The sequence below is a fragment of the Balearica regulorum genome, chromosome 5, assembly GCF_011004875.1.
Source record: "Balearica regulorum gibbericeps isolate bBalReg1 chromosome 5, bBalReg1.pri, whole genome shotgun sequence".
NCBI classification, from domain to species: domain Eukaryota; kingdom Metazoa; phylum Chordata; class Aves; order Gruiformes; family Gruidae; genus Balearica; species Balearica regulorum.
Window position 1 is genome coordinate 12,466,774 of NC_046188.1, and position 127,023 is coordinate 12,593,796.

At 43.9% G+C, this 127,023-nt stretch overlaps 3 protein-coding genes and 2 long non-coding RNA genes across 7 annotated transcripts; 2 read left to right on the forward strand and 3 right to left on the reverse strand.

Moving 5' to 3' along the window:
• Positions 1-4,488: 4,488 nt before the first annotated feature.
• LOC142601903 (uncharacterized) lies at positions 4,489-35,588 on the reverse strand. The gene is made up of 3 exons (XR_012835476.1): positions 35,465-35,588; positions 5,391-5,622; positions 4,489-4,583 (listed from the first exon to the last, which is right to left on the reverse strand). It is a non-coding gene; the product is annotated as an uncharacterized LOC142601903 (long non-coding RNA).
• Positions 35,589-51,442: 15,854 nt separating this feature from the next.
• LOC142601986 (uncharacterized) lies at positions 51,443-53,771 on the reverse strand. The gene is made up of 3 exons (XR_012835559.1): positions 53,636-53,771; positions 52,245-52,341; positions 51,443-51,570 (listed from the first exon to the last, which is right to left on the reverse strand). It is a non-coding gene; the product is annotated as an uncharacterized LOC142601986 (long non-coding RNA).
• Positions 53,772-55,905: 2,134 nt separating this feature from the next.
• On the forward strand, positions 55,906-57,724 carry ANKRD9 (ankyrin repeat domain 9). 2 transcript variants are annotated; one of them, XM_075753518.1, is made up of 2 exons: positions 55,906-56,012; positions 56,469-57,724. In XM_075753518.1, the coding sequence occupies exon 2, from the start codon at positions 56,538-56,540 to the stop codon at positions 57,414-57,416; it is 879 nt and encodes a 292-aa protein (XP_075609633.1). In that variant the 5' UTR covers positions 55,906-56,012; positions 56,469-56,537; the 3' UTR covers positions 57,417-57,724. The 2 variants fall into 2 exon arrangements, with proteins under 2 accessions (XP_075609633.1, XP_075609634.1); XM_075753519.1 differs by lacking the exon at positions 55,906-56,012 and adding an exon at positions 56,034-56,318.
• A 16,222-nt stretch (positions 57,725-73,946) lies between these two features.
• Positions 73,947-119,171, reverse strand: TECPR2 (tectonin beta-propeller repeat containing 2). Of its 2 annotated transcripts, XM_075753513.1 has the most exons (20): positions 119,049-119,171; positions 112,836-113,120; positions 112,598-112,726; positions 112,071-112,202; positions 111,618-111,775; positions 110,175-110,487; positions 109,251-109,383; positions 107,466-107,933; positions 105,829-106,823; positions 104,162-104,345; positions 101,576-101,749; positions 99,198-99,378; positions 97,584-97,725; positions 96,030-96,270; positions 95,148-95,237; positions 94,051-94,284; positions 90,266-90,414; positions 77,845-77,986; positions 76,449-76,598; positions 73,947-76,182 (listed from the first exon to the last, which is right to left on the reverse strand). In XM_075753513.1, exons 2-20 carry the CDS (start codon positions 113,067-113,069, stop codon positions 76,025-76,027), a joined length of 4,407 nt encoding a protein of 1,468 aa, XP_075609628.1. In that variant the 5' UTR covers positions 113,070-113,120; positions 119,049-119,171; the 3' UTR covers positions 73,947-76,024. The 2 variants fall into 2 exon arrangements, with proteins under 2 accessions (XP_075609628.1, XP_075609627.1); XM_075753512.1 differs by lacking the exon at positions 94,051-94,284 and having other exon boundaries at positions 75,652-76,182.
• Positions 119,130-125,197, forward strand: CINP (cyclin dependent kinase 2 interacting protein). The gene is made up of 5 exons (XM_075753520.1): positions 119,130-119,229; positions 120,282-120,450; positions 121,579-121,705; positions 123,256-123,385; positions 124,876-125,197. Exons 1-5 carry the CDS (start codon positions 119,223-119,225, stop codon positions 125,076-125,078), a joined length of 636 nt encoding a protein of 211 aa, XP_075609635.1. The 5' UTR covers positions 119,130-119,222; the 3' UTR covers positions 125,079-125,197.
• The last annotated feature ends 1,826 nt before the right edge of the window (positions 125,198-127,023 follow it).

Consider the following 127,023-nt stretch of genomic DNA (forward strand, 5'->3'; position numbering starts at 1 on the left):
GACTGCAACTTCTGGACAGTAGTGTAACGTAATAATCTATTCAGCTGTTGAGTTATCAGAGCAAAAAGGGGGGGGGAAAGTATTTTCTTTATAAAGACGGTGTCACTGTTGTGTGTTTGCTGTAGCCTAACAGGTTGGACCAGACAGGACTGTTGTTTTAAATAATTTCTTGAAATTTGGTTATCTTTGTCAGGGGGAAAGCACCTCTCCCTGCCAGCTTTTACATGAAATTTTTTTTTTGTCATTAACCCTGTCAGTCCCACAGGTAAAATCCAGGTGAAGTAGAAATGCAACAGGGATGCCCGACATCTGAGCAGACATCATTCCCTGGACAAAAAGCAAAGCATCTTCTGTCTCTTTCTTGGGCTCCTCCCTGCCCAGGTGCGTGTTTCGTGCCTTTCGGCAGGATGGCAGTGCTCGCCGTGCATCCCTGGGGCTGCCAGTTCTTGCAACAAAGGGTTACAAGAGCTAAAACCCTTCCCATTTGCCTGAGTTGTAAAAAGCAGCTCTCACCTCCTGTGTATTATATTTTCCTTGAAAACAGACACGCTAAAAATGCTTACCCCAGTGAGAATGTGCCTGTGTGTTTACACGAGTGTGTGTATATATATGTATGTATGTATATACACACACATATATTTGGTTACTAGTAATAGAAGGGACAATTAATCACCCTCTAGAGTGATTGTTTTTAATACTAAAAGGCTATTAATCAGGAAAATGTTACCCTTTGAACAAGATGTTTATACAGTCAACATTATGGGTTGGTTTTTTCCCCCTGGTGCTAAGCTGCCTGCTAAAGCAGAGCAGAAATCGGGTTTATAATCTCTTACATTGGAACTTTGTTCTCCAAGTTGGACAACAATTTTGGCTGGAATTTGGACGGAATGTACGGGAGTTGTTGCCTGGCTCTCTTTGGTTTCAAGGGTACTTAGGTGTTCAAAACCCAAATGTCTGGAAGCATTTAGATGCCTAAAAGACATAAACAGACATCATGTGCAAATTTCAGAAACCCCACCTTCTGCTGAAAAAATACCAAGGGGCACCTAATTTCATTTTAACGTAACTAAAAGACCTTCAAAATCTGTCCCTAAATCTCCTGCACTCCTTTGGAAATTTGTCCTTGGAGCCTTTCAGCTTGAAAACTGCTTTTAGAGAAGGAATAATATGGCAAATTTTAATCCAAGCTTTTATTTCCCACTGGAGAGAATGGCTCATATCCTGTAGTGAGTGGGAGGCCAGCAGAAAAAATACGGGGAGGACCGTGGTGGGAGTGCGAGGGTGCAGTGAAGCAGCTGGGGTTGGGTCAGTGGCGGGGGGAGGCAGGAGAAGGGCTGCTGGCAGCTGCGGGGTAAGCATGGCGGGACCAGGGAGCCTCAGCAGCAGGGGAAACCCTGGCTTGGCCTGAAGCGGGGCTCCTGGCTGGCCCAGAGGGAAGACACTAAGAGGTGGCCTTGGGAGAAAGGAGAGGATGGGATTGAAATCCTGCATAGGCAGAGGCTGGCGATGGCAGGGGAGAGCAGTGGGACAAACACACAGCCTCTTGGTGCAGGCAGAGTTGCAGAGAACAGCCCGGCTATCCTAGCGAAGTGTGAACGCAGACCCCAGTGGGTTTGTTTCAGAATCTGCATTAGGAGTTATTTCACAGCTTGTGAAGCCAATGGGAACAGGCGTCACCCATCTGTATGCGCTACTATCAGCATCCCCTTAGCAGGGATGTGGCTCCTGGGGCACAGACCCTTCCCCGCTACCCCGTGTTGCTCCCACAGGACTCCCCTCTCTCCTTTTCCTCCTGGGAACTTCTCTCAGCTAATTACATTCCAGGCTGTTGAGGAGCTCCGTTTCCACTCAGCTCCCCCACCTCCCCAGCCAGCAGGGCTCCGGAGCGGGGGTACCCCCTGGCAGGCAGCACCCAGGGCAGGCAGCCCCTCTCTGCCCCCCACCCTGCACCCCTGAGCAGCTCTGAAGAAGAGCTCAGGAGGAGAAAGTGGGGACAGTAGTGAGAGGGGTGAGACAGGAGCTGGGCTCTGGTGTTATTAACCCCTCCGTAGCTGGTGCCTTCTCACAGAAACCAAGCCTCCTATGAGATGGGACAGGCACCTTTCCCTTCCTGAGGAGGAGGAGGAGGCACGTAGCAAAAATAGAGTAGAAAGCCTCAGATAGCTGATGTGTTTGCTCCACTCAGTTCTGTGTTTAAGTAGAAAATCTCCAGATCAGAAGGGAAACACAAGGTGTGAAGAGAATCATCACTCCTTAAAAAGATGAATGGGGGAAAATATTTCCTTTTCGGGAGCCATTTCATCATAGGGATGATTGCAGCTAGCACAGCGCTTACCCGGGAAGGTACCACTCTCTTTTTATAAACTTCTTTCATTTCCTTCTCTCCGTCATCACCATCTCAGCAGCAAGGCAGCCAGCATGCGCTGCTAAAGCCTGTGAGGGGAGATGGGGTTGCAAGGGATGGCTGGCATCATTTTCAGGGTGACTGGGAGTCCTATAACTTAATTTTTCTCACAGGACATTTCAAACAAGAAATGCACACAATCCCTTCAGGGAGTTCTTTGTCACAAGACCTAATGGGACAAAGGTTGGATGCTGTACATCAAGAGATCCAGGGGTTTAACAACAGATATTAATTTTTACAGTTTGCAAGGAATACAATCCTTTGCACTTCAGTGTTTAAATCAAGATCTTTTTTTTTTTTTTTTGAATGAGGGAAGAAGCTTTCCCCAGGAGCAGCTGCTCACACCGTGCTGTGGCGTTATCTTTGAAGGACGCTGCTAGTGGCAAGGCTAACGGACTAAAGGAACCACTGGCCGGATCCAGCAGGACAACTCCTCCATGTGAGACCCTCCATGGTGGCAGCTTTCCAGTGGCCCGTGCCATTGAGGCCCACTGGTGGGAGCAGAAAAGGCTGCCCAGAGAGAGGTGTCGCACCTTTGCAGGCCTGCAGGCAGCCCTCTGTGCCCTCCCATGGAGGTGCATTGGCGTCCAGGGCTCTGACAGAAACGCTGCAGTGAAGCCGCTCAGCCAGGCGGTCTCCTGCCTCGCTGGGGGTCCTCTTCACTTGGTTTGCTGCTATTGTGGTAATCCCAGCAACGGGGGAGAGAGGTCCAGCTGAGAGGCAGCTGCTTGCTCCTGAAATCCTCCCAAAAAATCCCCGGGTTGACTTTCTGCCAACGCAGGCCCCTTTACTCCAACATTCAGCCCAATCCCTTCCCATGACATAGGATGATCTTAGGGAAATTCAGCCTGGGGTATCCTACAGGGCCTCTGACCACTGCCATTCCCATGGGAAGGGGAACTGTTAGAAATTCATCTGAAATTGCCCTCTAAACACGTAGTTGTAGGTCCAAGCAAATTTCTGTAAGAGAGTAAAAATGTTTAGATTGGTATGTCCATACACACATGTGGGAGTGGAGAAAATCGTCTTATTCACATCCTTCTGACGTACATGGTGATCACTCTGCTGAAATCCCTGGAAATTCCCTTTGTTGTAAAACCGGTACAAGAAGGCTCAGGCCCAGTGTTTCTGTCAGCACACCCCTAAGGCATAGCACAACTCATCAGGACTCTAGTGCCAACCTTTGATTTTATGCTCTCTCTTCCATTCATTCCAAATATAATCTGGAAATCTCAAATGCTAGTGATCTCAGGGGGAGGAGAAATCAAAATTAGTTCCTCACTATTATTTGTCTAAAGGAAAACCTGCAACGCATGAAAACCTGGAAAAGAAAAAAATCAATGAAACCTCAATTTGGTGTCAAGTGAGGGATTAATCACTAACTAAAAGAAACAATTTTAGAAAACGCCATGACCTAGTACCTCTTAAAATCACAATTTAAAAAAAAAAAGCTACGTTCCTGTCTGCCTTGGGCTTTTCCCTTATTAAACACCAAAAGCATTAAATACAGATGCATTTTCCCTACACCCCCCAGCCAGCACTGAGCACAAGGGATGGATGGTGCTTCTCAACAGACAACTTGTTGGTACCCTCTCACAGCCACTGCCCCATCTGAGGACAGCTGAAACCTTGCACCAAATTCTCAGTCATCGGACCAAATCTTTATACTGTGGTCATCGTCTTCTCAGTTACTTTGGTGTAAATCTAGAGTTTACACTGATCCAAACCTGCTCAGAGGCACTGGAAGGTTCTGGATTAATATCAAGCACAGGCATCTGCTTCCTGCTGTTTCTGTGCCTGTGGTATCAATAGGGATTTTGAAAATTATTATTTCCGTACAGGCTATGATGACTTAGAAGGAGCAGTTATAGCCTGTTGTGCAAATGTGAACAATACTCGCTTTTTTAAAAAGTGGATTTTTCATATGACAGGAACTAATGGCCCTTTCAGAGCAGTTACGGTCTATCTTGTCAATTTGGTTTCTATTCATGCATGCTAAGTGAATTTTTATAGCCGAACTAGGAGTCCTTAAAAATGGGCCTTATATTGGAAATGCAGATGTGACTTACTGTGAGTTGTGCTAGGAGAGCATCCCTGCCCCTGGGGAGCCAGAGCCGGTAAATCAGAATTCCCCTTCTCCGTGCACATAACGTGACTCCCAGGCACTCTTTCATCTGCACTGAGAGGCAGGAAGGAGAGGCAGAATTAGCCCCTCATTACAATAATGTTTCTCACACTTTCTCCAGCTACTCTCTGCAGGCATTAGTAGAGGGGCCCCGGCTGCCAGAAATGCTGAACACCTCCAGTTAAAAGAAATCAGAGAGCAGGGTGCTCAGCAGCTCTGAAAATCAGACTCACAGACCTTTAAACAAAGGCTTTTATACTAAAAAAAAAAAAAAAAAAAAAAGAGACAAACTCACCTTAACTTTACTCTTTACTGTGAGAGCTTTGTTGTGAAAGAAAATTGTATATTTTTCGAGACTATCTATCTGATTTCTCTTACTGCTTCCCCACTATAAACTGTACTGCATATATACTCACATCAATACATTTACCTGCCTGCTTCACAGTGGGAAAGAAAATGAAGCCATCTCAATCATTTTCACATTCACTAATAGAGAAAACTGATGGTCTTCCCATTCAGTGCCAATTAAAATGTGAAATGTGGATAATCTGATCTCCACTAAATATTCCAATCACCTACATTGTCCAGAGTGGATACATCTCCATACTCAGTGGCAACCTGAACCTTTTCTAAGACTGGAAAAAGCAAGAGAACAGAAGCTATATGATCTCATTACTTATTTATTTAAAATGTTGTAGCCGTGCCTCCCTTCATCCCTTGGCTCCTTACCCAAAACCTGTGTAATGAGCAACATCACAGGACCTAACCATCAGCAGGCACGACAGCTCCACTAAAATGAAAGCATTTATACTGATTTACAGCAGCTGAGGATCTGCCACAGCACATCCAGGGAATACCTACCTCTCCAGAAAAAAGATACACCTCTGACAATGTCTTCCCAAGGTACTTCTCACAGATCCCATGCCGTAGTGGAGCAGGAGCCATCCCCACCCCAGCTTCTCCTTCTGTCTCCATTGCTGCACCGGGTGCCTAACCACCTTGTCCTCATCAGAGAGGCTCTCATCTGAAAAGGCATGGAGCCAAACCTGGCACGAACCGATCAGATTTGTACAAAGGAAAATCTTGACAGCATCTGTGAATAGAGTTTAAGAGAAAGGAACAAAATAATACCACATATGTTAACAGATTGAAATGGTAGCTATGGTGACCACGGACAGACAAAGAACAAACCATTTTGACTGAATTCAGCCAATTCTTTCTGACAACAAACTGCAAGTATAAAGCAAACTTTTTAAAATCTCTAATGAAATCATTATAACAAATCCATTTGGCTCTGTTTGGCTTGTTTGCTTTTTAAATTTCAGTTTCAGCTATTACATTAAACCTATTAATCATTGATGTAGTCAAATACTTTCCACCGACTAAAAATGGGGATTTTCTCACTGTAAAAAAAATTATTTTTCATTGTTTACATTTAAAAAAAAAAAGGCAAGGAATAGTTATTGTAAAATGACAGGCATTCATAATTCAGAGCATTTTCTTGTGCATGAGAGAGTGTCTGGGTTTTGTAGAATTAAAGGCTTGTTTATAAAAGTTGGATTACTTTCCCTATCCTGATATGCAGCGTAGCTATGAAAAATTACTGTCCTGTTTATTGTGTATTACAGTGTCAAACGTCTCAGAGTCTCTTTTCTCCAGTGTGCCAGCCATTTTTTCCAGGAGCTGATGCTCAGCGCTCTCCCATCGAGGGCTGGCCAGTTGTGCCTTGGGGAACGACGCAGGAGAGCACGGAGCTGAGCTATCGAGGGACAGTAGAGCTGCCTGCTGAGAACCAGCGCTGGAAATACACAGGCAGGAGACAAGGAGGGTTACTCCAGTGCCAGCACAGCATAAGGCTGCTTGAAGGGATGCGGAGCTGCTAGCTTGCTTGCAAACTCCCACCCCAAGAGGCTTGAAGAGGCTGGAGGAGGCTCTGCAGTGAATGTCACGATGGAGACTGGCATATCACCTGCTGTGGAGGATCCCAAGCACACCCCGATGGAGACCTTGCTGCCTGTGGCCACTCAGATTTAGCCTGGAGACCGCTTTGGTATGAGCAAAACAAGTGATGCTGCCCCTGCTCACCCTGCCATCACCCAGCCACGGTCTCTGGGTATAGTTTCAGAGCACAACACAAAATCTTACTTCTATGCTGTAGAAAAGCTGCTGTCATTTCCCTGACTGAGTGCTTAATATTTAACTCGGTGTGTTCAGTACCTTCTGCAGACTGTAAAATTCATAACAATATAGATTTGCAATGTAGCTATGCTTTTGATGCTCCAAAAGCAATAACTTCAAATTTCTGAAGTGCACGAACATTCTCAGCTCTACTCTCTCATTTTCGTCTGCTGAAGTTCATCATTCTTTTAAGAATAAAACAACAAAAAAAAACTATCACAGAAGTGTCCCCCATAAAAAAGCTGCTCCCTTTATCTGTCCGCTGACTGGGGCTCTGCCTTAGCCTTGTGTAAATTGAATGAAGTTCCCGGCTATGCCTTCACTGCCTGCGTGACGAAGGGCACTTCACCGTCCATCTCTGTTCTTCCGTTCCCCGTACGCTAAAACAGGACCAGCTTCAACGGCTTTCACTTCTGCCTAGCGTGGCCATTCCCTGTGTTCTCCACCCACTCGCTTTGCTTTCGCTCTTGCCAGTGCAGAGGGCAGGTCCTTCGGGACTCCTCCTTACTCCGTGTGGGTACCCCAAGAGTAGAGCTGAGCGAGGGCGAGCACGTGTGTTCCCTGTCTTTTGTAAAGGGTTGGCCAGAGGAATAAGCATTCGGCCGCACACAGCCTCACCTGCTCAAGCTGTTTGCTTTAGCTGTGGCTCGAATGCAGCAGGAGCACGTGGAGGGAGAGAAGAGGGAAAAAGAAATAGCACTTTTTCTTTCGGTATTGCCTAGAAGCAGTAAAGAAATGGTTACTTTGATTTTACGTGCAGTAAACCCTCACTAGATGGCTCCTTACAGCAAGTAAATATATTCCCCACAGAAAGAACACTGATGTGCATAATCTGTGCGAGAGCAGAGATAGCGTGATGCTGACTGGGCTTTATCGCTGGCTGGGCTTTTTACAGGGAAGAGCAGTATATAACACGGCTGTGGGTGGGTGAGCAAGTGAGCATTTATACGAATTACGAATGACACTGCTCTGTGAGTTGTCAACTGAATCAGATGGGCACGGGCATCTCAGGCACATCAAAAATGCCTCTTGCCCTTTTCTGTAGGTTTTTAAATTAATCCGTTTCATATTCAGCTTTCAAATTCAGAAAGTGGAACTGGGATGCGGTCAAGGGTACCAGCAGTGGAGATCCTGGGGGGGAAACAGCTGATGCCAGCAGCTGAGGTGATAGATGGTATTAAGGCTGAAACCCCAAATGTCATGCAATCACTCCTAAACCAAAGAAGTGACACTCACTTCTGAAATGCCACCCCCCTTACCATCACAAGAAGACATTATTTGTAATGTGTGTATTGGCAGGATGTTCGGGGCAGAAGAACAAAAAGAAATGAGCTGTCATCTGCAGTTAACCTCTCGTTCATACATCACCGTGTGCACTCGGTGGTTCGAGGTTATGCAAGTTGATTGTGCTCTCATTAAGGAGCAGTGTTAATTGGTGTCTATTCTGCATTGAGATAAACATGTACATTACGCGTTAAAAGTACTGCAGGCTGTGAAGGAGCTGTATGATATACAAATGCATATGGGCCCTGCGTAAGGAACTACAGGGAGAGATTGTGTAGTGAAATGAGAGGTCTGATTTCAATCCGTGAGCGATTTCAATCTGGGCAGCCCACGTCCCTGCAAGACGGCCTGGCGCTCACTCCGCTGGCAGAGCTCTGCCGCCATCCCTCTGGCTCCCCACGCCGGCTCTTGCCGCATCCCCGAGCGCTCTGCTACAGCCCACCCTTCAAGGTGGATCAGCAGTGATTTCAGTTTCCCTTAAACCACCAGGCTGTAAGCTCTGGCCATCAGCAGCTCGCATGCGATTTCACCGTCTGTGTGGCAGGGCAAGCAGATGCAGCAGGAGATGTTGTCCATCCCCACATAAAATGTCCCTGCTCAGGAGTCAGTGGCAGGGGAGCTGGGTCTGCTTCTGGTCTCCCTGTCAGCTGCCCTTACGGCTTTATCCAGTCTCTTCCCTCCAGAGTTCCCCTCTGCCCACGTACCGGCATGGTGCTCACTCGGGATGAGCTCAAGTGCACAGATCTACCAGCCTCATCTCTCCTGGTGAGGGAGAGAAGACAAGGTCTGAAATAGTGGCAAACTTGCACATAGTGAAAAGACCTTTTTTTTTTCCCCCCAATGACTGCTGAAAATCAGCACCGATAAATACCCTGAACCAGGTCATAATCAACACACAACATTGATGCAAATATATGGATTAGAGAATTATGGCAATTACATTAAATAACTTGCTGGAAAATTTTCATTATAAATGCTCAAAAGAAGAGAGTCACATCTCTCATAAGCAAGCATAAGCCATGCCAGACCAATGCAAGAATTTACTAATAAAATAATATTTGATCATCTAATTAATGTAGCTGTTATCTCCCCGTAACAACTCGGGGCTTAGAGCTTTTAGACTGTAAAACGTTTTGTCTCATGGTTTAAAAAAGAGTAGCACTCGACAGACTTTTCTTTTCTTAGTAGCGTTCCCTTGAAATGCGGTTGTTTACTTCAGGCCTTGAAAGCTGGATTAAGAGAGGAGATTGTTTGCTTTAAATTATACACACAAATTTTATTGTCGTTGCTTCTGCCACTAACAAGCTATTTAATAAATGTCAAAGTGGCAAAGCTCACCGATGGCAAAAGTGAAAGGGTCAAACCAGTGAATCCAGAACTAATATTGAGATTTTTCTCTCTTTTCATGAACAGTACTTGCGGCAGGCAGCATTAAAGTGCTTCCAGCTTTCATAGCAACCAGGAGGAGCAGCTCATGAGTCAACCCAAAGAGGAAATATGTCATCGCCCAGTGAGTCTTTGAGATATGCAAAACCATCCATGTGTCTACGGCATCCAGGGAGGAACTTTTATAATATTGGTTGTAGTCAGCAGTTTATTGACACAGTCCTGGGTGTGGGCAAGTATCTCGATGACTGAGGCTGTGATTTCCCCCACATCGCTGAGCGTTTCACGCCATGGCTCTCATGCTCCTCCTTTCCAAAACAGGAAGGAGATGAGACGTCTTTTTTTTGCTAGATGCTAGAAAGACCCAACTAAGTCCTCGTGGTTGTACCTTGAGTTCTAGCGTTCCTCTCCATCCTCCCTACTGTGCTCACTACACCAAAGAAAGGGTAGGGCTCTTATCTCAGCTTTCTGGAGTTCCAGCCCTTCTGCAACTGAAGGAAAACAAACAAAGAAAAAAATAATCAGCTTCATATGTTTTCTTGCCTGTGTAAATTATGCATCACACTCATTATAGGAAAAAGGAAGACACAGATTTGGAAATCAGTTGTGGGTCCCTCCATTTTTCTTACAATCATGCAAGTGTTACAGCTATATACACAGGGGACTTTCTTTTTTCATGCAGCTTTACACCAAAATAAAGGCCTCAGTTGTTCTAGTTGGTGATTAGACTCAATGTTATGCCTCTGGGAATGGGAAGCACAGGGACTCAGAGGAACAGAAAACTTAATGAGTTCTTTATTTGAAGAAGGGAAAATTTTTCAAAATGTTTTCCAGAGCTCACAGGAGGGATTTGGAGACTCTTCCGTCTTTGGGAAGATGCAGCTCTTCCAGGTGAAAAAATTATATCCCTTTTCTACTGAGCAGCAGCCCCTCACCAAAGGTTGCCTGCCCTCCGAGCCCATGGCTGACCTGCGATGCACATACTCTCTCACTGGCTAAAATGAAGTCGTTTACCCTTATGTAGTTTACTAGATCTTTTTATTACTATGGCTCGTACTGGCATGTCTCCCTGCAGGACTTGGATTGCACAGTAGGATCACTCAGAAACCAATTTTCAGTTGCACAACAAGCTCCAGAGACAAGGAATACGGCCAGTGAATTTGTATGCACTTGCCTTGGAGTGGAGCTAGCAAGTGGCCCATGAATGAGGCTCAGGAGGCCCATTTTGGGCAGGCTCCTGTAGCCAGGACTGACCCAGGAACATCGGAGCTCAGAGTGGAAACTGCTGCACCATGGGCCAAAGGGCCAGGGACCCTGCCCAGCAGGAGCAGACAGAAAATACTGTTCTCTGGAAATATCTTCAGGTGGTGTGGGGTTTTGGGTTTTTTTCAAATTGGAATATTTTATGTAATGGAGTAAATAAAAATGAAACCCAACCTCAGAACTGCTTACAGAGCAACTGGGCAGCTGGCAGAGTGTCAGTGAGGCTGGTCAGTGGCTCCCCACTGTCACCCCGAGGCAGAACCTCCCGGTGCTGCCAGGTCTGTGACACCTACCCAGGGAAAACACCTCAGAGGCCACAAACCCCAGAGCCAACTTGCCCAGTGCAGAGGCCATAGGTCAGCCCTAGCTACGAAGCAGCTCACCTCACAGCATCACCTGCATCCCGGGACCCTGCCATCGCTGCTGCTGGGACACAGCACTTCCAGCCCTGAGGCATCTTGTTTGGTAGGACCACCCATGGGCATCTACTGAAGATGACCCCATTGCCAGCTCTGTCTACTCTAGGAGGTAAAGGCGTGATGGTAAAAGCTACTGGATACCTTATTTTATCCGAGTTCAGATGTCCCTAAAGGAGCGAGCTCTGCCTGGTGCTTCCAAGTGCACTCAAGCCTGCCCATAAAAGAGGACAGGCAAAATAATAATGTTGCACAACACTAAGAATAATAGAAGTGGTCACCCACTGTATTTGGGCTGCTAAGAAGCTCTTTTGAGTAAATGAAACACAGAGCACAAGAAAAATGCACTCACCATACATGATAGTGTCTCCTGGGCTGCCTTATACCGAGATGAAAAAGAAAAAATTACCCATGCGAAGCTCACATCGTCTATAATCTGCAACGCATTTGGGCAGGGGAAGGCCAGCCTTAACCCACACCATGTGCGTTCGCCTTTAAACTCAGCATCATCGGGGCTCAGCCAGCCTGTGTGCCATCCTGCCTGTCCTGGATTCCGCACTTCCCTCACGGATTCGGTGTTTCTCTCCGCGTTCACAGCTGAATCACTCTTGCATCAGCAGCGTCGCTGTGGGTAGTGTTCCCTCTCTGGGGCAGGCAAGTGGCGAGACCTCCAACCCAGCTGCGCTCGAGCCGGCAGCGGTGCAGGATCTATTCCAGGATGCTGTGTGAGACTTCTGCAGGGCATTTTTTTTAAAATCCTGAATTAAAACTTAAGCTTCAAAGGCATAGATCTAGGGGGGTCTCTTCATGCGGATACTGTATTTCCTGGAACAGATCCTTTAATTTTGTAGTGAGCCAGAGTTGAAGACATTTGTATTCAAATCCTTATTTAGGCTCTAATGCTTTTTAGTATTGGATATAGGGATTTTAGACTGGAAATGGCACTCTTGACTTTACTATCACCCCAAACAGACAATCAAAATTTAAGCTGCTATTTCTTTTCCAGCCTTCTTATGCTGCTCCCAACACTCTCTCAGAAATTGCAATTATTCTGCCGCATCTACTCTACTAATAAAATTTATTCTGCTCTGTGTTTTCTCCCCCATTTTCTTCTCAAGTCTTACACCATCAAATAAAATCAAGTTTTTCATTTGTGAAGTGGTTATCAGCAGCTCAGGTTCTACTTACAGTTCTTTGAACAGGCTACAGTGACGCAAGATGGGTAGAAATGTAACATAATGTCATATACAGTGGCGCAACCTCCAAGCATCATTTTGTATGGGATGTCCCATAGTAGCCCTGTGCTTTTAGGGGGTTTTTTATCCTTGCTGATGATAAAGTAGTGGTTATGATAATTTTGCTGGATGTTAAAAATAGACATGATCTAGTCGAAATTCATGTCACTCGTGGCAGCTCACCTCATCATTTGCAATCCTGTCTGAACACAACAGGACTTTGTCATCTCAAAGGGCCCCTGTAGAACGGCCCTCACTTAGGGCTCTCTCAGGGCTTTACAAGCTCACGTTATGCTGTTGTGTGCCAGGTTTCGGTACGAAATAATAGCTAAAAACCACGGAGATGTACATCCCTGGGCTCTTACAGAGGCAAGGGCAGAAGGCACCTGCAAATTCCAGTCCAGGCACAAGACCCCGTCCCTCTAAAAATGCACCGACTGAAACTTCCTACAAGGGGTCAAATGCATTTAAATTCTTAACTGTGCACAAAAGGTATGTTGAATAAGCACAAAGGATGTGTTTGAATCTGAGTTTATTTCCCAATTTGCTCATCTGTGTTTTTGCTGGTGGCTTAGGAGCAGCAGCTTTTGTAAGCTATCCAGCAAAGGATTTGTTCTCAAGCATACTTCCACACAGGGGTCCCTTTGGTGTCCATAGGATGCTGTGCACCTCCTCCGCTCCCAGGTGTGCAGGTTTTTTCCCAAAATGTTCACATCTGTGCTAGGATGCATAGGCAGAGCATCAGCAAACACTTCATTTGCAGGCCTGGGGGAGTTTTGTTTCATAGGCTGGCATTGGCCTTAAAAAAACCCAACAACCCACATCATTAAGGCTGAGCTGGAAACTGGCTGTATGGTCCATTTGCAGAAAACAGGGACTCCAAAAAACTGGGGAGTGGGGAGGAAATCAAATGTCATTCCCAAAAGGCAACAGACATCAGCCATTTACATGGTCTCACATTCCCTTATCTAAAAAGAGTAACAAACACACACCTTCAAATAAATAAAACACACAATCCCGTTCAATGCTTTTAGATCTGGGGAAAACTGCAAAAAGTAGTTAGGAATAATATTTCATACTCTCAGCATGTGGACGCTCACTGCTTTGGTAGCAGCTTTCCACGAGCGCTCCAGCTAACAAGCTTGCCACAGAATGGTCTTTGAGCAGCAAATTTTAAAAGGAGCCCTAGAAAATATTCCTCAGAAGACAATTTGGAATAACTAATCATAAAAAAAAACCCTGCACTGGACACCTAATTTAGGAGCTCTGATCATCCCTCAGCAGCTAGAAATCTAGCACTTCATCTGCTTGTCCAGTCAGAACAAATGCGTGTAACTCACAGTAACCGCTCAGTAAGTTATTGCTCACCAATATCATGTGCTGCAAGTCGGGGTTTGCTTGCAGAAAAGTCATAAGTGAGAAAAAGCATATGTGTCTGTGTGTCGGGGGGGTTCCCTCGAGTAAATTATTTACTATGAATTACTTACCCAGCCCTAGATTTTAATTGATAATTTTTCCCTTGATGTGCTTCATATAAAGGAAATGTTAGCATTAACCAAAGCTAATCCACGGCACAGTTGGGAAGGGGATTATTTTGCCAATGATTGCTTCCTTTAAACATGGAATTGTGATCAAAGCAATATGGTTCTGATTTTTTCCTCTATTTTTAGCTTTGTAGTATGGTTTTTCTTAATAGCAAGTTACTGCTATAAGCATGCTGTGAATTTCCAATATAGCAAAGCTTTAATAATTTGCAGCCATAATTGTTCCTGCTTCAGTCTCCAATTCAATTTGGTGTGGAATTCCCATCTCCCAACGCAAAGCTTAACTCGACGGTATCTGTGTGAGACAGACTATGAAACTAGTCTGGTATAATGGACTTCATTAAGGGATAGTCAAATTATTTTCATCTGTAATCTATTTTAAATGGAAAAAAGGGCTTTTGAATAAATACTTTTCCTTCAAAAGTTATTAATTTCTGTGGGAAAGAGGGGATGGTTGTCGCTCGTTTCTTTCCTTTCTTTTATAAAAGGTTTGAAAATTATTTTCTGGTTGAGTTATTTCTTTGGTTGAAATAACAAATATTTAAGCCAGGATGGAAACAGCATCTTTTTATTTTACTGAAGAGTCAAACTGTGCTAGGAGCTTTCCCCTTTTTTTGCCTGCCCGGCTGTAGCCTCTTCTGATGCTAAAAGCTAAGCTCCTGGGCTGACGTGAGGAGCATCACCCACCTCCAGACCTCGGTGGCCATTTGTTTGCCCAAGTGCAGATTTGGTGGCCTCAAACCATTTTTTAGTCAGGCCTCAAAGTAGCAAGCTATTTGATGCTAGCACGGAGATCTGGTTTTAAGAGGCAGCCTGCATTGGCACAAGACCCGTTAACCCTAACCTGAACTGCGTACACGCATAGACTAATAACAGGTTGGTGGAGAGTCTTATTCAAGCCCTGCACATGAGAGTAAATTACTCCCTTGATGAATAAAAGCCATTACTTAGTATTTAGCATCATAGCAAGAAGCCTCTTTGGCCTGTTCCTAACAGAGATGTTACAGTTAATTTAGTGTAAAATTATCACCTGCTGTACAATATAACAACAAACTGCAGTCAAATAATCTCTTAATAAATGAAAATGTGTAATAAACTGTGTCAGCACCGCAGAGACTTGGCAAGGTTGAATACCCTAAAGGTACCAATCCAAACAAATTCACCATACAATATATGGCCTGTGTCATTCCTGGTTCTTATCAGAGATGATTCATCTGGGAATCCTTGGCACGGAGTTTTACCTCTAAAGGCCAGGCAGTTGTTACAATGATATAATTTCTGCCACATTAATTAAATATAATGCCTGTAAGCCCCTTTACAGGGGTCTATAAATTCATTGTAAACATGTGCTGTAGATGGGCATACGTAAGCTATGGAACAAAATAAACATTCAGTCAACTTCCTCTCCATTGCAGAGCAGGGAGAGAGGTCAATCAATCACCGTGCCAAAAAACCCACAAACGCCCAAAGGTAAGCCTAACGTTGCTTCTGCCACACGTTAAAAATACATAGATATAGACAGAAATCTGGGTGTCTGTCAGAGGAAAAGCCAGAGGGAGCACAAGCCCAGCATGCGTGAGTCGGCCGCAGCAGGCAGGAGGACAAGCCGCTGCCCTTGCTGCCTGCAGGCTGCCAGCTCCATCCGTGGTGTATGCGGCCGATAAAGGCACCCCAAGTCACTGCAGTTCAGCACGTTCCTCTGCTGGCTTCTTCTGACTGCAGGAGAGCAGCGGATATGTTAGGGGTTGCTAAAAATCTATCTTGCACTAATTTGCTGGGGATTTAAATGCTCCTCCTACCTGGTATGAAGAAAAATAAGAGGGGAAAACAAAAGGGAAAATGAAGCCAAGCGAACAAGAGCTGGGTAACACTTTCTGCAGTCAGCCAGACATTGAGTAGCTTGTCGGAGGTCCAGGCTGAGCAGAAATAACAGACTTTCTGCTGCATTACGTGAGAAAGTTAGGGAGGAGCTTCCCCGCCGCCGTGCTGCCCTGGGAAGAGGAAGGCAGGCTGCTCAGCGGGCAGGAGCAGCAGAGGTGCTGCTTGCCCAGAACTCAGCCCACCCTTTTCGAAACCACAAAGGGACCTTCAGGCTCTGCCTTTCTGTGCCCTGACCCCATGCTCGCTGCTTTAGCGAGTGCCAGGAGCTTGGTGCCTCTCCGCCGTGCAGGTGAGAGGCTGTTTGCTGGCGTGCAGAGCAAGTTGTCTTCTCCTGGAGCTCGCCCAGGGCACACACATCTCCAGAGCCTCTGACTCCCGCCTCTGTTCCTGGAGAGAGCCTGAGGGAGGGAGCGCTGCAGCACAGGCCGCTCACACTTTCATGCTGTACTTGTCCTTGTTTTGTTTCACATAGTTCACAAGGCAAGAGCGAGGGACAGCTGGTGACAGCTGAAAACGACGTAGGGTCAGGGCAGGACACAGCAGGATGCAGCTACCAAGCAGGAATTTTAGATACAAATCACCATCAGGAGCCATTTTTTTCCCAGAAACACTAGTCAAATTTCAAAAAACTGAAAAATTACTTTTGTTTGTGTGCAATGTCTCCTATATAGGCATTTCTGATCCCATTCCCACTAACGCAGCAAAGCCCATGCTGTATAATAGAGTCCAACTAGAATAACGGCTTCACTGGGGACAAACTGGGAGCTGACTGGCACCCTGCGCCAGCCCATTGAAGGGCTGCACGTTGTGCAGGTCAGCACTGAATTCAGAGTTTGTGTTAGGCATCCTCCGCTAGCCCCTTTGTAATGCAGCCCTCGCTGGTACAAACGACCCTGGTCCAGCAGTATTTCCAACCTCGGTCCAGTACCATGGGCAGCAGGAATGACCCTTCCAGTCTACCAGCTCACACCTATCTTCCAAACTGTTGGTGGTGTCCTTACGCAGGGAATTGTGCCCCAAAACCGCTTTGGTCCCCACCTCTCTGCAGTACCTTCTGCAGAAGATCTATGGAGCAATTTGTCTAGAGCTTTCAGGATGAGGAAGGAGGCTGTGCTGACACATAAATTTGGCCAGGCAGCTGGAGGCAAAACAGCACTATTCCAGCCCCTGCCTCCAACAAGATAGCCAGCATCTCTTTGTACATCCAAGATCCTGGCTGGCAGGTTGGCATGACACCACTGGACACCCATAAGAGGCCTGGGTGCCACCACTGCATGGGTGTGAGTGGGGAAGAAGGTCCAGGAGCCCGTGGCGTAACCACATCAACTGCCCTATAGCTCTTATGGAGCACGCATCACACTAGGCAGCACTAAAGGTGGAACAAGTCCCTCACGTTGCTGATACACCTCTCCCCATCGTTAACCTGAAGGGGTTCTCCAGAGGGTGGCAGTTTTCCAAAGACAGGACCACCCAACCTGTGGCAGATGCTGGGCCTCTGAGTCGTGAGGGCCTCCATGAACGGGGCCAGCGGCATCGATTTATTCACATCGCACCACCATGATGGCAAAGCATACATCCAACACAACTTGCCCCTGCATTCCCTCTAAAAGGCTGAGACCGATCATTTAAAAACAAGAAATTAAAATGACAACTGGAGGAGACATCTCCTCCGCCCAGCTCCCTTCTTGGGAAACTCTGTTCCCATATAAACATCGTCTATCGTTAACCTTTCTGGACAACATCCTCGCCAAGCAACGAGAGCGGAGGCTTTTCTTCAAATTGAGTTAAGATGAGCAAAAGATAAATACAGCATTTTTCCTCAATTACATCAAGCATTTTTAACAGATGGGATTATCAGGACATGCCAGCACCTCCTGGTGCGGGAAGGGGCTGTGCGATGGCGGGGCTGGTGGCTCCCAAACTCTGCCCTGCCCAGGGGGGTCTCAGCTTTGCCAGAGGTGGGCAGCGCGGGCATGCCCCTGCTATGGGGGCCAGCTGGCGGCTAAATTGGCCTCAGGGGCAAGCTGAGACGTGAAATGCTCTGTGCTTCAAGTCAGTGTTAAGGTTTTCCTCACTTTTAAGAATACTTTTGATCAAAATGGTGGAAGATTCAGTATTTTGAGCAGCTTGACAGCCGTGCCTCACAGCACAGCCTGTGTCCTGTTGCACTGCCCCACAGCTGCACTCACAGTGGCAAAGGTAACAACAAAAATAAAAATAAGCAGCTTGGTGAATTTTATTTTTTTTTTCCTTATAAGGCTGGGAACAGCCTATATATCCATTTTTATTCATCCAGCGTTTGAGAGGGATCCTGCCCGGCCAGCAGTTTGAGGCGGGCAGGCTGCCGGCCACCGCTTCTCAGAGATGGAGCAAAGAAACGGGCCCAGGTCACCTCCAGCAGGTTTCACTCAGAGCGACGCTGCCTGAAGGAGTGGAGAAAGGGATCTGGGCAGTCAAAGGCTGAACATAATCCTTCACCCTTTAGTTGTAAAACAAGGGGGAAGCATTCTCCAACACCGAGACACGTTGATGCCCTGCCACTGCAGTGGGGTGGTGGGCTCTGCCCCGGCTCCCATGCTGGTGGGGCAGCTGGGCCCAGGCGGGTAATTCCTGTCACCTTTTCTTATGTTTTGCAATGTTGTTTGTGGGGGGTTTTTTCTTCAGGTCTCGCCTCCCAAACGTATTTGTGATCACCAAGTTTTCCATAAACATCATACTCCCAGAAAAAGCTGGAGAATGACCGAGCGTAACCTCGCAGGACTTTGAAGTGTGTTTTGGCCTTTACAAATTACTTTCCTTCTAAGGATGGGGAGGGAGTAGTGAAGTTTTACATTTTACAAAAATCATTTTACAATGATTCTTGACCAGAAAACCAGAGAAGTATTTGGGTGCACGGGAGTGGCTGTGCTCTTCACTTGGCTGCACAGATTTGCATAGGGGAGATATCTATAGCTGCTTCTCCTCTGGCAGATGAAAACCAACAAGTCTATTGTCTCTGTCTGACACAAAGTAGAAGCTGCCAATAATGGGATGTTATAGAAAACCTTGTCACTTCCGAGACAGGCCGAGCCTGATTCAGTCTGATACCTCCAGCCCAGGGCAGCTGATACGACACCGAGACAACGCGCTAATCAAAAGGACATCACAGCAGCGAGACTATTGATCCAGCTCGCTTTGTGGTCCTTGACTGATGTCTGACAGGAAGCGCTGCCTGTGAACCCGTCCACCACAACACAGGAAACAAAAACGTTAAAAGTGAAGCCAACAGGCAGAGCCGAGGAGGACGCTGTCGCCCGTCGCCATTCCCGGCTCGCGGAGCACCCACCAGCTCACTGCGCTGATCACAGGCTCGGTCCTTATGGGCAGCAGGGCTATATGTACGTCCCCACATCCCTCCACCCCTCTGCATCTTGCCTGCTGGCTGCTAAAACAGTTAAACAGCCCAACCCAGTAGGGTTTCAGTTTATCACCTATCATGTACAGCCCTCTCGGTGCTTACTCTCTCTGGTGATGTTTTCTTTCCTCAAAACATCACCTTATAGAAAAGAAATCTAATTCAGCTGGGTGAGGGAGTTTGATATTTTTTCTGTGGTTTTGGGGTTGGTTTTTTTCTCCTTCATTTTTTCACCAGGCAAAGTCACTTTGGCCTCCTATAATTGGAGGGAGAGAAGGGAGAGGATCTGTGTGGTCCAGAGTCTTGAACTGTTGTTAAAGGCAGAAAAGGAGTTTCCTTATTCCATCCCAGAAGGGCCATGCTGTCTGTAAGGCCAGTGACCGTACTATCTGACTGTCTGTTCTCACTCTGGCAGCGAAGGGGACAGACGATCATGTACTCTTGTGTTCTTGCTGCTGTCACCAGGCTGCCCAGCAAGGCTCCCCTTCCAAAGAAGATCTCCAGCCTCAGCATGTCCCTTTCATTGTATTATGAAAATGGCTATTAATATGATTATTATTACTACTGACACTTCAGTTTGATCTGAAATTAAATACCTTGTTTGTTACTGAACCATGGTGCTAAGGCTTTTAATTAAAATTGAGTAAAAATAGAAGAAAAGTTTGAAACAAAGTGTTGTTTCAGTTTTTTTAAAAAGCAGGAAACTGTTCAGTTTTAATTTTCTTTAGCTTTCAGCCATTTCAATGTCATTGAATTTTTGCCTTTTTTTTTTTTTTTTTTTTTGTGGCAGAAACCCAGCCACTCCAGTTATGAGCTGTAAAGCTAAGAAAAATAAACATGAAAAGTTTCACTTAGCCTTTATCTGTTGCCAAATTGTCTTTTGCCTGAAGCATAGTTATATCATGGCAGAGATGCCCATGTAAGAAGGATTTTCTCACAACGCCCGTGGCCATCGCTATCACTTATGTCCTCAGACAGGATTCACTTTGCTCATCTGGGATCACCTTGCTTTCTGTTTTGCCCAGTCCTGGATTTTTCCTTCCCCCCATCAAAGGCAAAGCCCTGTTTGCACGGTGGTTCATGATGTGCATCAAGGGCAATAAACAGGGGCAGCAAAACAGCGTCACTGATTTACACCACCACTACAGCTGATTTAGAGATTTCTGTAGGAATGGCACTTGACTCCTCATTGCATTTGGTCCAGCATGACTGCTTGAATGATGAAAAGGAGCAGGATCTGGGCTTGTGTAATAGCCCCATTATTCCATTATTTTGATAATAACTTCTGCTTAATAGATACTTTTTTCCTTCTCTGCTGAGTGCATGCCTCATACTGAACCAAGAGCTAATGGTTTTAAACGAAAAGAGGGTCGATTTAGATTAGATATAAGGAAGAAATTCTTCACTGTGAGGGTGGTGAGGCACTGGAACAGGTTGCCCAGAGAAGCTGTGGATGCCCCATCCCTGGAAGTGTTCAAGGCCAGGCTGGATGGGGCTTTGGGCAACCTGGTCTAGTGGAGGGTGTCCCTGCCCATGGGGATGATCTTGAAAGTTCCTTCCAACCCAAACCATTGTGTGATTCTATGATTCTATCCAGAAATGCATTAAAATGCAAAACTATTTATACTTCACAGAAGGACCCTTTCCATGAGCATCTTTGAGGCTACATGGATAGTTCCCATTCTATTTAACTAAAGACCCCATTACAGTAAGGGAAAATGGGGATGTGTTTTAAGTATGAAAGCTGTTAAACATTTTCACCAGGTCTGTCAAAAATTCACATAGATAAAATGAAGTTAAAAAAACCCAAAACCACACACACTTGAAGAAAAACCCCTACAATCCAGTTCCCAGGCTACTCAGTGCTGTTTTGCACACACCCAGCTGTCAGGTACAGGCATAGCCTGTACTGTTCAGCCAGTAACTTTTTCTTGAATCAGATCTGAGTTTCCTCTGCCTATGGCCTATGGCAGCACACCAATATTGTTGTACAAGCTGGGGAAGAACAGGAACCGAGACGTCTATACATGATACACCCATGTAACCAGAATTCTAGAGGGTGGATATTGCAGAGAGAAACCAAGAAACAGGAGATACCTAAGTGCACCCTGGTCTTACCTCTGCCCAATGGCATGGATGGTCCCACCACAGCCACGTCCAAAGGGTCACTGTTGGCGCCGTGGTTTGGGCTTCCCCCTGGTTTGAGTTTCCTTCCCAGCTATGTGATCTGGGCATTGCAGATGCACCCGGGGGCTCAGCAACCTGAGCACTGCACGCCAGCACAGCTCAACCGCGGTGGCTCCAAAGGGGATGTGAAAAATTGTATTGCTCAGTAATTAAAACTGAGCTCTCACCTGGTATGCAGTGAGGAGATGAAGCAGGGGAGGCTGCTGCAGAGGTTTGCCTTCCTTGAGGGGCAGCTCACCAGGGAGAGCGTCCCGCACCACGCTGCTTTCTGAGCCCTGTGCCTGGTGTCAGGCCTGCAGACCCAGGCGCAGCCACTGCCAGTACCCAGCACTGCTGGGGAAGCCCCCAGAATGGGCCTGGGAATGAAAAACAGCTCCGCAGACCAGCCCTGCTCACACATGCACAAAAGCATGTAACCCAACAGCAGCATAACCAACAGAGGAACAGAAAAATTGTTGCCTCAGGGTTGATCTAGAGAGAGGGGAACTGAACTCAGTTTTAGCCTGCTTAGTAGGGAAAAGAAAATCCAATTGCAGTCTCTCTGCAATAAAGACCTCTACATTTTACTTCTGTTCATTCGTTCTTTTTCTGTTCCTTATGGACCTTGGTTCTCTCTTTCTTGCTTTGACTGTCCAGGTTTTCCTCTCAGTGTAACCAAGTGCACAGCTATTCTAAAACCTATTTCTCTTCTCCCAGGAGAGGAGAAATATAAAAGCACAGATTTTCCTCCCTCAGTTCATCTCTCTCTCATCCCGTTACTTTCCACAGATTTCCATTTCCCCTAACCCTAACTTTCATCTGCTGAAAAAGTCCCTCTAAACAACTAATCCTCCTGCCCTCCCCCTCTCACCTCCCGTTTTCCCATCCCTGCTCCTCTCCTGCTTCAGGTTTCTTGCCTTTCATCTGGTTTCTCTCCACCAGCTGGTCTCTCCATACACACAGCCCTCCCTTCCTTCCCAGCCTCTCTTCTCTGTTCATCATATCATCATTTTTTCACTCATGCTAATTAGGCCCTCAGCAAACATCTTTTCTCTGCCTCCCTTCCCCCTCACTCCCTTTCCGTGCCTTCGTAACCCCCCTGTCCTGGAATTTGCCCCTCTGGGGGTGCCTTTAATGCCCTGCTGGGATGAAGAGGCCACCCAACACGTCCAGAGGTCTGCACGGGCTCTGGCAACCCACGTGAAAACACCCTTACTCAGAAAGCTGACCCAGTCCCAGAACCACGCTACAAGCTCGTCTGCCACCCTGCGCAGCTCAGCATCAGCGAGGAGCCACCATAATTACGACCGCCCCAACCGGGGCCCACCAATTAAGAGAAAGAGGTCAAATCATTACCAGCAGGTCAGCCCGCCATCGCTGGCTCTGCAAGCACAGCTGCGCCGGCCGCCTTCCTCCCCCAGCATCTCCAGCTCTGCATGCAAATTCCTGTGCCATGGTCCCAAATAACGACCATCCGGGGTCGGACACGTATGGCCGGACTGCACCCGAAATGCCTGATGCCAGGAAGGGCTGCCGAGGCGCTGCACAGCTCTCCCTGTGGAAGAGAACGGAGCTGCATGGAAGCATTTCATCTCAGAGCTACTATTCATGCCACTTGCCCTCAAGGACATGTGTTACAGCAGCAGTGTAACTTATACACAGAGTCTTGCTCTGCATCCTGGTTGCAAGTTCCCAAGTTCAAATGGCTCAGTCGCCAACAAATTGCATGATTCAGATGCCAAACCCCTGGTATCTGGGACTTCTCTAGTCAAGAAGGGAGAAGAGGAGGGCTTGTGGCTCCTGAGGAACCCAGCCCAGGGAAGGAGAGGTGAGAGGGGTTTTGCTCCGTACTCCTACTCTTATGTGTGCTTTTGCCAAAGCTGGCCTGGAAGAAAGTTTCCCCTCCCAAAAATGCCTTTGAGCTGCTTGTCCCAGGGGTATCTGCCCCAGCACAGGACCCCCGGGCAAAGATTTCTGCAGCTGTCAGAAAACAAAATGCTTGTAAAGAAAACCAGTCTGGCTCAGTATTTTGTTTCAACATCACTGTCATTTTTCCTTCTGATCATCACAGTTTGTCTGTACCATCAGAGCAAACAAAGCCCCACTACCGGGCTAGACCCTGACTGTCCCCCACACAGAGAGATGAACTATCATCTCATTCACCTAGGCAATCACCTAGAAAATTAGCTTACTTTTAAAAATCACTTGGAACAAGAAAAGTAGATTTTTTTAAACTTTGAAAATATTGAGACATGGTTTATATCGCCACTAGCAGTTCTCCAGTTGTGTTGTTCATATGCATGATCCACCTGAGAATGCGGGAGGTGAAGGCAAGCACTCCAAGCTGGTTTGTGGCCAGCACTGCCTGTAACGCCCAGACTTTGCCTCTTTGCAGCCTGCCTGTAAAGGCTATACAGGCTAGCAGGTACGTCTCTTAGCAGAGGAAGCTGAGGAACTGGGGGTTGGGAAGGTACATATGCATAGTCAACTCCACTGAAGCAACATCCAAAGCACTCTTTTGCTGAGAGTAGCCCCCAGCAGAGTCATGCCTTCAGAAACTCACTGCTGCAAGCACCAGGCTGCCTAGGCACTTCGGAGGATTTGCCCCAGCTCATCGTGGCCCCTCCTCAAACCATGAGGAGCCCACGTGGAGCCAGTGGGACCAAGGACTGGAGAAGGGCTCTGCTAGGCATATATGAGAGCTGGCACAGGGACACTACTATCCCCCTGCAGAGCCTTTCCAAGGACAATGAGCCACCGCAGATGCATCTCTGCACCACAGCTCTCCTCGCTTGGAGGAACACCCGCTTGGGATGTGTTTGACCCCACATGAACCTTCTCCCTCCTCCCCCTGCCAACTGCAAATGCGTCACCAAGGGACATTGCCAGAGCCAACCCCGGTGAGAAATCGGGTGCTTTTTATTGCAAAATCAAAAATGAGGCGGTTTGCACATAAAGCTGTCTCAAAAAAATATTTTGACAAGGATGAAGCTATTCACATTTTTGCATCACCAAATCAAAATTATTTTTTTTAAATACAAAAAAGTTTCAGTTGATTTCTTTCTCTCTCTCTCCCCCTTTGATTTAAAAGCTGTGTTAGCGAACACCACAATGCAGCCTCCCCATTAACCTCACAGCACAGGCAGGCAAATGAATTCTAGAGGACTCCTTTAAATTGCTCTCTGCTTTTTCCCTTCGCCTCCCACTCCCTGCTTCCCAGGACATGGCTTCCCCTGGGTCCGCTGAGCAAACACAGACCATCTCTGCTTCCCCAAACGTGCAGCAGGGATAAACCTTCCAGGCTCAGGCTGTGTCCTCTTGTCTGTCTCTGGGTTCATGGAGGCTGAGGACCATCCCAGTTCCTCCCCAGGTCTGGATCAGTAGTCCATACCACAGCAGAGCTTTGCCCAGGCTGGGCTATCCGAGCACATTGGCAGCCCCCCGGGGTCTGCGCCCCTGCCCATACAAAATATTGTTCCTCCACTGGTGTTCGCCAGCTGCAGGGTGGAAGCTGCATGCCCATCTCCAGCCACAGCTTCACCATCGCCCTTGCCAGGTGTGAACACCAGCAGGTCACCCACAGTGCAAAACTGGTGCTGGTCAGGTACAGGCACAAGGAGGCTGAATTACCCCACGCGCTGCGGTTAGCCGGGTGCTGCGCGCCGGGGCCGTGCCAGCTGAGAAGATGGGTAATCTCCAATGAACCGTGCAGCTGGAGCAGCCCTGACAAACACTATCTGATCTTGCATCAAGCCAGCTGATACAGTTTACTTGTCAGAATGTTTTAAGCCCGTTTGGACATGCAGCGGGAGCTTGTGCTGCACCAAAGCTCTGCAGCAAGGGGGTTACAGTGGCAGCAATCCAGCCTCCAGCGGTGGGTATGCGCTGCACCAGCAAACCAAGCTCATGAGTCCCCTCTCGTCCAGCTCCTGATGTTGAAATCTGACAAATCTGCATCATAGCACGGAGCAAAAAGCAGCAGCACGTTTTAACTGTGCTCATTACACAGTAGCAACAGCCCCAGCCAGCTAAAAAGGGAAAATTTTAGGGCAGTTTCAGACAGGATTAACAGCACATATTCTGGAGATGAGGTACTGGCGTAAGAGGAAGCAATAGGGACAAGACCAGCAGTGCTTTCCTCTTAACAGGAGTGATTCATCCAAGATAGTTAACCAAGTAAAGTTATTGGAAAACAGAATAAGGTTTGTCTCTGCAATTATGTAAAAAAAAAAAAAAAAAAAAAAAAAAAAGCTGTCATTCAAAAAAAAAAAGAGTTGTTTCTAAATTTTCCATTGAGCATCAGCAGTTTCCTTGGCCACTCTTCCCAGGAAAACCTTTCGAAATGTTGAGGGGGAGGAAGGGGGATGACAAGAGAAAGCTGTTGAAGGATGCCTGCAAGTTAATAAACAAGAATCAGTGTGAAGTGCTGTTCTGTGACAAAAATTTGATCACCTGATTTTCTAAGGATTTCACACTACTTCTTTGGGTTTTAAAAATTTGGGCATATTTCCAAGCAGCTGTAGTGTTATTTTTAAACACCCTCTCCCTGAGCCATGCCTGAAATTCCCCTCTCTGACATGGATATTGCTCTTGGGGAGATGCAGGTGAGGCGCAGCTTCCCACAGCCAACGCTGGGCAGGCACTGGTAGCAAATTTAGGGCTCTGAGGGCCATAGCAGACCTGGAGCAGGAATCGGCCAGGAGCAGCCCCTTGTGCAGGGTCTCAGGGCTAGAAGCTCCAAAGCTCAGGACAGCAGTGTGAGAACCAGGCATAGAGAGGTGACTCACCCTGGTCTTGGTGAAACAGACAGTCCCTGGCTCCTGCAACACCAGCCCTGCAATGGAGGTGAACTTTTAAAAGTGCTTGTTTTCTTTACTGCATCCTAAAAAGAAAAACAAACAAACAAACCAACGCTTTTAATGTGTATTTCCTGAAGCTTTTAAAATGCTTTCTCCCTGTTGTGCTCTGCCAAGTGCAGCCTGAGCCCTGACACCGTTTGGAGAAGAGGAACAGGACAGACAGGCAAGGGTAGAGTCACCTCCATCAGCTCACAACCAACGGCTTCCCATTCCAATGGCAGGCGATAGCAGGTGCTGAACACAATAAAAGCAACCCTTTTAAATCAAACTCCTAAAACCCAACAGGCTGCATCCTGCTTCACAAGGGGAACACTGAGGAAGCGGGTTTTCCCCCTCTGAGCCTGGATAGAGGGGAAACCCCCCACACCAGCTGAGATAAAGTGCCTCTCAACTTGGTGGCTTTCTCCTTGCCTCTCTGTGGTGCTCTGCAAAGGAGCTGGGCGTATTTGTAACCAGAGGGTCCCCACAGCTCCACGTGTGGCCAACCCCTCATGCCTCCTGACCATTGGAGCCCACCTGGGCTGCTGGCATGGCCCCTGGGAACAGCTCTGCCCCAAGGGGCTTCTGAGGAACACAGATTCCCAAAAGCTCCTCAAGTTACACTGGCAGCCCCATGGAGGTGGGAACGGGAAAGCAGGAGGTGGAAACACACTTGAGGAAAGGATCAGGCTTCCCGTGGTGGGTCTGATTCATTGCATCTGTTCCAGCTCTCTATATGGCTGGTGCAAACCCAGCCTGGTCCAGGCTTCTAGAAGGGAAGCCAGAGTTTTCTCCTCACCCATTCCCTTCAGTGCCTGCGCACCCATCGCTTGCCACTGATACAAGACACACCAAACCCCCACTGAAACACCACCCGTTGGGCTGCCTCCCTCTGCTTTCAGAGCACCCAGGAACCACAGGGCTGTGGCATGGTGGGCACTCACCGCACCTTCTGCTGCCCACATTCCTCCACTTAGCCTTTCCCCTATGGCTTTTGGGCTGAGGACTATCCTGCCCTGCCCAGCACCTCCAATTCTAAACTTTAGCAGAAAACAAAAAATAATGCCACCCTGCCACTGGCAGATACCTTTTGTAGACTTTGGTTTGTGAAGGGAGGGAAATGTGTTTTCAGGGGCTTTTTATGCCTTTGCGAGCTTCTACCGTAAAAAGGAAAGGCGGATTCAAGCGCCCTATTTCCACAATCAGCAGTAAAATGTTACATACCTACGAAGCTGCACCTGAGATTATAAAGTAAGACTAAGTTGAAATTTAGTACTTTTGCCTTAGTTCAAGACGTTGCATTTTCAGTGGAACCTTAATTACTTCTTCCAGCTGTAGGTCTTAAATAAGCCTGTCTGTCAAAAGCTCACAGGTTGGATTGAAGTGGAAATTTCTGCGTAGTCAAATTTGGAGCAGATTAAATTAAAGAAAAATAAACCACAGAAGAAAAACAAAATGACATAATGCACTGAACTGGAATTAATTTTGCTTTCTTGCCAGCCTTCTGAAAGGAGTCACTGAGCCCCACATGCCTGTGCCCAAGGTATGGGGCAGGAGGAAAGGAGAGCTACTACAGTGTTAATGCAGTGAAGACCATCTACCAAAAGTTGAAGAAAACCTAGAATAACTAAAGTCGAACTTCATTAGGTAACTCCTCAGTACAGCTGCATTTTGTCATCTCCCAAGGTCAGTTTTCCTGCGAGAGAATGTCAAAGTCAGCAATTCACATCTTTTTTACTGACGTGCCACCTCGCAGCAGGTTCCATGTTAAATTTAAAACAGGTGCAATTTCCAGCAGGGCAGGCGGCTTGTTGTGGCGTGTCTCCTCCCCCACGGGCAGCCCTTAGTCCTGGCTGTGACTACCCTGGGAACCGGCTTGGGGCAGAGCCAGGGCCACTGAGGGCTCAAGAGATATTTGGCCACCAAGAGCTGTGGAGGGAGGTAGGGTCCCACAGGCCCCCTGGCACCTCTCACACTGCACCACAGCCTTCCCTGGGGACAACGGTTAGCCCGGCACGGACAGCCCACGGTAGGGGCTTTGACAGAACAGCAAGAACGCCAGAGCCAAGAGTCACTGTTGGAGCATTAAAATCTACTGCCGAAGCACATCCCCCTGAAATTTGTATGGAGAATTGGCCTGAAACCCCAAAACCACATTTGGAGCAGATCAAGACTCCCTCAGGTTAGCTTTCTCCTCATTTTTTTCCTATGGACAAGGGATGTGTTGCTTAGCCACCATAACAGATGGGACATAAAGCATTTGGGACAGCATTTGGCCATGGAAGAAGAGGACCCTCTGCAGAGGAAGGAGCATGGGAGGGATCAGCTTTCAGCCAACAGGCCATATTTGAAGGTGTATGCACTTCATAGCCACGCTGCGCAGCTTCTGCCCAGCTGCCACAGCCGCTTACCAAGTCTGCCCTCGCTGCTGGCAAAGCCCAGAGCTTTTCTTTGATGAAGGCACCCCACCACCCTCACCTCTCTGCTCAGCCAGCCCTGTGCACCCCCCAGTCCTCCACCCCACAGTTGGGCTGCTCACCTGGCTGGAGCATCCCCCTGCCTTCATCCCCCTCTGGGCCAACTTCTATGGGTTTTGTTGTGCCTGATCATGTGTAACAAAGCCCAGATCATCAGCTAACCTCCACCCTCTTAAAAAGCAAAAAACCAAAAAAAACCCATCACATTGAAACTCAGTTTTCACAGCTTTCTGGGCCCCCAGCAGAAGCCACACTGCATCACACATGTTCTCAAAACCGAGTGGTGTGATGTTATAACAAACCTTACCCACCCAGACCAGGGAAGGAAGCTGACCCTCTTTTACATTCAATATATTGAGTAAAATACAATCCCCACCCCCCCCACCCCGACCCTATGAAAACAAAGTGGCCCCTGCACCCACCTCCCCCCCACTCCAGGGGAGGACAAGAGAACAGGCAACTCGTGACAGGCGCTGTCATCTCCCACCACACTGGACAGTGCTCAAAGCACAGAGCGATCGTCCTCGACATCTCCAGGGAAGAGAAAGATGTGTCTAGAACAGGCTCCTCTACTCACAGCAGGAACACGTACTTGTGTGTGTCATCCATCCCCCCACCCACGCATTTTCTTTGCCATTTCAGAAGCGCTCAGTGTTACTTTGGGCTTTCCCTCTGTTTTTTGGTGACATTCATTGACTGTCAAGTTCTTTCCGGTCTCTGCACTGCTCACCGAGCCTCACACTGGGAGGGCTAGCAGCAATGCGGGAGGTGCAATCACCCAACACTGGGGTCCCACTCAGGGATGAGCTGAGCCCTTTGCTCATGCCCACAGCAGGCCAGGGCCCACAGTCGCCCACCGCCATCACTCCATATGTGCACATTGTGGCATTTCCTCTTGGCTCTCTCCCTTTCCCATGCCAGATCACATTGCCCTCTAGTGGAGATGAATCTGTAAAAAACCATCAGCCTGCAGTGACAATGGCCGGGAAAATTTGAAAAAAAAAGAAAATCCAAACCCAGCAGAGCAGCTCCCAGCCGAGCTCCTCCCATACATGAGGAGCCGCTCTCTGAAGACAACAAGATGTGACAGATCTTGTCAGACAGATGTGTCCCCACACACCCAACGCTGAGCCATGGCGGGTATCAAAGCCCCCCAGTGCAGGGAGCCACTGGCTGTGTAAAAGAAACACCAGAGGCAAGCGCCAGCCCCTCCGTGCTGCTCAGTCCCACGAAAAGCAAAGCAGGCTTTACAGAGCTGATGAGCGCAGCTTACAGCCATCCCACAAGACAAGGCCAGGACCTTTTGCACCCACCTGGTTCCCCTTTGCACCCAGGGCTGAAGCCTGCATTACACACAGGCTGCTGTGTTTTGTACGAACGAGCAACAAGAGATACAGTCAAGAGATGTCTCTCCTCTCAGAGGGGACAAATTTAAGCAAACAGTTACCAACCTCTAAAATGCATATGCTTTTGGGAGGGAAACACTCCAACTATTCGACTGAGGTGGTGGGTTAGGAACAAAGTGCGAGCTGCTCCAGCCTGCCAGCGGGCTAATTGCATCTCTCCTGCACGGGCATCCGATGAGAAAAGTGAGGTCAAATATCCCCACTTACAACAAGATTTCAAAGCATCTTGCATGACCCATGAACCATCAGGGCAGCAGCCTGTCACTTCTGAAGGAGGAGCGGCGTGACTGGGAGCTGCTGGCCTTGCTGGTGATAAATGCGGCACCCTACACCCCAAGGCTGGAGTTCAGCCCTGAGACATGGGCACCCCCCAAAGCTAAGGGGAGGCTGGAGCAGCCCCTTCTCCCAGCAGCAGTTTCAGGGTGAATTCCTGCTGGGTCCCATGCAGCACAGCCGTGAGAGATGCTTCAAGGGGAACCACAAAAAACCCAAGAGGCATCGCCGATGGCTACAAAAGCTGCCAACCCTCCCAAGGGGTTGATTTTCTTTGGCAACCTGACTTCAAATCCAGTAAGGGAGGACCAGTGTGAGATCCGGTATGTCCATTGCAATAACTCTGAGGGCTTTGGCACAGTAGGTCAGGTCAACATCGAGACAGCTCTTCTACTGTACCGGCACAAGCCAGATTTTCACCAGGGCTTGGTGGAAAACCAGCATGTATGAGAAGAGAATTGGGCTTTCATGGCACTCCCCTGCCTAAAAGTAGTTAAAGTTAAAAGAAACAAGGCTATTTTTGTCTCACGGGTCAGCACAGACCAGCCTTACCCTGTGGTCCCTAGTAGGTCTCACACCCCCCAGGATGCCACTGGCCACACCAGAAGCTCAGGACCACCTTGGTTCAGGGTATTATCCCACTTCACCTTGGAGAGGTAGTCCCAACTTTGGGCCTTTTGTAGGCCTCCCCCTAGGTGCCGTTCAGCAATTTCTGTTTAAAGTTTCTGTTTCTTTGTGGTTTGGGGGGCTGGATGGCTGCCACCGCATGACTGCACCACAGAGGCATCCAGCATGAGCGTTTGCTGAGGGGAAGCTCATCCAGGCTCAGATACTGACCAGAGCCTCCTGGGGCTGACGTCCCCCTCAGGCACTTGCCCTCACATAAGAGCATCCCCCACACTCTTCCTGGAGTGATTCTGGGCATTGCCAACTGCTGGGCAGGGCAGGCTTGTGGATTGAAGCACACACATCAGCCAGCAGCACCTGGTCAGGACGCAGGGCAGATTTCTACACCCCAGGTTGTAGAGGAGGCGGCAGGGAACCACGTGCAGAGGGCAGCAAAAGTCATCCTCCCCTCTTGATCCACCTCAGCCAGGAAGGCTCAAACCCTCCCAGTTAGCCAACATCCCTCCATGCAGAAGTTTCAAGTGCCCTATGCCACCAACACACAGTGAAGATCGGGCACGTGGTGTCCATAGCAGCTTTCTGGGTTCAATTTCTCCTGTGCTCCTTACAACCATGGCTCAGTTGTGAAGGCCCTGCAGGAGATGTCCCGTCACCAGAAGTGTGCCCAGCTCTTGAAGGACATGCCCAGAGCAGCACCAAAACCATCCAAGATGGGGCAGGAAAGGAAGGGAAAAGAAGGTCAGCACACAGGATATTTCTGCTCATGTTGCTCTGCCAACAATCAGCATTTCATAATTTCTCCTGAGTACCTGTGCACACTCGCCTGGTTCACAAGGCTAAACAAGCTTTGTTCAGCCAACACATAGATGCAGGAATATATTATAAGCCATCTGTAGTATGTCTTACTGAGTTAATCCGTCTTTTTATTTCAAAGGGGAGCAGACGTTGTGCAGGCCACTGGACTGAAGTCCACAACCCTTGCTTAGCACTGCCTTCTGCCAGGCAGCGGGACGCGGCTGATCCTGCAACTGTTGGGGAGGGTGTACTACCAGGCTCTACAGCTCACTTCACATGCCCCTCAGACACAGGTCCATTAGGCAGATCCTAGTCTTTCCCACTCTTTTTCCAGTTTTACTCCTATGCTTTTCTCACACATCCACCTAAGTCCTTCCAGTCATCAGTCAACAAACACTCACCGGGCACTGGCTCGTTTCAAGCATCTCCCCGCTTCTGACCGCTCCCTTGCTGTGTTGGGAATTGAATGTCAGTCCTTTGGCTGGCCCAGGAGAACTCTGCCTTTTTGGGAATGGCATTGCACCCCACTGTCAAGAACTGAAGGAAAAGCAGCAGCATTTGACCTTCTGGTACCTCATTCATTATTGCTCCTTGACAGACGTGGTGCCCCTCTGGGGACAACCACGCACATGGCGAGTCCATCACCGGCACCCAACAGCTCAGCCTGCTGCACTAGCACATCTGCTCCTGCTGAGCAAGGGAGGAGGCAGAGCATTGCCTTCTCCCCCAGGAAAGTCCATCCATGGGAGGAACAGCACCAATCTTTCTCCAGCAGCAACCCCCTCCTCCCCCAGCCTTCTCTCCCTGACTCCTTCACCCGTCCCAGCCCGAACCTGCTGTGTTCTGCGTGCACATTGAAAAACTAGGATATTTTCCAACACAGGCTAATAATAAAGAATAAATAATCCTTGATCTGCTCAGCCAGTCTGCTAGTGCCAAATGGGGACAGCATTTACCTTCAAATGTCCTGAGACATAGCATCCCGAGAGCAAGGTTTATAAGGGGTCCTGAATAGACAGAGAAGGAATTCAGCAGACTTACGCTATTTGGGACACTGAATCTAAATTTGGAATCAAGCAGTCACCTTCCTGTTAGCCTTAGCCATCCACTTTCCCAGAAGTAGCTGCCTATGTTTCCAAGATATTTGGCAACTTTTCTGTCTCTTGCTCACATCGTGACAACTCCCATCGGCTTCTGTAAAAGGTCTTTGAATAAAAGGAAAATGCTATAGAAAAGCAGAGTATCCCCTTCAATACAGGTTACAGAGAGCATAATCATCTTTTACCAACCTCACAGATCAGGAGGAAAAGTGGTTTTAGTTACAAGTGCACTTTCAATAAATAAATGCATGTTCAATGAAAAAGTTTCAAACAATTTTTTCATTATTACTAATGACAAATTCCATATGCATTCAACTAGTGCCAAGTTAGGTCTTCTAAACCATTGATAGAGCCTTATTTCATCTGATAATTAGTTACAAAATTAGTTCCTTGGGAATACCATCTCCTTGGAGGATCAGACAAGTTCAGAAAATTTCCCTCCAGAGAATCACTGGTTTAATATTCAGATTCAATTCACTTCTAAATTTCTGGTCTGACTCTCTGGTAGTTTGAATATGTAGTTGAAGACATTTAGTAAAATATACCTTGTTGTCAAGCTGAATTTGTATTTTGTCTGGGAACTTGAAGGCTGAGCTGCTAGAAGTAGAAACATATTTTCCTTCTCACCTGGCTCTGAGGCTGTTCCCCCTGTCTGGGGTGTATCACGGGCGGCACCGTTACATGTAAGGCTAATTTTGCAATGCATAGGTGCTTTGTAGCACCGCTCCCTGGGTGAGCACAGCTGCTCGGATGCAAAGGTCTGTGCCCCAGAGTCCCACATTACGAATGCCCTCACGTACAGCCTGTTTCCCAGCCAGGATGAAGCAACTCAGAGATGGCCGTCCAGCTCAAAGGGCAGAAGCTCACGTCAGAGGAGTCCCTGATGCAACCAGCAGCAAGAGGGAAGAGTGACAGGAACAGAACCAAATACCTTTTTACACCTAAAAGCAGGCTGAGGTGTACAACACTGGTAGCTGTTGGAGGAGGAGAAACTTCACCCACCAGTGCCAGGGTGCTTGCCGGTGCCCCGGTGAGAGGGAGGATTCCAGTCCCTAGGGCTCTTAATCAGGCATTTAAAATAATAAATCTTATTACACTAAGTATATTACTGTTAAGCCTTCAGCTGTTAATGTTTAGCCGCTGTTGGAAGGGCTGGACCCAGCCACAAATCAGCCTAAAAGTGATACATCAGAAGTGGCAAGACGATACTTCCGAGATAATTTGGCCAGGGAGACTGGGAGCCAGTGCAGCAACTGTTGCTCCCATGTGCATCACCAACACCATGGAAGCACTGACTAGTTATCATGGGGCACCTGTGGGAGACGTCCTCTGTGGCCAGCTGCCTACAGACGTGCCTTCCTTCAGCCTCATGCTGCAAACACCCACCCCCCGGACCCGCCTGCTCCTTGGGTCCTAGCTCTGAGTAATTTAGACAGGCAGGCAGGTTTTCCCATACCAGGGACAAGCCCCACACTGAACTCACTATCACACAGAGCTCTCCAACCCTTGAACATCACACGAGGTCTGCTCCTCTGAGTCTCATTAGCCCCCAGCCCAGCTCCTACACCCTCCAGGGAGAGGAAGCCCACCTTCATCTTCCAATGCAGAGGAAGGCTCCCTTAGGCACTGCCCAACCCCTAGTAGAAAGCTTAACAAAATAAGCCACTCTCCAGCCCAAATCCCAGGACTTCCATACTGCTAATGAACATACCAGCAAAGAGCAATGCCCCAAGGCACCACCTCCTCTCCAGGATTCCCAAATTAGATCCCCCAGCTTCCTGGTGCCCTCTATAGCTAGCATGAATAGCCAACAGTTATCACCTGAAGGCCAATCTGTAGGAGCTGTAGGCTGTAGAGGGTTGGGGGTTTTTTTTCTGTCTAAATGAAAGCTTTAACCACCCACCTGGTGAGAGGTTTAGCAGTCCAGGTGGTTTCTGTGGGTACCTGGGCATTGATGGTGTACAAAGAGTTGGAGGCAAGTGAGCTGCCTGGCAAGTGGGTCTGGGTCTGGTTCTGCACCCACCCAGCATCCTGTGGAACCAGGCAGAAACCATGCTGGATTGCACTCACACCATCTACTTGTCTTTGTGCCACAGGTTTTTTTCAAGAGGTTTTAATATTGGTCAGATCCTTATGCACTATTTGTTTAAAAGGGACCTTATCTTGAATACCCTATTTTTGACATTATCAGCTGTGATTCCAGCACTTAAAGATAACACCAGGCTCCAATTATCTTATGTAAAAATCATAACTGATCTTAAAACCAAGGCATTTGAGAAAGTCTTTTGATTTCTTCATTTTCCTAAGCCTTTTTAGGGCAAAATTGTAAGCTAGAAGTTGAGAGCTGAAATAGAATTTAAAATAAAATAAAAGCTAAGTTTTGACTCTAGTACCAGGAATGAGGACGTCAGGATCTAAAAGGATCCTTGAATATGTGAAACCAGAACAGTATTACAAGAACCAGCTGTGCCAAAACTATTCATCTCACTGTTTTTATATACAAGGTGGAAATCTATATTTGAGAAGTATTGCGTATGATTTGAGCACCTGATGGGAACCGAAGAAGAAAAATTCAACCCTGAAGATTTGGTTTATTGAACATAAATAACTGAAAATAGGGTGTCTGCTGATTCATTCAGTTTGTGATGGACTCTGTCATCGTTGTCACTTACTTGATTTCCTTCTCTGTTCATACTTCTCTATTTCACAAGGGACAGAGAAGACAGCATGCATGGGGGGGCCCTTGGAAGCTGTTATTCATCAGATCTGTGACTGAAAGCCGTGGAAACACTGCTGACTTCAAGCAAGGGCTCAACGTAAGACACAGCTGGCTTCCTGAGCTGCTGGTGGGTAGGAAACGGGCAGGTAAAATGAGATCTGTGTCACACAAGAAAACTAGATACGATTTCACAACACTGCACATAGGATGCCTGTGTCCAACCCATCCTAAGGAACAGGCTGGGAAGCCCTCATTTGCTACCAAGGTCATCCTGCACCCGGCTGGCGGAAACCAGGGGGATTTCCACAATGGCAAAGGATTCCCAAAAAAGTTCTCCCAATGCACGCATGCCTTTCTGCCGCCTTGGGGAAAGGATGCCTGCTGGACCAAGTCAGGCAGAGGCAGGCAAGGGCGGACACGGTCCCTGAGCCTGCTGCCCTACCCCAGGAGCGGTCTCCCTCCAGCCCTGCTGCGGCAGCAGAGGCGGCTGTGCATGGACTGCCCACCATGGGATCTCTCCCGACGAGCCTTTCCCATGCCATTTGGGACAGCAACATTAACAAAAACAGTGGAAGGCCCATTAAGTATGAGTCATGCATCCTGTGACAGCCTTTGCACATGAGGACTGAACTTTAGGGAACACCATCTCCCACTGGTTCCCAACAGCCTCCAAACCAGTGCCACCCAGTTCAGCACAGCACACATTCTGCCTTGCACCTTGCACTGGTTCTTTAATGGAGTTTCTTGGCCCTCAAAAGCAGAGCCCAGCCGTGTAGTAATCTCACCAATAGCTTGTTTCATACAGCCTCAGTCCTGCTGGGGAAAACCGGTGCTAGAATAGGAAGCCTGACGTTCAATAGCCCAGGGGCTTGCAGCCCAGATTTGAGGTACACCCTCTCATTTCTGAGATGCTCTCTGAAACATTATCCATGATTTCTTAATACGACCTGCTCTGAGCACCCTGCAGAGCACAAAACTATTTTACTGGAAAGTCCTCAGCTCTTCAAGACAAATGAGGAAATCAAATGGGATGAAATATAACAACTCCAATGAATGTGGCACTCCGCTGTGTTGTCCCATTTGAAAAGGCTGAACTAAATCCAGTGGTGAGAAAAATTTTGATTTCACTCCTGATTTAGCATTTTAAAGACTAACATGGGATTGCACTACAGAAACATGCTGTTACCAAATTACTTAATTTCAGGCCCTCCCCAGCTCAATAAGTGGTTGGATTGCTACAGCCACATTTTGTTCTTCACTGCAGTAGGCTTTTGGGTGACTCCACAGGAGGCCAGGTGGCTACCACACTTTGCAGCAGGAAAGCGTAATTTCTGCATGTTTGGGGCCAAAACTGCTCTTCTGTCCCCTCCTATGCTCAGGCACAGAGATCTAGCCAAGGGCATTTCACCACCGTTGCTGAAGACCATCTCCAGACAGGACGCTGGTTGTAACAGGCCAAGGGAGACAAGACCTTCACTTTCCAGTTTTCTTCTCTGCTTTCTTTTTGTTGTTTCTCTTCTTGCCATTCCTTTCACCACAAATTTCCCCCAGCAACAAGACCAAATTAGTACTTGCAGAGCGTTGCACCAGACTGCAAATGCTGCTGCTCTTTGTCCTAAAATAATTCTCATGTGAGTGATTAGAATATGGACTCCCTAAATTGTGATTTGTTTTGCCTTAGCCCAAATGTGGTACTTAAAATTATTAAGGTTTTTAAAAGTGGCTGGAGAGTGCCTAGAAGTGCCATTTGCTTCTGGAGCGGAGCGTGACCTCTGCAGGGCACGGCTGTGTCCTCTGCCGCTCCTGGGGGTGACTGTCCTGCCCTGAGCAGGGGGGGGATGGACTCAAAGCTCTGATAAGTCTTTTATATGCTCTCTTTGATCCCAGGAAGAGCTCATTTGTAATAGATAAGACTCAGGGTGATATCTGAAGCTGGCAGGTCCATGCTGAGCTGGCAGGGAGGCAGCAGCTCACCCTGGGTGATTTTCACATTTCTAGAGGATGGAGAGGCAGCGCTGGGCACAGGAACGTGGTCCTGCCAGCTGCAGAGGGACCGGGGCACCTCTTGCCTCAGCAGATCTAATTTGTCACCTGCAAATACCTTCTTGACAGACATTACACTGTATTTGACCTTACACAGACGTGTTCACGTGTGGTCCCATCAGCAGGGTCTCTGATGTCCCTCCTACGCTGCCACTAGGTTGAACAGTCACCCAACAGCTAAAAGTTGGGCATTTCCACCCACGTCCCTTAGGGGACGTGGAAATGCCAATCTCCAGACTGGGGGCCCCTGCCAACATACCCACGTACCCCAAACGCAGCGGCTCAAAGAGCCCAGAGCCCAAGGAGACTTTTGGGGTCAGAGACAGGACTACGTGACAAAGCCCAGATCCCCAATCACCCAATACACTGGCAGCAACCAGGTCAAATCCACATCTGCACTGAGCATCTCGGCAGGCCTGTGGACAGCATGTCAAAATCTCAGCTCCATAAGGACTAAATCTAGGGGGAGTTTAAATCCAGAAACAAGACACGCTAAAATCGTACAGTCTTTACAGAGTGTGTGTGCACGGGTGGGAGTTTATATTTGCATCCTATGCACACACTTACGTATGCACATATTAACCACTTTCATTTTTAACAAAAGCTAAAATCTAAGATCTCGAGAAAAAAGAATTGCTCATATTATTCCAATTTATCATATGCAAAAATCACAGCTCAGGCTGGCACCACGATCTGCTTTTGCTCAGCTCTTTTCCCACAAACAGCATTTTGGGGCACAAACGACCCGGTTCAGTGAAGCTGCAGAGAGCCAGCCCACGCCAGGGGCAAATTCCAGGCCTGGCCTAAATGGGTGTAATTCACATTCAAATCAGTTGAAGTTATGCCAGCCCGCTCCAGGACTGGCCCTGCTCCTGAAGCTTTTCTCCTGAGCTTTGTTCCAGCCTGTCACTGTAATGAGCACATGCAGCCAGGATTTTGGCATAGAAGTGATGCGAGGACGGCTCCGGACACATCGATCAATCACAAAGCTTTATGTTGGACAGACATGAAATCAGTCACCGATTACCGACTCCCAGCCTGGTGAGGCCTCTGACGATCAGAGCATTTGGGGATACATATTTGTGTTCCCAGAAATGAAAACATAGGGAGTTATTAATAGACGAATCTAAAAGCATCCCCGAGACTGTGTAAGTTATCATCATCTGGCAATACTTTGCTATACCCGCTGCCGGGAACGTAATCATGTACATTGTCGCTGTGCACCCGCCGTCGTTGTCAGCAGCACGAGCTGAGCCCCACTTTGGGGCCAGCCCAGTCTCCAGGAAAGGGGCAGCAACATTTTACCCCCCCTCCAAGGCACTTGCAGAGGGAATGGGGGCCAGGGCCAGAGCCCACCCAGGCAGGGCCAGATTTTCCTCTTACCAGCTCAGCTGTTTCCACCTTCCCTTGGAAGACAGGCTCCCTCTTCCTCTCTTCCCAGACAGGCTGAGGGAAAGCCTGGGTGCCACCCTCTGGTTTAATGACAAAGGTACACTTGGGAGCAGGAGGGCACCAGCGAGCTCCTGGCCTGGGGGCAATGATGAAGGAGGATCCAGAACCTAGCCTTGCTATTCTTACCTTGGAATAGAACCTGGCCAGGGCTGGAGAATGGCTGGATCAGTCTCAACTTCATGCCTAGACCTTCTCAGCATGCGAACTGAGAGGCTGGAAGTACTTCTCATCACCTGCATCTGCTGGGGCCAGAGGATCAGGTAGGACTCGGCCGCACCAGCCAGGTTTTCAATGCACTGTGCATCAGTATTCACCACAAGGAACAGAAATGCCATGCCCTTGTCCATTTGTTGTTATGTCTGCTCCTCTATTCCTCCCCGCCATGAGTTTCCCTTGATACTGCAGACACAAAAGACTTTGCTTTCCAGCTCCCAGATAGCTGTTATCCAAACAGACAGCGTGAGACTGTCCTTTTCCAATAACCTCTGAGGTCTCTGCTGTTGCTCTGTAAAGGTGGAGGTGTTGGCCGAGAGCAGGCTGGGGTACCCATGGCTAGAAGATGAGAGGCTGGAGAGGAAGGTGATGTAGCCAGCTGATTGCTGGTTTGAGTGCTTGGTTCCTGGGTATGGCAGGGTGCTGAACGCCTAGGGGGGAATTATTATTATTATTATTATCATCATCATCATCATCATCATCATCACTACTGCTACTACTATTACTATTACTATTACTATTACTATTACTATTACTATTACTATTACTATTATTTAAAGCCAAATACATGAAATAAATGACCAATTTTACCTATATTTTTTCTTCTAGAAACCTGTGAGTTTTCTAGGCAAAACTTTTCTGAACATATTAAAATACAGGTATATCTCACATCTGCTCTGTTCTTGTCCTTTAGTGTGGTCATCTAGCACCCCATTGTAAAGCTCTGTTTCCAGAAGGTCATTCTATTATAAGGCTGCTTCAAACAGCTTAAAATTAGTTACAGATTTATAAACAATCACATATTTATGTAAGGGGAGGCATTTTTTTTTAATACACATTTAATAAGACACTCAGAATATGAACTGGGTATGGTTTGGCATTTTGTTCATTTTTATGGTGTTACTACCCATTTATTTTATGGGCTCTGGGGAGTGGAGGCTAAAATTGAGAGCTTATAAGAGGTTATAAAGGAAAAGAATGGACATATTTTTCATGGCAGTTTGAATAGCCAGGTTGGAAAATAAAAAATAAAAAAAAAAGAAAAAACCCCAGCAATGCTTTTCACTCACATCGTAGTCAACACTCTTCAGCCAAAGGCAGAAATAAAAAGACACACATAGAGCCTCTAGACTGGGCAGTACTTGCTCAGCCTGAGCTCAGCATCATTTTTTTCTCATCGGCTTTTCTCCGGAGTGCTCCACCGGCACGAGAGCTTTAACTGCAGCCCGAGGAGCGGAGGGCTGTGGCTGTGCCCACCTTAGGGACTGGGGCACCCCAAGCAGAGGCTGTGAACGGCCGGTAACTGCAGGGGCCCAAGCGGAAAGCCCCAAGACCTGAGTTGCCAGGGTACGTGGCACCATGAAACTCTGTATGTTTAAAGCATCACTCCTACCAATGTCTGTCAAAGCTGCGGGCACTCGGCACTGCTGTAAGTCTGATTTTCAGGGCTTCAGTGGGCGTCCAGAGAGTGAAGAAAATACATTTATGGGCCACCCATGGTCAAACACCGCAGAGGTGTGGACATATATTTGCAGAAACCAGGAGGTCCCTGTGACCAGAATGGACTGAGCACCCAGCGAGCCAAAAGCTCAAACTGCTTGTGTGCAGTTGGTTACCCATCTCACATGCATCACTTCTGGCCCCTGACGTTACAGCAAACTTCTTGAAAGGAGCGGAAGCAGCTGGTGAATAATTCATTGTGCACCCTCCCGGTTGTACCGCAGCCTCTCCGCTTGTTTGCAGGCAGGGTTATCTGTACCACTGCGAGCCATTCCCCTGACGCTGCTGGAAACAAAGGCTCCCTTTTTGCGGCTGTTTATGCAAAGGACACAGAGAGAGATGCAAGAGGAGCTGGGGAAAAGCAGTGGTCGGAGATGCCACCCAGCAAGGTCCCTCCTCAGGGAGCAGAGGTACCTCCAAGCAAGGAGGGCTTGGGACTCACAGCCATGTCCCAGGTCTATCTGCTGGCCCTGTTCCCCTCACCACCAAGCCTTCTCCCAGCTTACTGAGGATAGCGACCCATCCTCCCATATCAGAAAGACTACTTCTCAACTTGGGAATGGAACTGAAGTTAGGAAAATTAAAGAATTATGAAAATTGAAGAATAAGCAAATTAATTAGCACGGTGGGGGAAGAAGATTCCAGGAACATTTTGGAGGGTGAAGAGCAGGGCTGGGCACTGCAGGACGTAACGGTACAAGGACAGGCTCCCAGCAGAAGCTGAGGCTGTGCTGAAAAGTTGAGCAGAAGCATGGTGCCTCTTTGGAATGTCCTACCACTTGGGTACGTACTGCTACCCTTTATCTGGAGTTTGGTGGCACAGAGCAGTTCTGGGCGATGTGGCAACAGGAGCACTAGCTCCAGGGAATGCTTTTTGGGGAAATGCTCCAAGCGGGGACGAGCCATTCCCCAGGACAGGGCTGCCAGTCAGGATAACCATGCTGCTTGTCCTGTGCTGAGGACGCCCAGCCATCATCTCACCTCCAGCTCATCCTGAACTGGTGGAAAGTTATTATCCTTACTGCACCTCCCAGGCCATGACTCACACATCTACCAGTCAGTGACACCTTACTATATTTTTTTGCCATCACTTGCAGTGCTTTAGAGGTTGCCAGAGGCCAGCTCAGGGAATGTTTCTCCAACATGTCTTTAGATGTAATTTAAAAAGGACTCTTTTATTAGCTGGCCATCCCAATTAGCCTGTAGCACAGAGGCTGGGGGAGGTTTTGCAAGTGTTTTTTTACAAGATCGCAGCAAAAAGCTGTTTCCTCTGACATCCAAGAAGTTTCCTGCAGGAGCGAGTCGGGCACAGCCACAACTCCACATGGAGGGTCACGGGCTCCATCTCCAGGCATGGCTGCTTCGGGCAGGGGGCGAGTGGAGGTGGGCACGCAGCCTCGCAGCTCTCCCCCCATCCTGAGCCCGTTCCCCCACGAAAGGCCGGGGGAACAGCCCATTTTCAGGCCCCCGCCGCCGGCCAGTGCCGCTCTTTGTGAGCTGCACAGATGCAGTGGGAGGGAGAATATTGGTCGAGTCCTGACAGACCTTATGCTAATTCAGCAAAGAGAATTTTAGACCATAGACGGGCCCTTAATCAAGTGGGAGAGACAGCAGCGAACACGATGTTTAATTATGGGAAAGAAAAACGAAGTCTTTTACCCTGCATTTGGCGTTCTCCCAACACAGAGTTAATTGTTAGGAGGGTATATTAGAAGGCAATGAAGGAGAAGATTGAAAACCCTGATCACGCCAAGGTCCTGAAAATGCTGAATTTATTGAATTTCACATGAGAAAACACAGGCTGTGCCACGCTGAGGGCTGTGCCAGCAGCCAGCTAAGAGCTCAGGGAGTCTGTGTGTGCATGTTAGAGGGGGACAAAGCACCCCAACCGCTTTGTGAGCCCCTGCCAACTGCTGGCCAAGCCCCACTGCATCCCTAAAATGGGGCAGGTCAAGATACCGGGGTAGATGGCCCTGAAGCACGGGCAGACCTCGGTGCAGGTGATGCACAAGGTCAGCACGTTCTCCAGAGCTCCATTTTCCTTCGGAAAAGGATCTAACCAGGTAAAGCTGGAAAGGATATTTCAGCTGTGATCTCTGTGTAATACATTCAGCTACATTTGCCTAAATTTGGCAAGAATCTGCAGCAACAGCGAGGCCGAACCGCTTCAGGAAGCGCTGGCACAGATGCCGACGAGAGCATGAGAGCCATGGGGCTGGAGGAGGGGGCGCTACGAGAACAGACAATCCACAAAAAGCTTCCCCAAAAAAACCTCCCCGCCTCCAGCAGTTTGATACTTCAGCACGTCCTTGGGCTGCGGTGTGGCTTTAGCATCCCTCAGCACGTTTCCCCATGCACTCTCCCAGTCCTCCCTTGAAACACATAAACTTTTAGCCCCGTTTTTGTTCATGTCTGGTCACAGGTGAAGGCAAAACTGCGGCTGGAGCTGACCTGTGGATTTAGTTGTTATACCATGATCCTTGGCCTAACACATGTCCCTGGAAAACTCTTCCAGTTGGGTCCCGGGAAGAAAAAAAATGCCAATAATTCCCAATTCCTTCATGCTATAACAACCCCACCTGTGTTTGCTGAAGTCCGTAGAATTGACTCCAGATTTTAGCAGAGCAGGCTGCTTTTTTTCTGCCCTTTATTTATTTTTTTTAAACATGAAAATCTACACTGATAAATGAAATCCTGCTCACATTATACCTGCAGTAGCTGTAGATGTACTGCAGGGGGTAACCTTTGGCTGCTGATACACTTGCTGCTGCAGCAAGGCAAGTGGAACAAGTCAGCTTTGGCGGAGATGAAACTCCACCAGGAGCCCTGGTGATTTATACTGTGGTCCAAATTTAATTACAGCAAGATTCTGTTTTTCCTCGTTTTAAATAACTTAGGAAAATGAGCCCTAAAAATAAAAATAAAATAATACATTTTAAAAAAAGACAGTCAGAATCTGACATTTGGGGTAGGGTACCTAAAATTATTATTTTGCTTTTCTCAGATTGCATGATTTTTGTGCTTGACCAATGTCACCAGAGATACCCAAATCGAACACCTGAATCTGCCTCACAGACACACAGCCAGACCGTCACTGCAGAGGGGGAAGTCCAGCAGCAAATGTTATTTTCTAGCTCTTAATGAAGTACAGTAAACCAGAGAGAACCTAAAAGGCTCATGTACAGAGCAACACACTCCTCGCGCCGGCAGTCAAGGAGACCTCCCAGTTCAGAGAGCACTGAGCCCACACTGAGCTTTGAAGTGAACTTCAGCAGCTTTGCTGGGAGTTAAGCTAAATGCTGAGCCAGGTCCCAAGCAGCTGCTCTGGGCAGCCATCAGAGGCTGCGCATCCCTCACGGCCGGCCCGAGGATGCTGCACGCACCTCCTGAGACGGGGAGCTAAGTCAGGACAGGGCAACACCAAGGATCTGTTCATTGATGGAGATCTCAAGGTGAAATTCTGCTGAGATGAGAAAATAATAAAAAAGATTGACGGCAGGTCCATCCCCAGCAGCCAAAGGTAGTCTGGTTTTGGCTTTGATTTATCAGGAGTCTGACCCGGCTAGCCAGCAGCAGCAAGCACTAGCCAGGCCGTGTTACACGGCTGGCGGCAGGCAGGAGCTCTGCTGCCCGTGCCAGCGCAGGACCAGCCAGGCAGAGTGGGGCCAGTGGCCACCAGACCCACCGAGGGGTGAGACCCAGGAGCTCCGGCTCAGCCCCGCAGCGCTCAGCTCTGCCTGTCTCATGCTTGCAGTCTCTACCGCTCGTGACACAGCTTTTAGGTAAATAATAAAGTTGGGCTCTTTTTTTAATGAGTCAAGAATTAATCTCTTAACCAAAACATCTAATATGCTGTTAAAAAATGGATTTAAACACTTCCCACTGTTTTTATAACACTTGGTCCTCTCTGTTGGATTTTTTTTTCGGTGAAGCAATTTTTCCCGTTAAGCGGTACAAACATTTTCTTCTGAGGGGCTCTTTGAGGAAGGGGCTGGCTGATCATTTGCAAGAGTGCTGTTCCCCGGGGCCGTTTCCAGCGCTGCTTGGTAATGCTCCAGGAGACCTGGCAATAATTCACCCCCAAGCTGTGCACGCCCTCAGTCACATTGGATTTTCAAGAAACATGTCAGCGTCTTACCGCGCACCAGGAGCCCGATGCCCGGGCTAGCAGGAGGAATGTGTGAGCCCACACCTACGGGCAGGTCACACAAGTGGAAATGAAGGTTAGAAAAGTGCCAAGACCAGACAGCAGTGAAACGCGGGCGAGCAGATTCCTCCTTTTGCAAGGACTGATTTGAATCATTTGCCTTTAGTCTGCAGCAACAACCATGCCTCAGATTCCTGGTGTCCTACCAACGCAAGCGTCCTCCGAGAAACCCGGGGAGACCTCTGGATGTAAGGAAGAAGGAAAGGTCTCAAGACAGCATGGACTCATCAGGGCAAAAGCAGTGAGACAAAACCAGGCCTCACTGCAAAAGTAAGGGGGAAAATAAATTTAAAAACTTTAAAAAAAAAAAAATCTCAGAACAAAGCCACCTCATCTACAACACTTTTAAAATGGAAGTCAGACTGAAGATTGAAAGACCGGCTTGCTCAGGAAGCACATTTTCCTGTTCCCTGTACAACAACCAGAGGGTGGTTTCAATTCATCAGTGGCTGAGCTGTTGCACACTACAACTCACTGATGAATGAGCTACGTTAAAAACAATGGACCTTTATCCTCTTGGTAGCTCAGCTTCTCCAGTGCCTCTCAAATGTTTGTTTATAAGTAGGAAATGACTAACAGGCCTTTGCAGAACCGAAGGCTGTTGAGGCTCCAGCTTTGGGAAGTTGTCACGGCGTCAGGCAGATGGAGCTGGGGGAGCCCCGTGAGAGCAGGGGCTGGGAGGCAGCAGAGCAGCGTGGATGCAGCTCCATCCTCACCACTGCAGGTGACTCAAGGAGTTCAGCTCCTGGCGTCTGGTTCAGCCTACCCGAGCCCCAAAAGCAAGCCTGAATGTCGCATCCACTGCTCTGAACTCACCTCACCTCTCCCCACACAGCCATCCTTACACTCCTGCTAAAAAAATCCAGCCCTCAGATACACTTAGTGTTTGAGAGCACAGATCAAGTATCAGAGAACCAGTCCCATCTTCCCCAGATGACAAAAAGCTGGAAGCGGCAGCACCAAGAAGGCTTGCCTTGCCTTTACATCTCCACAGGCTCTCAACTCTGAAATGATGGTACTAAACCAGCAGCTATCCTTGGCTTGCTTCCAGGGACCACTGCAGTGGGCTACCAGCTGCAGTGGGCTACCAGCTGCAGTGGGCTCATGCCACCACCCCATGTTCCTTCCATGAAGCCCCAGCCCTCCTCAGAGGGAGCATCCAGCTTACCCCAAATGCTTGCAGTGGCATAGCCACTGCAACACACCAGAGACTGAAAACCTGGAAACTCACCTCTGATGTAGGACAAACTACAACCCACACAGCAAAACCTTGTCTTACTCACCAAGAACAGCCCAGACACAGACCAGCAGCTCCAGTAGCCCAGGGATGCCAGCAGTAACTTAAGAAAAGCTGCTTTTATTCTATACAAGCAAGCAAAGACCTTGAACTCTTATCAGGCACTTATCACCAGGACAACAGAGAGAGGTGCTTGAACCCTGGCCAAAATGTTTTTCTTTCTGCTCCACAGAACACATGAATTGCAAGAGCAGCCTGTCTCCAGGAGTACTTGTGCCTCAGACACAGCAGCAAGTTTTCCAGGGTGAACTGAAACGAAATCTTATGTTTTCTGTGGCCTAAACCCAATCACAAGTATAAGGGATCTCACCATTTAAAAAACCCCAACCCAAGGGCATTACCTCTCCCCAGCACAGGCATTACTCCAAGACTTACATCTCTTTATCACACTACTCTGATATATTAGCCCAGTCCCACTTTCCTCAGTAGTTTAAGCTGAAACACCTGGCTGTAAACTAGGACACAGGCACTTCTTATTTTGTCATCCCTGGTCTGGGGACAGAAGAGTGGGGCTAAAGGCTGGCAGCAACAAAGCAGAGGTGTGAATAGGGGAGCCTATTTTGTCTGTCTCCTGCAACACTTCTTAGCGTGAGCTATAAAACTCGAGAAAGTTTCATTATTTGTACACATTTCCAGCTCCTGGAGCTGTAACTTGCCATGCATAGACTTTTCCTCCTGCTTGTGTTACCTGCCTTCCTATTGGATTTAGTAAAAATTCCCATTTTATTGAAATGAAATTCCCACCTGCATTCTTGGGTGCTTCAGGAGATGCTGCCGTACCAGCTCCAGGTGAGCTGCCAAACAAGAGCCCATCAAATGACCCTTGTCTGTGACGGAGCATGTTGGTGTGCACGGGGTACGCAGACGGGCTGCGTGGCCGGCGTGGAAACCAGCCCTGCCCAGCCTCCATGGCGTGCCATGCTCTGCAGCCCCAGAAGCACCGGGCTCTGGGAAAACATCTGAAGAAGCCCAAGACCTTGCCCAAGCATGCTTCACACCTTTCTGCAATAAAAAACCCATGTGCACTCCAAACACATTGCTCACGTCAACAGTGGGTGCTGCCCCAGCCCCACCGTGGGCAGCCCCGCTGCCGAGACGGAAGGCGATGGTGAGCCCGGTGAGCCCGTTCCAGTCCCAGCATCTGAGCAGGGCTGCAGGAGAGGTATGGGGAGCAGAGCCAAGGTGGAGCAGCCCACTTGGGACCCTTGTGCTCATCCCGCACGGCTCAGGCGGTGGCAGGGAGCAAGCCGACCTTTCTGCCATCCTTAGCAGCTGGGCTCGGGTGTTTCTCAGCCTCACTATTTATACCAGCCTCACTATTTATACCTGGCTTGTTTTTGTCAGGCTTCTCATCTCCCCATTACCTTACATCATCTTTTTAGCCCTTTTTTTATTTCTGTTTACTGGGCTGGAGGCACAGTGGAAAGTGAAGATTGTCACACCATACCAGCAACATCTGGAAACATCAGCCCTCCCATTTCACTAAAATGCTTGTACAGGAGCAAGGGGAAATCCTGGCAAGGGGAGCTGCACTATAATCCCCCAGCCACTTACTAAGCCATGAAAAAGCCGTACTAATGGACAAATCTGATCAGGCAGTTACAATAATTTCAGTGCAAAAGATACGCTTCCAGATGGAGAACAGCGTAAAATTATACTAGTGCCGAATCCTGCAGGTAAAAGGCATTGCCACCCTGATTTTAGGTGGCTTTATACGCACAAAATTATCTTCTCGCCTCTACGTAGAGGATAGCTACTGAGTTAGAGAAAGGAAAAGCAAACTGAAAAACCCTACTGTGAACTTTCTATGGTCTAACCTCCTGATTACACTCGGATTTGAAAATTTCATTAGAAAATAATTACAGAGAAACCGGAAATATTACAGAGGCCTCATCACCAGACCCAGGAGGTTTTCTTGGCAGCAGAGCAGTTTCAGGCAGCACTAGAAGACTTCTTTTTTTTTTTTTTTTTTTTTCCAAAAGAAAAGGGAAAGACAGACTCTTTCTAAACACCACTTTGCAGCAAAAAAGGCTTTTGACTGATAATCCAATCCTTTTCAGGAAAAAAAATGGGTTTCCTATTGGGATGTACGGGACAGATGAACATCTGCCTGTTGAAGTGGCAGTTGCTGTTAGAGTTGACTGCTGTAACGCAGCCGCTTACCACTGAAGGAAGTTCATGACAGAGCTGCCCTCTTTCCTCATCCCTGTTTGTTATTTCAACAGATCCAGTGGCAGCCAAGAGCAGAGAGAATGAACAAATGGGAATAAAAATAAATCCTCAAAGACATCCAAAGCATTAGGCAAATTTTGGGGTTTTTTTAATCTTTCTGTTTGGCCTTATATCTATTGTGTTTTACGATTCAAATGGCAGAGGGATTTATACAGTAAAACCAGACCAAACACAACCCTTGGGTAAGCATTAGACTATATGTACCTGCTTCTAAAGAAAAGTGAGGTGGCTGCTTTGCTTTTCCTTAGGTAGGCGGAATTTGCCCTGCGATGAGCTACGAGGTCAGAACAGTTTCACTCTGAACAGTGGGGTCTGAACAGCCACGCATGCCACCAAAATTAAATATACACTAATCACATGTGAACTCAAATTATTTAGGCCCAATGGTTGAATAGGTCGTTTCTGAGTCGCAGAGCCCTGCTCACATCCCAGCTATAAATGCCTTAGGGGAAAAAAAGGATGATCTCCACGGTGATGCTGCTGCAGTGGGAAGATGTCTCTCTGCCTTGCTCTGAAGAGGCTCCATCCCCCCAGACCTCATCTAGAGAAAGGGATCTACACAGCCCTGACACGTACAGCCTGCTCCAGAAACCGGGAGCCTGTGAAGACGCGGCTCACACTATGTTCCTACGCATCCCTTGGCTTTATGCAGAGCCATCTCGGCATCCCCGGCAGCATCCCCTGGAATGAGGGTGCTGCTGCATCAGCAGTCCTGGGGCCCTACAGCCCGGAGAACCACAGGCTTCATTCAAGCCAATTATAGCACGTTATAAATAGAGGATCCTGCTTGTTTTGGAACCTGCAAATAACAAGCAGAAGGTTCTGCTTCTGCAAATAGCCCGGGGAGCTGGTAAGGCCAGGCTCATGTCAGCTGGCCTGAGAAGTGCTGAGGTTAAAATGACACCACCGGGGAGCAAGGAGGTGTCCCCCACTGTGGCCAGAAGCTGGGGTAGGCAAGCTTGGACGCCGATCATCAGTGGAGTCAGGTCCTGCTTTAGCAAAGCCCTTATCCTACTTAGCTGCAGGAAAACGGAGCTTTCATCCTACACCTTCCTCGAGTTTTTTAAGTCAGCAAACTTTAATAATCACAGATACACTTTTCTAGACAAACAGATGCTTTTATAGCGATTTTAGGCACATTCACAATATACAATACAAAATCAGGCAACTCATTGGTTCACTCCCTATTCTGAGGAAGCCAGAGGGAAACAAATTCACACTGAATTCAATCAGGCATTTGCTCAGAGCAATTCCCAATGGGGAAGGCATACCATTCTCTAATTGTAAAGCACTGCATCATTTTTCTAACCTTTGAATATTATTGATTTCTTTTTTTTTCAGGTGTGGGGAGAGAAATGCCAGGCGTGATGTCAGCAGGCAGCAGTACACGGCACAACTGCTGTTTCCAAAAGTGGAGCACTGAATGCCAACCGAAGCACCGGCTGGAGATTGCATGGTAAGACACAAGCTACGCTGTGCGTATTTGGGGCAAGGGAGGCGAGGGTTTGACCCCTCGAGCCCTTGGGGTTTGCTCTGCCAAGGCCAGGTTGCTGTATCATTCTGATAAGGGTAATCCTGTTAGGCAAGCACATCAAACAAATAGTCATTCCCGACTCCAAACCTTGTCTAGGCAAATCTAACCCCGGGTTAAAAACGTGCTGAGTGCGCAGTCCTGTGGCACAGCATGCTAGGGGCCGAGCGAGGGATATGTGGGGTCTTCTGTGCCCCAGGATCCCAGCGTGGGCACTCCCTGAGGCTCGGGCTAATGCCTGGAAGCACCTAAAAATTGTAACAGAATAAGTTCCCCCTCTTTCCCCTTCACTTCTTGTGTAGAAGAGGACAGATGACTCTTATGTCAGGCTGTTTTGCTTCTATATTTATGTCCTGCCTTAGGCTCACAATGTTCAGCTCAGATGCAATCCAGTCTGGTCGTATTAATACATCTGGGAAAATATTTTTAACAACCAACATCAAGCTGAAGGCCAAAATAATCCACGGGTGCCAGGAGCTCTCTGACCCCTGCCTCTCACTTGCTTATGAAACAGAAAGGCTCCCCAAATGGTACTTTCTTGTCTTTTAAGGGACAAACACACTTTTCAGCTTCTCCCTGTAACATACTGGATCAAATTTAATCTCTGCTGCTGCTCTGGGAGCTTCTCTAGGCTTCCAAAAGGATGAATGTGGCTCATTTATTACAGGTGCCAAAATCAAGGCTTAATGAGGGGTGGCCTGCAAACCTAGCCAAAATAAAGAGGACGCTGATGATAGCCTGTGACCATTTCTGAGGGCTTGTGAGACAGCTGCAGCTGAAGGACCTTATCACCTTGCTGCCCACGTCACTTCTGCCAGACCACTTTTCTCTGTCAAGGAACCAGAATGAAAAACAAATTTCAAAGCCTTAAAAATTGGGTTATCCCACCAGTGGATACTGACCGCCTCAACAGATGTGTGACATCAGCTGAGCCATTTATTCAGCCTCCCATCAGCCGGGACTGACGTTTGACAGCGGTCAACCTTCACGTTACGTACTTCCTCCAGAGCTGGTGGAGAGATTTCCTTTCCAAAATGAAGTGTTTCGGAGCTTCGCTTGGGCTCCCAAGCATCATTTGGGATGCAGATTTTTGGAAGGGTGTCACATTCGCTCAGCAGCAGCCAGGAAACAAGAGTAACAAAAGAAGACTTGTTCACTTTGCTGTTTCCAAAGCAGATTTTCTTTCCTGCTGTGGGTCAGGATGGAGCTGACCCTGTAACACAGCAGAGAAAACAAAGCAGCCAGGGTTATGGGCAGCTCAGGCTCAATGTGAAATGATGATTCATACAAATTTAGACAAGTAGAGAGCGAGTGTAATACAAAAGAAGACAGGAGGAAGAAGAGGTGGGCACTGAGCAAGACAGTGTGGGGGTGAGTGGTGAGAACAGGGTTCAGGGCCATGACTCCTTCCCTGGACAGAGTGATATTGTCTGATGGTTTCAGCAAGGGAGCCAGGAGCAATGCCCCAACCCCGACCACCGCTGACTCTCTGTGGCATCTTTAGTGATCTTGTTTCTCAAATAAAAATATTTTCCCACTTCCCAGGAAAACTTCTCTGTCTTTTTTCCAAAGCTATTTGAGATTCTGAAATGAAAGGACAGAGTGATTTGTAACAGCCACTTGCCAATATGCCCTCCTGAAAAATGGAGATGGGCAAAACAGGCACACAAAAGGCATGTATGTGATGGATGTTACAGACTCGGAGGTGGGTGTGGGAGGGGGGGTGCTTTCCTCTCCACATCTGACGTGCAACAGACATCCATGGTGAGATGCCCTCACCACCACATGGGGAGGGGACGTGCCCTCCTCCTTCTCAGGGAGGGAAAGGACAGTCCTTGGGCTGCCCTCCTAGCCCTGCCGCCTGCTTTCTGGCTGGGTGCTCTGGAGAGGATAGAAATAAAGGGTGAGCACCTCAGGTGGGGAACCAGCAACAGCAAAAGAAACGAAACTGAAAGGTTTCTGGAGAAAATCTACAGCTTCCACGAGGTGTCAGCAACAGCTATTATTCACCACAGCAAAACAGAGGTGCCTGGGGCTGCCATCCGCCTCTTTGCCTGGCATGTCCTCACCAAAGGAGAACAAGCCCCGTCTGGTGACTGCCAGCAGCTCTGCCTTCTCGTCTCCTCACAGGCCAGCACTGGGCGACCAGCCTCTGTCCCCTGTCTGACACAGCAGAGCAGAGGGGTCCCCACGCAGAGCCAGGACCCCAAGGACCAAACCGATATATTTGCATATTATCCCTGACCTAAAGAGCTCACCGGCTAAAGCAGGATGGTTGAAGTGGCGTTACTGCACCCCTTCTGCAGACGGGATGCTGGTGGCACAGCGAGAATAAACTGGAGGTCAACGACGTACCTGCGGTGGAAGGGGGACATACCGCGTGGATATTCCAGCCCAGCGCCCCTACTGCAAACCCCTGACTCTCCTTACTCTTTACTTCTCTCTGAAGACATTTAATTTTAGTTAAACAGGACATTAGGCGTTTCTATGCAACTTGTTGACAAAGATGCAAGAAGCTTAAAGCCAAGTGGCAGCTCTGCTGCTCCAGCCCACCACGGGTCTGGGGCTGTTCGAACTCTGCTGACCTTTGGTCCTGAGCCTGCTTTTGAGAGAGGAGACTGGCAGATGTTCAGAGTCAAACCCATGCAAAAAATCCTTGCAAAGGCTGGAGTAAAACCCGTATCTTTCAGCCTTTTTCAAAAATGACGGATGTACTCTTTGGCCATCTTTCGTCTCATCCTCAAAACCAGCAGTAAACATTAACCATGGTCAGTGTGCTCACTGATACTGCCTATTTTCATATCGCTTTTAATTACACCCACAGTCACGTCCATTAAGTCAGTATGATCCTGCCCTCAATTTAATGAAAACCTCCGGAAACAAATGACGTCTGCTACGAGAAACGGCAGAACTTTTCCCTTCATTCCATTACGTGGCTGGGTTTCCGTAGCGTTAAGCAGGTTTTAGTTGGTCACTGGCTGGAGAAACCAAAGGATCAACATCCTGGAGGAGGGTGAATTAAAAAATAGCTCTGAGAGGACACGTCACATTACTCAGATGCGGTCGCACCGACGGAGTAATCTTCGTCATGTGCCAAGGAGCCTGTGATAAGCCCTCTCATAGTCAGATCAGTAATAAGATCAGTTACTTAATTCAAAGTGATTAAAACTAGGCTGGACTGCAAACAAACAAGTCATGTCTGTGGGTCTGCACATAAAATACGTATCACAAAATTAAAACCTTTCTGGGCTATTGTGTTTTGTCAGTAGAGCTGGGCAAGCTATAAACGATTTTGGCGGCAAGTGTAATACTTCTCCAGTGCAGCCCACAAACAGGCTGCCTTTCCTCCAGGCAGGCTCCTGCTTCCAAGGTCTGTGACAAACACACTTTGCACGCAGGGGCCAGCCTCTGGGTTACCCACTGCCTGCACGGCCGCGAGGGCTCCGTGTGCTCTGGCCTATTTTTAAGGCAGTGCTGCGGCCCGCAGCACCCTGGTTGTAGCTGGTTCCCTCACCTCCATAGGAGAGCTTGGCCTGAGAAGAACGGTCCCGCTTCCACCCCAAATACATTAATGTCCTATGCAAAAGCCATTTTGGCTTTGTGACTACGCTAATCCCCTCCCTTTGGGCTCCGACACCACTTGGCTTACCCAGGCATGTGTGGAAGATAAGTAGAACGGGGTGGGCAACCTGGCTTGTCACCACGCTGGACTTCCAAATTGATGGAAATCTGTGGCAACGTGCTGGCGGCAGCAGGGAAAGGATTTGGGATTCCTGGTCGGGCAGGGCTGTCTCCCGGAGCAGGCAGCACGCAGAGATGTGGCGGGTACCGCTGCCATCAGCGATGGGCGGCGAAGCACGGGGGGGTCAGGCTGCGCCGGATACAAAGGGCTATAAAATTAGCTATTTTTAAACCATATCTTTTGATCCTGCGCTTTGGTACAAATTATCCCTTGCCTGCAGTAACAGGATGTGACTGACAGGTGAGTGCCCCGGCGACAGCAGGCAGTGGTGGAAGCAGTTACCTTTAATGAGTTTTCATCTGGAATCAGACACGACTGGTGAAAGAGGATTTTCCATGCTGCGGCTGACATCCAAGACACCAGGAGCTGCGGTGGATCCACGGGGATCCTCGGATGACGAATCGCACTGACAAATGCTGGACGTAATTCTCCCTGGCAAAGCAGCTCAGCACACGTTATTTTGATTTCTCTTCCCTCAGGTGTGGTCACGGAGTTTCGAAGCGTGACAGCGGTGTGCAATGGCCTGCCTGGCTCGCCCACCCGCCTGCATCCCCTTGCACGGGCACCTGGGTTTTGGTGTGAGCATCGCGTGGCAGGGAAGAAGTTACAAAGCAAACCGAGCACAGTTTAAGCATTGTTTCCCTGGCTGAATGGCGGTTCAGAAGAGGCACAACAAAGGGAGCGGTTGTTCCTTGCCAGCTTCGTTCTCGTCAGGCTCAAGGGGAGGGTTGGCAGCGTGCCATGGGCTCCCTCCCTGCCGCCCCGACCAGCTTCACAGAGATGGCTGCAAGGAAGTGGGGTGTTTCAGCACATGCCTGGCGATCCCCCCCGGTGCACACGCACGTTGTGCTGGGACGTGGAAAGCGTCGCCCATTCCAGCAGCGATCAGAAGCTGCGCTCCTGTGCTGGCAAGGGGAAGGCTGGAGAACCCCAAGGATGGAGAAACCAGAGTTATTGGCCATGAACCCAACAGCAACCGGCATCGCCCGCCTGCAGAGGGTCTGATCACACCTTTCTGACCAGGAGGGCGATGGCTGCAAGAGGGGTAGATACTGGGGGTCAAACAGACAGTGCAAAAGAGGGAAATGCTCTAAACCCGCTTGGGAGAGGATAAGGATGGAGCAATTCCCAGGATGCGCTGTTAGTAAGGAGGCCTTGTGAGAGAGCAGATCCCAGTAACAACAGCACTTGCTTTACCAGTGCGTGGCTGTTACCTGTACGCACACATTTTGGGGCCAAGGGACTGCAGGCGACCAAGGGAGGGAGTCCCTGGTGCAGGCCTGCTGGCAGCACCAGGCTCACCCCACGCCACGACCATCTCCTCACTCTGCTGTAGCCAAGACCTGACGGGTGACAGCCAGCAGGAAGGGCATCAGGCAAATGTCACCATCCAGGAGACAAGCGAGAGCCACGAGTTTTTCAGCAGGCACATGTGCGCACACGCGTGTGAGCCCGCAGCTGGCACCGGCTGAAGGGCAGTGCCAGCCCCCGGCCAGAGCCACCCGCGGGGGTGGCAGGGGGAGACTGAGATCTGCCGTGGGCCAGGCTGGGCCCTGCCAGGGCAGGCGGGGAGGAGTGACGCCGTGTGCCCGGGGCAGGCGGGAGGAGTGACGCCGTGTGCCCGGGGCAGGCGGGAGGAGTGACACCGGTGTGCCCGGGGCACTGCGTGTCCGCAGCCTCCTACTCCCAGCAGCCCGGGTGTCCCAAAGCCCCTGTGCGCGGGTCTCGCTGTGGCCCAGACGCCGCGCTCCCAGGACCCCATGTGTGCGGGTCCCTGTGTGCGCCGGAGCCCACAGACTCAGGACCCCATGCCCCGCGACCCTACGCTCCCTGCCCCCCATATGCCCAGGGCCCCACGTGCCCCTGACCCCGTGCGCCCTGGACTCCATCCCCCAGGACCCCATGCCCCCGGGCCCCATGCCTCCAGCCCCCACAGCCCCGAACCCCCGGGCCCCCCGGCAGTCCCCGCCCCGCCCCCGCCGGGACTCCGCGCCGGCAGCCAAGTTTCTTGGAACTTTGCCTCCTGTGACGCACACGATGGTGCAGGGCCCCGTCCTCCCGGCGCAGCCAATGGGCGCCCGGGGGAGCCGGGGCGGCCGCCAATCGGCGGCGGCTGGACAGTTCCCCGGTCCTGACCGACCTTCACCGCCCGGGGCGGGGGGGGCGGGGGGGGCGGGGGGGGGTGGGGATAAAAGGGCCCCGCGGCGCCGCGCCGCGCTCCCGCCTCCCCCCCCGCCCCTCCACTGCGGCTGCGGCGGCCACGGGCAGCGGCGCCAGCGGAGAGGTGAGCGCCGGGCGGCCGGCGGGGGCGGGACGGAGCCGGGAGGCCGGGTACCGCCGGGCACCGCCGGGCGGGGGGAAGTCCCGTGCACCGGGAGCGGCGGGTTGCCGTGCGGCGGGGGCCGGGAGGGGTTCCCGTGCACCGGGACACGGACGCCCTGTGCACTGAGTGGAGGCCGTTCCCGTGCACCGGCGATATGTGCGTCCCGTGCACCGGGGGGAGGGAGCTGCAGCGTACCGGGGATATGGGCGTCCTGCGCACCGAGGGGAGGCGGTTACCGTGCACCGGGTTCCTTTGCACCGGCGATATGTGCGTCCCCTGCACCGGGGGTGTTGCCCGCTGCGGCGGGGCCACCGCGGCTCGCTGCCCCTCCCTCCCCCGGCGGCGGTAGGGGTGAGGAGGCGGACGCACCCGGGGAGCCGCGGCCGCACGGTGCTGACCGCCCTTCTGCTCCCGCAGGTCCGGGCCCGATGCGGTCTCTGTGCGCCGGGGTGGGAGGCAGCCCCCGGCGGAGCCCACCCGCCCGCCATGCCCTGGAGCGTCCGGTGGGTCGGCGGCCGCGGCGCCCAGTCCCAGAAGCAGTGCAAGAAATCCTCCTTCGCCTTCTACCAGGCGGTGAGGGACCTGCTGCCCGTCTGGTTCCTGGAGGACATGCGGACCATGGAGGTCTTCCACTGGGAGGATGGCGGCAAGGTGAGCGTGTACTCACCCTCGGAGGCCCTGCTCTACGCGCTGGTGCATGACCACCAGCCCTACGCTCAGCACCTGCTGACGAAGTTCCCCCAGAGCGCGCTGGCTGTGCCCAGCCAGAGCTTCAGCTGCTGCCAGTCCTCTGCCCCTCACCTGGCCATGGCCGTCCGCTACAATCGGGTCCGTGTTCTCTTCCGAATCCTCAAGGCCATCCAAGCCTTCCCGCCGAGCGACAGAGCCGGCCACCTGGACCGCCAGGGCTGCAGCCGCGTGGAGGGTGGCAAGACGGCCTTGCATGTGGCCTGCGAACTGGTGCGACCCGAGTGCTTACTCCTGCTGCTCGGGCATGGCGCGTCGCCCTGCTTGCAGGACAGTGCTGGGAATACTCCCCTCGACACCTTGCTGCAGCAGATTTCCCACACGCCGGCAGCTAACATGCGTGCCAAGCTCCTCTGCCTCGACTGCCTCTTCTTCTTCGTGCCTCAGGACCTCCAGTTCACAATGAAACAGCAACTGTTGGACAACCGGCAGCGGTGGCAGGACCTCCTAGGGGAGAACAGGTTCCAATGCCTGCTGGGCTTAGCTCCCCCGTCGCTGTTTGTTGGAGCCATGCGTGTCTTGATCAGGACCATTTCACCTGAGCATTTCCCAGAGGCTCTGGACAATCTGCCTCTGCCTCATTTTCTAAAGCCTTTGGACTTGAAACTGGAGAGCTAGAGGGGTGGCATGAGAGCCTCCCGCTCACCTGACAGAAATAGACTGCTAAAACTGTGTTGGTATACGAAGCTGCTAATGTGGCAGCCAAGTATCTGTTTTAATTAGAACTGTATTTTTTAAAAGAATTGTATCTGGCACTTTACAATATATTTTATTTAAAGATCCCTGCAGTGAGGTGAGGTCTGCACTGCATTTTATAAAAACGTTGTGGCATGTACAAATGAGGGTATGTGGGAGAATATATTTGTAAATACATCTAAATAAACCAGTGGCAGATGTGATCAAAATACAAACTGAGCAAGTGAAAAGCCTGAGGTGGCATGTGCCTTGAGAAAGTGTGCATGGGGTGGGGGAGTAGCTTTTCGTTAGGATTTCCCTGTTACATAAGCCTCGCAGTCCTGGAACAGGATGACTCCTTTTTTACAGCTCTCCTAATACATCTTGGCAGGGATGTGGGGTTTTTTTTAAAGGCACAGATGAAAACTTCCTCATCTTGTACACAAGACCAAAGAGAAGCCAGATACAATTAAAACTTCCCTAAACAAGGCTGGCAGGGATGTGCAGCTGAAGAAAATGTATTTCTAAAATACACATAAATAACAGTTGGTCTCTGTTCCTCTTGGAGAGCCAAGGTGTCAGGCAGAGGAGGGCAGGAACATGCACATCTCTCTGCCCAAAGATGTTCCTGCCCTGGCAGGAGGCAGGGATGCACCCTGCAGCCCCTCTGATTGCTGCAGGGAGAGGAGGGTAGGGCAGAGCAGGAGGGCCAGCCTTGTGCCCAACCTCTGCTATACCCACAGGGATTTATGTAGGTATGGCAAGACCAAGACCCTAGAGCAGTTTTTTTCTGGTGGATTCTGGTCTCCCCACTGCCAGTCTCCAGTGGGATGTGATAGCTTCGGTTCAGCCAAGTGCTGTGGCAGTCTTAGTGTCTACTCTGGGTACCAGAGGAGTAGCTTAGATATGCAGTCTTGCCGCCCCCCACTATCCCTCTTCTGAGATGCTCTAAGGTACATAAAACATCTTCACAGCTGCTCCATGTCAAAAAGCCCTTTAGGGGTAATAGCCTGCCTCCAACACTTGTGTTTAGACACATCAAAGTCCTGAGCAAAGGGTACAGCTTCAGTTCTTTGCTCTGCAACCTTTAGTCTACAGCATTCTGGGCAGTCACACTGCTTACTTCCCTGTAAAAAACTGGCACTGCCCCTGCCTGCTCTGCAGGGAGCGAGCTGCACTGGCTCCACCAGCCTTGCAATGGTAGAAACCTCCTGGGCCACAGCGCTGCAGCTTTGCCTCTGTTCTTGGAAGTCGTCAGTGAAACTGTAGGGTTTTGTTTCAGTGACTAAATTTGTAGCCAGGGAATCGTTTGCCACTTGAACTATTTCAGCTCTGTTGTTCCCTTTGGGGTCATCAAGGAACTGGTGCGCTCAGAGAGAAGAGGCCATGTTAAAAGCACAAACTTCTTTATTTGTGAATTAATTTTTGGTTAGGGGAAAAAAAAAACAAACCCACAGTATGAGGCACTATAAGCTGTTCATACTTCAGCAGAATAGAGTGGTATTTCATCTAAAATAATCTCCCTACTGCATGCACAATAAAAGATAAGCCATACTACTGAAATTTGAGATGCAACAGAAAGATTGCTATTCTTAGACTGATGGCACTGAAAATGTTTCCTAGAAGAGCAAATGTTCCTTTTTCCCAAGAAACCAAGCTGAATTGTGCTCAAATAATTACCATGGGAAATTTAGGTCCCTTGCTAGAAAGCACAGAACAACTCTAACTGTTCTCTTCAGCTACCTTGTTGATACTAAAAATACAGAAATCCACAGACCTAATCCCTCACTTTTAGCCACTTAATAAAAAAAAAAATAAAAGTCTATGTTGCTAAATTCTTTATTTGAGTACATTTTCCCCATTGCTTCTGTAATAAGCATGTGGAAGCATGTTCCAAAACAGATGAGAAGCAGTTGGGTCTAACTTGCACATGGAAAAATGTCTTGAGGTGGCAGAGACAGAGCTGGGGGTGGGAGGAAAGGTTTATCAGCCTTGCTGGCAAAGGCATAATGAAATTCAGCAGTGAGATTCAGTTGAACTGAGTGCTGGAAGATGCTCCAGTTCCCAAGCTGTGAGGGTAATTACACATTGGAACAACATGACAGGCTGGGCAGGACATCCTACACCTTAAAATGTGCCCGTTAACGAGAAAAGAATCCAAGGCCAAAGCTGCCCCTGTGATTCCCTACAGCCCTTCCACCAGCAGCAGAATTACCTCCAGTAATTCACCGCAGCAAACACAAAGGGTCCCCTCAACATGCTGCGATGGGTCCGAAGTCAGCTAACCGCTGTGCCCCTCCTGTTACCCTAGGACAGAAGTCAAGCCTATTGCCAAGCCCGTGCTGGGGTCACTCTGCTGAAGGTTGCTGACAGACCTCGTTACGTATGGCTCGTTGATATGTTTGGGATGCTTAATCTGGAGAGGCCGAGAGGAACTGTGGGCAAACTACACCAGTAACTACACAGATCACTCACCCAGCTGGGTCCAGGCTTGTTTTTCAAACAGCGTCATGGCTTGGAAAAAGGCTGGGGCGTCTCGGCTTTGGGAACAGAAGTCCTTTGTTTATAGACCAAGCCATAGTGGCATCAGCTTTCCTCAGACTGACTTGCCAGCATGTCTCTGTCCTCCGCCACCTTTGGAGCACAGCGGAGCGCAGGCTCCACAGCCCGTTCAGTTCTCCGTCTCTTGGCAAAGGCTACCAGCAAAAATGCCAATTAGTGCCAGTTGCAACACCATTGGCAAACTTAATAAAGCAAACACGGACAGCCATTATGTCTCTGCCGAGGAGGACTGCCAGTGCTAGAGTCAGGGAGCTGGCCACAAAGCTGGGGGAAAGAAGATTCACCAAGCCCTAACACCATGGGAGCACAGGGGTAAGGATATATACTTAAAAGCTTCTGTCTTACCTGCACAGGTTAATCTAGTCACACAAGGCAAGTTACCCCTCTGTAGGAAATGCTTTCAAAAGCATATAAGGCAATATATAGGGCCAGCATTCCTGAAAAGCATAGTTACAGCCAGTTCCTCTAAAAAAACTACTTTCTGTCATGAAACAGTGATGAAATAGAGTATTTCCCATGTGTTGCTCAAGCACTTTCAAAACAAAATATTCATATAATACCCACCTTTTAGTACAAAGTAATTTATTTTCTGTGACAGGTAAAAAAGGCCTGAAACACTTTCATTTGGAAAGGAAGAGGAGAGAGGAAGTATTTGGCTACTTTCATTTTTTACTCTCTGCAATTGACCCCTCTCTGCAGCTCCCTTCAGTATTGCAGGAGTTACAAAGTTTAGCCTGTCTGGAGTCTGCTGAAGGAGCTGAAGTCTACTGTAATTTTGAGTAACTCATGTAAAAGATGCATTTGGGATCTTCAACACTCTTCTTTTACCCAAAAATATTAAGTAGTTAAAGAATTTAAAGTGACGTGAACACAAAACTAGGTGGTTTAAGTGGTCTAAAAAATCCCTTACTATAACATTTGTCTTGGTCTTGCTCTCTGACGTACTGTCCTGCTGTAAAAGCTGCATTCTTGCTCTTACCATGGTCACAGCCTGGCACGAGCATTGCCAGAGGTGGACACCTTAAATTTAGCAGAAGATGCAGGTATTAAGTGCACTTGAAATTCACTCCCTTTGTGAAGATGCATAGATACGGAACATCAAGCCTAACATCAGCTGAGGACTCAGCACTGCACAAAGAATATCTGCTGCAAATAGGTAAAGGTTTCATACAGCTTCAGAGGGAGAGGAAGAAGGCTGTTAATGAACAGGTTCCTCCGTGTGGACAACTCTTGCAGACTAAACCAAACAGGCAGGCACTAAGTAAAGGAGAAAAGGAAGCAGGAAACCACTGAGAGCAAGACCTGGCCGGAGAGGAGGCCTTGGCTATAGGTATGGCTGCAATTATAGGCTGGTTTGAAAATGAAGTTGAAAATAGCAAGGACAGCAATCCAGCACAGAGGCGTGGAAAAACAGACTAGAAACAGGCCAGGGTGCCAGGTTTGTTTCCTAATCCCTATTTGTCGTATGTCTGGTGTTCAAGTCATATGGGTTTTTGACTTGCAATATAACAAATCTATTGACATCAGCAGATCATTGTGCATTGCATCACTCTGCCTTCAGAGCAATGTTCCCAACTAGACCAACAAAGCAGCCATGCCATGTCCTTAATATTTAAACAGCACTGTAAATCCTTGCAAACCAACTTTTGTGAAACCTATGTTAATAACAGTATCTCCATCACTGGTTGGTGTCAGCAGCCGTCTGAGGTTAGATCACCATCAATTCCCAGCCTAGCTTCAGTGGTCTCTCCTCAACCTACAATGTGTGAAAAAGAAACTGCCTATTACTTGCTCAGACCACATCAAACTGTCCTCTGTTATGATGCCCAAGAATCACATGTATGGTGTTGCAAGGCTGCTGCTTGCACTGATTTACTCCTGCTCTTTCCACCAAGCAGGTACACGTGCATGTGTAGCACAAGAACAGAAGGAGCAGAACTCTCTTGCAAAAACATAAGTCATCAGTCATAGCAGAAAACAGAAATACAGTTTGCAAAAACAGCACTCCCTCACTGCTGCTAAATGAAATGAATCCAAGTTGAGCTGGGATAAAAAGTTTCCCCCTACTTGCCCTGATGACCTCTGAAAGGAACGGTATCTCTTGCCCAGTGCTTTACTTGATAAATTGAAAGACCACATAAATCAACAAAGCAAATCTTCAGAAGCCTCAAACAATGAGAAACTCATCACCTTTAGGAATTATTGCTAAAGTCAGAAGAGTCTAGTCATCTAGGCTAAACTGTGTATGACACAGGTCAGCAATTCCCGTGTTGGGCCTATCACATCTGATTGATTTGCAGCATCTGCTTTAAGTCCAACCTTATTTTATGGATTTCTAAACAGTGGAGCATTCAAGGCTGTCTGAGGAACTTGAGGCTGAGCCAAGCAAAGATCCCATCCAGATGACCTCAATCTCTCATCTGTCCCTAAACCACAAAACATCCCCTGCCATCAATCCCGCCTCCTTCTTCTGTAGGAAAAATTAATCACTTCCTAATGCAAATGCGAGAATTGACTAGAATGGATCTGAGTCAGCACGGAGGGAGGCAGAAACCCACTTCCAAGAAGCAGAGAAGGCAGAAAGGGGCTTTGGTCTGTCCCACGCTTGGGCTGCAGCTCTGCGAGCAAGCCCTTCCCTTAGGCTCCTCTGCAGAGAGCAATGGAAGGAGGCCAAGGGAAGAGAGAGAGGCTTCCAGGCATTTGGCTGCACGCCTCAGCCAGGACAGGGAGCAGCTTCCAGCTCCGAGGAGGACAGCACCCTCCCGCCGCTCGGCTCCCTGATTCCTGCCCCACTCACGACCAGCGCCCCGGCTCCTCTCCCGCAGCCTCACGGCTTTGAGGGCAAATTGCCTGTGCTCCCACCTCCCGCTCACACACCAGTGACCGGGCAGCGTCCGCAGACCCTGACTCCGTTTGGAAGACTGGGCAGCCCCATCTTTTCTGTCAGCCAACAGAGCTCCCCTGCCCAAAAATTGTCCCTCTGCTCCTTTGTTCCAGCCCCAGCAGTAATTACTGTTTTGATGTAAGGGTGGGGTTTTGGCATCATGCTCTTAATATTCAGGCTTTATTTTATAATCATTAGGGTTCTTCTTTTTAATAGGCAAGTAAATTATAGTAAACACATTATACTGCATCACATTCATATTTTTAATGTGGTGTCATTTCCCTGACAATGTTTGAGGCAGCATTTTAGAGCAAAGCCTAAAAGGATAAGTAATTTCTAACTCACAGTAAGAGAGAAAATGAAGTCCCTTGAGGAGCTGAGTTTTTGAACGTCCTTTCCTCCAAAACCATCTGCTAGTGCTCTCCCGCTCTCTCCCACTCCTGCGATAAGGAAAGCTATCGATGGTTAGTGACTCAAAGTGACAAGACAGAAGGATGCAGCCTCTCCAACTGATTTCAGTCCTGTGTTAATGACATGCACAGACAGGGCTATGGCCAAAGCCAGGCTGAACTAGTAATGGAAGTGACCTGAGCGACTGCTTGTCCACCGGTTCTGTGAGAGGGGCACATTGCTTCTTTCACTTATAACGCATCCGCAGGCTGGTGCAGCAGGAGGGATGCTGGGCCCTTAGGGACCACAGAGCTTAGGAAAACTACCGAGAGCGCCGTAGGGCCATGGCCATCCAACAAGAGCCATCACAGAGCTCCCAGCACAAGTGAGGGGAAACACACGCCAGCAGGAAGAGCGTGGCACTCCCTCAGGTTTGCCTCCTCCTTCAGATGGCCAAGGTTTGACTCAGCTTTGCTGCCACCTCATCTCTCCTGCCAATAGCAGCACCAGGGCTGTGGTTAGACCGAGATCGCCCTGGCAGAAAAACACCTTCTGAGACAGCCCTGAGGTAAGAGTTGCCAGGAGGACAGACCAGGTGAGTCACTCACTGAGTCACTCATTAGGTAGAGTATTTTGAAGGATAAAACCAGATTGTTTCCTTCCAAGTGAAACACCAGCTGCACAGCTAAGGTAGTGCACATATTGCCCAGGTTGCCTTCCCTATGGAGAACACTGGCTGTGGTGTTGGAGCTCTGTACAACATGCTGGCCAGAGATGGCCAGTTCACATCCAGCAACATCATCTCAACCTTCCTGATAGGTCAGCCAGCTACCACCCCATAAGCCAGGGCCATGGTACCAAGCTCTAGGTGAACACCTCCAGATGTATCTCTTCATAACCCTTTGCTCCAGCCAGTCTGATTTCTTGGGAGACTATGGCTTCTCCTGAGGGTCATCACCCCAGACTGAGTGTGCAGTGGGAGACACTCCACCCTCCATTGCTTCTCTGAGGAATAAAGCCTTCTCCCTCAGCTCAGCTTGTCCTGAGACTTGCCTGCCACTGGCCCCTTCCAGCACTGCTTGCACCCCTGCTCTTGGGGTGCAGGGGGAAGCACGCTACCAGCATGGTGATGGGCAAAAAGCATGGCCAGATCCAAGCTATCCTTCACTGTTGAAGAGACTTAGTAAATCCTGGCTCCCCAGTGAGATCAGACCCCTGGGGATGCACAGAGTAGGAGGCACCTGAGGGTTGGGGAGGACAGCATGGCCAGGCAGGCAGTGGTGCCCAGCACCACCACATTTGTTTCACGAATGCTGTGAGAACTTGAGGTCCTAATTCTTTGGTACCACATGGTATCAGATATGCTTATGTACGTGCTTAGATATGCCTAGCAACAATATGCCTATAGTACTGATGTGTTGCCCACATGATGAACAGCCAACTGACATCACATCTCCTCCCCTTACCAGTTTAGAGATACATAGAGCAGTTACAATCCCAGCTTCTGAGCTGGAGCTTCTCAAGTGATACCAGCAAATACTCTTATCACCAGAGGTCTCTGGCTCAGTATTGCCCTGTGGTGGCCACAGCAGTGGCCTTTAACTCCTCAAGTCTCTCAGGCACTCACTCAACACAAGCCAGCTAGCAGCAGACCTTGTCCTGCAATGGTCCAAGCCGTACCTGCAAGCAGGATTTTTGCTTGTGCGAGCCTGGGAGTTACCAGGCAAATGCTTCTCTCTACTGCACAGCTAAGCCCACCGGGCCAAAAAGAGAACCACGATCCTCTGCACGCTGCTCAAACAGCAGGATTCTGCTGTGTTCCCATCCTCTTTCCGCTTTTGCTGAAGGATGGAAGGAGAAAAAAGGGGGAGCAAATTGCCTTGCTGCCCCTGATAGTGAGGGAGTAACTTTCCAAGCTAGAGCCAGGCAGAAGAGAAGAGGAGTAACGCAGAGCTTGGCTCTGGCCACCTCCAACTCAAAAGGAAAAGCTCTGCTTAGCAAATGCTGTACCTTTCAGAGGGTGCTAAGCAGCACTGAGCACTCACTTTGGGAGGTGAAAAGTCCCAGCTGGTAGCCTGGATCTGCATCAATTCACCTTTTCAGCATTTGCAGTTCATGCATAGAGAAGTGGTGCTGTACTGTACCAAACCAAGGATACCGAGCTGGGAGGGTATTTGGAAGACTTTTGTTCCAGAATCAAAAAGAAGCCTTTCCTGCCTCCTGCTTGGAATTTGATGCTTTAGAAATTGGTTGCTCGGATACCAAACAAATCTTGTGTAGACTCCCTGTTAAAACAAAAGCATAGGAATTTATGCAACCAAATCGCTGCTTTGGACTGGGACCTTACCAGGCCCTATTCATTAATTAGGCTACACTGAAGCTCTACTCAGATCCAGACCTGACACTGATGCAGCTGACTCTGTAGGAGACACCCTTCCCGATGGGACACATACCGAACATGCTGTTTTAATGCGATGTTGCCCACAAGTGGCCTTGATGACCTAGGCATTAAATATAGTGTGGCAGAAAGATACGTGTCCTAACTCTATTAGCTGGTGTCTGTGAAGAAAAAAGCCGGTTTGGCTACCTGAGCCCATGGCTTTAGGTCAGCTGGTAAAAGGGCTGCGTGCACTATGACAGCAAGTCGTGAGCTCCGAGTCTATGGAGAACCTGTACTCTTTGTGGTATCAAAACATGAACGTCTAGCACAATGATCACAGCATTTCTGCCCACCTTCCTAGTTCCCCGGTCTCTGCAATGGGCAAACATAATTCTTTATTGGTTTGCTGCTCACTTTGCTATTACTGTAGGAGGTACTTGTCGTGACCATAAAGCTACTCTCAAGTCCACACCCTCATTGTAAACTCCAAGCTTGACACCCTGCTGCACTTCTGGTTAGCAAGGGTCACCCCACCCTGCTCACCACTCGGGTTTACTCCTTTCTGAGCAGCATTAGGAAACTACTCCTGAACACAGTAAGTCTGCCAGCAGCAAACCTTCAACTCCTGCTTTCTGTTTGCCTGTCCTCCTCCTTCATCTGCCTACAGGTAAAGACAAGTTTACTGCTGATCATCCCTTCAGAAAGTGTTGCTACCAAAAGAAAACACGAAGAAAAACATGAGATGGCTGGCTTTGGTGAAAAATTACAAGGTGAAAAAAAAAAGGGGGGTTACACCACAGAGCTCAGATGTGTTGAAGACAAAGGCTGATACTAAATGTGAGCATCTGCCTGTGGAGGGATCGCCTCTGTGAAGAAAGATTACTGAAACCAGCACCTACAGCTTGACAAAAATGGATTTACTATATGAATCTAACCATTTTCCTCTTACAAATCTGCCATATTGTCATGGTGTCAAATCATCAGTGGTCAAATCAATCCCTCTCATCTTATGCTCTTGACATACTGATTCTGAAAATAAAAACAACCAAACAAAACCCTGTTACAGGTGATGTCACATGTATTACTAGGCTGGTTGCTACCATGCCTCCTCTACAATAAAGAGCACTGTTTTCGCACAGGCCATCAATAAGCCCTGAATATTCTCATATATAAACCAAAATAGCTGGAGGACTGATTTGCAGAAATGCTGAGTGTCCACAGCACCAAATGACATGATGGAAGATGCACATGTTCTGCACCTTCAAAAGCCCTGACTTTCTGCTAATGCCATTCAGATCTACCAAACAGAACATAAAAGGACATGAGTACTTAAAGAAGCGAAAACAAGATGATAGCACCTACATAAAGGAATTAAGCAAAGCAACAAAACGTTAAATGGCTCTCATAGATGTTCTCATCCCTTTATATATATTACAGGGCTTGTTCCCTTTGTCCAGTCTTAAGTGCTTCATAGAATGGGACTGCCACCCTTTCCTGACAACAGCACAACCTACTAAGCCTTACTATGAGGAAACGTTTCCTGCCATTAAGCCCGATTCTCATTTCCTCATTCTTCTTCCATAGGTCAGAATTATTCTTTTCAGCATTCCCTGAAACCATCATATTACCTCTACTCACCCTAGCAACCATGGAATAAGGCAGGTATTCTTTAAAGGCTCTTTGACTTTTCTTCCTGCCCTCCTTGCCAAGTCATTATCTCTGCTCAGTTCATTATCAATACCAGTGTTCTCAGAACTTCTTTTCTGAAATTCAAACGCTTCCAGCTGTTTATAGCAACCTAGATGTGAACACATCAATATCAGAGGGAAAAGAAACTACATTAGCACTATGCAATGCAAAAGAGCTTCACCCCGAACCAGGACCAAAACTGCAAATACTATACAAAAACTGCTACTCAGGTCCTCCTGGGACTTGACTATCTTTTGAAATCTTTTAAAAGCTGGAGAGGGACTGGTTACAAGTGACAGGACAAGGGGTAACAGCCTTAAGCTGAAGGAGGGTAGATTTACATTAGATACAAGGAAGAAATTCTTTATGTTGAGGGTGGTGAGACACTGAAACAGGTTGCCCACAGAGGTTGTGGATGCCCCATCCCTGGAAGTGTTCAAGGCCAGGTTGGATGGGGCTTTGGGCAATGTGGTCTGGTGGAGGGTGTCCCTGCCCATGGCAGGGGGGTTGGAACTAGATGATCTTCTAAGGTACCTTCCAACCCAAACCATTCTATGATTCTAAGATATGGTCCTGGTTCCCAACCAGTGGCATAGAATGGCTTCCAAAGATACTCCTTACTTATCTGGACTACAACAGAAACACTGGGATAAAGAGGGGAAAAAAAAGATGGTTTCTTCCCCAAGAGTCATCCATGTTAAAACTTTATGAGTCACTGCCAAGACAGACAGACACTCAGTACCTGGCTATCACTTCAAAGTAGATGCATTTATTTTGCAAAATCACTTGCCTGGGATGGCTTCCAAAAACATCCCTTACTTGGCTGAACAGAAGCAGAGTTGCCTCTAGAGATGTCACATGGTGAAGCCTTAGATCCTACTAATAATATTCCTGAAGCTAAATCCAGATCCATTGTAGTGACAGCTTTGCTGTGGATTTATATAGGACTAAGTATGAGAGACAAGTGTTTCAATATTCCCTGCTTGCCTGGCTGTGTTTTCAAAAATAATTTTTCAAAATAATCAAAAGATTAATTTTTTTTCTAGTCACCATGGTAGGGTTATAACTGTTACCAGTATTTCTTGAGCTTTAACACAACAGGATTCACATACTGCAAATCTGCTGTTGGGAAAACAGCTAACTATAAGCCAAGAGATCAATGATACCAATGTTAATAAACAAAAATAAACTCATATTCATAGTTATCAGATTATTTATTCTTTTTTTGGGAAAGCAAGACTAAGTACACATTTCTACTGCAGCAGTTTCTGGAGCAGTGATTCTCAAACAACTGTCCATCAGGCGCTGACAAGCGGAGCATACTTCGTTTACAGAAGTGTACAACTTCTGCAGTGTTTTTTATTAAAAACTTGATGGAAAAAGCATGGGAAAATCTGCAAGAAAGTTTTAGTGGTGACCCAGGTCAACCCACTCCAGAATTTGGGGAATCACTATTTTAAATTTACTCACTCTGTATAAAGTTGGTGCTTGTAAAACTAACAGAGATCAGTGATGAAAGATGGGAATCTTGAATGCAGAAAGCAAATAGGATAATGATATGCAAATCATCTGGGTACACAGAGACAGGTCTAATTGCTGGGTCCATTAGACACTGGATTTCAAAAATACCCAGCTCAAGCTGAAAGTCACTGTGAGCCATTAAGGTCCTCAACAAACTGTAGATGGTAGATACAAGAGCTGTGCCCCTCCCCATAATGCTAACTTTTTAAATGGAACACTGCATGAAATTTGGTGAAATTCTGCATGAAGAGAGCATGAAGGAAGTTTCATTTGCAACAATTGACCAAGGATGTGACTTAGGTCTGTGTTATGCTGACGTCTTCCACCTTGGCTGGCTTCAGGAACCGTAGCGGGGAAACCCAAGACCTAAAGCAAGAATCCTTGAGACAGACCTATGAAACCACACGTTTTCCAAGATCTGCAAAAGATTCCTCTTATCCACTACAGAAGCTGGCAAAACTCACAAGGTAGGGAACCATATGTAGGCTATGAGCCTGTCCACGCTGCCCAGAACAAATGTACTACAGGAGACACTGAAGTCTAGCTTTTAGCAGTACAGTTCTGCAGAGACAACGTTCTGCTTTAGGTCTCTGAACCTGACACTAAGATAGATGCCAACCTGCTCCTAAAACTGGCTTTGAGAAATCACAGGATGTATGATTGCAAAGCTTTGGGATTGAATGAAGCATGGCCTTTTAAGTGAAAGCTGAGCTCACCTTATTCAATATGCTTTGAAAACTTGTCTGGCAAGATATGGCATTTCTTGCCCATGAAAAAAACCCAACTAACCATCTGTCACCTTCCATCTTGATAGTCTTCTATTAAAATCAGGTTTGAGAAGTTACCATATTGCAAGCAGCCAACAATGGTGAAAAACATGCTGCAAAGGACTATGGGCAAGGTTAAAAGTAACACAAAAACCTGCTGGCTTTAACTTCGGTTTCAATAAAATACCAAAGCTTAAGTAGAAGGAGCTGCTTCGCTACCTCCCTGGACTCCTGTCCTACAGCTATGAGAAGGGGCAAGATGGGGAGGAAGGAAAGGTGACGTACCAAACACTCAGAATTGCCTCTATACAGTCCTGTGTTTTCCTCCCAGGAATGCTCTATATGTGCACTGTGTAATCATGTAGTTGTGCGTGGAAGAACAGGAGAAAGATCTCTCCGCTAAGCACAGAACAGTATGAAAAGTTGTCAGCAGGCCTTAAGAGCAACAGGATTGGGCTCTCCAATGTATCTGTTCTTAGTATAGATAAACACCTATTTCAGGTTTGTTGTTGTTGTTTTAAACACACACCCCATGCTGATAGTATTTTAAGTAACTGTGCTGGTCTTGGCTGGGACAGAGTTCATTTTCTTCACCGTAGCTGGTATGGGGCTGTGGTTTGGATTTGTGCTGAAAACAGTGCTGGTAACACAGGGATGTTTTAGTTACTGCTGAGCAGTGCTGACACAGAGCCAAGGCCTTTGCTGTTCCTCACCCCACCTCACCCTTCCAATTCTCTCCTCCATCCCACCAGGGGGGAGTGAGCCAGTGGCTGCATAGGGCTTAGCTGCTGGCTGGGGTTAAACCACAACAGTAACCAGCTAGTTAGACCTGAAGCCCAACAGATCTCCTACACAGGTACCTATGGCATCAATGTTACCATTTAACAAGGTCAGCATTATTATTACAGTAACAATAAAGTGAATTAACAGTGCTAAACCTGTTATTTCAAAGCATTACACTGATCATTTACCATGTTCTCCTTAATTTAAAAGGACTGACTTTCACCACAGCACCATGGAACGAAGTGCAGATCTGCTGCTTCACACGTTTGCTATTCCCAATTTGGGGCGCAGGGTGCGGCTCAGGGAGGGAACAGACTATAGCCCATCTGTTGAGGCAGAGAACGGATTTAGCAAGACAAGCGTGGGAGCTGAGCAAGTAAAATCCCAGTCATCCTAGCACTTACCCTACTCATTTTGCACTTCCCACGATCAGCTGGCTGGTCTGTCCCCTATACCAACCAGGGATTGGAGGGTTTCTTGCTGGCAGTTGCATTTTTTTCCCCCTGCAGCTCAAGCAAATTCATTCTTTTCTGTACACCCCACTGCTGCGTAGCCAGGCACACGTGCCAGGCAGTCTGCTGGGGGCTTCCCTGGACCTTTCCTCCCAGTCTTTTATTTTTTCTGAGAGGGGTCTAATTAGCTTGATCTTTGCCCTGACCCAGAAGAGCTTTGCTAAATTCATCCAGCCCATGGTTAGGCAAAATACAACAGCGTAACAACTTCAGCAAGGAGTCACATACTGAGTATTCTTATTTCATGCTTTAACACATGTAACATCTACATCACTTCTCCTTTCCATATACAAGATATCTATGCACACTCCTAACAGACAACTCCTCCTGGCAAAGGCTCGCTATACTGATTGGACTGCAGGTCCACTGAATCCAAATAACGCATGCAGTCATCTTCTGCAAAATCAGGATGGTAAGTACAGGTCATTAATACAATTCTGTACACATCTTTACATGTATTTTCCTTGGATATGAGATTCAAAACACAAGTGTTGTAAATTGAAGTCTCCTTCCTTTACCTCTGCCTGCCATAAATGAATCTCAGCTGAAGTCTGGAAGATTAATTCATAACTACAGCTCCACTCGGTGCTATTCAGTTGTGCCCTATTTGGTGCCTGTACCAGAGAATCACAGGCTATAAAAATCAGTATATTTTAGTAATTTCTGAGGGCCAAGAAAGGGCATTTTCAGCTTGGAGGATTTAGTATTTTTTGGTATTTTATTATTATTGTATTAGCTTTTAAAGAACAGAAATCAAAGCTTTTGTATATGTGTGCATGTGTGTGTATATATATATCCTCCACATTCCGTATGAACATAAAGTTTCTCAAACACATTGTTACATTTTCTACAGTGCTTCTCCATCCCCACTAGCATCAAGCAGGTTTTTTTAACTTTATGGCTAATATAACAACTTTGATAGACCTATTCAAATAGATTTGGAGTCAGATAAACTCAAAGACCAAAGGAATCATAATGGTAATTTCACCTAGCTTCCAGTTTGATACCAGCCACAGTATTATCTACATTTATTTTATCTAAATATTTTAATCTTTATCGGTGGAGCTCTGGCTGTAATAATTCACAAAAGATAATGACTGCAACTCAACTTTCATTTTCCAGTACTTAAAATCTAGTTCTCTTCTGTTCTGCTGATGTGAGAGTGGTTATTTTTAACTACAATAACTCATTATCAAACAATCAGGGTGATCTACTTTGTTTGGCAAGGGATATATCAGCTTTCTTTGCTGGCTACTTGCCACTGTAATACTATTTCCAACATGCAACTTTCACTTTCAGGAAGACTCTAAGAGGAATAAAGCCTGCATCTCACATTTTGCAGCTATAAATCCTCAATCCAGATCTTATCTCTTTACTCCTGACAGTAGGGATGGGACGTGGACAGGGCTGGTTAACGTAAAAACTGAAGACCAGGGATTTTTCACCAAGGTAATGAGGAGCTCTCCATATCTTCATGTACAATTTATGCTTTTCTAATTGTTAATTAACAAGGCAAAGCCATAGGCATACAGGCACTTGAATTTCAAGCCTTTACACTCAGAACAGAATTTACTGAAAAGTTGTCCCAAGGTTGTTCCTTGAAATCCATCCAGAACTCTAGCAGAAACAATTGGCAACAGCTTAAAGGGAGTTTTAAGAAACAAACAAAAATATAAGCCCAGATGCCACGCTAGCCTGAAATAACCCACAAATGCCTTTGAGATACTTGACAGGACTCATCTATTGAGAAGTAATGTAGAGGAATTATGGGCTTCAGACCTTCTGATGTCCGTGTGCATGCAGGGGTAAGAAGGGGGAGTTCTTGTCCATTGCATCAAAGACACTCTTTGTACAGCTACAGAGTTTGGAATAAAAGGTGACTCTTTGTACCTGTATAAATAAAGCTATGTTTAGACAGTGAAACAAGTCCATAATTAAATGTTCCTCATTATAATTTTCTTAGCAGTAACAGTGTTTGTTAACAACAGTTCTACTATCTTACTTGCACAAATAATGTATTTTCTTTTACACTTGTTAGAGAAAGATTTTCTTTGGGCCTTTTAACACGATCCTATTCCTTTTTATTGCTACAAAACAAAGAAAACCAAGAGTTACTTATACATCTAAGATGGCTGTTTCACATCATCTCATCACGGTCATCTGTGACATAAGGATTACTCCTGCATAAATGGGCTGGTGCTGTAAGGAGACTACAATTTCCCTGCAGGAGCCAGCAGAAGCAGCTGAACCGGTTTGTCAAGATAAAAGCTATGATAATTAGCAAGGACATTGCCATCTGAATCTGAACAGGATTCCTGTGGCTGGAAGTGGGTTTAAGTGTCAGAAGCATCATTAATCATTGCTATGCTTTCTTGTGTGAACTTACCCAGGTTGCAACTGGGTCAGGAAACAGTTGTCCCCTCTGGGAAGTGAAGCCAAGGTGCTCTCTTGGAGCCCCAGCTGCAGTTACAGTTAAAGGCCAGAAACACAGGAAGTCTACAGATGACCTCAGATATTTTAAAATGCAAGGAAGGATGCAGTTACAGCACATGGTACAACCACCTATTTTCTGCTTGACTATCTTCTAGCTGTGACCACACATGCATGTGCTTCACCGAAAGCTGAAGTATTTAACATGCAAGTGCAATTTTTGTTTCACATGTAAGGAAATAAACTTGTTTACTTCCATTACAGCAAGACCATCTTAATATGGAGGCAATAAGCTTACTATTCAAATATGAGAAATGTTTAATTGTCTTTGCTTGGAAGATGACCATTGTGCTGGTTTGACACACCTTTCACAAAAAAAAAAAATGTATGAAATAAACTTTACAATATCCAGGTCTTATATTCTCATTACCATATTGTCTGGGGTAATAGTAGGGGAAGGGTTTCATAAGCATGTCTGTCTTCTGCATCAAGACAATTTCCAGACACAGAGAACTCTCTTGTGAATCGTACAACAGATGAGTCTTACCACAGTAATTTATTTCTTAAAAATCTAGTTTATTGCACTTGTCTCAAAGCACAACAAAATCAAAAACCTAAATACAGAAATAAAAATAAAAACCCCATCCTAATTTCATTAAAACTACCCTAAAAAGTAGTCTGGTAAGAGCTCTTGACACCAATTTAATATTAATGACCATAGCAAGGTACAGTATTATACAGTAAACAACTAGCAAGCTCAAGCCATTACTAAGATGACTTTGAAAAATGTAATACAAAAGTGTAACTATTAAATAATGCCATTGTACTTGAGCATCTGGTGCTTGGCAGGGCACTGAGACGTACTCACGCCCGTTCTCCAACGTGATTGACTCAGGAGCTGCCACAAGATAACTTTTAAACTGAGTTTCAGCTGCTTTGGGGTCCTCAAGATACCAAGCTATGCTTGCATAAAACAGACTGGGTTACTTCACAAGCTGATTCCATTACGATCCACTGCCAGACAGGCTAAAAAAACCCTCTGGGGTAATCTCCATGTACGATGAGATAGCAATGAAGCAAACATGTCATCTGTAAAAGGGAAATAAATCTGTCCTTCCTGTAAGACTGAAAGACCAGACTGAGAACTGGCAGCCAATATCACAAGTGCTACTAAAAAAGCCAGTGACATAACTTGATTCTCTCTCCACAGATTCACATTCTCACCTTGCACCATGTTTGTTCCAAGTTTAGTGCAGTACACGCATGAATTATTCTGAAAGAGAACAGAGGTTAAAAAGAAAACACATCCTTTTCTGTATGTATTAAGTTCTCAGAACAGAAACATCCCCACTTTTCAACTCCTGGTCTTTTCTGAAGCTGGCTCTTTTACAATATTGGTTAGCAGCTGCTTAAAACATTTTGATGATTTATAAGCTTAAAATGAACACAAAATAACTCCTCCGCCTACATACTGAACTCAAGTTCTCTCATCTATAGTTCTATTGCTTAAAAAAGATGAGGTATCTTTCGAAGAAGATTTAAAGAAAAATAAACTGCAATGATTAACTTAGGTTACTTCCCAGTTCATCACACACCTCTGCTGCAACATCTGTTAAGTATAAGACACTTCAAAATGTAGCTAACATAGCTAAAAATCAGAATATTGTTAAGTATTTTCTCACAATATCACAATTTTTAATGGGATATATAGGCAATTCTATCAATTACCATTTTTCCTTTTAATACATCTAAGTTTGGTACTCAAAATAATTTGAGTCCAAATGTTAAAGCACTGGCTGGAGGCACAAATACAGCACAACAGGAATTATGAAAGCTGCCTTGTACATTCCTGCTTTGTACTACAAACCCAACATGCATCTTCTTCCTATTCCAAAGTGGGACTTACCCCCCAAAATCTGTCAGCTTCCTGATAGCTGTGTGAAATGGGCAAAAGTCCCCCTGATATTAGGTGTAATCCAAACTTCTCCCTTGTGAATGAAGCCAAATTATGAACCAAATTTTGAGAAATGGAAGGTTAGTGTAGCCTTGCAGACATTTATGTGGAAATGAATCAAACTAAGTTCATTTCAACACCAATGCTGTGTAATCATGATGTTCTGAGATCTTACTAAGAAATACTTTGCCATATTTTCTTCCATGCTGCAAGGGAAAATAATTCTAAATATATGTACAATAGTTGGAGAGCATTCCCATCAGTTTGGAGTTCCAAGTACAAGAAGAAATTGAGAAATGCTTAATGTTTCTGCTGTAGAGAAATATTTAATGCAACAGAATTCCTTCTCAAAATAAGTACACATGTATTAGTGTGCATGCTGTTGTGAAATAGTCACTTTCATTGCTAGTAAGATTAACTTAAGAGTTATATTTCCAAAGGAGCTTCTACAGTAGTACGGTATAACAATTGCAGTATGCCACACCTAAAGAGTCTTCCAAGAGATACTGGAACAAACATCAGAACTCACAGCTTGGGGGCTATTTAACAGGTCAGTTTTTCAATACAAAAGTGCTAATATCACAGGTCCCATATGAGAGGCTTTTGGATCCAACATTCTATACATACATTACAGAAATTCTGTCCTGTTTTTGTCACTGTTTCACAAGCTTGCAAGACTTCATATCACTTCCCATTCATCTTCAAAATCATCAGGGTGAAGCAGAACAGAAGTGTCATTATTTTTCTGCAAACTATGGGAATGGCTAAAGGTCTTAGTGAGGCGCTGGAGAAGGGATCCTGAAGTACTGATCGCCCACAGTTCATCTAGAGGGGTCACTGCAAAGCATAAATTATCCATCTTTTAATTACGGTAGCAGGTTCCAATTACAGACATTAAATAAATAATATTTGGATCTATTTTCCTAATTATAACCAGACAAGGTTTTTACTAATGGGATAAAAGCACCCTTCGTGAAATTCTCACAGTCAACAAAGCATTTAGAGATATGCACTCTCCCTGCATATGGTCAGCCCAAGAACCATCAGGCAGAAGTCAAAGCAGGTATCACGATGTTTTGGACCATCACGCAGAACCAACTTACCTGTTAAACGCGAGACATTTCCAGGAATCTTCTTCCAGTAGTCTCCTGCTGGATTCTTGTCAGTAATGCCATACCGACGAGCTACATCTCCATTTGGACAGCGTGCCCAAACTGTCCTCGTACTTATTGCCAGCTGACAAGCCTGCAAACCTAAAGATAACAGGACATGAAGAGGGAATAATCACAGGCTTTCTTATATACTAAACATACTTGCAGAAAAGTTTATTAAGAGAAGATAGCAAGACTATAACAGGTTTTATATATTCTTACATTAATACTAGAGAAGAACTTTCCATTACTAAAAGCACAAAGAAATAGCTAGTTTTCCAGCAGGCTTTCTAAGACAGGACTGGCAAGAAGACAATTTAGGACTATGTATTTCCTTACACTGAAATTAGAGGAATTGAACAGAGTGGATGCTATTCAAATCTGAGCTTCTGGCCCTGCGTAAGCAGAATATCAGAAAGTAAGCTACTTGAGGCACATGAAGCATCGGTGAACAAAAAAGCTTTTTAACTGCAGACTTCTACTCACTGTATCTACTGACCATAAGGATATCGCACTGCGGATACATTTAGTTATGTGGCCGCAGCCACATGCAACAACCAATTAAAGGACCTTCAAAACATATTTTTGGAGCCTCCACTGTATTTTACCAGCACAAGGGGAATAATCCAACAGTTTTAACTTTAGTTTTTCTAAAAATGGTTAACATTATAGACATTGTGGACTTTTTATTTCTTCCTCTTCACAAGAAAGCAAGTACTCCACAACTAAGTGCCATGCATTTATGCAGTGAAAAATCTTTAAAAAGCAAACAGCATTAATACACAGTTATTTAGAAAGAAACAACTAAAATTTAGTTCTATTTACAGGCAAGGCAAAAATGTAATTACCTAATCTAGAATGCATCCAGCATGCAGGATTAATAGAAAGATGTGCAAAAAGCAGTAGGTTTTTGTTAGCCACATCTAGATAGGAACCCCATGTTGTACTACATTTAAATACAAAACTTCCCACAGCACAGTAGTCTCCTATTGCTTAGGAACACTGCTTTAGTTCTAACTGAAAGGGGACTGTACCATTTATTAATTCAGTGGCAGCAGCCTGAAATAACACACAACGGAAATTCATAAACAAATAAATCAGATTTCTCTTCAGTTGACCACTTAATGTTTTTAAATAAAACCAAGGTCATCTTTAAAAGATAACCCTTATCAAATACTTTACTATATTTCTATAAATAAGTACACTTGAGTGCTGAGAAAAAAATATTTGATTTACACATTGCTATCCAATTTAAAAAGCAACAGGAAAATAACCACAAGAAAACACAAGAAAACCCAACACTGAGAAAATGGCAGAAAGAACAAGGAACTGATGCATTAATTTTTACCTGGTACATGTTCCCAGTCAGTGCCTACAGGCATTTCATCTGTAATTCCAACTCGTACGTGGACATTCCATTTGCTATCAATTGCCCACAACATCTGATCATTTGGACTTGAATGAATGCTGACCAAGTTGATTCCTACTGGCTATAAAAATTAAGCACAGTATTTAAACTTTGTACTACTGTATCTTTGTACTATTGTATCACTTGTTCTCAGAAGTACACAAGAGAAGTAAAATATTTACCAGATACTAAAGACAGGAAGAAATTTAACTGACATTTTATTTGTCATTGTACAAAATTACCAATTTTCAAAAGTCAATCCCTTCCTAAATAAAAAAGGAACATGAATGAATGCTACCCAAAGTTATTGATAAAGATATTAATATTTAATGTTCAGCATCTGACTCTAATAATATTAATAATATTATGTTACTCCAATCAGGTACTGTTTCAATTCCAAGTTGAAGAGGGAACTCTTTCACTGAAATGCACAAATATTTTCCTTTTGCCTTCCTGAAAGTTTTCCTAACATAACTAAATCTGCACTTTATTTCTAAACATATACAAGCAGTACATTTTTACAGTCTGAATGTCTCCTCTTTGCAATGAAATGGTGACCTGCCTTCTTCCCTGTACTCCATTCTACAGGAACATGACCATGGAACTCATTGCAGACCACTGCGGTACTGGAGCAGCCACACTGCAGGAGAGTATCCACAACCCTATCTGTCCACAAACCCAAGTGAAACACACTTCTCATTCTGCTCCCAGGCAAGTCCTTACTCCATCTGCTTCTGTGGAGATTTGCCTTAACTACTGTTCAAAGTCAGTGTTATAGACCACAACATTTTACAGACATCATAAAGATGGTGATTTTGTAGCAAAATATATCAGCCAACAGGTTTAGTGAATGCAAAACCTGTACTTTAAGTAAAACACAGATAAGAACAAGAAAAAAGTTTTTCTCCATGTCAGCCTAATAAGGACACTGAAGAAGACAGTAAGATGCCCTAAAATATATCACCTCACAAAGAAGCACTGCATTTCTTGCATTAACATCATAGGCATGAGTTGAATTTCCAGTGTGATAAATACAAAAGCAAGCAGCTCTTTCCATGTATAAGACTAGGAATACAGAAACAATCTGCATGTGTATAGAAGCACACAACCCAGTCCCAGATGGGCCTTCTGTGTACATAACAGTTACCCGCTTTGTTTTTGCTTTTAAAATTCTGGTGCTAACCAGTGTCTGATCCAGCTATAACCAAGTTCAACTTGCATCACCAAATCAATCCTGTTTCTTCAGGTTGCAAGGCCTCTGACATGCTATCTTCTCATGTTTGTGCTCTCATCACTTATTTGCCCTCCGTTGGAAGCTTCAGGCTGATAGAGCCTTGATGGAGTGTTTCCTTCTAGTCACAGTAAATTCACTATGGCTGCAGTTTGATCACTTATAGTAAGACACTAACTGTCTTGGAGAGTGTTGACTACATAGAATATATAACTGCCTAGATACCTTCACATTGGTATTCTGCCATATTAGAAATAAACTACTGTATCGCAAAACAAAGCACAAAACCAACCAACCAAAACAAAAAAACCCAACCCAACCAACAAAAAACCCCAAACCCTAAATCACAACAAAACCAAAACACTCCAGACTCCTTACAACTCTCCCCTCTGGTCTTGCTGGCTCTTCACTGGAAGTTATCCTCAATCCTGGCCCTGTTCCTGTTTCTCCCTTCCATTTTTGTTTCTTGTTATGGCTACTTTGGCTCTGACTCCTTCCTACTTCGATTTAGGACTTTCTGCCACTCTTCCCCCACGTCCTCCACACCACGAATTGCCAGTGCGCCTGCCTATGCTCCACCTCTGCATTACACTTCATGTTCCAACTACAGTCCTTCACCAACTGTGCCAAACAGCTTGGTGTGACCCTTGCTACTGAACTGTTGGGGTCTGTGCACCTGCTCTCCACTCTTCCATGTCAGGATGCTATTCCTCTCTTCCTCTGTCATTTGTCTAGAAAAGAACTCCTTCCAGAATTTGTCTAGAAAGGAATCCCCCCCTGGTATTTCCATCCAGAATGACTGAGTGCTCACACCTAGGGCCAAAGACTGTGCATTACTATAGGTAGTGGGAGCTAAGAAAAGGAAACAAAAAACCCCAAAGAGGTAGCATGAAAGGAGTTGCAAGATGCTCAGCTAGATTGTTTGTGATACCACTGTAGGTTCAAGTATAATCAAAGCAGTTACCTCTACCCTGTTCTGCAGCACCAACGTATCTAAGAAACAAATGGAAATTATCACATTCAAAGTAACACCTCTACAAGCTTGGCGAAAAATTCTTCTCATTCTCTGTTTTTCTAAGTGAGCTCCTGTTTCCTCCTCAAGTTTCCCTACCTCTCTGGGTATTTCACTTTTGATGTCTCTTCCTTTTTCAGGCTACTTAGCTCTTTCTGATAAACTTGCATCAATAAAACAAGCTTCCTACTTACTCTCATTGCAAAGGATCCAGGCAATGCACTGACAGCAGCACCCAAAGCTCCCCCCTCCTCACTGCAGCTTTCTGCTGTGAAACAGACAGTAAAGGACATAACTGACAGGACAGCTAGGGATATGATTACATACAGCACCTTTTGGCACAAAACAGTGACAAGACATCGGGAAACAAGAGCAGGCAATTCTTAGAGCCTGTTGCAGAGGTTTTACCTCTGTGGTTTGGGTTTGGTTTTTTTCCAGAAAGCAGCCATCTACAATAAAAAGGTTTTCTCATGGCTACCACAGTAGGGTAGATAAAATTAATTTTAAATTTTCTTGACATAATGTACCATTTTTTGGAACAATCATACTGACATCTCAGATATTTCTCATTTTCACAAAGTTTTAATTACCATAAGCATACTTTAAGTATTTTATAATTTATATAACAAGAAACAGCTCTATAGCTGCAGTTAAAGACTAAATAGAGTTCTCTCATAGCAGTAGAGAGATACCTTTGCAAATTTATAAATCTGCTGATAATATTTCAGAGAATGCAAACTATGCAAATCAATACGTTATTTCAGGGTAGCCTTTTCTTAGCTGGTTTAACTTCCAATAGCATTCAGGAGATTTATATACCTTGACTGTGAAGTATGTTGTATTTATAAGTTACTGAAGAGTTTGGAATTTTGAAGCCTCTCACCAGTCTCTCAGCCTCCCTCCTCAGATGCTGACACACCAAAGGTTTACCCACAATACTCATTGCTGTGAGAGATTAACCTGTTATGGAGTATTAATGGATTCAGTTGTCTGATAAAAAAAGGTGGAACATTGCTTTCCTTTTCCTTGTGGTGCCAAAAATTTCTAAACTCAGGAGACTGACTTTTAGCCCAGAACAGAATGCAGATTCTCCTACCTTCTGGTCTTATACCTCAGCTACAAAATCCCCAGTTGCTCTCTTTTTTAATATTGAGGATTTTCTATTACAACCATGGACTGCAACACATGCTAATTATGTACTTTTCAACATTTAAAACTATGTAATAAGAGATGTGAATATCTTTATTGTCTGCTACAAATAAAAACAATGAAAAATAGTTTGCTAGCACGCACTTGTCTGTTGAGAAAACAATGCCGATAAAATGAAGTAAACTTGAAGGAAGCACTTAACCAACAAACTGTTAAATGAGATGGTGTCTATTCTAAACATATTTAAGTTATAAAGTCGTCCATTAGCTTTACAATTCTGTGCAAGTCATTTCCCTTCTTTCTGCACATCACAGAGAAATAAGCTTCAGCGTAACAACTTCATTTAAACAATAGGATCAAACAAAATCCAAAGTAAAAACTAATGCAGTCGTCGTGTCCCCCCCAACATACTACTCAAAAGTTTTGTCTTATTGTACTGCTTCAGTCATGGCTGAACCCGAAACACAGTGGTTCAACTTCATGGTCAAGGAGGACATGGGGTCTGTGTGTGTGGAAGACACACACACAGAGAAAAAGGCATCAGAACATCTTCCATGTTGCTTTTCAGGAGCACAAAGTCCATGTATCAGCAGATCTCCACTATCTCTGTTTTGCTGCAGATAACCAGGATGAGGAAGACTGAACATAACATCTTCAGTCTGTCCAAGCCCGATCCTTTTTATAACAGGTTGGTGGCTACAAGCAGCACAAATGTTCTCCTCACCTTGACAAGACAAATCAGAAACACCTTCAGCTGGTCCAGGCCAGGCTGTAAGGTCAGAACAGAGACAATTCTCACGCTTTCGAGCATTACCTGTATATCAGACTAATCTGACTATTTTCATGGGTAACAGAGATCTAGACTCTATTATACAGAATAACAAACAAAGAATGCAACTTAGAGAGACTCTCCCCTAATACAGGCCTAAGTATTTGCATATTATTTTCTGAGCTCCATTTGAATGAAGGTTGCAAAGCACTTTCAGCATTAGAGATATCAAGAAAGCACAAGTAATGTAAGAGCAGTATTGACCAGAATGTTTTGCATTCAGACTTCGAGGATAACAGCTTCCTAAATTAAAAGCCTCTTTTTTTCTCTGCAGAGAAGTTCAAGGCAGTATACAAGAACAGGAAAGATTATGAATCTATGTTTAGTCTTCCTGGAAGCGTTGTGTTCTTCAGTAACGCTGCCATTGAATTGTCAGAAAAAAATTATTATTTATTGACTGAAAAATTGGAGCACTATTTTCCTCAGAAGCCTTAGAACAACATGACCCTTTCCCCCACTTTCTGCCTTCAGTGAATAAGCAGACAAGGGCCTTAGTTGCCTATGTGCAGTCCATGGCTAGCACAATCGGGAAGAAAAAGCAAAGCCAAAGGGTCAATTCCTTGACCTCTCCTTTGTCGACTCTAAATTTTTTATTGCAAGAGTTCTTCTCACAGAAACGTGGGAACGACTACAACATATGGCATCAAATCCTAGAAAAGGTCATACCAAACCCACGCAACTATTCACCATGATAAAGCTCAAGAGAAATACTTTCAACTTTCAAAATATTTAGTACAACTGTTCCTTACAAGCAATTAACAAAAATAATTAAAAATTTCACTTTAAAGACCATACAAACTACAGGCCTACTCAGGTTTGCCCAACTGTCTTCTGATCACACTGTCTTATATCTAAGATTATAAACTGTAGTGTAGGAGATAAGCTGCCTGTAATCACCACTACAGGTATTTTTAATAACATACTGAAAATTGTAACTATTAGGACAAGAACACCAAAGTTTTTATAGAAATGTATGTTAAGTAAATACTACGTGCAATAACTTCCCACAAAACATAACATAATTTAGCACAAGTTAATAAAAACCTTGTATAAGCAAGGTTCTGAGTAACCAAGGTGGCTTTTTGTTTTGTTTGTTGTTGGTTTTTGGTTTTGTTTTGGTTTTGTTTTTTTAAACACACCTTTAACGAGCATCAGTAAAACACCCTCCTGCAGGCTATGCCAGCAAAGTGCACCTCTTGAGTTTCTGAAACTTAAATACCGTACTAAGGAAAGCATTTTTGTTAGATTAAAAACACCCATGCATTTTTAACTTCAGCTTCAGCTCTGCTTTGCTCTGACAATTTTAAACAGTTATTAAACTGCTGCTTTTTCTGCCATTTTGCTTTTTATTGTTTGCCCATATTATTTAACAAGTTTGTGATGAAAATGCCACATATCTTTGATAGCAACAGAAATTCCCATTTCATTACTGTACTGCTTTATGAACAAATGTGTATAACCTTTATGTGTTACAATTCATTTACATAACAACAGGGGGGAAAAACCCAAAATCAACACATCTGTAAAAGAAAACCCCACAAACTCAGGGAGGGGGGTAAAAAAATAATAATTAAAAAACCATAATCAACAAGTGTTGACCAGTTCTGAAAAGTTACAACATGACAGAATGCAAAATACATACTGTAAGCCACAAGAACACTGAAAACGCACTCAGGATACAACAATTACTACTTATTTAGTACTACTCATCCAGTACTAAAGCTCTGGCCTAAGTATTGTCTCAGTTAAAGCATGGCCCCCAAATACAAGGCTATGCAATGTGTTACCGTACCGGATAACAACAGCAGCACTCCAGGGGTCAGGGATCAGAAATGAGGTCACTGCCTCAAAGGGTCTGATGTGCCCACCAGTTATCCCAGCGTGTCTCCTTACTCAGTGCAGACTTGTTGGCTCACTGAAGTTCCCTTCATTGATTGTACACTCAAAGCTTAGCGCTCATTTTTGCTGTCCCAATTTGCTTCACAAAAGCTAAGCACCCACTTACAGACCTGTCAACTGGATCCAGCCCCCCATAGCTTTTAAAATCAAGCAAACTGAAGTTCAGTCACACAAAAACCAATAAAACCTGCTCTAAACCAGAATTCAGAAAACGCAGACATAGCTTTAATGAAAATAAAATAATCCCAAAAAACTCTTAGTTCATACTAGCACAAGGAATTTTTTATGGCTGTCTCTGAAAACCACTTTTCAAGGACTTGTATTTATTAAATACTTCAGACTATCACTACTTGCAAGCACATGAACATCTCCACTGAAACCAAGGCACGTGCTTGCTAAATTAAGACATATATCCTTTACCCATGAATTTTTACACCATTAAGTTGTGGGTTTTTTTAAAATAGAGTAATTCTAAAAAACTCTCAAAACAACAATGATAATTGTAGTTACTGAATGTTAAATACATTTCTTAATCTCTCTGAAAAATAATTAAATATATAATTCTGTGTTAGCTAACCAAAATATGGGCACATTGGAAGACTGTAGATGTGAGGCTGTTTCTAGTACTGAACAGATGAAAGTATGAAAACAGAAGGTTCTCCTTCCAACAGTTCTTGTTTTCACTGTAAGCTACTCTTGTCAAAAAGCAAATATATCACCTTGACATTATATTTCAAAAGGATACGGAACGATCGTCTACTCAGTTTTCTGGGTGTACCTAATTTGGGGCACTTTCTGTGATCCAAAGCTTCTGGTGCTGATAATAATTGCTATCTAATTTTACAGGCAACATGCATGCTTTTCTGAACGTGGCGATAGCAATGCCTTAAAACAAATATCAGAAGGCTAAAACACCAAAGCAGAAAAATACAGTGAAATATAGTGACAGCAGTTTTCTTAACTAGCAACAAAAAGCAAGATAATAAGCACTGAACTGAGCAATGGAATTGGCGTGAGGCAATTTTAGTAAAAATGCTGGAATTGCATTTTATCAGTATCTAAAGAACCTTTTACATAACTTACAATTTCTTAAGGCATGCCTTTGAAGAATAGTACCTACCTGAAGTTAAACATTGTGGCATTCTAAATCAGCTAAACAAAGTAACACAGCTGCAGGAGCTTTGATCTCCTATACTTATTTGCAACCTATCTCCATACAGCTACTGAATACTGCCAAACAGTTTTCTTCTACATTATCTTGAAAAGCGCAGTCCTCCAGGAAAATCCTCTCCCTACTAATGTCTTCAGGAAGCCTCGCATGAGTAAAGATATATAGAGCAATAAACTACGTAGTCTGGTCTACAGATAACCAGAAGGTTTAATGAGTGTATTACCTCTCCAACCTAAGCAGAATCGGTCTAAAGATACTTCCTCGGCATCTCATCTTAGCACTCCAAAGTAGAACTCCTAGCAACTCAAAGATACCTGTGCAACACCTAGGTAATGCAAGCTAGTCTGTGCTAGGGAAAACAATTAGACTTGAAAAGAACAGTCATGTGGATTACGCATTAGAAAAAAAACAGAGTTTTCCACGGCAAATACTTTCAAAAGTAGCATGGACAATTCTGAAGCTATGAAGCAATTCAACAGAAAAATTCTTCCCCCTCCAAATCTCCAGTCCTTGAAGATAATTTCAAACAAACCCTTCCTACATTTTGGGTTTGATTTTGGCACCTACCAAAAATGACCTCATGGCAAAATCTGATCTTGAGGTGTGCTCATCGCTTCCTCCTGCAAGTACCACTTAACACAAAACTGGCCTTAGTAATAATAGAAACCTCAATGAAAAATGCAAAGGCAAGGCAGACCGCAGAGGAAGAAAGTCTCCAGACTTGCATTAAGAGTTCTGTAAGGTAAGCAGAATTTCATTTAAAGAGAGGAAAGGAAACAAAGATCATGACAACCATTTCTAACAAGTCATCACTCATCCCTAAGGCACCATCAACTTCCTTACACTGAGTGTAGATTAAGAAAAAGTAAAGTATTGAAAAGAAATGAAATCTAGCATGTTTTGATTTTGCAGAATTACAGAGAAATTTCCTAAATTTTTCCTAAATATTTTAAACTACCATTTGCTTCATAGTTTTAACAATTTTTGAATGACAGTGAAAGTGTGAACAGCCTTAATTTTTTTTGTGTATGAGAGAGAAAAAAATAGCTCCTCCCAGATCAGTAAGAATGTTGGCTATTTTCTCTTACCTATGATACCAAGCTTAAAATGAAAAGAGACAATACTAGGTTGTTTATGGCAAGAGTAGTAAATCAAAGTTTCTCTAACTTGAAACGCACATACTGCAAGAAACCACTTTATGGCAAACTAAGTTAAGCGGTACTCTTCTGCTGAGACCCTAGGAACCACAAAGGATCAACCAAAGCTTTATACAGTAGCCAAATCACAAACATCTCCTTAAATAAAACCCTTTTGCTCCATAGTTTGGACAAGCTATGCAGATATTGAAATAAACCTCTCAATTTAATAAAATTGTTTTTTCAATCCTATTCTCTATGAAATTTGGTTACAAAAGAGCAAAGAGTACCAATTAAGCAAATGGCAATTAATAAAATGTTTAATCTATTTTTAGAGTAAGATTGATTGTTTACAAGCAATAGATGATTGGTCACTCATTACAAATACTTGTCCTGATCTTTGTTTCCTTTAATCCTCTTAAATAAAGTTCTGCTTATCTGACAGATCCCTTAATGTAAATCTGAGAAGGTGGTTCTTAAGACGAGTTTTTATGTTAAGTAGTACTTGCTGGAAGTGAACGTTTCTCAAGATCAGCTTTTTGTCTCTGCACCTTTTTCAGAAGGTGCCAAAAGCAAAGTGGAAATGTTGAAAGTATTCAAACAAGCATTTAACTTCCAGGGATCTTTTAAAGCAATTTGAGGATTTTTCTATCAACTTCTACTCCATAATCACAGAAATTAGACTTATTGACTATATTAATTTTATATTTGATTTTTAATTATTATTTCTTTAGGCCAGAAATCTGAAAAGCATTAAATCATCATAAATATACCTGCACACACATATAGAAACATACTCTATAGTATCTACATAAATAATATTTATATTTCTTGCTCATTTATTTGAATTAAATTTAATGTATATTGAGGCGTGCTACAGCAGATAATAGTTTTATCCTGTATATTAACAATAGAATGAAAAACACTTTCTATTTCCTGGACTCAAATAATTTCATCAAATAATTTTGAGCAGCTTTGTCAATGTCCTTAAAGCAGCTTCCAAAAAGCTGCTTAACTGTGTAATTATTTTGACTTCTAAGACTGCCGAATAGAATGGATGAAGCACAGAAAACATCTACATATAGACTACTGCTGCTCAAGACACTGTAATGATGTTATCAACCACTTCTGAAGTGTTGGATAAAATAAAGAGGGAGGCTAGAGAACATAAAATGTTATTTTTCATCTCAAGAGATATTGCAGTAGGGAGTTACAAAGGGAAGAGTAACAAACTAGAATCGGTTTAGTATAGATTAAAAAAACCACACAGCATCACAGAGCAAACACTGAAATTATATTCACTGATTTTAGCATAAGTAAAATCTCATCAAAACTATTGTCTCTGAATACTTTTGTGAAGTTGTGCAAAGGTGGATGCTGTGCAATTGCAGCACTCCTTTAATGAGAAATGACACCATAAAAGCAGAGTCTGTAGCTGCTCATGGGCTGCTCATGAGCCATGAGATCTGGGATATGGCAAGTCATATTGGCTCTGACATTTACTAGGGAATAAAATATCCATAGTTGGTTTTAAATTACGTTATTTGAGAATGCTCCTGTACTTAAAGCAAGTGAAAGGCAATTTTGATTTCCTTCTTCAAACAGAAAAGGACTGAATCACTCACAAATATTTCTTACAGTATTTCTGTTGTTATAAAGATAAAGTGATGCAGCATGAACTGTGTCAAAGTCAATTAAGGGATAGATAACAGTAAGGTGCTGCTAATAAGCAAATATTGTTCACGGAATAGTCCACTTTTCAGCCATCATGTTATATTTGTTATGCAAACACTAAGCTAGCATTTGAAAATCATTTTAAAGTTCACGTATTTTCTTATTTTGCATTAAGTCTTTGTAAAAGCATGAATGGCTGCTCCCTCAGTACTTTAATGACTTGTTTTAACATGCTGGATTTGTCTCAAAACGAGCGTGTAACCCAAGAGTTTTCATCTTCTCTGCAAGCAACGTTTGAATTTTTGCCCTTTCATATTGACTCATTAAATTTGCCATGTCAGGTGTTGGCAAAATAACAGGAAAGAGAATGACACTGCTCTGGGTATCAGAAGGTTATCATTTTGGAAGGCAACATCACCCAGCTTCCTCGATAAGCTAATAGGAAATAATTTTATTTTCAACCTTGTGCAATTAAAGACTTATATGCAAGGAAGTCACCACTAAATAATGAGCCACGACAAATCCTAATTTCTTGTGAACACCTTTGTATTGAATAGTTTAATCTAATTCAGAGGAGGAGTAGAGAATGCACTTAGTACAGACAAAATAGCATCGGTATAGAGAAACAGCTTTTTGGGCTATTTTCCTGGATAGACAAATCTTTGTTAAGAAGATACTACACAAGTTTAATTCTCTGTCTCTTGGCAAACTCAGTTTAAGTGGAACACATCCTGGAATGCGTTTCCGCCCCCTTTTAAGAATGCTACCCTCATGGAAGACATTATCACTGATATCCTTGGTCTCCTCTTCCTGCTGCCCTATTCCTGTTAGCAGGAAACATTTGTCTCTTACAGATTACATCAGAAAGACTCGCTTGCAGCACACAAAGAATGAGCAGTGTAATCTAGCCCTTGTTGCAACTGATATTGGTACTTATTTATCAGTCTGTTCTGCTATTCTGCAAAACAAGGTGCCACTTCTCCAGGTCTGACTGACCACATTCCCAGCAGAGAAGAACAAGTCTAACCAGTGCTGTGCTACCTGATGGGATGCAAATCTGCAGTTTCATTTCCCTGTTTCCCTGCCCTTCTTTGCTGTAACACCCTGAGATTCACAGGAGCTAATAATTGGCTGAGAGAGAAGCAGAACTAAAAGCAAATGACGTAAAAACTAAATAAACTATTGCAACTCCACTGCCAGAGATTTACTTTTATTTCTTAATATGTCCTTTCGGAAGCATCACACATTTCAAAATCTTCAAGAGAAATTCTGTAACACTATAAAATGTAAATCAAGTATGCAAACACATCCAGTGCTTCTATGCTAGATCAGCAGACAGTTCAAGTGATTTCGTGCCAAGGAGCAAAGAATGAAATCAGTAGTCAGAGGTCAGCTCCATTACAGCAGTCCCAACCCACAACACAGAAATTACACCCATTTCATTGTTCAACTTGCAAAGTATTAGAGCAGCAACAAAAGCAAGCACTGAGGTTTAAGGAGAGATTAAGAAAGAAACCAGACACTGGAGAAACATTTTGTCCAGTATCTATATTCAGAAAAGGTGCTCCCAGGGTACTTTAGAAAACTTCTTTCCACTCTGATCCTCCCAGCTGGCAGGTAGAAGGGATATAAAGTTTGCCCATTTCAGGAACAAGGGAGAAGAGCCACAATTGTACTGCATGCTTACTAATCACTGGATGATCAGGAAAGTCCCTAAATCCAGACTCAGCACCCTGGCAAGTGTCCCAGACTCACAAGGGTGAGGATAAAGGAAGAGGGAGGCAGGCACTTCAGCACCATGCGACTTGAGCGGAGCCTTCCCACACCCTCTGCTTTGTGCAGTTTGCCAGTCCAGCCTCTTGGCTAGCGTACAGCAGGTATTCAGTATGCAGTCCAAGGCTGCATTCTACTACATGCCTACAAAGCTACTATGTTATGGGAAGAGTAAACTTTCATTAAGGATAGAAACACAAAACTTTCCACTTTTGGAAAAAAAAATATATATATTTCGAACAATTAGATGATTTGGGGATGACTTAGAGTGGTAATGCAGCATATTCGGAGTACATTATATAGACTCTGGGTTTTTTTTTTACTTGGCTGGGAGAGAAATCCTGTAGAATTCAAACATGTGGGACAAAGTTTTAAACTACACATTTAAAATCTGGGTCTACTGTTCTCCATGAGTGTTAAAATTATTCTTTTTCAATTGCACAGACCTAAACCACTGGGTTACAAAGACTTGTAAGCAACATTTTACCTGTATAGGTGGCTCAATCATTATCCACGCAGGGAGCATCAAACTTGGGTTAAGAGGTTGAGTTCCTACACGGAAATAAATGCCACCACTGGTGTCACAGGCCCAAACATGCTGATTTCCACAGGTCAAGCTGATCAGCTTTACAGTACCTAATAACAAAGCAACTATTAGCAACCTGGCATTTTCCTTTCAAATTCAGCTAATAATGGGAACTTTTATTTAGACTTGATTGTATTAAACTAGCTTTAAACACAGTCACATAAAAATGATTAAAAGTTAATACAACTTGTGAGAGAAAAAAACTACTGGATACAATGTATAAACCAAAAGGTAGTATATGTGAGGTATTGCTCTTTTAAATCTAAAAAGAAATGTTTTAGTCATAGGATATTGCAATTTCTAAAGCATACTAAAAATACACTACTAAAATAACCGTATTCAAGCAGGGAAACATTCTGTGACAAATATTATCAGTGCCTAGACAAACTTTCACATGACCTAATGTGAACTTTTCTCTAACTGGCTGTGCTTGTAGACTTTTAAAGGTGTTGATCTGCTAATACATTCAGCAAAGAACATTCCTAATGCTACCAGCACTTTAAAAATGAGAGCATATGGATCATGCATTTTAGTGTTAACATACCAGTGTCACATCTGTAAATAAAGGAGCTGATTTTCAAATGGATTTATATTCCACAGTGTATGTATTTATTACACCTATCTGAAAAGTGCAGCAGTATTTTAACCCCATATAAGTCAACACAATGAAAACAAAGCTGCCAAATAAGTATGTTTTGGATTTTTTTTTCCCCCTCTACCCAATCGCACCCATTATCTTACTATTAAAAGTTTGCAAGTATAGTAGAGAAGCATACCTGATATTTTACACTAAAAAGAACTGCTAGTTAACTGTCAAGTGGAACTTTTACTCTTTGACATTCATTTTAAAATAGCCATGTGATGTAATATACATAACATTTGATCATTTTTTTCTGTCACTGTTGGGACAACATAATGCTAAGTAGTGGAAAACATGTTCTACAGAAAGAGGGACCCAATCAGTACAGATATACTACAGAAGGAACGCTCTGGTCAGACTCCAAACTAAAGACTAAAAATAGGCCTCGCTGGTTAATTGAACATGCCAGTGCTGCTTGGGATATCCCATTCTTGGTAACAGTTCTCTCTTCCGTGATGTGAAATTTGGCAACAAATCCTTGTCAAGTGCATCATATACAGCATTCCTTAGAGAGAGAGGTGCAATTTTATCTCACAGAGTGCAAGTTTAAAGCGTTTATTTCTGCAGCAGGCAATATTCCCTCATGTTAAAGCTTGCTGGGGGAAAGAACAGGGAACAACAGGACTACACAGCTTTTAGTTATCTGTAATAGTAAACAGATCTTCTCATTAACCAAAATTATTTAACTTTCTGAATTAAAGGAATTCAAATTAATTCATCTTACCCCAAGATTTCCTTTGATCATGCAGCTGCATATTAAAAACAAATGACAAAACTATACACAAAAACTTCCACTGCTTGGGATAAGAACAGCCAGAACAACTTTCTATTGCAGGCAGGGGCTTGACATTCAGCTACAAAGTCAAAATCTTACTTAAAACCTCATTATTCCTTCTAACATAAAGTATGACTCAAAGTAACAGCTTTGTCACATGACATCTCAGCTGTTGTAATGTTCTGATCCAAACAACCATCAGAGCACTCAAACATGGAATCACATATCACCTACTCGGCATAGCTGATATTATTTATGTCTACCGTACAATTTGATATTCAAAAATGCAGCCCTTATGTAAATGTTTTGGGGTTTCTCCCTCCTCCTGCCTGCTGTTTTTATCTTAGGAGAAGGTCATGCTAACCACATTATTCCACTGTTTAGAAGTAGCAGCATGATTCAGAGGCATTGTTTATTGTTGAAACCTAAAGGTCATTCTACTGTGTTTAGAAATCTTGATACCACAGTGGAACCCTAATCAAAATAACTTACCAGATACTACTCCCAGTACATAGTGTAAAGGTAAGAGGAAGATACTACCAACATAATATGAATATTTCAACAGTAATGGTGGCAACCCCATCACTTCCATAAAGAAGTCTGAATTTACAGCAACTTGCTTTTTTTTTTTCCCAAATTACAGTCCTATTAACAATAACAATAATTCTCTTATTTCTTCAGCCCCATTAGAACAAAAAATTGCTGTTATAACTGTGGTTATGCACTATCTTGTCAGCAGTGATCTACCATACATGTTTAATTGAAAGAAAAAAGCCTAAAATCTTTTCACAGTTATTAACCCACAGTGACAGGTAAAGTAGAGTGTCTGAAGTATTTCCTAACTCCAGATTTCTGTGGTACCACCAGAGAGTGCTGCAAAGCCAACAGGAACAACTAAATGCAAGGGTTGAAGCTCTGAACCGCTGACGTTCACAAGCTAGATACTATAGTCAGCTAGCACCAATTATACTGATTTCCTTTATGAACTCTTTGAGTTTTTCAGACAACAGCAATAATAGAAGAAATATTTATTATTTCAGTTAAACAGTTATTATTTAAACTGCTGGAAAGCAAGGGCATAATGAAAAAAAGTTTCAAACTCTGCTAAGCAAGATGAGGACAGTGTGGACAAACCTGTCCTGTAGGTCAGTGAAGGTAAAAGGCATTAAGCAAGTGCTTAAAGTATGGTATGGTTAATGATTTGGAACCAATTCATCAAGTGTGGAAAACCTGGTGTACAACTGGCAAGAAAATTAATTTTAAAAGACACTTTTAAAAAAGTTTTCCATGAAGTATTATAAATTGTATACTAAAACCGTATGTGAGGCTTAAAGTCTGCCAGCTGCATCTGCCTTTCCTTAACCCTGAAGTTAAAATTGCTTGTCTGTTCTCAGACCAGTCATGAACATTGCCATTGAAAATGGAACAATTGCAAGATCATTGAATTATTTTTAAAATGATGTGAGAATGGTGCACAGTACCAATTTCTTTTATCTTCTGTTGAAACAGGAATGCAGGTTAGCATGAAGATAAGAATGTTCTAACAGTCAGACTACCAAAGAAAGAGATCTAACTGGAATTTTTCTGATGAAGCTGACAAGGGGCCTGATTACCCCAGAGCCAACCCGGCAGGATATCTGAATGATCAAAACACGGTCAACATCCTTGGTCTTATGCCTAACCAAATAAAAAGAGCAGTTAACCGGTAGCATATTCTTAACATTATGCTGAATCATTAGATCGGTATAAACCTGCACGTAAGAGTGTTATCAGTTGCATCACTTACAGATCATGTAACTCCTGGAACACAATTTTTCCTCAACAAGATCCTAATGAAGCTTTGACCACTCTGTTAAGAATGCGTTTAATCACAAAATACAGGGCCCTGTGTATGGAACTGCCCAGGACCACACGATTATCGTTACACTGTAGTAAAAGAAATAGTTAAAGCTACTTGTACACCTGCACAGCACTGTGTCAGGCTGAGTTGTCTTGGACTGACAAAATGTAAGGAGCACATACACATATAAAGTATCTTGCAAACAGTAAACGTGCTGTCATCTGCAAAGGGCTAAATGAAACACTGTTTGAAAGCCATAGTTGTTCCTGATGCTTTACAGTCCTCTGCTGTGAGGCCCATTATTGTAAGATACTATTTAAACCAGTAAGTGTAATATTTCATATCAGTAAACAAAAAAATACTTCTGAAGGAAAATATTGACTGTCTGCTAAGAGAGTTAAGAGACAGCCTACTCAATAAAAACGTCATACCTAGTTGAGAGAGATCCAGTTTTGTCCAGTGCATCCCTGTTGGACAGCTGGATGAAAGGGTTCTGATAAATATCTGCCCAAGACTATCCAAACCCCAAATGGCATCCTGGCAGGCAGAGTAGTGCACCATTTCAGTCTCCGGTGGCAACTGCACCGTAGAAGGACGAAACTGAGGATTCTGATCACTGACACAAAACAGGTCCTTGTTGCTTTGGCACAGCCACAGAAAGCTTCCTGTGGAAAGGACATTTCAGTTATTAAAATGATTCCTAATCCACTCTGAGAAAGCTTACACATCTACTACTTCTGAAAAAAATTATGAGTACATTTGAAGCCAAAACTAAAGCTTCTTGGCTATGTTCACAAGGTAAGATTTTGAAGTACAAATACTCATCCTAAGCCCTTAGTTAGGCACCTAAATACTCCCTTTCTCAAATCAAGTAAGTAGTAAGTGATCTCATTTGAAGAAACATCTCATTTGAAAAAAATAATAGAGAGAAGACATACATAACACCATACATAGCACCATCGCTTCTCTTTATTCTTTTGCTCTTCTTTATCCTTGATAATTGCCTTTGAAAAACAGTATTCCTTTCAGCTCTAAATCACACATTGTTGCCAACAAAGCTAATGTACTTAGATAATGCAATTGCTAACTATTGTAACTAACAGTTTAATTCCTGAGTGTGGTTGCACTTTTACCAACAAAATGTGCAATTTTGCTGCAATAACTGCACTGACAGGAGAAGTACTTGGTTAGTATAGGCATTCTGGCAAAGCATGCTCCAAGATTTCATACTAAAAATTCTGGCAATTCACGCTGCGGCAATTTAGGAAGTTACTGTTCCTAAAGGACTACCCATTTCTCTGTTGGATGCCACTCCACACCAAATGTGGTAGAGTGAATTACAAATTATTGTTTTTTTTAATCTCCAGTAGTTTTACAGACTTATTTCCACCTTACTTCAAATATATTTGAACACTACATACAGAAAAGGCACCCAAAATCTGAAGTAATTCAGGATATTTAATTGCTTACACCATCAATTTCACTCTAAAAAACAGATACTATATGCCTGCCCTGTGGATTGACCAACCTTCTTTAGACGAAGCCGTGGAAGCCAACACAAAAACCCATTTTGTGGCAGAAGCAGTACCACGAGGCACAATATTATTCCAGTAAGTGCCTTGAAAGAAAGAACAAAGTGGTATTAGTATGAAACTTAATTTTCTATTAAAATTTATTATTATTTAAAATGCTTCCACTGAAAAGAAATTACATTGCAATCAATTACTAAATATCATCCAGACAGTATTTTTTACATAAATGCTTCAAGAAAATGTTGGAGGGGGTGAAAACCTCCACCCAACACATACGTACACATATGTACACACACAGAGAAAATTGGGAATGCAGAAAAGGAGGAGAAGGGAGAAAATTAATGGTCTTCAAGAGGAGACAAATTTGGTGACAAGGTTAAAAAGACAATGTTTTAGGTCTACTCTTAGTGTTTACCTGATCAAAGAAATGTATTAAATCAAAATTCTATTTTGAGAAATATTGCAAGAAAAATAACTAAAGCAATTCCTCTATTATCACTGTAAAACCATAACATGACTGTTTTGCATAGTCACACCAATCATGAACCAGACTGCACTGTGCTAGATATAACAGGTACAATAGCTTAAGATTGCCTTCTCACCCCAGAGAAGAGGCAGGTGTAGGTACTAAAAGGAGTAATGTGCACAGTTCACTTGGGGACAATGAATTTTCCATGAAAAATATTTCCCTTTAAATGGGAAAGTATTTAAGACCACATGCTAAGGAATCATTTCATTTAATTTTTAAACATGGAATTGTTTGTTAAAGCTGCCCTGACTCACCATGGATAATTTTTATGGTGACAGAACTGTAGTTAGTTACTTTCTCCTATTTGTTTTTCTTAACTTAAAAATACTAGATGAAAAAGCACACCAACCTATTAAGTTTCCCTTTGCCACATGGAACTCATTTTTGCCTGAAGAGATCCAGACTCCGCTGCCATTAACTCCAAGGAGGCTGGGTTGACATTGAAGCTGCTGTGACCAAAATGCCATTCGAAGTTTATCGGCCACCTTCTCCACAGGTGCCTGAGCTGCTGTTGCCACTGAATGAGTTGCCTGGATTATTGTCTGGAACAGGCTGCACTGGTCAAACACTACATAATCAGTGATGCTTACCTGGAAAAAAAGCCAAATGTATTCTTGATAATTAGTTAAGCTTTTGGGTGAACTGCAGAATCTTTCATCAGAGCTTTTTTTTGTGTGTGCATGCTTCATGTACAGGAAATCTACGAAGAGTTTAGAAACCTTCAAAGTGTAGGAAGGGAAAAATAAAAATGGTACATTTTGAACAAGCGTCATGACAATAAACCCAACCCAAACCAGTATTAAACATCAGCTTACAACTCCCTCCTACCCAACAATCCACTTTGACTTCTGCATTTTAAGAAGCCTTTTGTTTTGAGATGACTCTTCTCTCCCCCTAAAAACATGTTGAACTCTGCAAACCAAGAGGTGAATTTTCAGTTTCCCAAGGGAAGACAGAAACTTGTATAGTTTAGCAACTTAAAATCACAATCGCAAAAAATTGCATGTAATACTCTACAACAACCTCATGGGCATTTTAATTCATAAGGAAGGAGGAGGTCTAAATAAGCAATTGCTCAAGTTCTGTCATGGACAACTAGGTTGGCAACACCCTGGGATACTCTTAGAGGAGGGGAAAATAAAAAAAAAAAAAAAAAAAAAAAAAAGGCAGTCTGCCAATAACCTCAAAGCCACACTATGCATAACGCTTATATGCACATAAACTGAAATTCTTTTACCTTAGGGAGACAAAGAATTTTTCTGTATAACTGTTTTTGTACCCCTCTTCTCCCCCCCCCACCTATCTCTGGGGAAAATGAGAAAAGTTGGGGAAAACAGAGTCAAGAACTCTAAATCAATACCAGAGACTACTTGTGGAAATTTTGTTTTTACCCACATGATCTGCAACTGAAGCAAGTAGCCTCACATGGTTCGAAGCAACCTCAACTGAATGGAAAAATGCACAATAAAAGCATTTTTGTGGGGCTACTTATTATTTATTTCATCTAGCTAAGGAAAAGGATGGATACTGGAAGACTGGAGAAGAGACTGCATTCAGAGGCCAGACTTGAAGGCTCTGCCTAAACAGCATGTCTTATTGCCACTGTTAAGATACCAAGCTACATGCGTCATTTGTATGACCTGGTAATGCATTTCTTGTGCTCTTGAGCACTGCTGTGATGCTGCTCTGGATGACCGTAGGATGTTTTTTTCCTCTTTCTTATATCAGACATGAAAAGGAATTTCATCCATAGCCACACTGCAGTTTTAATATACCAAATAAAGAGTGCTATAATCTATCAAACAATTAATTGAATTTTATCTTAGAATCCCATGGGAAAACAATGCAAATAATAAACTCAAGGTAAAAGACTAAACTGAAAGCAAAATAAAAAAGTGCCTACTTGCCACCAATGGTTATCATCTCCTTGTGGTTTCTTTGAAACTATACCAGTTCTGAACCACAGATTTCCATGGATATCCAAAGCCCATAATGTCTGCTGATCTCCAAGGGTTATACACACTGGTTCCAAAGCTTGCATTTCACTGGAAATGCAAACAAGTGAAAAAAAATTAAAAACCTTAATTCAAATTTATGCTTACGATATTTTAAGGAAGCTGTTACAATGCTAACAGCAGTTCAAAATGGTTGAACTCAGTGTGCCAAGCTCAAAAATCACATTTTATTTCAAATTTTCAGTTATTCAGTAATTCAAATTTTATTAGTTTGCATAAGTAATAACCATTCAACAACAAAAAGTAAGTCCTTCAAAGATCACTCGATATTTGAAAATTGGATATATAACAATAAAATTAAACAAAAGCTAATTTGTTTGGTAAATAAAAATAAAGATCTGTGTTAAGTTTTTGATAAAGCAGCTTCATAAATCTATCTCCTCTAACTTCCCTGACCTATTCTGAAAACAGTATTAGCAGTTCAGGGACCATAAATAGAAAACTCAGCCTAATGATATGGCAAAGATAAATGTTGAAGACTGTAAGTTTCCTGTATAAGTAAACAATTTTCAAGCTCAGAAATTCAATGGGGTCAGGTGATCATATCAGACATTTAAAAGGTAGCTAACAATGCTATTTCTTTCAAATAATCTTTCTCAACAATTTAAGAGCAAATAGGGGTTGCTTTCTGCAACCTTAATACAAAGCCCAAGAACATTAAGTGTACCTAAGGTGTAGGTCAAGCACGTATTTTCATTAAATAAACTAAAAGTACATGCAAATTTCAGATTTGAACAAGACACTGAATATTTCCTTAGACTTTGAGAGCCAAATACCGGATTGGGAGGTAACACAAATTAAAGCTTCACAATAGGATAGTCAGTAGAAGATAAAAATCATATGATGACAAGGACTGGAATTTCTTCCTATTACTTGCTTCCGGATGATGCCACAAGAGAGACTATATTCTAGGCTCAAAAATGCCAGCAGTTAACAGTGCTTTTAACTTTACCACACACTAACTACCACAAGCGCAGGATCAACTACAAAGCTAAATACCAATTACCCAGAATATTTATAAAAATCTGTAACTGGGAAATGGAAAAGTATTATCAAGGTGTGTGGATGACCAAGAAAATGCCGAGATTTAAGCTCAGAAAAAATTCACTCAAATATCTGGAGAGCTTGTTAAAGCCATTATGGCACAGAATACAGAAGCAGTATTTAATCAAAAAAGTCATATTGACAGACATTATAAAGATCTTTTTAAAATTGTTCTCACTTTCCTAAACTCGCTTTAACTGTGTTACCACTTCTGTTTACAGCAATTTCTTTCATTACTTAGCAGTCATTCATCAGACAGAAAACCACAAGTTACTCTGAATATGTCTGGACAAAGATTAAAGGACATGTGTGTATACACACGTGCGTGCACACACATGTATACATACATACACACATAAGTTCAGGTAACACTTTTTCAAACATTAAGGAGTTCCAGCACTGAAAACAATTATTTGTGTCATTCTGGTCATGATACTGTCCCACCACAGTGTTATTACCTGACAATATCACTCTTCCATTGTTCTCCTTCAGGACAAAAGCTGCGTACTCCCTCCCGGTATAGCAGGGCTCGCTGCTCACTCAATGCCCACACAACATTATTTCTGGATGTAACCTGTGACAGTGGACAAGGGCAGTCAACCTTTACTGCTCGGGCACAAGGACGATCCACACTCAGGCCTAGAAATCAAAAAAGGAGGATTGTTTTACAAACTTCATTTTTTGCAACTAAAAGAAAAGAGACAAAGCTACCCAACAAAAGAAAATGAAGAGGGGACTATCCCTGACATGCTAACACTTTTCATTTGATCACTATTTCCTTGATTGACTATTTTTCCTATAAATTGTTAATCATCTCCTCTAATATAGCTGAAATTATATTTTAAGAAATAGAACACTGTATATCCTTCACCATCCTGCAGAGCACACAAGTCCTGTCCTGTCATTTCTGTTCCTTTTCTCCCTCTAGTGTCAGTATCAGGAATTTCCATTTATAAAACCAGTATTAGACTTGGCAGAAGCTTCAAAGAAAAAAGGCAGTAACGGAAGAACTTTTGCCCAAAACATGCCAGGGAGAGAGGCAGCCTGACCTCAATCGTGGCAGCAGAGATATTACAGAAGAGCATGCCACAGCGTGTAGTACTGAGAGGAGAGGTGTCCTGGTAGATTTACATGTAGTTTGCAGGTAGTTGCTTTTACAGAAGCTTGATGTACATGGCTGCATGTGAAACACCTCAAGAGACATAGCTTGTGCTTAATCTTCTCATGCTGCCAAAACAAGTATGGACAGACTCATCTGTATGATATTCTAAAATTAGAAGAATGCTCATTTCCAAATCTCTGAGCACACAGTTCTGTTATGGAAGTTAGACAGGACAGTGGAGGGAATGAAAAGATCCTAGAGAAACAACTATCACGGGTTGCCTCACATTAACAAGACAGATAAACTGAGAATTTGGTTTTGGCATCAAAAGACAAATTTAGAAACCTAAGAACAGCAGAATGGAAGCTGGTGTAATTAAACCAATCTCTCGCAGGGAAGAAAAATGATTCCTGATTCAAACCTCCACAAAGCCCTGTGTGATTGGCATCAAGTTCATTCTTTATGACCACTATCCCTGCTTTTTGGCAATATGGATGTGACCTTGGGCATGCCACTTGATTTCTCTGTAACTACTAAACTTAATTAAAAGAAAATAATTTAAGAGTAGAGATTCTTTGAAACAATGCTGTGTATTTAAACAGTTTTCTTAATCATGACAAATTTCTATATTGTGCCACAGCAATTAAATCTACAAGACAAAGTAGGAGAGTACCAAAATTATATGGAAGATAAATAAAAATTTTGATAGTCACTCTGAAATGTTGTCCTGCTTTAGTGCATCTTACTGTTTCCACCTTACCCAGTCCTCTTCTTACTTCTCCAGTAATTCATCACATTATTTGTAAATTTTCCTTACCAACTCAGTTCTCTGTGCAAAGCCTGCATGCTAAGGAGTCCTTGATACTCTTCTCCCTTAACTCTAAAACTGGGAGCTCCATCCTTCATTCTATCTCCTTGTATTTCACCCGAATATTGTCCGCATAACGCCTTCCAAATGGATCCTCTTCTATTCACTGAAGCAGATAAAACTAAAGCCATGACTTCAAAGTTGCCACTGCACTATCTCTTTTTCTGATTCTTGCCTCATTCACATCCAGTGAGAAGGCAGCTGTAAAGACTGCTGCTCCACAGTCTGTTCCATTCCTCCACTGGCTTTGCTTTCTCTATCACATAAAATACATACCACTTGCCTATACTGCCAAAGCACTTTATGATCTCCTGTCTCAGGATACCTTCCTTTCATTATCAAGAGGTAAGAGTTACCTCCAACAGATCTATGCTTTTCAAAAAAACAACTTCTACTCTCCCCTACTCTGCCCCCTGTACCTGCATTTCTTCTGAACAGCCACAATACTATCTCATTGCCTTTCAAAGTCCTTAAAACTTTGTTAAAATCCTTAAGGCAAGAAAAGAAAACCAACTTAAGGCTCAGTTGTTTCAGTGCAGCATACCATTTTCAAGGTGAAGATACTATCTCAGTATTTTCTGCAATTCTTTCCATTTATCTGCATCCATCCCATATCCTTCCCATGTCATAAATACTGTATGTATTCCACATGGCACAAAAAGTAAGTGGCTACAAACTGGCTTTTTCAGCCTCCTAATTACACAGAATCTCACAACTGTTTCCAACCATTTTTCAAGATTAAAAAAGGTTTCCCTATGTCCTGGCTGTGGATAAAAGTTTAAAACAAATTGTGATCATTCCATAGACTTGAACTCTAATAATTTTAGCCCACAGAAATTCAAAGAGCCTGCAATTAATTCAGGTACCTGTTTGCAGATACAGATCTCCATTTGTTCTGATAATCCAGGCAGTGTCATCACTTAAAGCTACAAATACAGCCTGGGGTAAAGCCTCATACCAGTGGCGTTTTCCTTTTATAGTTACTTTTCCACAAGCAAATGCTTTATTAGTCTTCTGTTCAATCTTCCAGAGAAGAGCCCCTGTATGAGGAGTTAAGAGAGAACATATTACCACTTGGCAAGTACTGTAGCAGAGACAGCTGATTTGTCCTACCTACGCTTAAACTAATGTGACGGGAAAGGCAACCAGTAGCATTGAACAAAAATGTAAGATTTAAAAATGCTTATACATTTTTTTAAAAAGCAAGACCAGAACAGCAGCCAACTTCTCTAGGAATTGCTGAAATGCATTTACCATTAGAATATGTGTGATTTTTAAACATTCAAATGCAAGTCATTTCTCCTTAGTTACACACTGAAAAACTAACAAACAAAAGTTCCATGTCAGGGCCAAATAAGCCTGCTATTAAGAGACTGAAGTTCATGGCTTGCTTCTGTACTAGTTCAGTACATCCTCAGTACGTAAAGGAAAAGGTGTTAAATACTTTCAGCTTTTACAAATACTAGTAGTATTAATAAAGTAAATCATAACTTTTGTGGACCAGTCATGAGTGGCAAACACCTGAAGAAGTGTGCTGTCCCACACCACACTGGGCAGTGCTATTACCTGTTCGTTACATAGCATGTCACGAGCCAACAAAACTCAGAAATGCAACTGCACGAATCTATCTTGAGAACTTTTTCCTCTCAAATTACAAAGGACAGCTCAGAAAAAGTGTCCTGGTTTCAGCTGAGAGGGTTAATTTTCTTCATAGTAGCTAGTAAGGGGATATGTTTTGGATTTGTGCTGGAAACAGTGTTGATAATATAGAGATGTTTTTGTTCTATGGACCTATTGTTGTTGAGCAGCGCTTACACAGAGCCAAGGCCTTTTCTGCTTCTCGCACTGCCCTGCCAGCGGGATGGCTCAGGGTGCACAAGAAGTTGGGAGGAGACACAGACAGGACAGGTGACCCAAACTGACCAAAGGGATATTCCATACCATATGACATCATGCTCAGTTCATAAGGATCTTGGGGGAAGGGGGGGGGGGGGGGGGGGGGCGGGGCGGCAGCGTTCAGAGTGATGGCATTTGTCTTCCAAGTAACTGCTACACGTAACAGCCCTGCTTTCCTGGAGATGGCTGAACACACCTGCCTCCCCATGGGAAGTGGGGAATGAATTCCTTGGTTTGCTTTGCTTGTGCGTGGAGCTTTTGCTTTACCTGTTAAACTGTCTTTATCTCAACCCATGAGTTTTCTCACTTCAACTTTTCCAATTCTCTCCCCCATCCCGATGGGGGGGAGTGAGCGAGCGGCTGCGTGGTGCTCAGCTGCCGGCTGGGGTAAAACCATGACAAAAAGAAAACCCAAATGGAATTCCAAACTTAATTTCTGATTGGCATCCACACTGGTTGCTACCAAAGCAGTACACTGTCATATTAACTTCCTTTGAACAATTCCACAATGTAGCATTTGATTCCATTTTGATGCTTACGGTTAACATGCTCTTGTGTTAATACATCCACAGGAAACTGTGGATGCTAGAAATTTGTATGGATTTGATGAAAAACTGGGTGAGTTCCTGGAATTGAGTGATAATAAACACAGAGAAGCAATTTTTTGCCCAGAAAATCTCTGGGCCACCAAGAGTTGTAGGCTGAAACTACCGAGGGCAAACGTCATACAAACATCATAACCCAGTTCTTTTACTTTTCTGCAGACATCTGCTTCCAACCACTGTTAAGGACCAGACACTGAACCTAGTACAGCCGTTCTTAAATTTTTTTTTTAGTCCATAACAAAGCTCAGCTACAGATCAAACAGACCTCCTCTCTCCTTCTAACAGCTAGTAAATCTGCCTCTACAGAGAAGGGGAAGATTGGCATGTGCTTTTAGAGGCGACGGGAAAAAAAAAAAGTAGTGGCAAGGCAGGAGACTAAGTAAAGAACATGTCTACAAAACTTGTATTTTCACACCAGTCTTGGAACAATCTGGAAGGCCAGTGACACAAGCTTATAACCAAAGCAAGGTTTTGTACAGACAAGGACCTCTTCATTCATCTCCGCCTACCACTGAACTCCTGTTTCTGAAGTTCATTTTAATCAGGCAGACACATGTTGAAAACTTCCCAAAATGCAATGTGAACCTGTTAGAAAAACAGCCACTTAACTAGAACATGGTATGTAGAAGTAGTGAAGATGCAGTCATATCACCCAATATGACTTAAAAAAAAAAACAAAAACCAAAACCAAAACCAAAATCCACACTACTTTTGCATGAAACAAGTCCCAAGCAAACAAGATTCTGGAAGTACTGTATTAAAAAAAGACCAAAAAATTTCCTACTTGAAAATTACACATGCACTGAACTGTATCTGTAATCTCAGAAAGATGACAAGTTTCACCTAATTAAATAGTAGGCATTATTAAAAAAAATAAGAAAGCAAAGAAAACACACGAGTCTATGCAAGTTTTATGTTTATGCAGTTGCGGGGAAGTGGAAGCCAACCAACCTGAGGGGGAAACTGCCACCTGCTGAACACCGTCTTCAAACTTCTGCCATCGCAGCCCCGCCGCGGGAAGAGCGCTGCAGTACAGGCTGCCTCTGTAGTCCAAGCACCAAATGTATTTTTCTGAGACAACCAGGCTCAGGATGCCATAACCAGGACCAGAGTATCCCATCCAGCTCTCTGCAAACTAAAAACTGTAGAGTCAGAACAGTGTCAGGTGTCTTCAAACTGCACAAGAAAATGGCTATAAGCACAGCAGCTCCCATATTTTGATTTGAAAAAGCTAAATTTAAGATTCTTAAGTACCTTAATCAATGAATACATTTACCTTGTGTATAATTAAAACTACATCTGTCCATGTTCACTAACATAGTATGTACTGTGAAACAAGACTGCTAGAACAAAAGTTTTAGCAAAAAACCCCACCAACCCTCCACACTGTCATCTACCTCCAGAAAGTGGGCAAATCTTCTCTTATTAATTAAAGAACACATACTTAAAGTAAATGGCAGATGCAAAAAGGAATACATAAAAATGTAGAATCTGTCTGTAGTCCAGGAAATTATTTATTGTCTCTGAAGTGATGAGCAAAGGGAACAAGATAGCAGGAGTGCAGAGACAGCAAAATATCCAACTCTAATACTCTGTATGGTACAGGAGACATATATTGCAGAAATTTGGTTTACAGACTGCTATCTTAAATTTTGATAGCTTCCATGAGGTGAACTCAAGCACTGCATACACGGCCTATAATGTAAACATTTGTGAAGCTTTTCTAAACATTCCAATGTGTAATAACCTGAAACTAAGTGTCTTCTACAATTTGGACTGCGGTTGTTACTAAATAGGACACCATCATCTTATAACTCAACGTTTATCAACAAACATTTCATTAAACCCAATACAAGGCTGTTAGAGATTTAAAACAAACAAAAACCCCAAACAAACCACAACAAAACCCCCAACTTGAAGAACTGTATTTCCTTCTTAAGATTTCTGCTAAAACTCCCAGTAATTTTGGCAATTTTACAGATTTTACAATTAATTTTAGTACTTCTATAGTCTTCTCTTCTATATGAGAGTTATTATTTCTGGAAATGTTCACCCACAAAATGACAATGAAGGAAAGAGGGGTAACAGAAAAAGGAAAAAAATGTCAACATTTTAAATAGTACTAACTGCTGTCTAGGACACAAAGGAAGAGCAATCCTTATTCCGAGCATTTACAGGTAAAATGATCCTTAACAAGAGGCCAACCATGTGAGATAATCAGCATTAATTGCCCATGAAGTCAGTTGAAGTTGCGAACAGCATCGTGGAGTATTTGGGCTACTGGAGAACCAAACAAGGAGCAGCCTTTGAGTGTGACTTGGTTTTACTGTTCACTCTTTAATGGATGGGTTTATGACAGCATTTTTGTTGAGCTGGGAATAATACAGCCAGTGCGGCTTCTTCACATTCTAAGCACACATCAACTATTCTGAAGTTGGATGCATCACATTTCCTAAGAGTTACAACACATATTGCTGTTTGGCTTTACGCTTTACTTGTTTTCTCGAATCAAGTAAGAAAAAAAATTGCTTTCTTAAAGAAGTAAAGGATAGTAATTACATTAATGTTTCTTTTGAAATGCTGCAATTACGTATTTTAACTAAATTGAAAACATGTACCTGATCAGATTTTAACAGCACCATTTCATCTAGGCTTATCTTGGCCATATCCTGGGAACCAGGCCCAGCACCAACTTCAGGCATGCTAGTCTCCGAAGATGAATACGGTAATCCATGTCCATAAATATCTTCTTCATCACTTGAGGCAGATTTCTCAGTCTTACTTTCATGAGTGTCTGTTACCCATTCAGCAGTGCTGGTACTAGATTTAGCTTTGATTGTACTTTCAAAATTCCATCCAGAAATGGAAGTGTTCTCTGAATAAACATCATCAGAGATGTCAAAGTGGAGCAGAGAAGGATCTGACAGAGCGCTGTGTATTAGAGAGAGTTGCTGTTGGTCTTCCCCACCAGTTTCATCGCTTTCCTTTGGTGTCATTGATGTCTGAACACCAAGTTCACTGTCACATTCCAAAAGCATTGGGTCTGTAAGGTCTGGCTCTTCAAAAGATTTTTCAGTATCCTGCAGCTTCATTTTATCTAAATTTTCATCTATTTTACACAATGTAGGAAAATCCTGCTCTTCCTCCTGGCTCAGCTTTTCAAGACAGTATTCATTGCTTGCAGAAACCACACTTCCATTATATCCACCATCAACACTGCTTGTCAAGTCTTCTGTGGGGATTAGAGGAGAGACAGATTTCAAAGTACCCGTAACAGCTGAAGTACCCATGCCACTGTCACTGTTTGGAAGTTTCTGTAAATGAACCATATATCCATTTTCTTCATTAATTAGTACAGTTGCAGACTCAGGAGACTGTAGGACGCTGAAAGTTTCTGAACCATTATCTTCTTGTAAAATTGTATGGGACTCCACACTGAACACACTTTCCTGATCTGGAGATCCAGTACTCAAATGATCAATGCTGCCGCTCATTAGGCTGGAAGTCATGGAAAAGGAGTCTGCATTCAACGAATGTGGACTGTCACCAGAAAGCTGACGCTCATAAATTGGTGTACCTTCCAGAGAGCTGTGGTTTTTCCTGGTTCCACTTTCTGTTCTCACAAAACAACAACAACAAAAAAGGAGAGGGGGAAAATAATGTTAATAAAATCTATTACATTTTGATGCAAAGAAATTAAAATATTTTTATCACTGGGGGAAGAATAGAGTTAAATCTAAATTTTGCTGTACTGGTGTTTTTCAACTTCAACACTAAATGATACCTATGAAGCCAAAAAGGTCTTAATAGCAAAACATTTTAAAGTTGCAATGCCAATATAGTAAACAATTAGAATAATCAAGTACTCACACTATTTTAACAAACTAAAAAGCATGGCCAAGAAACACACTGTCAAATATTCTAAATAAGATGAATAGATACTACACAATGCTTCCAGTTTTACATTTGAAGAGTCCACTGTATGTTACCATTAGCCCATACATTAAAACCTTAAGCATGCTTACATAAAGCAAAATGAGTTAAAAGAATAAAACTAATAGATCTAAGACTTAATCAATTTATCACTTTCAAAACAGGCTTTCATCTTAAACATAAATGGCACTCTACAACCACTCAAATATCTCAAGAGCATGACAATGTAATATAAAACAAAGCATGTCACTTTCTTATGTGAAACATCAAAAGTGACGTCTTCTAATAATGAGCAGTGGCAGGGAAAGTTCTGTAGACTTACCTTGTTTCTTCTTTTTTTTCTTTTTCACTTTAATTGGCTTTACAATGAGTTCTTGATCAAAATCTTCAGAGCTGATTGTGCTGAACCTTTGTGAAGAAAGCTGACCTTCTCTCTGAGCTTCTGAAAGCTGGTCTGCACATATCATAAAGCTAGAGCCACTGTCCACAGAATTTACTGAACTGCTCCTGCTTCTCGATTCACTTACTACGGAACAGCCCCTTTTTCTTGTTTCATTGCTCAAGTCTCCCACTCTATCAAAACTTTTCTCTGATAGTGTTGGAGTTTCCAGATCATCTTTCACTAAAGAATAAGAGTCACTTTTATCACCAGTAACTGAAGGGGAAGTAACCAATTTTTTATCTGTTTCCACTGAAGGGCTAGATGATACAGATGCAACTGATAGTGGGGTCAGCAATTTAGGACTCGTATCTGTTAAAGGGTTCAGCAATTTTGAATTCACATCTGAAACTGACCAAAAGAAAAATAAAATTATAAATACTAGCATGTTAAGTGAGTAGGAGCATAGTTCTTAGAGAGTATTGAAAGAAAAGCAGCTTTATGCAATGAAAAAATATTCTAAGTTTGCAACATTTCGAATATATATAAGCAACACACAATGTAAACTTCACGTAAGTAAAACTATATGAAATCATTTTAGTAAAATCAATCCCCCAAAACCTATCCCAAACTTTTATTAGAAAAATTCTGAATTTATGTTTATGTATGAAGAATGGTATAGGTCTTTAGCTTGGAAGACCCAGCTGTATCACATACTGAAGTGCCACTCTATCTTCAACTTCTTCATTCAAACATTCAGTATCTTGAAAAAAATCAAGGAAAATTTACAAGATAAACAACTGTGGTAATTAGAAGAAAATATAATTCAAGAAGGCTCCTTTGAAATTATACTTGGAAGTTAAGACTAAATTAATAAACATCCCCTAGAAGTTTGTGAGTAAAGAACTGCTGAAATGACTAAAGCTATTGCTAATATGCAATAAAGTTAAGCTCTCTAGCATTCAGTGAGACTTCATAGCACATTTACTTGCATTTTGCTAATACAAAGCTAAGACAGAGTATTTTAAATGCATAAGCAGTCCTTCTGTGAGTGTAATATGCTGGATAATGGTGTTTACAATCTTTATGATTGAGAAATCAGCTAGCACCATCATTAAGGAAGTATTATTAATCCCTTTTAGAGAGTAACATAGATGCTGAACGCAGATGGCAACAAATTAAAAAATAAATTCTTTTTGGAATTTTAGTGAGTATGCTTTGCTGGTTTTGCCAGTTCTTTCTTTTTCATGGCTGGGATGGGTGAGATTTCCTCTGGAGTGTGGGTGGTGACAGGTGGCACAGAATCAACATATTCAGGTATCTCCAACCCAGGCAATTGAGATTTATCAGTAAAGAGATAACCATGATCAGGAATCCAGATTGCTTCAGCATCATGGTTTAGAACAAGGTCTCAAATGCACAGATTAGAGATGCCTGGCTAGGATAATGCTGATCCACTCTCAAAAAAAAGGAACCATAATTAATTTCTTAATGCCCCCATTCTCACTGCAGCCAAAACAGAAGCTCAGATGAGCAGATAAATTAGATCTCTAAATATAATCTGTAGAAACAGATAAGTAACTCTACAGAACTTGGTGGGTTTTTGCAATAACCTGAAGGTTATTGTGTAGGGTTTGGTTTGGGTTGTGGGGTTTTTTAATATTAAAAAAGTACGATAGGCACCATGTTCCATGAGGTACATACTCTATTTTACTAATCTATACAAACCTATTGATGACAGTCCTTCAGGTCTACTTGAAATTCTTATTATGTCTCTATCTCCCTTTAAGAGAAAAATCTCATTGTTGGTACAGGACACAGACACAATATCACCGTATCCTTCCAAGCCACCAATCAAAGCCTATAAAGAGTCAACACAGAAAGAATCAATCGGCATCAGATTAACACACTGTTTCGACAAGATGGTACTCTTAACAAAAGTGTTCACTGGAATTTAATCAACATATATAGTTACAGAATAAAGATTTTATCTTATCAAAAAGAAATATAATAGAAAAAAAGAAACAGGAAAGCACCCTTTAATCATGATGTAGCTCATTTTTATACTAATTTTAATTCCATAGATCTATTAATTTTCTCTGTCCAAACTAGCAGCAACAGTATAACAACTTAAACAATATACAATTTGGTGGCAGAAGAGAGCCACAATACAAACGTTTAATACCACTTAGATAAAAAGACAGTAGCTTGTATTCACTTTAATACATATTTTTAAGAATACAAATAGCTAACAGCTCACTCTATACCAAATAAAATTTAATACTTGGTTTTTTGCAGACACCAACAGTAGTAGAAGGGAAAGAATAAATAGTTCTAGGTGCTCCTTTTTGCATTAACTACTAAATTTTAGATTTATATATGCTTTGCTAAATATCAGAATTGATTATGATGTTAACACCGGAACTGAATCCTTTAAATATATTTAATTTTTCTATATAATATATCGAGCTAGTTTGTGAAGATATCATTGCAATGACAACTTGAAGAGGGAGAGAATAAAGTCTTCTTTGTTAGGTATAAATATGGATTTAAATCATAGAAGTGTAATGGATAACCTAAAGAAAAGTCTCACAACATAGCATGAACAAAAACAAGTAAGAAACAAAATATGCACTGACAAGATTTATCTACCTGATTCACAGTGTCTAGTAAGTAGATGCTGTATTCATTCCAGGTCAGCACCCATCCTTCTCGGAAAAAGCACGAAACAAGCCCAAGGTGTTTCTCTGGGGAGCCATAACTTCCTGTGTCAGGAGGTTCCAAACGAGGATACAGTTCAAAAGTTTTTATTCCTCCAGCAAATACATCTTTCAATATGAACGTGGCCTGAACAGTTCCATGAACATCAGACTTCCAGAGACGAAGCCCAGGTCTGGCAGCAAATAGTGTCAGGTCGCTCTGTTTACATAGGCCAGGTATAAAACATGCTCCAAATTTGCCAGTGCTAAAATGCAAAAGAATAATTTATTTTAAAAGATATATACTCAACTTAGAATTAATTTTTAAAACTTATGGCACAAAGTTACAACTATAAATTATAAAAAAAATAAAAATCCTTGATCAAAGTATTCAGTCAAATGTCTGAAGCAGAAATTTGGTTACAGTAAGACAAGAACGGTGCTTCCAAATACCAACAATTTTCCCTCACCTTTAAATGTCAGACACTACATCTACTAGGCAAGTTAACTGATTCCTAATAAGCTTCAGAGCCTTAATGGCACTCTTTGTCTATCTCAGAAAGATCCTACTATGCAGTCATCCTTCTCCCAGAATTAATCAAAAACAAGCAAAACACCACAAACAAATGCTAAGTAACCGACAACCTCTACTTGCAAGAAGCAAGGAACAGTCCTCAACTGTTAGAATCTTCATCTCTCATGCATAACACCATCATTACTATCACCCAAGAAAACCCCTTGTACATAAGATGGTCCTTGGTACTCCTCTTACTATTCATATCCCTGAAAGATATGTTATAAGCCTTCTTTGAAGAGTCAATTTCCTCTACTTCCAGATATAGTCAGTCATGCTGTTATAAAACTGGGTTCCCTCTTCCTTCATATCTGAGAGAGATTACACAATAGAAGATGCTGGAAGGTCATACAAGAAGTTCTGAGCTTTCAAGTCAACTTTAAGTGCTTGCTATACATTTTCCCCTTTTAATTCACTTCAGTGGATAAGAAAAATTAGGGTGCTGACTTGCTTTTTGCATCAGATATTGCATCACCCATTAGATGGACTTGATTACAATGCTTGCTCACACCAAGTCACAGTAAACCAAGAGGGACTGTGGAGGAAGTTTGGCAGTGATTTCAGTTTAAACAATAAGAAAAACCGCTTAAATATTTTTGCATAATAGTGCCCTGAAAATATGATTGTAACATATTTGTAACCATGCACTTTCCAAGTAGGTAGAATTGTCATTTCACGTTTGAGCACACATAGCTACTGTAACTTTTTATGAGTGGGCTGCTGTGTTGTATTAATTTCACTGCTTAGATTACTCTTTCTGTAATCTGTTCTGAAAAGCTAGATTTAATAGATGTGCCTGCATCCACAGTTTATGAGGGTTACTTTTTTCTTGGCTGTGTTCCAACTTGCTTGACAGATTTCTCTTCCGTGTAAAAAAGTAGAGTCCGTTGTAGAGTAGAGACAAGCAGCACTTTCTGGTTGTAATCCAACTGGACAATCGAAGATGGCTCTTCCAGTACAAGGCTGGAGTTGCAAATACCCTTTTAAAGATACATGCAATTAACAAGAGTCAACCTTTCTAAAAATATAACAACTAACACTTCAAAGAAATAAATAAACCAAAGAAAGAGAAAACAAATAAACAAACAAAAGCTTTTGAGCTACTGTTGCACAAAGTTCACTCAATGAATGTGGAGTACAAGTGTACACATACCAATAAAACAGTCCAACTAAATATGATACTAAGCAATTAACTAACTGCTAAATATTTAAACACACAAGCATTCTTTCAGAAAATTGTAAACGGGAATTAAGGGCTCTCTAATAAATGCTCACCTGATCCAGGTCTAGGGCAGAGTAGACAATCTTCCCTTTGTCATCTCCAGAGAATAATTTCATTCCATTGGGACTCCAAGCTAAAGCTGTAATGCTACTTTTGTGGATACCAGCAACATCAAATCTCCGAAGCTGTGAAACAATACCAAAGCATTACAAGGAGGGGAAGAGTTACTATTCAGTGACTCTGACTAATAAACTGGAGATCAAGTACAAAAGTGCAGGTCATTCTGATTTTTATTTAGCACAAAAAATCTAAACAAAAAACCCACCACCAAATAGCTCAGCCAGTCATTACAAATGAGGTTTTTCTCAAAAGCATTTTTGATTAAATATAGCTTTTGTAATGAAAAACATGCTTTAAGATTATTGTTTTTATACTTAACATATGAAGCCTAAAATATATTCACAGCTATTTCATCAGGCAAAATTCTCTGGTTTATACTATTATAAAGAATCACGATAATACTCTACTAGGATTCAACATACTAAACCTCACAGAAGTTTAGCCAAATGTAAAGATTTACCTGTTTGTTTCTTCCAGGTAATGAAGACACAAGCTGAAAAACTGCAACCCGACCTGAGGCTGTACCAACAGCAACTAGATCATCGAAACAACTCAACAGCTTTACAAAAGTGATAGATTCACACTTCCCCTGTTGAAACAAACCATACATCAAACTCACAAAGTTAACGAGAGACAAACAGCAGCTCAATTCTGAGCAACTCAGCTTCATTAGAAGACAGAAGAGTAACAGTATTTACCTCAAAATTATATTTTTTCATCTGGTTTAAATGCCTGCAGTAGAGATAAAGCATTCCAATGCTGCTCCCCACAGCAATGTAGTCTCCATTGGTATCGAGTGCTGTGAGGTATACCACAATAGAGCGAAAGCCTTTTTGGACCTTTGTAGGAATGGCATTGAGAAGATAATATAAGGGACAAAACTCCTTAAATATAACCGGTGAAGCCGCAGATGCCATAGCAAGCATTGGCATCAGCAATTTTGAGGCTGAAATAAATACATCTACTTGACCACATAAGGAAATCTGAAAGACAAAAGCAAAAGACATGTCATTAAGTTGTAGGAAAGAGTAAATGGTTAACAGAAAGCCACCATTTGGCAAGTAGGGATGCAGAAATTCTCAGGTTTTGTTTTGTATGAAGAAAAAACAAGTTAAACTCTTCTAGTGAATGTAAGTTCTTTTTAGAAGAACCTTTTTTCTTAAGAATAAGCTTGTTTCTTGGGTTCAGCCCACATCTAAGGATATGCAGTAACCACTAAATATGGGATAACCACTTTTTCTTACAGCTGTAAGCTCGTCCAAGTTGAGTTCAAATGTGGTATTTCTTCTCATGTGGCTAGTGAAAGAACCATAAGGGATCTGACACTGAACAATCCACGCGGCATATTTCTTCATTTATCTGCAAACTCTATCCTCAGTCCTCCCAGCGCTGAAAGCATGGGATATTCACTGTGTTAGACAGTACAATAGGATCAAAGTATCAAACTAGTATTTATGCTCAACTCCTTAATGCCCTGCACCCGAAGAAAAAACATGGTTGAGAAACAACAGTTAGAGCTACATCTGCTTTATAATCAAATAATAACAAAGAAATAAGAATAGTCTGGGAGGGAATGGCCCATGGAAAAATTAAAGAAATCCCAATTTGACAGACACAGGAAAATATCCATGTAGCAAATTAATTCAGAAAGATAGGGACCAAACAGAAAAAAAGTACTATATGCTCATATTTGCCTTTATGGTTAAGCAAATAATTTCATGCTGATGAGTGACATTGTACATATACTTAGGGGACTAGTCTGGTATCTTCCTAAGAATAATGGAAACAGAGTCTGTTTAGCTTGTTCATGAAAAAAATGTGGTCAGAGCTCATCACAGTAATCATGTACTGAGATCTTCAGAAAAAGCTGATACAACCATGACATATATAGAAATATTTAAAAAAATTAATTAAATCCAGTAATTTTTCTCATCATGGGGTGATAGCCTTGACAAGAACATTTTGCAGTGGTAGCTATTCTCCTCATGGATGACTTCGGAACACAGAAAAGGAAAGAAACCTTCACTTCTTCAATTTTATTTTGCCATGAGCAAGTCTGAGTAACAATGGTTTAGAATCTGCCAAAAATACCTGCAGTTTTCCAAGACAGGGAATTTGGACTTCTATAAAGAAGAATTTTCTATGGTTGTTTAAGCCTGTAACATTGAATATTTTCTTAAGGTTTAGCAGAGTTACATTTTCCTTAGAGAAATGATAAACAGAAATATGCTAATTGAAGTTAGAAACACTTCTAAATGCTCAAAATTATTCTCTAAAGTATTCCTATTGCAATTTGTGTGATATGTCCTATTGTGCCTAGTTTTTATTTCTCTAAGGATGGAAAATGGTATTTGTTTGGCAGATTCACACATTGCTTACAGGGTATATCATAGAATCACAGAATGGTTTGGGTTGGAAGGGACCTTAAAGATCATCTAGTTCCAACCCCCCTGCTGCAGGCAGGGACACCCTCCACTAGACCAGGTTGCCCAAAGCCCCATCCAACCTGGCCTTGAACACTTCCAGGAAGGGGGCATCCACAACTTCTCTGGGCAACCTGTTCCAACGTCTCACAGCCCTCACAGTAAACAATTTCTTCCTTATATGTACTGTAAATCTCCCCTCCTTCAGTCTAAAGCCATTATTGACATGCCCTTGTCAATAGTCCCTCTCCAGCTTTCCTGTAGGCCCCTTCAGGCACTGGAAGGCTGCTAGAAGGTCCCCCTGGAGCCTTCTCCTCTCCAGGCTGAACAACCCCAACTCTCTCAGCCTGTCTTCATAGGAGAGGTGCTCCAGCCCCCTGATCATCTTCATGGTCCTCCTCTGGACTCGCCCCAACAGGTCCATGTCTTTCTTGTACTGGGGACCCCAGAGCTGGATGCAGTACTCCAGACGGGGTCTCACAAGCGCAGAGGGGGAGAATCCCCTCCCTCAACCTGCTGGTCACACTTCTTTTGATGCAGCCCAGGACACGGTTGGCTTTCTGGGCTGCGAGTGCACATTGCCAGGTCACATTGAGCTTCTCGTCCACCAACACCCCTAAGTCCTTCTCCTCAGGGCTGCTCTCAAGCCATTCTCCACCCAGCCTGTAGTTGTGCTTGGGATTGAACCGACCCATGTGTAGGACCCTGCACTTGGCCTTGTTGAACTTCATCTGGTTTGCACAGGCCCACTTCTCAAGCCTTGTCAAGGTCCCTCTGGATGGCTTCCCTTCCCTCCACCGTGTAAACTGCACCACACAGCTTGGTGTCATCAGCAAACTTGCTGAGGGTGCACTCGATCCCACTGTCCATGTCTCTAACAAAGATGTTAAACAGCGCTGGTCCCAGTACCTGAGGAACACCACTCATCATTGGGCTCCACTTGGACACTGAGCTGCTGACCACAACTCTTGAGTGCAACCATCCAGTCAATTCCTTACGACTGAGTGGTCCATCCACCAAATCCATGTCTCTCCAATTTAGAAACAAGGATGTTGTGTGCGACAGCATCAAATGCTTTGCACAAGTCCATGCAGATGACGTCAGTTGCTCTTCCCTTATCCACTAACACTGTAACCCCATTGCAGAAGGCCACCAAATTTGTCAGGCATGACTTGCCCTTAGTGAAGCCATGTTGGCTGTCACCAATCACCTCCTTATCTTCCATTACTTCTGTATCAACTAATTTAGAAAAAATATAGCTGCTCTAGTTCAAAATCTCTATTACTGCAAAAAGGTCTGATGTCTCAATTTTCAAACTATTTCAGTTATTGTGCAAGGGGATTCAGCACACTGGCTTTGCACCCTGCAACACTTGCTGTCAACATACAATTCCACTAAATCCAAAGGGATTACTTGCATGACATTACCCATTCAAGCCCACATTAGACAAGACCGCAGGAATAAAGATTGGTTACTAGACCCATACTTTATCTGTATTACAAAAACTGCCAGTAAATAAGCTAGCAGCAGTTGTTAGATGTTATTAATTGTGATAAATTTTACTGCTTGCCTATAGCTTAGAAATTAATTCCACTCTCCTCCAGTGTTTACTACCTGTCATGACACCTATTTCATAAAATACCACAAGGATTAGCTGATTAATGTGTCCAAACTATTTCTGAATGAATTCCTTTCAGAGTTGTTAACAGATAACCTCAGTGCATCACCATTCTTTTACAATGTTTTCACTCCCCATCTATTTCCTATCCTGTATTTTAAGTGTCCTGCCCTTTCCTTCAGCATTTAATACTTTCTATCTACAGTCAACTAAACAAAAAGAGAACCCACTGCTAAAGTCTCGTGTGCTCTTCTAAACATGCTGCTTTGCCAGTTTAGTAATTTTACTAGCTGCTGGCCTTTTTGTTTTTTCTTTTTTCTAATAAAATAAAATCCATTCTTTCTCCTGAGTCTCACATGTACAAATCTTCCTCTGTCTAATCTCAACTTCTACTGCTCCCCAGCTACTGCCTCATGAATTTCACATATTTTGGTTTTTAAGTCCCCTTTGTCACTCCTATAATTCACATCTGTCATCATCCCAGGCTGCTCTCGTAGCTGGAACCAGCTCACACTCCCCAGTTGCCAAAGGATCTTGCAAGTCCTCAAAATTCACCATATCCTTCCAGCTCAACTAAACTGTTAAAAACATAATAATTCATTACAAACTATAGAATTAGGGAAATTTCCAGAAAAACACTATTACTCTTTCCTCTACAACAACCGTATCTGCAACATGACGCATGTTTTATAAGTTTACACTTAATTTAAAAAAGAAAAAAAAAAAAAAAGGGAGAGTTTGACAGAGTTTTTTCCCCACCATAGAAAACACTGGGAGGAATTATTTCTTGTCATATACTAAGTTAAATAAAAAATAATTGCTGTCAAGTTAAGGTTCTCTTCATAAAATTTATATGCAATCTTATTTCAATCTTCTCTGATGGCAAAGTTGTAAAAAAAAAAATGAAATTAAGTTTTGTTCTATATAACCCATTCACCCTGTACAATCAAAATTTTATTAATAAACTATAATTTCTTGCCATCGTACACAAATTAGTTTCAAGTGGTTTACAGACTAACAAAACACTTGCACTGTTTGTGTGAAAACATATAACTGAAAGCTCAAATCATCAGTGTACTAAAAATATTGCTAATTAAGTAATTTTATCTACACAAAACAAGAAGGACTAGAGAATTGCAATGTGGCCACAACTGTCTGCTTTTGAGCCTAAAGTCTTCAACATCCCCGTAATCACAGTTGTGTATCACATGTAGTCTCTTTCTCAACAGCCTTAGGATTATATGTTATCTGGTTTTCCTACTTCACTAATCAAAGGCACACAGCGGATATAATCTATCTTCTCAGACAGATTTTGGAATTGGACATGCGTGTTCACTCTGTGTCAGTCACAGTTACTCTGAAGTACGTAACAGCTGTGTAGGGCAAATCAGCTTGTGCTAAGCAGATATCCTGCAGCAGAGAGAAAATAGAGAAAAATACCTCATGTTGCACATCAAAAACAATCGTCAAAGAGTCCTTCCTTCTCAACTCACAAAGTTCACAACAAGCTTTTAAGCATTGCATCCAAGGCCGTGTTTTGAAAAGCAAACATTTTTTTTTTCGTTTTCTCTGGTCTCAGAAACAGAAATAAGGATCAATGGTGTGTAACAGAGTCAACTAATGCAAAAGATAATCCTGTGATTAAACAGATAGGCAGTGGTTAAAGCTTCAGTGCCAGGGTATGCCACAGATTGACTGCAGAAGACTAAAGCTGTCACTGCATTTCTCTGAGCCTGTGTCCTGTCTGTACAAGAGGGTCAACACCTCTGTTTTTTTATTCTTTGGCATAAAAACTTAAATTTAAACTCTTCAGAGTATGGACAAATTCATATATATGACCACAGCCAAATACAACAGCTAGATCCTGCCAATTAAAAAGAAAAGCGGGTTTATTTTCTTTTTTAATACTTCTCGCATTTTTAGCCTAAGGAGCAGGCTACCAGACACCTGCAGAGCTTTTCACAGCAAAGAGCTGCCATGCAGCGGGGAGAACACAAATCCCCCCCACACACCGCAAAACGAGGAGCTCTGCATTCCCACGTCCCGTTTGCAGGCAGGGGGCCAGCCAGCACACAGGTCGCGATTACCTGATTAACACGCACATCACTTTACACGGCCCATGAAATGTTGCAATTTTGGTTCAGAAGAGATTTATTTGAAAGAAAAACAAACCACAAAACGATAAATCTAGGTGACAAGAGACAGAAAGGATACAAAAGGATAGAACAAGGAGCCCCTGGGGTCACCGCACATGCAGGTACATGCCAAAGGGGGCAGCGGAAACCAGGCTTTACCCCGATGGCCTTGGAACACACAGTTTCTCTAGGAAACCTTCCTTAAACGTATTTCTGTGTTCTGGCAGATGTTTCAAACCATTCCTTCCTAATACGCTGCTTTCTAGCACTCCAGGGGATGCAGCTCCTGACAGGAGAGGAAAAATACAGCCGGGGGCTCCCAGATGGACAGCCAGCAACGCTGCCCCACCTTCCCGCCGGCTTTACCTGAGCTTATGCCGGATTTACCACCCAGACCTAGAGCCTCAGCCGGGCCGGGGAGGAGCGGCGAAGCTCCTCTAGCCGACCCGCGGGCGCGTAACGGCCGCCTCATTCCCGGCCGGAGCCCGCCGCCCTCCCTAAACGCCACAGCGCACCCTCATGCCAGCGCTCTCCGAAGGCAAGCAAGCCTCCAGAAGACGGGCAGGAGAGCCGGCCCGCTCCCCCCGCCGTGTCGGGCTCAATCGCTCAACCCGGCCGCAACAGGCGGCAGCGGCAGGCCCCCTTTGCGGCGGCCGAGGAGGGGAGGGGAGCGAAAGCCGTGGCAGACCCTCAGGCGGCTCCCACTTGTCCCCGCCGAGACGCGGCTCTACTCACCTCCTCAGGAGCACGGGGCGGCCATACCTCCCGGCGGGTGTCGGGGGATAAGGAGAGAGCGCAGCGTCGCCAAATCCCCGAGGCAGCGGCCCCGGCTGCCTGCGCCGCTCGGCGGGGCCGGGCCTGGGCGGGGCCGGACGTGAGCGCACTTCCGCGGGGCTGTGGGGCGCCGCCATGGCGGGTGAGTGAAGGAGGGCGGCTGGAGGGGTTGTTCCCCTCGCCCAGTTCCTTGGGGTGGCTGCTTCCCCCGGGTGGGAGCGAGTGGCGGTGGGGGCCAGGGCCGGGCCTGGGGCAGCGGGGAGCAGCCAGAGGCCGGGTCCCGGAGTTTCCTGAATAAATTCATAAGGTGTCTGTCGTGCCCTGCCAGCCCGCCGGCGTGATGCTTTCACACATGGATGTGGGTGCGGGCGAGGAAGGTGCCCAGCACCTCCGTCGTGCTCCCAGGAGAAGCGAGTGATACCCGTGTCTTGCCATGTGCGCGGGTGTCACGTTTGTGACCGCTTTTCAAGCGTGTCTGTGCATTTAAAAAAAAAAAAAAAAAAATTTGCGGGCAGAGCGGCGGGTGTTACTAGTTAGCTTGAAGCCGGGCTTGCAGCCGCCTTGATTCCTGGGCCAGGGCCTGAGGCGCGAAGGTGGCTGGGCAGAAACGGCTGCTCGCAGCCCTCCCCCTGAGGTGCATCTTGCATGTAAACGGATCAAGGTGTAGCTGGTTCCTGTTGCTGTACGGTCTTCTAAGGACGCATTGTGAAATGTGGGCTTTACGCTCAGGGGGAAAGCACCCACTGTCTTCAGTACAACCCAGCTTTCTTCCAAACACTTCAAGCTCAGGTGTAGAAATGAATTAATTCAGACGTTGATGGCATGAGCATTACGTGCATGCAGTAATTGTTGCCGTGATTTCTTACCATCATACGCTGCATTAGCACTTGACTATTGTTCATTGACAGAAGACTGCTAGATTGGTCAGTAGTGCAAAGCCACTGCTGTCCATGTTACAACATCACATCTCAGAACATGCTTGCATTATTTTAATAGCATTAATTTTTTGTAAATAGTAATAAGGCTGATAGATGAGGAATTAGATTTCATGGGTGAAGACAGTTAATGAAAATTCCATTTTACTTTAATCAATATTTAGCAGTAAAACAAGGAAATCCACACAGCTTCTGGACAGCACACTGATTTCTTTCTGTATGCTTTAAATGGCTTGAATATCTTTATTTTCTCATACAGCTAAAAGTCCTGCTGATGGTACTCCTAGACGACCTGTTTTATCTGTCAGTGCCAGAAAAATTAAAGATAATGCAGCAGACTGGCATAATTTAATGATGAAATGGGAGAGACTGAATGATAATGGATTTACTATGGCAAACAAAATAGTCAACATGAAGATCAGTGAGCAGTAAGTATGCTAATACATACAAATAAAGACAGCATAAAGATTACCTTTATTGAGAAATTAATCTGTTTTCTTCACTAGAAAGTTCTTTTTGGAGATGGAGGAAAGAACGGGTCAGAGTGGATAAGCTAGCTCTTAGATCAAACTCAGCAGTCGAACTATTTAAATAATAAATGTCTCATAAAGATTAAAATAATCTCATAAAGTAATGATATTTGCAAGAAATGGAAAATGTTTATTATACAGTCAAGTATGATAGATATTTAAAATACTTACATAATGTACAAAGTTAGAATCTAATCCTATAGATCTCAGCCCATGTGAGTTCTCTTACTCTCTTGTGTATTTATACCGAGGCTAGTATTACTAAATTTCACTCAAGTCAAAAGTTCAGCAGATTTTAAGAAAGAATCTGTGATTTATATAGACAAAAAAGTTATAACACTGATTTAAAAAAAAAAACTAAAACACTTTGGTAGAGCTATTATCTTCATGCTGTAAAGAAAAACCTATAACTAACAGGGTTTTGAGAAGAAACTTCTCCAGAGTCCTGACAGCTGAACAGGGTTTGTCTGACAGGGTTCTGATAGGTACATGCTCAGGAATATTTTGCTGTAATGGTGTCAGATGTTGCTTTCACTCTCTAGCAACTCCCTTTCCCCTGTCTAAGTTTACAGCTGCTGTGGGAAAGTCAGTAAGACAGAAACAGGTATCTGCACATTAGCTCCTCTGGGTTCGCAGTTAAATGTCTTAGCTTAAATTGTGCATGAAGGTGAGTTTGTGGTGAGGCACCAGATTGTCAGCTGGAGCAGCTGAAGCCTGGGCATACCTATGAGAGAATAACCCCCAAGGGGGTAAGGTAAAGTGGGAAAAGGTGTTACCCTAACACCTGCAACTTTTTTTTCAAGCACATGCTCTAAGGTAGAGTTCCTCTATGTTCCTCTGAAATTATGGTATCAGTCCTAATTGCTCACACAGCTAGCTATGTCTCTTACTGGTTTTATGTAGGAATTCTCATAAACAGCCTGTGAGAGGGAGATTTTGTAGGATCAGACCACATGGATTTTAAATCTGCACAGCTCAAGAAAATCTATATGCAGTTGTTTACTCTGCCTTATGTTTCTATTTTAGATTTCAAGACAACAAACTGGAGATAGCATGTGATAACAGTGCCACTGAATCTGAAAAGCCAGCTCCAAAATACAATGAAGAACTGGACAATTGCTGTACAGAATTACTGGAGACCTTAAAGCATATGGTAATGCGTACTTTTCAGTCTTAGTCAATATGAATCAATTCCATGTGTGTTCAAGTATGATGTAAAGGAAATGTCCTCAAGTATGTGTTGTAAACAGAAAATTGAGATTTTTATTCATAGTTCTTTGGCTTCAAACCTAAATGATCATAAATCCAGTGTGCACCATTTATTTGCTTGATTGGTAAACTTGAAAGTTGCTTTTACATCTGCCTTCTGGTTACAATTCTACTCCTCCTTTTATAAAGTGATCTTCTGAAAATGAGTCATACCAAAAATGCATTCTAAAACTGCACCTGTTTTTTCATCCTGAGTATTCCCTCAGTTCAGAACAAAACAAAGCATAAAGCAGTGCTTTACCTGCTATCATATCCTTGCAGCTATCTTTGATCAGACATAATGCAGTTACATTTTTAGTCTGCCTACCTGCATTTTCTGTGCAGAACTCCTTCTCTAGAGACAGTAGAGTAAGATAATTATTATGTAACCCATCTTTTTTCTGCATACGTTGCTAGGAATTAATGTCACCTGTCAGTTTGACAGGAAACAAATATAATTTTTTTTGTCTGATATTGTAATTTAAAATTCTTATTTTTAATAACTTTTACAGCCTTCTGCCATAGTGGACACCCATTCAAAAAATGATAGATCTATTTTTTATATAGACAGGACACTAATCCAGTATTTGAAATAAGCAGGAAAGCAGCTAGATTTTCCTCAAATTTCATTCTGGGAAAAAGTAACAATAATTTGGATTTTTTTTTTTTTTTTTTTACCTTGAGGTAGTTTTGTATTCAGACTACCAAGTGTGTTGATGCAATTTTTATTACTCCTGAGTAATAGGAGTCTAAGCAGCCAGTGTTAGATTGGATACTAAACATAGCTACTACAGACATATTTTATTTTTCATTCCTTATGAGTCTGAACCAGCTGAGAAGTTTAAAGAAATATCTGTATTTTAGCTTCTTGACTTAAAGATACTGCCCTTAAGCTCCATTTTGTTGTAAATATTAATCCCCATCACTAATGCACAAAGTCAGGTGAACATGAAGGAAGTGGATGAAATGACCTGTTCTTCAAAGCAAGTTGTTAAATCAGCCTGGATATATTGTCAGTCATAGTTTGAGCTGCTTTTCTTACCTGCTGCTGATCTTTTGAAATCAAATTTAAGTCATCTTGACATGGTAATGTAAGAAAGCATGTGTTTATAGGGCTTGTGCCACGCTTGTTCATAGGCAGCCTGATGGTTTCCCCCAGTCCTAAATTGCTATAGAAGAAACCTAGAGAGGTGTGAAAAAAAATGAGAGGACACTTTAGAATTATGCAAAATCAGAGTCAGTAAGTCATGTTTGCAGTGTTCAGAATTTTAGAGTATCTCATATTAAATCTGTATATAAATTCCAGCTTTGATTCCTGTCTGCAGTTAAAAAAAGTGAGTTAGAAATGTTAAGACTGAATAGTCTTAAGAAATAGTGTGTTTTTAAAAAAATGTTTAAGATTATAGTAACCTAATGTTCCTGAGATGTTCAACATTATTTGTTCATCATTTTCAGACAAAGATACAACTGAAAATGGAAAAGCTTACTTCGACTACTAAAGCTATCTGTGACTTGGAAACATTCCACCGTGGAGCTGGGAATTGCACAGCACCCTTCTTTCATACATGGCCAACACCATACTTCTGTAAGTAAAATATTGATTATCTTAGCTAATTGTGTTGTTGATGTCATCTAATTTAGGACTGGAAAATAAACCCTTTTATTTGGATGTCTTGCCTTAGAGAGAGAGAGTGTGTATCTGTCTCCTTTATAATTGACTAATCAATAAACACATGAATGCACCACTTGGCTTAGGGTTACTGCTGATGGCTGCTTGTATGAATTGCCAAGCGTAGTCTGACATGCAACAATTACAGCATAAAACTAAGCTTGTCAGCAGCTTACGGTGTCCAAGCTCCAACAGCCACATACTTTGTAGAGAGAAACATATTTGCAACTTGGTAGTGTTAAGCTGTAGGCTTAAGTGACTTGACTTGACACTGAAATGAAATCCTTGAAGGCAAAGAACAAGCTATACTTCAGTTAATTCTCAGGCAGCCAAAGAAAAATTCCTCTGATCTCAATGTCAGTCAAGACAAGTAAAGAAATGTTAAGTTACCATCTCCTGTTAATATCAATCCTTTTAGCATTGCTTGATGGTGAAAGGTACTGCCTCCCAACTGGCATTACCACAGTTTTAAATCTGTTTGAATTCAAGAGAAGCCTGATTGCATGCAAACCAGCTGCCACCTTTGCGAAGCGAAAGTCATACCTTTGTGAAGCCCTGCTGCTTACTTCACTCCCACAAGTTAGCGGGAATCTTATGTATTAGTTTCTGCCAGCTTAAAAGGGTAAGAATGACAGAGACAACTGCTGTCAAAACAGTTGTCATGACTGAATCATTTAGTGATGCTCTCTACTCCATGGAAGACTAAATCCTCCTGAAGGTAGTGATAGTTCAGGCTAAGTTAGAAACACAAGATCAGTCTCTCTTTAAAAATAATTTATATGCTATTTTTTAGAAAGTCAAACAACTAAAGATTATTACATAAATATATTTTAACCCCCCTACCAGTATGACTAACATAACTAGTAACAATATTAGTTTTTACATTACACACTTCAGTTTTGGTCTGTTGTTTTGTTTTACCATTATTTTTCACTATTGATATCACTGATTGATGATTATGCATTGCTAAAGTGCCTACAGCATGTGAGGACATCCTTTAGATTAGCTAAAATCAACAGTGACTCTAAAATGTGAAGCTTGTATTTCAAGATAACATTATCAGATTTTAAAATCAAATTTCAGTTATTTGCAAGAATAGCTATAATTGCTAATTTTACGTTGGGTCCTGAGAATCAATACCACTGCTTATTCTAGAGTTAAAAGGGGATTCATTTCAAAATCACAAGTGTATAAAATATATCCAAAAGTTGAGGAAATTGTTTAGCATTTTATATTCTAGTGTACAAACATCATTAATGCTGTAAAAAACGATATGTCTAAATATGGGGAATAGCTTATGTAAGGTAAGGTGTTTTTAATGATCAACATGTTACAAGTATAATTTAACTTTTAGAGATGTGCTGCAATGTTCTGGTCAATGTGCTTAGTTTTTCAATCCATTTCAGATGAGGTTTCTCTGAAGCTCTCTGAAATGTACAAGAAGGAACTACAACTTAAGCAAACGATCGTACAAGAAATTGCTCATTCTGCTGACCAGGATCTGATGATGGTCTATTTATCATCATGGTTATACCAGCCTTACATTGAGAACAGCAGCAAACTACTACTTGAAGCCATGCTGCTGGAAACAGGACATAGACAGTGCTAGAATTTCCAATGTTACGTGGCTTGATTCTAATGATGCTTATATGAAGTCGAAACAGCAAATTGCAAGGCTTACCAAGTAAGTTCAATTTTTGTAAAACTTATTAAAGATCTTTTTCTCTATTTGTATTTATTATTTTGCCTCAGCTGATACTCCTTTTTCTTCATGGGACAATCTGGGTTTGGTTGCTTTATCCATTTTAAGTGCAATAGAGAGGCTACAGGTAGGAGACCAAGTCCCCTATAATCCAAAAAACGTAAGCACTACTTTGTGGTCTGGGGGGATTCAATACACATAGACACCTACAGCAAATAATTTAACTACTTTCCAAGTCTTGACAGTCTAAAATGTCTACATTGTCCCTTTCACCATAGAAATTCAGCACTTCTTGATCTTTTGCAGGCTTTTTTTTTTTTTTTTTTGCATGACTTAACAGGGCTAGTCTTTTCTACGTGCTTTATAAATGGGGAAAAGGAAAGCACAAAAGACAGGATCCAAAAGGATGCACATAGTTTGATATGTGGTCCTGAAAAGCTGTCACAGACACTAGTGCTAGTTCTGGTTTGGTTTTGATTATAACATGGTTAGGTACATCACCCTTGAAGAGTGATCCAGGTCTGAACTAGCACATTAGGAAGGTTTAATCCAACTCACCACTCCACAGTCATTATGTGAAAAAGTCTTGTCTCTCTTAATTCATTGTAACTTTTTTCTTTTAGAGATGTTTCATGAAAGCATCTGGTGAATAAAAACAAGACCTGCTTCAGTCATGGCCTTATCCCATATTGTTTGCTTCCTGCTAATAGGGCTCAGTGAGGTTTTTCCTTGGATTACTGTTTCTGATGTCAAGTGGTTCTGGTTTAAAGATGTGCCCCCTCTGTATTTTTCGTTAGTAGTTTGTTTACATGACAAAAATTGGTGGCTCAAATTCTTGCTTTTCTTTTTCATGCTGCTGTCTTGGAAAAGAGAGTAGAGAGTCTGTTCCAGAGAAACAGTTAATGCAAAAGCTAAATGCTGAGGTGGAATTCAATACTCTTACTTGCTTTCACTTACAAAGATGTAATAATCACTGCAGCGTATCGTTATGTCAGAGCAGGGTAGCATGGAGAAGCCACTACACTTACCCAGGCTTTAATAACTGTTAGCTGCTATCGCAAATTATTACTTTTCAGAAGAGAGTATTACAATGTGGAAACTACGCAGCTGTGTCATCAAATTTTTAGTTAAATCCCTAATGTGTAGCGAATTTAGGCCTTCTGCTTATTTTGTTATGAGTAATAGTCTAAATTCCTCCCACTTACTGATTGGCTGTATGACCTGTTCCTATATAAACTGTTGATTTAGGCCTCCTATATCACACAATTATGTAGCGTTTCTAAGTGCTGTTGACTCATTGTTGTGCCCTGACAGATGTTTACCCTTATTTCTCCTTGAAACAGCTGTTTGACCTAAAAGACAGTAACACAAAATGCACACTGCTATGAAATTACCATAATGGCTGTGGTTTGACACTAGAAAATTCTAATTAAAACAGTGAAAGATTCTGGAAGAGATTTCTGAAAGGAAAAGTATGGTCACCTACTTAACTAGTTCCAAGCTGAAACCCCGTAAGTTTGGTAAGGGAAATAGATGAGTTTCCTGCACAAATGGGACAGACGCACATGACTTCAGAAAGTTTTCTCAACGTGTTGGTCCGTTCAACAACAAGGTTGTTTCTGACAGTTTAATAGTGTTCTATTCTTAACCCAAACTTCTAGCATCCAAAAAGAAATTATGCTGTAATTCAAGGAGAATACAATCAGTTATGAATAGCTTTGTTGGGTTTTACTATTTTTCTGTGCAAGCGTTCCACCTAGTTTAACAGCCACCATAATTTGTCTGAGTAGGGCCAGACCCTTGTCACTATGGAAACACCTTCATACTTGAAAAATATTTTCCAAGGAGAAAA

What these genes read in the sequence shown, in the direction of transcription:
- ANKRD9 (XM_075753518.1), top strand. Translation starts at nt 56,538, where the DNA reads ATGCCCTGGAGCGTCCGGTGGGTCGGCGGCCGCGGCGCCCAGTCCCAG.
- TECPR2 (XM_075753513.1), bottom strand. Translation starts at nt 113,069, where the DNA reads ATGCCAATGCTTGCTATGGCATCTGCGGCTTCACCGGTTATATTTAAG. An exon ending in GGTGGCAGTTTCCCCCTCAG is followed by an intron (nt 101,750 to 104,161) that starts GTTGGTTGGCTT and finishes CTCCTCATACAG; the next exon opens with GGGCTCTTCTCTGGAAGATT. An exon ending in GGCAAAGGGAAACTTAATAG is followed by an intron (nt 95,238 to 96,029) that starts GTTGGTGTGCTT and finishes CTTTCTTTCAAG; the next exon opens with GCACTTACTGGAATAATATT.
- CINP (XM_075753520.1), top strand. An exon ending in TGGAGACCTTAAAGCATATG is followed by an intron (nt 121,706 to 123,255) that starts GTAATGCGTACT and finishes CATCATTTTCAG; the next exon opens with ACAAAGATACAACTGAAAAT. An exon ending in ATGGCCAACACCATACTTCT is followed by an intron (nt 123,386 to 124,875) that starts GTAAGTAAAATA and finishes AATCCATTTCAG; the next exon opens with ATGAGGTTTCTCTGAAGCTC.